This window comes from Cyrtonyx montezumae, unplaced genomic scaffold, assembly GCF_038088225.1.
Source record: "Cyrtonyx montezumae isolate F1298 unplaced genomic scaffold, pur_monq_1.0 scaffold_10, whole genome shotgun sequence".
In the NCBI taxonomy this organism is placed as follows: Eukaryota; Metazoa; Chordata; class Aves; order Galliformes; family Odontophoridae; genus Cyrtonyx; species Cyrtonyx montezumae.
This window is the reverse complement of record NW_027071826.1, coordinates 57,117,489-57,261,667: the sequence shown is the minus strand read 5'-3', so window position 1 is coordinate 57,261,667 and position 144,179 is coordinate 57,117,489. Positions and strand designations below refer to the sequence as shown.

Genomic DNA, 144,179 nt, shown 5'->3' with positions numbered 1-144,179 from the left:
CAACAGTTTTCACCTTTGATAAGCATACATCTTACTTTAAAAGCCTTAACTTTTAAATGCTAGGGATAAAAGGTGATTCTTTTATGTCCTTTTTGCCATTGAGAAGTCATACTCTTGTTATTAAAAATGAATAATGTTTCACATTTCGTAAGCTTAGTATGTATTAGTCAACCAATCAGGTTGAGGATAGAAATGAGCATATAAAGTTAAGCAGTGTTAATGCAATGGGTAGCTCGTTTCTCAAAATGTTTTAAGACTGAACATATTAATTTTCAAGCAGTAAATCACAAAAGCCTATGGAGAAAATATCTAGAATTTAAGGAGGGCACACAGGATTTTAGCAAGCCAGATTTCTTAAAGCAAAATTTATCTGATGTATCTGTTTAGTATCCTTAAGTGTAGCATGTGCAGTTCACAACAAAAAGTAAAACTTAAAGAGAACATAAGCATTATTGAAAATGAGTGCCTAATCGACTTCATCAGGATTCACACAGTAAGAGCAGAAAAGGTTCTGCCTCTTTTACTCAATTAGAAAGGCATCAGAAACTCGTAGCAAGGAAAAAGGGTTGCATACACATGAAGCTAGAAGAGCAGGATATTTATTCCCCTGTTGCTGTTTCTTGCCCCCCACTTGCAAACCTCCTCTTAGTTTTACGCAAGCTGACAGCAGCTGAAGTTTTGAGACACTCACCTAAAAGCTATTTGCTGGTCTAAAGGGGTATTTGTCTACCTTCATTCAAGAAAGTTCACAACTTGAATTTCTCAGATCAGGCTTGGCTTTAGAAAAATCCTCAGCAGGTAATGGGTACATTCCCATGCAACAGTAAAACGTGAGAGATCAGAGAGCACACTACAGAGCACGTTTGAGGATGATTCTCAGTTAGATCTTTAGCATATCAAAAGCTGATTCAATACTGATACTCAAGCTCTAAGGGTAAATGGCCTCGCCCAACAATAAAGCCAGAGCCCCTTGGGACAGAGGCATGCTAACACAGCCCAGCAGAGCCAGGGGACTGCACAGCTAGATTGACTTCTGCCTGGAAACCTGTGCCAGTAAATCACACCCATCTGTGCACCCTAATCCTCAGTCCTGTTCAAGAAACACAACCACCAATCACTCGGATCAAATAGCCCACGCAGGATTTGTCACAGTGTGTCACAGCAGAACCGCCCAGAGCCTGTACCAAAACCTCAGCAGCTACAGCACAGACTGTATAAGGAACTTAAACTCTTTAATTGTAATCTCTTCTTACACTTTGTCCAGCTCCTCAGTAATGTAGAGATCTCAAAAATTTCTTTCCTCATTCCATGGGCAGTAGGAAGGCCTGCTTCATTATGGTACATTCATGAAAGCTTTCCCCAGTCTCATTTAGAAATCTCCAATTAGACAACCTTCACAACTGCAGCTAAAGATGATGAAACCAGAAAGTAAATGATGTCATTTTCAGTCCTGCTCAAAGCCTTACCGAACCCAACCCAACAACCCTTGCAAAATTTCAGGTACCAGCTAAAGAGTCATTGTCCATATAAGCTACTCTCTACTTTTCATTTTATATCCCTAAACCCATATTTCAAAGCATCCCACTGTACCTGCCTACCTAATGAGGAGAAGCGAATGATCCATAACTCATTTAATGTCATCTCTTGAGGTCCCTCCCAACTCCTATGGTTCTATGATTCCTTCCACACAGAACCAAGCCACAGCTGTAAATCACATTTCTCATTTGGCAGGTCTCCAAGTAAAGCACAGCACCACCACCAAGGCAAAAAAGACTTAGCTCTTCAGAAAACACATGGGAATGTTAATGCAATATCCAGCTTAATACCATTACCCACATTGGAGTATTAAAAGGACACAGCAATCCCCAATTAAAGAGAACGCCAAAAAAGTTCCTTATCATCTGACATCCTAAACAAGAAGCTTGAGCACTGCAGCTCCAGTGCAGCACAATCATAGGACCTGCACACTGGGTGATGACTTTCAGTATTTCTGCAGTAACAAACACTTTGGAAAAGCACTAAACATAGCAGAGAAAGGCATCCCCTTCAAGGTATCACAATGCTAGCCTTGGATATTAGAAATTGAAACGAAATTTGAATAGCTGTCTTTTGCAAGACCTCATGTGGAGGCAAATAAACATAACTCCTTGATGATAGATTTAGAGGAAATCAGCTTTGAAAGAGAGTAATTGGGAATACTTTGCATCACAGAATTAGTTGTGGGAATGTCTTCTTGCCCTTGATAGTCCTTCAGTACTATATCAAAAATTCTGGCTTTTTTCAGTATGCTTTATGCATAAAACACTCAAAAACTATAAGAACATACAGCTCAACTCAAGCTACGAGATGAAAACACTGTGATTTTCAGCAGGCATGAAATGAAAAGACTGTGATTGTCAGCATATGTTTTATTTTCCAACTTATTTCCTCCTTCCAGCCACACACACTGATACAGTCTATAAGATCTGCTATTTTTCCACTAGATTTTGATTTAATGAATGCACAAATACTTGCTAAAGAAAAATATCAGCCTTAACGTTAGTTAACATTTGGTAACATTTTCCACAACTGACAATAGGGTTAAACTCAAAATAGCACAGCAGCTCAACCTGAAATCCATTAAAATTACTGTATTGTATTTATTGTATTTAGCATCGAAGAGATTTTGACAGCTCTGAAAGAAAAGAGCTGAATTTTGTCAGCTTTGAAAGAGCTTTTGTCAGCTCTTGTCCTGCTTCGTTAATAAGATGTAGATTTTATTATTTCTTCCCTATTGCATGAGCTCGTCATAATGCAGTGCAGTGAAATATTGCATAGGAGCAGCACCAGTTACTGTACCATGCTAAAACACTGCTCCAGGATCCTGAGCCTTTTATTTACAAAGCAGTGCTAATTTCCTTCTCTGCATTTTTCACTTACTGGAGCAAGGAGCCATCCTGCAGAGCGAGTTCCTATGAAGGTCTTGGGTCCCCCTATTTTAATCACATTTCGGTTACACGCAATCTTACATCTCAAGGTTTAAGATTCTTCAAACAGTAGCTTGGCTTCCCATAGTCTTAACCCAACGTTACAAAAATGGGCATAAAATCCAAAACTACTACTTTATCCTCTTTCAGAGAACTTCTTTCACAGTACTGAAGGCACTAGCTTAATTTTCAAAGATGTCCAGTTCCTACAACTTCTACTAAAGCCCACAGACATTATCTCATTAGCTCTGAAAATCGTTCTTGCAAGTTAGCATCACAAAAAAACATAGATCCATTTAGAAATACTTTGCCTGTGGACAAAGTACTTTTCTGTTGCAACCCTTAAAAAAAAAAAAGCAACAAGACTTCTAGGAAAAGGAAACTAAACTGAGAAAACCTAAGCACAATTCCACATCACAGATTTCCTAAGACTGCAAAAATTAAAAGTCTCTTCTACTCACTACTGTATCATTTGCATCCTCACTGTTTTCAGTAACAAGTTTAAAATATCACATGTATATAAGTAAATTCTCAGTTCTAGTTTACAGTCACATTTCACTGTAACTGAGCTTCTGAAACAGTACTAAAAAGGCATAAAGTTAATCACATTTAAACTGAACTCATTTTTCCATTGGTTTAACTAAACTCATTTATAATTGTAGTGATAGTGAATGTGAGGCAATTCTGAATGTCTGTGATGTAATGCAGGAACTTAACTCTCAGTGAAAGCTATGGGGAGGGAACCCCTGAGTGACACTGCACCTTTGGCAATTTTCTCTCAGACCTCAGCTACACTTCTAATACATGCTCTCTGCACCAAGACTGATAAAGTAGACAAGATAATACTTGCATAGGCACATCCTCGTGGTCTGTTGAAACAGAATTTAATCAGTTATCCCTTCAACACATTGCCTCTAGTAAGCATCCCTTTTAGTACACCCTTTTTTTTCTTCTTCTTTTTCAGTTTATTTTGTTTTTGGGTTGGTTTTGGATTACAGCATAGATATCTCTGCTGCACAAGAGCATTGAGTTCCTCCTCCTCCTTACTCCATCCTCCCAAACCTTTACAGGGAAAAACTTACACCAGCAGACAGAACCTGCCACAGTGCAGTGCTCATCAGCTTCACCAAAACCAAGGGGTAATAAAGGAAAATAAACAACATCTCAAATACTGAATCCTTACTTCACACAAAGCTCTAGCTCGTGTTGATTAAATTTGGACAGTAACTGAGCACATTTTCTCAAAGGTGGCAATTTTGGTAGGCATGAGCTCATCTTGATGTAGCTTGTCACAATGTCATGGTCAAACTGAGCCCTCAAGACCGTGGGTTTGGGACAGAACACAGCAGGACTCCAAGTGCTCAGAGAGCCCTCTGGATTTTCTCCTAGTCGCTAAGCACATCAGCTTGTGGCTAACTTTGAGAGAGGAACAGTTTTCTGGAAACGCACCTCTGGAAAAGTGGAGATACTTGAAAAAATGTTGAAAATTAACATAAATAAGACAGTGCTTCTTACAGAAGCAGCAGAATAAGGGAACAGAGTATGTTACTGTACAGTAGAATATACACCTGCAGTAATAACAAGCTCCTATAGGTATTATTAATATCTGTTCATCCAGGTGAGGCATCCCATGAAGTTATTTCCAATCCCAGACAATGGCTGTCCCTGATTTATTTTGTAACTATAGAAAGGGGAAATTTGTCTTTGTCTCATTCTGCCAACAAATGAAAATTGGAGTTTGCCTCCAGCTAATGGAGAAACAAATTAAAATAATTTCTGTAATGAAGCAAACAAGAGAATTTTGTCTTTGTAACATGTTCCTCTAATACACCTTCCTCTCGTTATTTTCACAGTATTTCCCCCTATGCAACTTTAAACAGAGAATATATTTTGAATATACTGTGATTCACCAGAAGAAAACATTTGATTACAAGGCCTGGATCTGCAGAGCACTGGCAGCTGCTCACACTCCTAAGTTTCTGCTACTTATTTTACTTAGGGTTAAAACTCCTTACAAAACTGTTATAGGGATATAGTCATCTACTTTTACTGGGTCTCACATCTTCAGCATCTTCCACACTAGCATTGCCATATTTTGGGATAACACACACTGAGAGAAGGAAGACTGAGTTCACTTCCCAAAGAGAACTCTTTGGTGCCATGGACCACATGCTGAAGATGCTAAAGCCTAAGTATTTCACTCCAGTAATGCAGGTGTTTTTCACCTGCTCCAAACACAAAGACCTTCACAGTGCCCATCACAGCTAATGAGGTAGGATAAAAATGAAAGAGCACAGTTTCACCACTCCTAAGATAGATGTTAGACTCATGTAACAAGTACTTCAAGGTAGCACAGAAGTGGCTGCTAGTCAGTTCAAGTCCTTACTGTGTCATTTTCTTACAAAACAAGTAAAATGGCCTACGTGTCAGACTATATGTTCTTTTAGGGAGAGTGTTTTACTTCTGCCTGTTTTCTTTTTGACCTCAAAATCTGACCAAGATAGATATTTTTCAGTCATTTTCTCTCCATAACATTCCCAAGAAAAGCTCTGGTTTCAATAATTCAAATTTCTGACAAAATAAGATTCATAGAAAAATAATTCCTGAGCAGCTCAAGTCAGGTGTGATATAAAAAGGAATACATAAACAGAATGAAAACTTAATTACAGAATCTCCCAGAAAAAAAAGAAAAAAAATGGTTTCTTACAATAGGCAGGGGACTGCAGCAGAACTTCTGCCACAATAGATGAGGAGTTATAGGCACACAGAACAGCTGCAAGTATGCCTTTCAAACAGAACAAAAGCATACATGGAAAACTAAAAATCAAGCTTCAGTGCCTCAAAATGGTTCTGTTTGAACGTGTTTCTAATAGTGGACAAAGACATGCAATAACATAAGTCTTTAATATGTCACAACATAGGTCAAGAACTTAACGCAGATTATCCCGCTGAGTGTGTCATAATGCCTGGGTCATAATGTGAACATCAGTGAAAGTAATCACTTAAGCATGTAAAAAAAAAAAATCTTTCATCAACTCAGTTTTAAATGCTCCCTCAGGACCTTTTTGGACTCCGGTGTTTTCTCCAGGACCTCATTATGTGTGAGAGAGTTACCTGACTATCACTGGCCACAGGAAGATGCTTCTTCCAGAAAAAGCACGTGGTACCATAAGGCCCCCAAGACAGCCCCAGTTGCTCTGTGGATAAATCTGTATTAATCAATTAAAAAATGCTCTGAGCTGTTCTCTGGCACCGGGGCCAACTCCTGTGGTCCATTCAGAAATCAACTTGTAATAAATCTCCATCACTGAGCTGGCCATACCTAATGAGCCTGTTGGGGATGCTCATGTTAAGCTCTCAAAGTACACCCAGAAAACGTCCAGGAGGGCAAAGCCAAAGCTGTGGCAGGGACCAACAGAGCTGTTTAACAGTCTAACAAATGCATTCCTGCATGTGTGTCTGCAACCTGCCACTGCTTAATAAATTATAAATGATAGGAGCATTTTTTGCATATTCTTAAATTATTTGCAGTGCCACGGGAATGATTCAGTGCCACAGTTAAAAGAGTTATCCAGTCAGGAATGAATTTCTGCAGTTAGACTAATTTCTGTGGTTCAGTCTTACAGTTAGATAAAACTTAATGATACATTTTTCCCCAAAAACAGAGTAGAAAAAAAAGTACAAAATTGTAACAAAGACAATATTAAAACTACTTTTCACATCACCTATTTGCTCAGCTATTCAAATGGCTCTTCAGGTAGGATAAATATCTCTTGTAACACACTACTGAGAACTCCAGGAGTCAAATATTGTTTGATTCTGTTGTCAGACACCCCTTGGAATCACCTTCAGCATCCCTATGCAATGATATATCAAGACCAGTCTAGGTTCCTAACTATCCTCCACATTCCCTACAAACAGCAGTCCCTTTCCCTTAAAAAGGGCAAAATCAAGAAGGATAATAGGAAGAAACTGCATACTTTCTTTTACAGCCAATATTTTTAACCACGTTAGCAATGCAGAGTTTGGAAACTTCTATTGTTGTTGATATATCAGTTAATTGGTGAGCGTGGACTCACCTGTCTTGAAGCTTCTGCCCATTCCTTCTCATTCCTTGCCTCGAATAACTTTTATATGTGCTCTAAGCTACAGGAAGCATCCATTCCTTATCCCTTGGGTGACATGACAGCTCACAGAACTATCATTTATTTCACAGAATTTGTTAATTGTTTTAGTCTAGGGAGAATAAGAAGAATTTTACATAACTTTGATTTAAAGAAAGGTTTCAGGAGAATAGTTATTATGGTAGTGGCTTTATCACAGCCTATTGTATTTTTATCACCTCTTCTGATAAAAGAAAATAGCTTATTTTAGAATAAACTTTCTGTGGCATTGAGTAGAATGCATAATTTCTGCTTCAGGGTTTGCAGAGGCTCTGGAGATCAGTAGGAATATTATTCATTGTCACCAACTGATTTTAATGCAGCACTTTAGTTGAGAATTTCAATGCCCAAAAGACAAAAGATATTCTTTAGTTCCCTGGAGAGGGGAAGGTTATATGCTAGTGTCTGTTCTACATTTAGCATTTCACAGTTAACACGGTTCTGCCGGGCTCGTTCAGAACAGCAGCCATCAAACTGAGTGAATCAAAAGCTTTGTATGCTTGAAGTTGTACTTTGTGGCATCAGAGGAACGATCTTTGCTGCAACATTCATTAGATTATTACCAGTTCAGATCAGGGGTTCAGGTTTTGCCCTGCCACCACTTCCACGGCCCAGGATGGATTGTGAGAGCCCTATAAGTGTCGTGCAGTCAACGGAGAACTGTTCTTACTGGAAGGTTTTCTGAACCTGCATACAAAACCAAACACCAGTGACAGGAAAAAATGAGAAACAAGTTCTCTGCAGGGGAGAAATTCAACATCTGTGAGAGCTGCTGCACTCCTGCTGCTTTAATAACAGTGAAAGCTGACTTTACTATTCAGTCCATCCTATAAAAGGAAAATCCTCATTACCTACATTAAGGAATTGTCATCTTATGTAAACTGATTACTCAGAATGTATTTTGATAGCTGCATTTGTCTCTAGCGGAGAAGACAGCATGTTTAACAGTCCAGAAAATACACTCTACCCACCTGACTTTGAACAGTGGTTAACAAAATAGAAATAAAAATAATTACCACTTCAAGTATCTCCAATGATTAGCTACCAACAGGTCTTTCAGGGCTGGGGAAAGACTTCATAACCTTTAAGGCAGAAGTTCCACCAGCAGCCAAATTTTAAAATGCTCATTTGCCAAATCCTCACAGTCAAAAGTTCAGTTCGGGTGGGGTTTTATCCCAAGAAATATACAAAACATTTTTTTAATTTGTTTAATAAATCAGAAGTGAAAACACTGCTTCATTGCCAGAACGTGGTAATGCACAGGAAACAGCAGTGCTCCATAACCACTTCAAATATAGGCAAGCACTGTTTTATAAAAACAAGAGCTTTGACTCTTACTGAACTCTAAAATCATTTCTATTCATTTTTATTTTGAAATACCAGAAGCATACTGAGTTAACTTTGAAAAATCAGTAGACCTTGCTCACGTAAGGGAAAAATATGTTTAAGAGTTCTGTTTTGCCACGGAATAAAATGGAAACAAATAATATTGTTTCAAAGCAATTGGGAGTTGATGGGAATATTGGAATTCCTTGCATCATCTCCTGTGCGTTACATGGACTTCCAGTAAATTACATCTTGTTCAGCACAGTCTCAGAATGGAAATTACAAACACTGCACCAAAAGCCAGCGCTCGTAATGGTAAATGTAATTTGAAATAGGTTACATTTGTCTCATGTTATATTCATTTTATCAAAGAATGATGTGTGTAACTTTTTTTTCCATTTTCCTTATTTTACAAAGTATAGCAATAGTCAGATGCTTCACTGGGCAAACTAATATATATAAAATGGCTTCATGTAATTAACTGCAACAGCATTTTGGAAAAATAGCACCGCTATTTTTGTTATTTCCTGGTGTATGCAGAATATCTCAATATTTAACTGTCATGTGTCAGCCACATTCACTGACCAGCTATTTGCTAGACAGCTCCCTGAAAGGATAATTATTCTTTTTTCTTTTCTATGCACTTCCAGACTGGAATAATGGGCACAGGTTTTGACAGACACCTTAAAAAAATAATAATAATTTTTCACTGCAGGAAATTGAGAGGACACAACTTTCACTTACCTGAGAACTCCTCTTCTATATGCGATCTTTAAAATCAGGGGCCCAGATGCCCAAGAAATGTAACGTTATTTTTACATGACAGCTTAAGCACAAGAGACTGAAAACCCACTGAACATGTTTACTTCTATGACTAGCAACAAATACAAAGGAAATTTTTGCTAGAAAAGAGACTAATAGCAATAGCACTTTTAATACCCAGAGGAAGGTGTTATTTCCAGTCACTAAATATTTCCCAGCAGGCTCACTGGATCTGCTATGAGGACCAAGGAATTAAGGCAAGGGTTACAGTTTAGTGCAACTGCTCTGTCTGAATCTGCTATGATATTGCAAACATATATAAAACATCTTCAACATTTTTTTTCAGGTGTGATTGAGTAGTTTAATTTATTTGATGTTGTTCTTAGCTACAGGGATAGCAGTGATGCAAAGGAAGGAAGAAAGAGTGATGCTGCACGGCCGAGTTGCCTTGGCAACAAGCAGCCAAAGTTAGTGTATGAGGCATTAAAGAACTGGACACAGAGACTGAATTCTCCCTTGGTGAAGGAGAATGAGAAGTTTTACAACAAAAGGCAAATTATGGCAATATAACATGCTTGCCTGTGACACTGGTAATACCCAGAAAACGTGACTTTAAACATCCAACATCATCATTCTGAGTTTGTCAGCACTCATAGACTGCAATTCTTAGCATTCGTTTAGGAAAACATGGTTGTTAACAGCCTAAATGCATAGGATAAATCAGGACATCGACACCTACTGTTGTGTCTCTGTACAGCTGCAAAAACGAAGTAGAGATGAAAACAGATTTCACATTTTCATGTTACAACTGTTGCCCCAGACCAGGGGCTCCGACAAAGGCGACGTTATCAAACCTCCTGCTCACTGCCAGGCTGACAAATATTCCTCCTAGGGTTATGATAGACGAACAAAATACTCAATGCCCTCTTTCCAAAGAGAGTAATATTTTTGACAGATGGATGTAACAGCTTCCATTTTCATTAGCATCATAATCATAGGAAAGTGCTAAAAAAACATACTGTTTTTGAGCAAGTAAATTTTTACGGTAATATTTTAAGGCCCCACTGAAACTATTTTCCTGTAGCAGACACTTCCTTGGCTTCCTTCGCAGGAAATCGAACGTTAACTAGAAATGCTAAGGTTCACATACGAGCAAGTGAGAAATAATTGAAATAAAGTAGTTACAGGAGTAAAAACTCTAAGGACTCTGACAGCCTCTGGAAATACAGAAATCCTCCCACTTTTCATTTTCGTTATTTTGGTTATTTTTGTGATGTTCTCTGCCCTCACAGCAGAGAGTCAAATCTTGGAGGAGTGGCTGGGCTTCCAGAAGCACGAAGTTAACCCAGACACCGTGACACTGCACAGGGAAACATGACAACCTCACAAAAGACTGACCTTATTTACAGCCATCACTCCCTCCTGGGTGAAGCTGGACCTTCGCAGAGGATAAGTAACATCACAGCAAGTGGCACCCAGATAGGCCAGACAAAATCTTAAGGGAAAGGAGGTTCATAATACTTCTATCTGAACTTCATTATTTCTTGCTGCATCTGAAATTCAGAGCAGAATAGCTTAGAACCTACTGCTTACAGCCAACACAAAGGAAATGATCACAACTGTGACTTATAAAGTAATTATTAGTGCTGTAGAATTTCTTTTCATTATAAAACACCTGCTTTGTTTGTAAGCATGAAGGTAATAAACTGTGGGCTTTAGACTGCATGGTTTATGTAACGCTATTTATGTAACACTAAGCTAAAGAGATCTTTCGTTCACCCTGCTGGGGACTTCATGATGAGCAATATCACACTTCACATTTCCCCCATGTATCTTTTGCCTGATCTGAACCTGGATCAATACTGTCAACGTCAACCTGCTGATTCTCACAATTTAATAACAGGCTTCATTAATCATTGCATAGTCGAATTGACAGCACTGAGCATTCTTTAGATGTCTCTTGATATTTACTACCACTTTGGAGGAGTAGGAGTTCATTGTATAGTATCCATGACAAAAGCACCTCTAGTAGACTCCCCTGAGTGCAAAGACTCATTAAAATCTAATAACACTATAGGCTGGGCTCTATTAACATTTCACACTTACAAAGCACTTCCCATCCAAGGTCTCTCTAACAACTTGACAATGTTAAACCAAACAACAGTTATTTAACATGACTGTATGTTTTTCCACATGTGAAAGGCTTAAGTAGAGCAAGCTAAGATGTCTTTACCTCAAATCAGTAAGTAATAATATACTAAAAGTCCCAGTTGATTTTATTTATTTTACAGGCTTTATATGTGTAAAATATTTAGTGGACTACATAAGTGTTTTAACGAGTGCAATCAAAGCAGTAACCTCAATATCAAAACTCCAAATGTCCTACCTCAAAGAATAAGCTACAGCATCCAATAGGCACCTTCAGCAAAATGAAATGCCAAATAGCCAAAAAGCTAAGTTTGTTGAAACTCAAGTCATTCTAGACTTAAGGGGATCTGATCTACGTCTGTAAATACCTAAGGAGCGGGAGGCAAAGGGACAAGGCCAGACTTCTTCTCTGCAGTGTGTGATGAGAAGACGAGGGGAAATGATCATAAACTGAAGCACAGGAAGTTCCACACAAGTGTACATGTGAACTTCACAGTGCAGTGACGGAGCACTGGCACAGGCTGCACAGAGAGGTGGTGGAGTCTCCTTCTCTGGAGACGTTCAGGACCTGCCTGGATGCACAGCAGTGCAACCTAATCAACAGAGCCTGCTCTGGCATTGGGGTTGGACTCAACGATCTCCAGAGGTCCCTTCCAACCCCTACAATTCTGTGATTTACCATCCAACAGTGAAATAGTACTGTTTCAGTTTGTAAGAACATTTCTTCTTACCTGAATTTAATATTAGTATTACTGTAATGTTATTCACCAATATGGTGAAGAAAAATATATTGAAGAAAAACCTACAGTTTGCCATGGGATCGTGAAAAGACATCTTACATGCTTCAAAATTAACTTTCTTCATCTATACTTTCAAAAATGTAACACTTATGTAAGCAAATTTCCTAAATAAACATAAAAGTTAACTGTACTCACTGCAGTCCTGGAGTGAATTTCAGATATGGAACTCAGTCTGCACTGTATGTGCTCAAACAAAGGATTTACAGAATGACTTTACAAAGCGTACGGAGCAGAAATGTCCAGCTGAAGGTGTCAAATTATTTTGCCTTTTCATTTTAAAAATATGTCACGTGATAACACTCCTATTTCTCTAGGCATTTTATTATCCGCTCTATCTAGAATTTCTCAATACAGATCACTGGAAATTCTTTCCAACTGTTAGTAACAAGTCTCTGTTGTTTAGAAAATGTTATTTGGACTTGTGTGTAATTCCCCTTCTAATCTATGAATACAACACAAGACATTTTAAAAAATCCTGTTTAGAATTTAAGGTAAATTAAAATTCAGTGACAAAGCACCTTCCTCTAGCTTTCAGAATTTGAGCAGGAATTTAGCTTTTGTCTTTAAATATTGAGCAGACAGCAACATGTTTGCAATAAAGGATTAGAAATTCTTGATTCATCATCTTTGGTGAATACCTTTTGTTAACTAAACCATGTTTAAGTGATAAGTCATTGGTATTTTTTGAAAGATATCTGTATTAACAGAGTTGGATGAATTCCAAGTAATTAAAATTACAGGGAAAAAAACCACACCTTAACATAATTTAAAAAAAAAAAGCACAAAATTGAAAGCCCTGCATAAACATACCCAAAGCACCTCAAGATTCTCCTAAAAACAGTAACTGAGTTGAGCACGTGGTCGAAAGGCAGCTTTAAAAGTTATATGCGTGGAGAAATAATTTTTACTTTGAGCAAAAAGTATAATGCACATAGTTTGAGTTACACTGTCCAACAAACATTTCGGAGGTCTAGCATCTAACACCTGTGTTTATATCCAGCAGGGCAGAGCTCTGAAGTCACTGGCCTTGGCTTGCATGCAGCTATGCAAATACAATGCAGAATTTTTATTTTACTTTTTTGCAGCAGAGCAATATTTTTATCCTCTTTCGTCTGGTCTTGAAAGAAATGGTTCTGGGAGCCCATCACAACCCTGGTTATATTACGTTTTCTCATTATCACATTACTACAGCTGCAGACACACAGGCAGAAGGTTATTTCTACGATAATATATTGTCTGGTATTAAAAAAAAATAATAATAAAAAGATTCTTTTGGGAGGGGTTGGGGGCAGGGGAGGAGGCAAATGGGACACAGCACGTGAGGCCTTGAAAAGCCTTGTTTTATAGAAAGCTGAAGTTACAGCTGGGCTGGGACTTAAAACATCTTATTACCATTCCCACTCTTGGGAAAGTGAGATATCTCCCAGGAACAAGAGCTGAAGCATGAAGATAAATCAATTCCATCCTGCCAAGAGCAACCTGCAGGGGCCAGCCCTGCCATTACAGCTTCTCCAGCTGCCAAAAAGGCAGATGAGCACACGAACCTAGCTGCAGGAATAAGGAGGGACCTCTTGCAATTCCCAAACTACTGCTCCAAGCTGCCCAACAGAGCCTGAAGTGAAGCATACACAAGGTTCTTTTCTATCCACTCTTTGCCTAGCTTGAAAATTAAAAGAAGCTATTGGTAGCAATTTATATGCACCAGGAGGGCTGAGAGAGGAACTTGAGCATGCTAAATTGCAAGTAATCACTCACTGTTCAGTGACAGCTTAACAGAACTTAATCACAAAATTAAAAAAAAAAAAAAGATTGAGAAAGAGGATGAGAGGACATCAAGCTCTTCTGAAGCTCAGCTCTTCTCACAGAGTTTCTATTTATAAGCTGCCCTATAAAATTTCTGTTTGGGGATTGGAATTTAAAAGTGCCTACAAAACCACGGTTAGCTGCAATTTCTGGGTGCACACAAGTGCTTTAAGAACATGACAGTTTAATTCAAAATCAGAGCATTAACCTAACATTTTCCTATTTCCATAGGAAAAAGAATGTCATTTCGATAGAAATTACATGCACTCAGATGGATGAAAGACTAAATTTTGAACAGTGGACTTCAGTTTTCTTATTTTTACTTTAAAAGACTTCTTCATGCCAATAAAAATCTTTCCATTTATGCCATTTCTGAAGAATGCCCACAGGAAGAGCTAAACACATTTCCAGCTTGCCAGCACTGAAAAAAAACCACAAAAAAAGATTACTTTATGAAGGGGAGTTCCCTGATAATCTTCAAGTACCATTTCAAAATATTAAATATTTCTCATCCATTTCTCTTATCTTTTCATCTATAAATCAATTTCAGCTGCTTGAAGAGAAACACGGGTGCTTGGTGCCAAGATGAAGGGATTGGCAAAAGGCTGAAAAATCCTATTGAGGGGTAACAAGCAGCTGAAGAGAGGGAGGGAAAGGAAGAAACCCCACAGTGGAGAGGAAGAGAGACAGATGTGTGCTTACACACAGGTCAGATATGGCTAAAAACATACTACATGCAATAAGATCTGCAGCATTTCATGCTAAATGGTAATATGATGTGTTCAATGAAGAAATTCTCCTTTATTGGAGCAATGCTAATCCCTAGAACTTAAGATATCTGAGACTGTGCACTCTTCTGTCAAACTACAATAGCAGAAAAGTCTTAAATTTTGTATGCCTCACCCCATGTGAATTAACTCATTTAAGTTGCTGATTCTCTCCCCCTTGCACATTCAAGCACATTATTTACTGCACTTAAATCACATCATTCTTGAGTGACAAACTGAGGTTGAAAAGATTTCTCACTTTTGACTTGGAATCATCTCCCCTTCCTGCTCAATTCATAAAAGCCAGAAGGAAAGAGGGATTTCACCTACTACCTCTTGCTTATTCTTTATAAAATGGCAATTGAAACATGCAAGGCCCAATCAGGATTACTGTGCAGAAGAGAATGCTTTCTCCATAAATATCTGAATTAATACAACAGTAAATATATTCTTAGATGAGCTCTGGTATTACACAGCTAGTGTCACTACTCAGTAATTACTAGTATCAGTGAAACAAATCACATTTTTTCACAGTCCTGAAACTGAAGAAACGCCGAGGGGTGACAGTCTTAGTTATGGAGATTCTCTTTACTCTTCTAGTGCACAATGAGTGTGTACTTTACTTCATGCAGGAGATTTTACCCACCCACTCCCCTATACCTTTATTGACTACTCTCCCCACACAGCTGCCTCCTCACCTAATGTGACTGCAGTTCACAAGGAACTTACACAAGGGGAATTTATTGCCAGGGACAGCAATAGATTCTTAGCAATACAAGAAGTGAAACTAATCGTGTTACCCTTACAATCACTGCTGACAGCAAGTGCATCTGTGAGGCATACTGATCACAAAGGGAGCCCAGCAAGACACTAAGGCAGCTCAGGGGGTGGGAGAGTGACCCACTGGGAAGTCACCTGGCATCCAAGTTAGCATGACCAGAGAAACATATTGTCTCTTAAGCAATGCTTGCACAGACTGAAGAAAACAAGTCCTCAAAACTAGAAACTTCTTCAAGACCTCCAGATATAGCAAGTAAAGAAAGAGTCTACCAAGCCTAGCTGCATATGGTCCGTAAATAGCTCCAGGCTCTTTCTCCATATCATTGGTAAGAATCTTGTCCAAAATGTTCTCTGACACTTTTGCAGCTTTAGTTCCATCACTATTGACAGAAGTTGAAAAACACCCTTTCTATATACACAGAATATGTAATAATATATACATAGAATATGTAATAATAATACAATCTCTTCAGCCCAGAAACAACAAAACAAAGCACGTTCCTGCAGCACTTATTCTTTTCTGTAATCTGGACAATTATTTGTGAAATTGCCTTCACATCTTACAGATCTTGCAGGTCTTCCAAGGGTTAAAATTCCTCAGAAGGATCATCAGAACACAAGCTGGAATTAGAGGGCACATCTACAGTAGTATTTACATTTGGACAAAAAGCAGGCACGCAAAACACCTCCTGACCACTGCAATGAGCAATCCAGAATGCAAGACCTGAGCTCCTGCGAACGCCATCATCTGGAAAGGGGACTCTAGCCAACAATAGGCATTCAGATCAGAGAAACCACCAAAAATGTACAGTGCAGGCACTGGATCCTTAAAGTTTCACATCTGGCTTGACACAACTGCTCACGCACAGAACCAGGTCCATTTGTTTTTTGTTGTTCTTGTCGCTTTGGGTTCTTTTGGAGGCCACATATTCAGGCTTCATCATTCACTTAGTATCCACAGGAACTTTATACTTGCTCACAGATTAATACTCCTAGTCTTCAGTGGTCTTCTACAGTCACAGCTATAGACAAATAGTCTCTTGTTTCAGCAACAAAGATGACCCCTGCAGGTCAAAGCAAGAGCCCTTTGCTAAGGGGAACGACAAAGGACATTGTACTGCAGTCTACACCACTTCTGCTCTGAGAGCTGAGATTTCCACCATCGTGATCACTGACAAGGCAAAATTTGTCAGAACTGAAGTCTGATGATTTTATTTTATCTGTATAGTTCTACTGCAGAGTCTAAGCTCACCACACTGTAGAACTGGTACATTCATAGCGAATATTCTTCTAGTGTATTTGTTTGTACTGCTAATAATTAATGATTAACCTACTTAAAAAAAAAGAAGGAAGTTTTACTTTGATATGCAGAAATAAAGAGCAACACACGTACCTAGCCTTCCATATTAAGGACTGTGGCATACTTGCTATTGCCTTTTGCAGGTTTTCACATAAGTCAGATATACTAAAAATCACCCATAAAGAAATCATGTTAACATATTCACTGCAGGTCAGTATTCCAGTAAGTTTTATTTTAGACCTTACTTGCAACGCCACTGAAACTGCACTGGTGGGCAGGGAAATGAAGGAATAGAGTCTACAGAATTATCATCCCCTTGTAATTCTTGGAGTCACAGGTAACAGCAACAACTTGAGCAGATTGAAACACATCTTTTTTTTAATCTATGAAATACTCATTTATCGATGCAAGGAGTTCTTTCAGCTGGAATAAAACATCCCTACAAAACACACTGGAATAAAAAGTTCCTACAAAAGACCATTCCAGGAATGATAATTTTCAGTCATCAAATCATCCGCAGGGGGAGATAGCTGGGACAGAAAATGATTGTGACCTGCTCAGTAAACCTGACCTTAGCTACAGAATGTGCCAGCATGATGAAGGAAATGGAGAATGTTAATGAGGCAAGAGGAAAACCACTCACCCTAACGCTGCAGGTTTCTCCCAGCTGATCAGCTCGAGAGGAGCATTCACTATGTTTTGCAACTTTATTTGAACTCATCCTGTTTTGTCTTTGAAAGAAAAAGTAAGACTATTCGTGAATTGATGCTATTTTTTTTCTCACATTTATCCTCTGAAGAATTAAATTTCACATGCAACCCCCCAGTTCAATTTCCAAATAAACTGGAGAGCTGAGTCAGACTGAGCTGGAACATGATCCACCTTCACAGGATCACAGAATTGTAGGTGTTGGAAGGGACCTCTAGAGATCATCTAGTCCAAGCCCCACCTTGCCCACATCTCACATCAAGCATACCCTCATGTACAGGCTGTACTTGAATTATGTGGGCTTGCCCTCTGCCCTTGAGGACACACAGTTCAGCAGTACTTGCATGTTCTGTTAATCACTAAGACAGGTCTTATCCATCCTGCTGCGGGGGGACTGCCCCTCAGCTTTCACACAACATCTCAAATCGTTGACAGGCATGGATGCAAGCCCCACAGTTCAGAACACATTAAAAAATTATGGCTGATCACATACCAGTTCACAAATTTGTTATCCAGCCCTGTTTTGTTTACTGACACAGACTGTCATGTGAAGCGTACAGCATGGACGCAAGACCCTCCCCAGAACATTAACCAAAAAACATACCATCCCCACACGTGGTTTGAGGCTGCATACAGATGCATTACTGTCAACATTACCATCCATTTCTCTTTTATCTATTGTTTCCCTTTTCTATGGCTCTTTCACAGGCAGTGAAGCAAATCTAAAAATAAAACTTTTTTTCCTGGAAAAAAGCTTCTTGTTGCTTGCCCTTTATAATCTTTTTACTTTGTTCCCAGTCAGCTGTTCCAACCAAACCTCAATCTGATAAAAGAAATCTAAAGATGGATGCTAAAATATCCTTTGTTTTTGTTGGGGTTTGGTTTTTTTCTCTTTATTTATTTTGAGAAAGCTACAAGAATTATTACAGTTACAAGCTGGAGACTGCTTTGCTGAACAATCGCTGCTTTTTACATTTCTGAAATTGTTGGGTATGTTTGTTTGTTTGATAGGGTGGAAATTTTTGTGTAATTTACAACTTGATGAAGCAAAAAATCCAACCCATCCTTTTTCTTCCTGAAGCCTCATTTCCTAGTTTATGCATTTCTATTCCAGTCTCCCGTGAGATCATTTTCATATTTGTTGATAAGTTTTATTTCTGATTTCCCAAGCCGCTGCTCAGCTGAGAGCTAGATCTTACTGCAAAGCAAGGTGTGCTGAATACAGCGCAGCAGGTACATCATGCCTCTTTGAGACACCTTACCTGGTAGAATACAAGCAGAGATGTAGCAGCACAGCCTTAACTGATAAGCCACTCAGAGCCTAAACTCCACAGGTCATTTTTAACTTATGGTATCCAGCATTTGTGAAGTGAAATCAATCACGTGCCCTGAGACATGCTTAAGATCACCTCCAGTCCCCCCAGGCTTCTCCCAGTTTGATGCCAACAAGATTCCCACTACAAGATATATACAGTTGCCACACATTGCAATGTAGGCCAGCAGTACAAAGATGGTGCACACATTACCTTCACAGAGGGGGTCACAGCACCCTTGAGGCTCAGAAAGGCAGAAATTTTAGGCAGGTACTTAAAATTCCTCAGGAGCTGAGAGACAACCAGATCCCTCTGACCAATACAAGGAAAAAAAAAGTCTTCCCCTTGCAAACTCCCGCTCACCCAGAGTCCAGCATGATGAGACCAGTGGAATTCTCAGAATAAAAAATAGCATTTTTGATAACTGTTACTGCTCTCAGCTCTCTAGAGTCACAAACAGCGCTGGCAAAGAGTGGTGGAGCACAAACAGGATTTGTTAACCAAGTGTCAATTACAGGACCAAAAACTTACCCACCTATTTATAACTGTCATCACATTAAATCTGATGAAAATTGGGTTGAGCAGATGTGTAAAACGGGGTAGAATCTGACCTGCCAAACCTCTATTATCTGTGATGTTATTCACCAAATAAAACTCAATCTGACTTTCCAACTCCAGTTGAAATCTGAATTCCTACTCATTAAAGAAACAAAACTTTTTCATTTAACACTGTCCAAAATGTGGACTGTTATCAATAAGGAGCAAACATCGCTCCCCTAAGTTTTTACTTCGTGCCACTGAATACAGGTACACACATACAAAACCAGAGAGAGAGCAAAAACAAAAAGCAGCTCGACCTAGGCACACAACGTGAATAAACACTGTTATAGATGCAATTTTCAGCTCTTTTTACAGCAGCCACTATTCAAAGATGATATTAGCACACAAAGGTGACATGAGTATCTGGCACACCCTGGATGTATTCACAGTTAATGAAGTTCTCTTTTATAGACAGTAAATTTTTAAGTGACATTTACAGAGCTAGAAAATGAATGTCTTATTTTCCTTAGTAATATAATTTTTACAAGTTCTGAAATACTTGCCTATTTATCACACAACGTGCATGCTTCTCAAATCATCTGTTTTGCTTGACACGGAAATGAAGCAGTTTCTGATGAACAGCCAACAAGGGTCTGGTGGCACGCAGGCTCACGCTGCTCTTTACTGCAGCAGGACAGCACGTGTGTGCTGCTAGGTGAGCATAGCAGCACTGCTACCTCCAGGAGGCAGAGCTACCTCACGCTTGATCTTTTCCTCCCCACTCAACAGACGAAACGTGTGCTGTTCCTATTTATAGAGAAGACAAGTCACACGTTTTCGACAGTCTCTCCGCAGGCAGAAGACATAATGGATCACTACTGCTGAAAAATAGTAGTGTTTACCCCATCGGCACTGTGAAACCCCTAGGCAGAGCTCCTGCACAGCCCTGTGGGCAGTCTGCCCAAACACACCCACACCTCAACTAGAAAACAATGGATCTCCCAACACAGAAATCCAAAAGCAAGAAAGAAAGCACCACCTTGCCCTTCCTACAGCCTGAAAGTCAGTCCCTGCTTTCCACCAGTTCTTGTCTTATTAACTTCTAAGTAGCTCGTCAGATGTCACAAACAACTCAGCTTAGAAATGGCAAGGTTATCCCCAGTATTTTAATTCAGCTAATTCCAAATCTGAAGGTTTGCCTCCACATTCTTCAGTGGGCCAAAGGAAGCTTTCCCTGAACACAGCAGCTGCCTATGAAACGCTTATTTCCCTCACTTTCAGATCCCTTTCTCTCGTCATCAGACATGCCTCATCATGCTACTGCCCATGAGCTGTCCTGTGAGCAGCTCTGGCAAAACCAGCACAGTATGGACAGTCAGTAAAACAAGGTCACACAGGTTGCACTGATACAACTTCAACAGGATACGATGACTTAGACTAACACATGCCAGTCGAGTGCAATTGCTCTGCATGTCAATCACAACTACCTCAGTGATCTGCATAATGGAAACTACACTGGGAGATGAAATCACTAAGGAGACAATGTACGTCCCCCATCTATATGCTGAAAATTACATCATTCTACTTCAGTTTCTCATAACTTGCCATGTAGGATGTAGGGAACACAACTTGAAAAACCAAGAAAGCAACTGATAAGTGACTACAGACTACAAAATTTGAAGAAAATATCTTTTGAAATGTTCTTGCATAAAACATTCCTCAGTGATTAATTTGTAATTACCATGAACTGTTATCAATCTAGAATGTCTTATAATAAAAGGGCGTAGATCTATTAAGCCTGCACATAATAGGCTGATTCATTAAGCTGTTCTTCACATTGATTTTAATGTGAGTTATTTGTCCAGGCTCTTTACAATGAAATTGATCATTCTTAGCACTGCCTTCCTTTATCTTCATTTAAATACCTTCATCGGAAAAATTAGGGAGAAAAGAAACCATCCCTAAGACTAAAACTCAAATTCAGATTGCATTCATAAATTTGGTATTTTGTTCTAATAAATTAAATCAGTCACAATGCAACTACAGTGTCAGGTGCATTCAAGTTGGAAAACAGCTACTCAGTTATTTGCTATACCCTCCAATTCCTTAACCATCAAGAAATACCTACTCTTGCCTATTGCTTTGTTTCTCACAGTCATACTCTTTGCTTATTTTATGAAATCTCTTCTTGCAGATCTTCAAATCTGTTATTTTCAGCACTGAAGGGGCTAGAGAGCTACAAGAGCTACAGAAACTGAAATTGTATTCTGCTGGCAAAGTGCTTATTTCACTTTTCCATCCCCATCTTTAAACAACGCTTTTTTAAATTATTATTTTTCTCTGATGCTTAAATTTAGCTGCTTTTATTCTGTGATTTCATGTAACTACCTTTATTCTAGAACATGGGAGTATGAGAAATGGACAGACTCACGTAGTGAAAGTAAGGAGCTTGTCTTCTGGTTCCCCAAACTTTGATTCTTCTAGAGCTGAATTACAAATCGTCATTTTAATGGATGCCCTCAGAAATTCATCTTGCTGCAGCCAAAGTGATTAGGTAAGACCAGAAACCCATTCTTCGTTCATCTGTAAAAGAATTAAAAATTCTTAATTTAGGCTGTGATATTTATAAATTGGCTTACCCTTCTGAGCTTCAATGGCTAGCATTTCCTTACATTTGAGATTTGCTTTAATAATTTACATGCTCCAAAATTATTAGAGCCCACCATCTATTCAAATCACGTCAAGCTCAACAAATTAAGATTTAGGATTCTTGCCAATTCCTGAAATATCTTTCATCTTTAACTTGCAATTTAAGGTTAACATTCAATGAATAGAAACTATTGAAAAGGCATACTACCAAGAAAAGTATAAACCTCCTGAAGATAAAGATTTATTAATGCCACGTAGCTGTTTTAAAGCAGATCTTTTAAAAACTGATTATTTTTTATTTTTTGGGGGGTGAGAGGGTGGCAGGAGGGAGGGAGTCGTAGATAAACACAAAACTACAGAAAAATACAACAGTTCTTGATGCTCCAAAGCAAGTAAAGTTCTGTATTCTTTCTGGACTTCCCCAAAAGTCTGCAGTTAACATCTCATCCTCAGTTACGATCATACAATTACATTCCTGACTGAAGACAGATTATGAAAAATTCTGTATAAAAATCTATAATTCAGGGACAAATTATAACACATGCAGTACAGTAGTTTACTATTTGGTTGTTCTACTGTTGCTATTATTTTATTATTTTGTTTTTTTGTTTGCTTCTTTATTTTGCATTTAAATTAGTTACCTGGCACTAGGCAGCACAGTCAGGCCCCTAATGAGAAATCTGTCAAACGGTCAATGCCCCAGTGCACTTTAGGTAATACTGTTGATTTAGTGCTTCATCATTAATTATAAATGCTTCTATTTAAAGCACTGCAATTAGAGAGGAATAAGGATGGAGTAAGTGAAATCAGACACAGTCAACCTCTCAAAATCTGTTCTTCCTGCTCAACTGTCATAGAAATCAAACGAAAATCAGATATACTCAGGAGAAATTTCCTTCTTTCTGCTTGTCAGAAGCGTTGGCCGGTAGGGGCCCTTTTGTCCTGCTCCATTTCAATAGTTTTTTAAAACATGGAAAAATACAGAGATCTGAAATAGTTAAGCAAGTAACTCAGATCATAAAAAGAGAGTCAGTCTGGTTTACCCCAGACTGCATACGATGGACTATTCCATCAAAAACATAATACTCCGTATGTCTTGTCCAAGGCTACTGAAGTAGTTCTGCCTCTCACGCACACTTCTTCAGCAGGGGTGCTCCCAGTGGGTGGTAAAGGATATAAATTAGATACTGAGCTTCTAGTTTAAGAAAAGATTTGCAACGATGCTTGACATACCACTGCTGAGAAAGGCCAGCCTCCCGTATCTCTTCTCGGTATCAGATCAATGAAGGCCCTTCTAGCAGTCCCAAGGCCCAAAGCAGAAATGGAGCAGAGCATGCCCTGCTTTGCAGAACACAGCTCGGGAGGAAAGTGCCCACAGCTCTTTACCCTCAGCAGAATTACACGTTTGAACAAGAGCTCCTTTCATCAGGGCCCAAATGGTAATATCCTTCCTTAAGAGTAGCACAGAGAAAACTTCTTACTGCCACCCGCAGCGTGAAGGAACTCAAACATACAGCATACCTATGGCCAACAGTGCAAACCATTAACTCAGCTCTATACTCATTACTGGGAAAAAAAAAAAAGACTAATTGCTTGCCCAGAAGACGTAGGCATGCTTCCTGACATTGACAAGGTGGGAGGATAGTGCTGATCAGCTTGCTGGCAGGCAGGATATATGATGTAAATGGTTCAAAAACGAAGAAAACACAAAGTCACATGTAAACAATTACTGCATCTGTGGCAAAGTCTCAAGTAAATGGGTTTCTCTGCCTTCTGGTACTTAATTAGTACGCTGTGTTCAGTACATACTGTGTCCCCAGTAAGCCGTGCCTCCAAAGCAAATTAAAATGAGCATAATAAATCTTCCTTTCACTCTGTACACACAAACCTCTATATTTATGTACACAAATAGATGTATGTACGTGCAAGAAGAGACAGAAGAAAGAAAAATAAAGTTGCAGGAGGAAAAAAGAGCAGCAGCCATCTCGCTCGTTTCTGACCTTTCTGAGAAGTTACCTTAGCCAGGCTCTAGATAGCATGACAGCCTGCAAGGCCAGAGCTCAGCAAAGAAGTCAGACACTGTCACATTTTAGGTATCTCATAACTTCCATCCTTTTACTGGACAGTTAATTGTACTTAACACACTTCTGTATGCAGCAATACATCTATTTTATCATATCAGTGGTTTTAAGCGATGGAAGTACTTACCACAAGAAAAGCTACACTTTTTACCTACAAGACTTTTAGGAGACATTTATCTATCTGACTTAAAATCATAGAATCACCAAGGTTGGAAAAGACCTAGAAGATCACGCAGTCTAACCATCCACCTATCACTAATGGTTCTGACTAAACCAAGTTCCTTAGCACAATGTCAAAAGTTTGTCCCTTGAATCCCTCCAGGGTTGGTGACTCCACCACCTCCCTGGGCAGCCCATTGCAGTGCCAGTCCTCTCTTCCAGAGAAGTATTTCTTAACGAGTCTGAATTTCCCCTGGCGCAGTTTAAAGCCATTCCCTCATCCTTTCACCAGTTCCAGGAGGGAAGAAGTTGACCTCCAGCTCACTACAACCTCCCTTTGGGGCGTTATAGAGAGCAATAAGGTCTCCCCTGAGCCTCCTCTTCTCCCGACTTCAGCAGGAGCAGGTTGCAACACTTGAATGTTTTCTTAAAAGACCTTATGGAAAGAGCAAGAAGTTTGGCCATGCATGCATTAGCATCCTTCTGCCTTTCAAAATGGCCATACTACACAAGATGGTGCTCACGTAGCAAGAAAAAATGACACCAGGCTAAGGCAGAATAGATTACAAAAGCAATGAGAGACAAAGCATGACACACAGTTTACAAAAAAGCATAAGCATTTCAAGGGTGCTCCTAAAGGAATTAAGTCGATGCTGCAACAGATTCATATATAATATAATTAAACCAAAACCTGCAGTAGAAAAATAGCATTAAGGGACAGATTTTCATTGCTGTAGTAGTGGCAGATTGCAAGCAGAGATCCCATTAGAGGTAATGGGAGTTGAAGTTATAATCCACTGTGCAGTGTCAGAAATAATATCCCTGTGGCTTTGGCTTATACTAGCAGAGTTAAGGCACAACCTTATTTCTAATTTTTCCCATTGTGTGCAGATAGCAGCCCTGACAATGTCTGGGATCCCTTCCTCCCCTTTCAGCATATTTTCCACAAATCCACAATGCTTAAGCAGAAGGGAGATAGGGAAGGAGGATCAGGCATCCTATATATAACAACTGTGCATTTTCTTCCTTTTGGTAGGATTAAATCAAGTTTTTTATTTCTTTTAGAGTGGTTAATGGTTAGGAGCAAAAGACTAGAACTGCAACCTCTGATGTTTTTCACTTTATATCCATGGGTACACCATCTTTGAACGGGTGCAGCCAGGCTGCTAGCACAGCAAAGGTGCATTGCCCTTCTGTAAAATCACCCTTCACCTTTTTCAGACTCTTGTTTACAACTGTAACAGGTTGTGCTTTGTCAGTTCAACTCTTCCAGAAGATCACCAGCAGATAAACGCAAGTAAATGCAGCAACCCAGCTCCAGTTCAAATCAGCAGACTGGGGCCATCACCCACCTTTAAAATTAGACTTGAAAGTGATGAAATAAAATCAGTGCTCACATGCAATCCACACAACCACGTGAAAGATTATTTTTTAATTAATTTTAATTCGGAGGTAATGTCTAGATGATGCTGGAAAAGAGCTGTGCCCGTGCTGAGATAGGAGATGGGCTTTCAAACCTCCGTGTGGTCGATGGGATGAACTGTGCCCCATGCAAGCTTGTAAGCAGCACCTGGAGACAAGGAATTCATTCTGAGGGACTTCAACAAGCTGGAGGCTACACCATAGAAAACAAAGTTTAGAAGGACAGATGCAAAGCCCTAAATAGGGGATGGACCAACCCTGTGAATCCCAACAAGGAGAGGACTAACTATGCGAGCAGAAACTCTGCAAAACACAGCCTTGGGATCCCAATGGACAAGGATTTAAACAAAACATCTACAGGCAACACTGCAAAAAGAAAGCTTATTGCATACTGGTCTGCATAGAAAGGTGCAAAATTACACTGTCCCACCTAAGTTCACAAGGTCACAGCTGGACTAATTGTTCATTGCCAAATGGCAGCTGCAGACCTTTTCTAGAGCGGACAGCAAATCAATAAGAGGATGCAACAGCTGCAAAAGAAAATCTGACTGGACATTAAAACTTCATAATGAAACAATGTTCAGAGAGTTTGCAAAAACTCTACACCCCAAGATTTCAAAACCTGATGTAGTTAGGCACTGAACAACCTGACTTAACGTGAAAGTATACTTTGAACAGAAGCTGGAGTCAGTGAGCTCTTGTTGGACCCTTCTGGCCTGGTGTCATTTTGTCAGCAGTTGTAAACAGTCCACAGGAAAGCATCTTACACCTATAACGTGTTACTTGCCCTCCTTTCCCTTTGTAATGCAATAGGAAGCACAGCAATGAGAGCAGAGCAGCAAGGGCCCAGGCTCCAGCAAGTGATAAAATGCTCAAACGCAACAGCAGTAGGCACAGAAACAAAGGAAAGAAACTGCTTACCTCCAGAAGGCCTCAGGTAGGCAGGGATCTCCAGCAAGATCCCTGTGCCTCCACTAACAACCCTTAAATGAGGGCTGGGAAGGGGTGGATCCTGGCTCCATCCCTTCTGGTCACTCAATGCAAAGGTACATTGCATGCAGCTGAGCTCCCCTGGGTTGGCCCTGCCTTCCACCAGGTGCTCATCACTGTTACACACATGACTTAGCATTTCCTTGCACCTGGCTCATCAGTAGCAGCAGCTCTGCTTGCACAAACCATTAGTGAATCAGGAATAGAAGAAGAAAATAAGAATTACTGTCTCCTGGTTCTGTGTGTTATCCATTCAACAGGAATTATTTTACATGGAAACCTCTCCTTGACTAGGACTGCTTTCTCAATCTGTTTTAACAGCACTAAGCATAATAGCTTTCTGGCCTTCAACTGATAATTCTTGGCATTACTGCAATACAGATTATGAAACAATTACGTGCTAAGGTCTGAATAAATTATTTGTAACATATGAAGTGATTCTGGTGCAGACAAGTGAGTTCTAACACAACAGAAAAAACAGCTCAAGGCAGAGCACACTGAGCAACAATCACTGCCACACAAGCAATGATCATCAAGACAGGTTTAAAGGAAAAAAAAAACACCTGACCTTATTTATCTATGTTTCTTGGATGTAATACTGATCCACAACCAAGCAAGTAAAATACTATTATGGTCCCAAATGAACACAGAATCATTGAACAGCTTGTTTTGGAAGGGACCTTAAAGCCTATTCAGTTCCAACCCTCTGCCACGGTCAGAGTTGCCAACCACCAGGACAAAAAAAATGCTACCAGGTAGTCAGAATGAAAATTCCTAAACCAGTACTCAATAAAGCTAACAAACCCCATTTTCAGTGCAAGATGTTTTTGGTTTTGCTACACTGGTCAAGGCATTTTTATACACTTATCACAAACTCACTGCAAATAGAAAGCAGACATCGTTGAGTCTGAGTAGGACAATAGGAGCTTTTTAAAGGCACTGTCCTGGCCTCTGTCATTTCTAAAATGTCAGAGTCCTTTTTGTCCAGGAGATTCAAAAGCTCATGCAAAACACAGGTACGTGACCTGGGATCATTTCCCTGGGAGAATACTAGGAATACACCAAACCTGTTAATCCTCTATAGTGAAAGGGTCAAGTACAAAGTCATGTTTTACTTGAAGTTTGTTCCCTCCTGGAAAAAAGGGTTTTCAGATGAACTAAAAAAAAAGGAGGGAAGAAAAATTGTACTGTGTGTACTAAGTCAGAGGCAAAGTCTATAAATATTACTATGAAAGGATGAGAGAATTCTCTGATCTTTTCCAAGATACCAGTGATGATCATTCCACTTTCTGCACTGTATCTGTCACTAACTGTTCAATAATAGTTTGATTGTTCACTGCTGTGGCCTTTTGGAATCTCTATACTTCACACAAAAGAAGTATGAACTACCAATGACGCAGCAGAATTAAGAGTTGATGGCACAAACTGAACAAAATAAATATATATTAATAAATAATACAACATTTATAACAAGGTTCAAATCCTGTGCCCAGTAAAGCAAATGGCAGAACATGACACTTCATCCCATTTTTGGTACGACTTTATCACTGTGCTTCAAAACTGACCAAGAAGGCTAAAAAACAGAACAATATGAATCCAATGATCTTTTAGTTTTCCAAGTGGCACTTGCTAGAACAGGTGCAATAATTACTCATTATGTCAGTGCCTGTGATCACACAGCAGCAAGGCTGACTCATAGTTCATTTCACATAGACAACTAAAAAGAAAACAATTTTCAGCTCTTCCTTCTGTTTTAAACATTTCTAAAGCATTATTCACCATAGTGAAGAGGCTAGACTCTAAAACTGAAAGCCTTCATATGCTACCATTAATACCCTGAGTGATTTGTTTGCAGGACAGCATTTATGATATATCCTTTAGGGTATGCAAAAAAATATGGATTCAAATCTCCATGTTCAAATGTAGAATTTATATGCTGTACATGCCCAGAAAAAGCATTAATAGATTGGGTCTTAAAAATGTTTTCAAATAGATTAGGCCATGGAAATTAACCATTGCTTTAAGTAACTAATTTTGGCACCGAAGAAACTTGTTGCTTCGTTGTATTTATTTTTTTAATTCAGCAGAGATGTGTTTCAAAATTAATCATTCAATATCCCCGTTAAACAGGGAGAACCCACATACACTGAGAAAGTCATACTCATTGCAGGTCTAGAGCTACATCATTACTACCTCGTAAGTGCACTCTGTCAAATTGGTGCTTCAAAAAATAACCATTCCTAACCATTTCCAATTGCACAAACACAGAGACTGTAAGAATTGCCAATCTTAAGATTTAGATTTGCAAATGGAAAAGGAAACGTGCAAGGTGATTTGTCTCATACATCACTAGTAATGCCTGAAGCAGACCTGACTGGCAGAATAGTACTTGGTTTGGTAGCATACACTGCCTCTTGCAGGAGCCTGGGTGTAGTTATGTGTTGGACTTCCACCACCACAGTGTAATTAAAACGTGTCACTGCCAGAAGTTCACAAAACAAATACAGAATACATTAGGAAAAGTTATATACTCTAAAACACCAAGCACCTTAAAGCAATAGATACCTACATATAATAGCTGCTACTATGAGCACTGCAAGGAAAAAAAATATCTGGTTGGTAGATCTCAACAAAGAAAGGTTCACAGCTAACGTTTATTGCTATTCCCACTGTTTTATAACAAGAGTATTGTGAGGGTACGTCCCGTTTGGTTTAGGCTAATGATTGTAGCATCCAGCACACCTCTAATACAGTCCAGTGCCTACCTTCCACTTTTGGTTTTATTAAAAACATCAAGAAACAGAATAACAGTAAACCTCACAATTCTGAGTATCACCAAAGCAAACAGGAACAAGCAGTCACACAATAAATACTAAATTAAACAGCAGAGATTCATTCTCTACACTCAAAAGAGTTTCTTCTAAAAATGAAACTGTCAGCACTGACTATAAATGTTTGTTATTGATCTTCAGGGACCTGCAGTTCTTCTAAAGTACTCGAGACTGCAAACTGTCTGTTCTGGAAATCAAGCATTGAGCACTGTGATAGCAGAAGACTAGGGAAATAAGTCATCTCTTTTTTCTTCTCTTTTTTTTTTTTAAACCATATCCTTATTTTATAACTCTTCTTTCATCAGAGCTTCATTTGAAGTTTTTAGTCTCCCTTGTATTAAAAAGTGTTCTGATTCTGCAGGAAACACTCTCCTGGGAAGGTGGGAGGTATCTTATAAATTAATACGTAAAATTCAGGACATGTCTTCCAGCGCAAGAGTCTAATCTAGAAATAATTTAAGGAAACAGATTCAAGAAGGACTAAGAAAAAGCACAGTAGTTCTCAAAAATGGAGAATGAGTTAACAAGAAAGACAGGTCAAAAGGCCTGTGATCATGCAAAACCCCGGTCCTAGTCTCAAACCTAGACTATCCAAGCTGGCTCACAAGCATTTTATTGAGCTCAAAGAAAAAATAGTGTTTGAAGTATACAGAAATAGATCTTCCAAACTAATTTTCAAGATCTTGTTATAAAACTGCATCCAATCACGTTACATAGGATTAGGCCTTCTGCGTTTGTCTGGTTGGGAAGAGAAGCAGCTCTAGCACCTTGGGTACATCTATGTTGCACATGGGCTGTGGCAGAGGCACTGGCCTTCCCAGCCAGAAGCCAATACATCTGCCAGGTTGCACAGTTATTTCTCCCAAAATACACGCAGGTTGTTGTAAAGTCAGTGACGTACTGCTCTGACATTACTGTCATATATCACGTGTGGAAATTTGGAATGGAAAATGAAGCAGGTGTGTAACCTCATGTGTTCCAGCAGAGCTAATAAACCTCACTGAGCTGAGCTGGACTCAGTTATTTCAGAGCTCTCTTGGCACCTGAAGGTACTCCATAGAGAGGTCAGCTTTGACAAGGAGACAGCAGGATAGCATTGCTGAATGGAAACCCAAGTGCAGGGAGATTAGACAGGGTTACTTCTCTGTGCTCACCCGTCTTTCTCTATGAAGTGGGGACACCCACAGCGTGCAGCATGAATCACACCATGAAAACAGGCTGGAACTGGGAGACTGACCTCAACAGTTGAGAAGCTACACTCTGAAAGACAGCTGGTTAATAAAGGCAGTGTCTTTCTTAAAGCCAAGTTGATGCTCTCAGGTCCTAACACATCTGTAATTTGGGCTCCAGGCTATTTCAAACTCTGGGGCAGAATTTCAGCTCCAGTGTTGGTGAGGAACCTGCTACCAAACACATGAGGGCTGAGACCCTGGGGCCACAGCTGGGACAGCACACAAAGGGCATCTGTGGTCCCTAGCACAGGGGGCACTGCCCCCTCAGGATGTCAATTAGGGCTCAGACCTCAGCAGGAAGAAGCAAGGCACACTCGAGGAAGGGAGAAACCTAGACAACAATGGCCATATTCTGTATTTCAAGACATAAATTACTGACATTGAGCTGAAGCAACAGGGTGTATAAAGGTTGGAGCAAAGTAAAACAGAAGATATACAGCACGGACCAGGAAATAGCTCTTCAGAATTGTTCATCGGTCACTGCAAATTTACAGGCAGTGTTTTTCAGATGGGAAGCAGTAGCTGATGCCATCCTATTCACTGCTTTTGATTCTTGTAAATTCCTAATAGGTTAAATTCTGATTTAGTATTTGATGTCCTGTGAAACAAGGATAGATTCCAGCTCTAGCCAGGCAAGAAGCCAAGATAGCTGGATTGTGAAAAGTATGGATCTTGGCTCTGGCTTTAAAAATTTAACACATTTTAACAGTGGATTTTCAGATAAAATAAATTTCATGTCATATCAAAGCAGTGCAACGTTAGGCTTCCTCCACAACTGCACTTCAGAATTCAAACGCCTGACTTGATCCTAATTACAGAAAAAAGAGACAAATGGTTCCTCACATTAAGAATACCCAAAACAGAGTAACTGCTTAAATTGCATCTAGCAACAACATGGGAGTCAGCATAATCAATACAAACTGACTGCAGTGTGTTATGAAGGAACAAAGACAGAGATCCTGGTATCAGTTGTCTCTGAGGATTGAAAGTCATCCCTGAGCACAGTATTCCCAAGCACAGAAATAGCATTTTGCTGGGATGAAGAAGAGAACTGGCAAAACTGGACCGGGAACAATACAGCCCGTTTATCTCCAGATGTTCTGGAGCACTTTAAAATACAGTGGATCAAAAAGTGCAAGATTTGAAGCACAGTTCCCGTATTTCAAGGCTATTTCTGTCATGTCATAGTGTTGTTTTGAAAAGGCAAGATTATTTCTTCCTTATCAGAGGCAGCAGTTTCTAATCCAGCCTTCGCCTGAAGGAATCAAGCAGACAGGGCTGTTTCCCATACAAATACCTTCAAATCACACAGCTCCCACTATTTCTTCAGCTTTCCTTTAATTCCTTCAAACATATGCGTGACTTTTGTTATGGTCTAGATATTTCCAGAAGGAAAAACAGAGTAGTAACTAGTGGGATTTTTTTTTGTTTTTTTTTTTTTTCCTGAAAAGATCTCATTATAGGTCATGTCTTCCTGTATGAGAGCAACATCTTAAAAATACATTACCCTATAGAACACCTAATTATAACTACTAGAAGAACCATCTTGTTTGCTTTGATCTTTCTGAAAGCTATAAATTTTTAGCATTGTAGTAATCATATATTCAAGTACCAATAGCAACCGTATTTACTTCTATCACTTTTCAATTACCAAATCAAGTTTCACAGTCACCTTACACAAACATTCTAGGAGTTCTCAGTATTTTAGACTGTAAGTGACAAAAAGAATTCAGATAAGTGCTGTTGGATAGAAAGATAACAGTGAAGCAGGTAACTGGCAGCTTATATTTACTAACTTTTGCAGATAAATTAAGAGAATAGTCATTGGAATCACTGACTGAAGTCAGACTAAGGAATATATTACCAATAGAGCAAAGAGGCCAAGGAAATAATGCTCACCTTGTTTAATGTGAATGAAACCTTGAATAATGGGATGTTGAGTTTGGAATTTCTTGGCTCTTTTTTCTTTCTGTCACAATCCTCATATTGCTTAGGGATTAAATTATCAAATAAGTCAGATTTTATAATATTCTATATAAAAGGTTTGACAAAAAGGTTACGAACAGTATTTCCAACACCGTGTATAATAGTAACGTAAGGCTTTTAAACTGAGAGAAATTTATTTTATTTATTTATTTTTACTTCAGCAACGTTGTAACCAAGAATATATATCATGGTCTCGAAAAGCAACCAGTCTTGGGTTGGAGGGGACCTTAAAGATCATCCTCTTCCAACCCCCTGGCACGAGCAGGGTTGATGACCATCAGATCAAAAAGCAAGTGTATATATGCAGAAACATAACTAATTTAACTACTGAGATAAAATTAAAAACGAAACCACAATCTCAGATGCTAAGAACCATACTGATCTGCAAAAAATCAGTAAGTATTAATAATTAAAACTATCAAACATAGCTTTACAAACTGATTGCAATGCATATTTCAACTGAAATGGGGTTTCTACACAATTTTCCAGCAGTTTTTCCCCCCAAAGACAGGAGCTGCAGGCAGATGCAGCCCACCAACACCGAAACACCATGCTTCCTGAGCACACTCCAACTGAACCAAAACCAGCCTGGGCAAAGAGGCATCCACCTTAAACATAGCCACCTCTTTCCTGGATGTTCAGTGTGGAGGTAAGATCAATGAGACAATCACATACTGGAACTGAAGTAGTTAGCATGGACCTGCTAGAGGACACCAGGAAAATCAGAGATGGATGCTTGAAGTCAAACATCCATCCATAAAGAATGCACAACTTTTTCATTATGAAATAGTTATCGTCACAACAACAAAAAATCTAGACTGTGAGTAGATCTCTTTACATGTTTGAGCATAAAAAACATATCAAGGGTCATAATAATATTTTGGGAATATTTCGAACACCAGGAAACAACGACAGGGATTTTTTATCCCCACCAAACAGCAAAAAAAAAAAAAAAAGCTGTTTTTCCCAGTTACCACCAACCAGCAAAGATCCTGAGTATTATTTGATTCATATCTTCTCAAATTTTGCAAAGCTCAGTTCTGGTGGCAGTCATCAATTTGTTGAACATCCCCATTTCGAAGCTCAGATGACTTCTGGTGTCTACATCAGTAGTGAACAGAGGTTGAACTACATTTCTATTCAGAGAAGAAAGACCAGAATAAATGTGAGGGGGGCCCACACAGCATGGGTGTTATGGCCAGAGTCCTTCCACTCTTCCCTTCATTCCCTTCATCAGAGACAGGTCACTGATAAAGTCAAGTGGACCTGGATTTCCATAGCTTACAGAGAAAGCAAGAAAGCAACCTCCCTGTTGCACCTCCCAATCCCTTCCCAGTAAAGTGTGCTAATACAGTAAATTAACATTAATGTTGTGATCAGCAATTTGACCAGATTCCTTATCAGCAATTTCTTACCCTGTCAGCAACACCCACAGTCAGCATTTTATGCAGTATTCCTTATATACATACAAGTGGAGGAAGGTCTGACCAGCTGTACAGAAATACAGCCTCCAAGTAAATCATTTACTTTAGTCTAGAGAGATGTTCCTCTCTTACCAGGAATACGTGGAGCAGGAGGATGTGGCAGGACAGCAGCCCTAAACCACCTCTCTTGAAGGTCAAAATCCCAAGGAAAACTTAATTTGCAAAGCCAGCTAGGAAGACAGACAGCCATTTTGCATATATTTTCTATAATGATAATTTGCCATCCAGGTATTTTTCTTCTATCTGCATATCTAGAATTTTGAACTCACACAATTGCTGCTTACAGGCTTGAAAATAAGACTCTCTCCTTTTCATTGCAAAGTTATCAAGGGCTTCTTTGTTTTTTCTCTGCGTGATTCATTAAAAAAGGAGAACTTCAGTTTTCCTTACAATAGAAGTCATGCCCTCAGAAATTACACAAATCCCTGAAGCAACCCTATGTGGAATCTGTTGTTATCAAATACATATTTCCCACTGAAACACTCCCACAGTGAAAGAGAAATAGCTTTTCATATCATAAGCTAAAAGAACTTGAGAAGTAATACAAAACACAATAAGAGAATTTATTTCTAGCAGCACATATCTGTCCTTCCGGAGATGCACCACAGTTTCCTAAAGGGTTTGTGTTAAAAAAGACAAAAAACAGCGTGTTTCTTCAGGGCTTTTATCAGACTTCTTTTCTAACTGATTTTCCAGAAACGCTTTATTTTAATAGAAAAAGTCTCGCTACATAAAATATTAGCTTTAGGTAGCAGACCAGATCCGCCACTCTAGCACTTCACTTATGGGGTATCCCAGGAGTATTCAGAGGAGAAAAAGATTTGGTTCTCCAGTTGGACAATTAATCCCTGCCCTAACAGTCTCTACTCCTCTCAATCATGACTGAGAGCTGCGTGTAAAATGTGTTTGTGTTTCAATGACACCCATTTTTAAGGCACTAACGCTGCACGTGCTTGCACAGACACAACATCTCCTCCATTTATCTTACGAACAAAACCAGAACATGTCCCCCATATCCCATTTTTCATACTCAATGCCCCTTTCTATTTCTGAAGTTTCTTACCCTTCATGGGAGCCCTTCCCTAGAGGCACCAGGCTGTGGGAAGGAGAAAGCCTTTAATCGATATCTGCTTCCCCTCTTTTTCAGGCCACTTCTTCTGCAACATATACTAATTAATAACTTCCAATTTTTTTTTGCCAAAGTATATTCTGTAAAACCTCCGCTGTGGTTTCTCTCTCTCTCTGAACTTGAGTGTGTGTCCACTCCTTCGCAGCACACTGAATTTCTTCCATCCAACACACCAGCTGATATTTCTACTGCCTTAGGTTGTGACCTATCCTTCTAACAACACTCCTGCCTTGCATTCACCTATTCAGCATCTCATTTCCACCCACTTTCCTGCCCCCAAATTCCACCCGTTGGTGCTCTCTGGTAGCCAGCCTGCTCCTTAGAGCAAATTCCACCTTCCTCGAGTCAAACTCCACCTTCTCATTCATGATCTCTCTTCATTCTCAGTAAGGTAAAACAAGAGATTATATTATTTGCCACCCCTATCCAGACTGCTTCCTTGTTTCAGCTCAGAATGTGAATTAAGGTATAGGACCTCAAATAGCACTTGAGTAATTCCATTATTAAACCAAATGAAAAGTTCTTCTACGCTTTAGATAGATTTTTCTGATTATTCAGACCTTACCTGAGCCCTCACTTTTCTGCAATAGTCTTCACTGATAAACAAGATATTTTTCAAGTTGTCATTCCTGCAGCACATCATTTCATCAGTAAGCTTTACAGAACTGAAGCACGTTTTAATGACAACATTCGTGCACACTCATTCTTGGATGCCATTCACGCAGCACGTTCTCAGTCTCCTGTGTGCAAAGCCATGTTTTGCACAGAGGAGAAGAGAATCTGAGTTCACTGGGAACCAGGCAGAATGAAGCACCCTCACAACTGCTCATCCCGGACATGACTTTACATCAGAGCTAAGCTCATCAGTCGTCCTGCCCTGCAGCATTCAAGAGAGACATCTGCTGGCAATAACAGGAAAGAGCACTCATCATGACTATCACAAGGCACTATGCGTTTAATTATGCAGACGTATACTTAACCATGAAAATGAACTATTCAGAGCTAATTAGAAATATCCAATCTGCTGAAATCATTACTTTCATTACACCATTTTCCAGATGCATCCTGTTTCGTTTATGATGCATATCGTCTGTTTAAGTTGGATACGATCTGTTATATGACACTGCTTCACTAATGTTCCCAGTGAGATGCAGCTTAATACAAGCAACACTGACTTACTAGAGGGACCTTACATCTCTCCTGAAGTTTGAATACACACCCTGAGTGCAGGGTATTTTATAGCTGTTAATCCTCTAACTTACCTGAGTTGAGGACAGGACGCCATCAAATAACTAATTAATATATTTCAGTGAATAGTAAAGAATTGAGATTTGATGACAGATTACAAAATATCAACCTCAGCAACTGCACTGAAGCCAGAGGAAGTACAACCACCAGCAAGACAAGGCTCCAGCCAACAGCCCAGCCACAGCCTTGTTGCACTGGTTTGCTTCAGCGTTCTTATTTTGAACATTACCAAGAGCCAAAGAAAAAAAAATGAGCCACAGGTGTCAAAACATTTATGACCGCCTGGAAGAGGATGTTTCAAAGAAAAAGCAAGGCACAGAATTAGTCACTGCTAGTGCAGTACTGACAATGCAGCTGACTCACATTTTATTCCATCTCATTTTTAAGTGTTCCATCCACAAAGCCATTTCTTTCCACTCTGCTTGGGAAAGTGCCCGTTGTGCCACCTCCACCACTCCGTGGCACAGAGGAGTAGAGGCACCCCCAGAATTGAGAGCCCATCTTTCATTGCGTTAGGGTATATGAACAACAGAAGGAATTGGAGAGAGAGGAAATAAATTACATTTCTGAGAAGCAGTGGAAAACAGACAATAACGAGACGTGCCTATGTAATAAGAAGCCCTGGAAAGAATGTAAACACTTAAAGGAAAATAGATTTCAAAGATAAAAGCAAGGGGATAAAAATCCCCCATCATTTCCCTTCAGAATCTTTCAGCTTCTCCAATCATTTCACTAATTTCATCTGGAAAACATTTTTTAAAAGCCCCTTCAGAGAACATAGAGTTTTCATGGTCTTCCTTCCTACTTCAGCTGTCTTATTCTAACCAGTCAATATGCCAGTTGCTATTCCTGTTAATGAAACATAGATCTTGTTTGTATGCTTAAAAAGTCAGCCTAAAATAGCTTCAAAGAAAATGTTACCTACACCACCATCTCTATTCAGCAGCACTCAGTGCTAGTAACAGGATCAATGGCACATTGGACTGGAATACTTGAATGACACCTTTGCTCTGAATCAGCCAAGCTATATGATGAAAATGCTTCTTAATGAAACTCAATGTTCCATTATAATACAGTTTCATTGCAATCATTGTACTTTACGTTTGGTATGATCCAGACTCCATTATTCTAAGTAGTTAGTGTAAGTAGAGCAGATTGTACTCACTGATATGTTTTCACACGCCTTGATAGGATGGGCTGCAGCACTGAAGAAAATTATTAGTGAGTCAGAGACCATTCACATCCCAAGGCTGCTATAATTATAAACCATCCACATATCTGAACTGCAGCAAACCTGATCAAAACTCAAACTGATGCTTGTTTTTTACTGAACTATTGGCAAGCACAGCAAATATGAATAAAAACTTATGCCAGTAATATTTACACTCTTCTGAAAATGCATCTCACTCAAGACTAATCCTTAAAGACATAATGGGTTTTTAGCACACTCCATAGCACCCCAAGTACAATGCCAACTGATGGGGGTCTTACAGATCCATACAAAGGTTTTTTTCTGTTAAAGCACGTTCGAGCTAAGTCACGAGCATAGGTGTATTCAAAGTAAAACCCATATTAATTTGAGAAATTTTGGATAAAATCTCCCAAATAAAGTTTGAGATGACTCACCATCTCAAAATATGCTGATTTATGATAGTACCAAGTCCCAATACGTTGGGCAATCCATGCATTAACTTGCTATAGAATGAACAAAAACTTTAAAAATCTATCAAATACTTCTTCCAGCACTTAAGACTGACAGTATTTCGTGAAGATCTGAGGCCTTGTGGTTTACAGCAAATAAAAACGCCTGAACTGCTTGGCACTTTATTTAGGATGAAAAACATTTTAGGGTTGCACTTGAGCTCTTCAGGAAATTTCTGTGGTCTACATACACTCAGGAGTACACAACCGAGAACTTCATTCTGCTTCAGCCTGTGAATCAGCTCAGATCCTGTTTTTGTCAGGATGAACCAGGGCACATTTTGTGCACAGCTGGAGTGGATCTTCCAGTTTAGCCTTCTCTGTTGCTAATTGTACTCCTCAGACAACACGATTTACAGAGGAGGACTACTAGAGGCACAATTTCAAACAAGGAGGTCATCCTAGAGATATACTTGGTGACAAGAAGCATGTTTGATGAAGACTTGTGTTTAGAGAGAAAGCACCCATCAGTATCCAAAGACAAAAACAGATCAAAGAACCATCTACTGAATTAACAAGCAGATACTACTCTGTTGTACCAAAATAGCCATATTTCTTCTCCAACTCCCCATATATATACATATACACACACAGGAGAGAATGCATGAGAACCAAGCGCCTTCAATAGATCTTTTTCAGAGAGCCTGCAGCCAGCCCAGTTTTTAGCAGTATTTACTCAACACATGCACCTTCACAACTCCCCATCTTGTAAGAATGCATCATCTAAACCACTCTGCAATGCACTGAGCTCCAATTCTTAACATTCTAGGTTAGAACAGAATAGAGAAAAAAAGAAAAAAGAAAAAAAGGAACAACAATAAAACATACAAAGCTTCCCCAGTTACCAGACTCAAATGCCTTTAAGCAGCTTTAAAGTCTTTCAGGCAACTTCTCTCTTATTTCTTTTTGTGTTCCTGGAATGAGGCAGGTGTTTTGAACACAGTTGCACATATGTCAGCAGAAAGATAACAGAGACAGTCAGGGTCACTAACACAAAATCTTTGACAGAACACACCCCAACATATCTAACACTGAAACACCAACAGTGAGAGATATACTGATTTCTACTTTCAGTCCACAAGTGGAAACACTCTTCTGATCCTAAAGAGTGGCAAACAGTTTCCTGAGGAGAGAATTAAACATTTGTTTCTTACACAGCTAGCAATTTTTGCATTTCTGCTCATCAGTTCAAAATAGTATTTCCAACATCAAGTCTCTGTCTTATTTTCTATTTCACTTGGAAACTTACTGCTTAAAAACTTTTCTAATTAGCACTTCTTTCAAGCTGTATAATTGTTGATCAGTTGCTCACTGTTCATTTTAAGTTTGTTGGCACAGAGCTTTGAGACTTTATAAATAGCATATTGGTTTGTGTTGTAACAAGATGCACCCAGCAGACCAGACGTGCTCAGCAGTGAAGGGAGTGGCACTCTTCTGAAAACAATTCCACTAATAAACCCTACAGATTGCAAAGCAAAAACAGTAGGAAGCCAGCAAATATCATTACGTCTTATAAATAGTAAGTAATAGACTCATTTGTTCAAATGACTACAATTTATACTTATATACTGTAGCAGAAGCCAAACGTCCATATCAACATTGGGCCCAGCAGTTTTTCAAACACAGGGAAGAAGTCCAGAGGAAGGGACTGTAAACATAAAGAAAGAAGAACAAGTGACAAATTAGATGCAGTACAGTAGTTCAAGATGTGGGACACCTCTTCTTCTCAGTGGGAAGCAGGATGACAAATGGCATAAATGTGACAGGCAACAAGCACAGGGAAGAGATAAGAGCAAGGGAAGCAGAAGAGTCACAGTTCACTTGCTGCAAATACATGGCTCTGAAGTGCAACACAGCAGCTCCGGTGTGAAGGTTTAGGTTCTCCCTTAGAAAGAGGAAACAATAGGTGACAAGCCAGTAACTTCGGATGGAAAATCTGAATGATGGGACATCAAGGCTGGGAATACCGATGGTACAAAGTATGCTGTTAAGACAGGAAGGAACAGCAAGATAGTACGTTATCTAAAAAGGACAGTACTGAATTGTGAAAAGTCTTAAAAGAGAAAGGTCTGATGCAGAGAAGGCAGGAAATTACCAAGGGAGTAGAGGTATCAGAAACAAAGAGAAAGGAAAACAATGCAATCAGTACGTCAAACTGATTTAAGGAAGACAAAATGATAAGGAACCATTAAAAGCCAGTACATTAACAATATTATATAGAAAGTCACCTGAATGCAATAATAGTACGGACGTGAGCAATGGAAACTGAAGTTAGTTAATGCTGGAGGAAGAAACAAACAGGTTGATCTTGAATTACTGGAAACTGTCAGCAACACGAGGTGATACAATACCCACGCTGGAAAACCATCACTAGTTAAACTGAGCAGAAAAACTGTGATGTATTAATGTATGCTTAAAATAGTATATCAGATATTAAATCTAACTTTTTGACGTGCAGTTTTTCACGTTAGCAGATTTTTGCCATTGCGAGATTGCTTTCATGTCATACAAAATCCACTGCAGAAATGGAAAAGCAGTAGCTCTTATACATTCTTACAGCATATGGATGCTCACACGCACGTACCCTTGATAATTCTGAGTATCAGTACTCAACCTCTGTGTTTGCAACTACTTCTAACTCCCACAGCCAGCAGAAGGCCATCAGTACCATCAGTCTGTACCTCAGTACATCTCATAAAGCCTAGTAGAAATGAAGGTGCACACAAAATGGCTGCATAGGTTTGATTGCGACGCGAGCAGTTGACAGCACAGTTTGCCATTCCTGCCATTTGTGGGGAATGTTAATATTCTCACAGAGACCACAGGCTGCACCATCTGCTGTTGCTAGCATGTTTTAGTTGCCCTCAGACTCTGCCACTTCAACTGACTATCCTTAACTTCACTCTACAGAAAAGGATTACAAAAGATGTCTCCGAGGCAGTTTCAATTGCCAAAGAGTAGTGGTGGATGGAATAATATCAGCTACTCTCTTTGCTGGGTACATGAACAAGAGACCTGCTTCTCAAGAAATGAATATATATATAAGCATATCACTTGTGAAACTTCAAACATCAGCTCATGCTGAAAGACGTCCTAAATTTACCATATTACACATTACCAAGAGCATGCATACTACTCCCTCTACTGGATCGAGTCTGTATAGCACAACTAACCACACTGCAATTGCTGGCCTGCAAGTCCTGCCTCGCAACTCTCATCTTTATAGCACCTACAGTCAGTTCAGCTGTGTAAGATTTCTGTCTACGTGATGCATTTTCAGAACCCAACACTAAAAGATCTCAATTCTGGAAACAACTTTCTAGTGCCAAAGTTGGAGGCACACACCTAAACAGAACAGGAGCTTACATAATTAGCCACGCGTTAGCCCAGGAAACCCATACAACTGCAAAAGTTAAACACAATATCTGGACAGAATTCTCTCAAAAAGTTTAGGTATTAATTCTAAAATATCATCATCCTAACCTGAAAAAAAATGTCACGATCAAGATCACAGCCTGCTTTGAAGTAAACACATTTAATGTGAAGGAGAACAGGAAATCTCAGAAACACAGTTCAAAAATCTGCATTAGACTCTGATGCCCCTTCTGCATTCTTTGCAGTCCCAGTTATCTTCTTTACCTTATTTCAATATTCCTAACTTCGGTTCTCGAGGCAACCTTTTCTGTGTTAACAGACATTTGCTGGGGCTGCAAATACGTAGAACAAGAAAACGCAACACTTCCACCGTGCTCCACCAGAGGGCACCTAAAGACAGCAGGACGCTGATTTAGCATGAGCAGCACATGCTAATTTCTGTACGGTAAAGAAGTAACCTTCAGGTCCCTCATTCCATCATCTAGCATAAAAAACCACGCACCACTACGATCCCAAACCATCTGTATATCTTAAGAAAACAGAAGTGTTTATAAATTTTATATCCCAAAGAGGTTCCTCTTTTCATCAAGATCTGTGCCTTCAGGAGCTCGGAATTATCTCAAGGCCCATTATCTATCTCAGCATCCCATCACTGCTAGTTGTCAGAAATGACTAATGCTCTCCAACATACAGGTAAGTAGCAACAAACGTCCTCTTTGCACCTCTCATAATCCTCTATGTTAGCATTATATAGCGTATATAGTAACAGTAATGCATATCAAATGGCTATTCTTGATTTCCATACAAACATCATCAAACCATGGCAGCCATTCAGCAGAAGTCCTTGTGCATCACAAGAACAACGAAATATTGCTTTGGGGATCGCTAGAACAATCTAGGGTAGTTGGAAGCACACCACTACCTACACAAATACGTTTAGGCACTGATACCTTTGCGTTTCAGTTTTCCTTACTGAATAGTACGTAATAATTCTGCCTCTTTTTATTATTATTTTTTAGTTTCTAAGAGGTGTGGGAGCAATGGCGAGCTCGCCAGTGCAAAAGGCAGACAAGTCACTCTACAAAAACCCAAGACACGCGCACGTTCCCCTCAGAAGAGACACTTACAGCCGCTCCGTCCACGCAGGGCTCATCTCCTCACGCCGCACAGCACCAGCTGCTCCTGCGGCTCTCCCTTGACCCACGGGGAACGGCAAAACACGCACGGGCAGAGCCGGCATCGTGGCACGGCACAGCTTCGCGCCTCACCGCGTGCAGCCGGGCCCGGGCCCGCATGGCCGGGCTCGAGCTTGGCCGCCTCTGGTACAACTGCCTTCGGCGCCATGAGCAGGCAGCCCCCGCGTCGGCCCTCCTACTTCCCGCATTTCCACGACCGCCCCGAGCCCGGCGGCGGCCCGCGGCGGGGCCCGCCTCCCTCCAGGGGTCCCCGCTGGGCCGCGGGGCTGGCGGACATCCTCTACGAGCCGCTGCGCTTCTTCAGCCCCCCGGAGGGGTGCGCGGCGCGGCGGGTCGGGGAGCAAGAGCAGCTGGAGGAAGAGATCTGCGAGCTGGGCATCCGCATGAAGGAGCTGGAGCTGCTCGGCGTCATCGGAGAAGGCTTCGACACGCAGCGGTGTGCGTGCACTCGGGGCGGAGGGAGGGTGCGCCGGGGGAAGAGGTGCTCTGGGAGCAGAAAGAGCCAGCTGGGCGGCTCGAGAGCGACCCACAGCCAGCGGGGGGGACCCTGCGGCTGCGAAGCGACACAGGTGCAAAGTAATGGCCGCGCGTGGTCAAGGGTTTAGGGCAAAAAGGGAAAGGGGGTCGGCATTCGGATTTTAAAACCTACCGGGGGGAGCAGATGAGCTGTGGTGCGGGAGGGCTCGCGGGACGGACATCCTCTCCCCAGTGCCTTTCATCGGATATACGCTGCAGGGAAGATCTCAAGTTGTGATGTGTAGTTTGCCTTCAGAGCACAAAATTCATAGGTGGCATTTTTTTTTTCCCTCCAGTTTAACACCTGCTATTTTCAATACATCTGAGAAACTTCACTATTCAGGTATTTGCTAGACAAGAAATGCTATGGGAAGTTACTAACTTGACTAACAAATGCTTAAATACTTTTTCTTTGGAGTCCTGTAAACCATCAGTGACAAACTATTTTTCATTCCTGTTCAGACATGCTTCTGAAGGCAATGAAAGAAGAAAAGATAAAAGTCGTGAAACTGAAGCAACAGCCCCCAGCATGACGGAGATGTTTCAGCTGGATGCTCTGCACCACAGCATCTTTTAATGAATCTTCCATAGTGTTTTTCTATTTATTACACGTTATTCTCTTACTAAACTAAAAAAAACCCCAACAACCACCATTATATTTCCTTGTTAATTATTCTTGTTTGTCGTTTTTCTGCTAGGAGATATTAATAACACTGATGTATGATTGAACACCTCTTCCTCCAATGACTGTAGGCAAATGGGGGGATGGGTGGGGGTGTGTGTGTGAAGGGAAGATATTTTCCTCAGAAGTACTGAGAAATTAACACTGCTGATGTCAGGATTCCCAGCAGTCCAGAGAGGAGATTCAAGATGCAAGGAGCAGAGAAGCAGCGATTCTAATACAGAACAGCTTTGTTTCATCCTTAATTCTAAGTACAGCTGAGAGTCAAATAGATACAACTAGAAGTCCTATACCTCTGAGGGAGCTTTAGGAAACTTTTGTGATAGCATTGTTTGTAACAGGTTTTTATGCTAACTTATTATCTTAAGTATAGCACCAAATTGTAGGTGTTAGAGCTTAAGTTAGTTTCTAACAGAACATTTGCAAAACGTTCAATTTTCAGTTAGTTGATTATTTTAGGATTAATAGTGCTTAGGCTAAAGCCTGGAGCAGGTTTAAGTAGTGGCAACTACCTGACTTGTGGAAGGACAGAGAAAAACAGGCTGACAGCAACATTTAACTAAAGATCTGGAGAACATTTGCCATCAAAAAAGTGATGCCATGTGGTAAAAAAAAAAAAAATAATAAAAAAAATTAAAAAAACCCAACATTACTAAGAAGTAAGCAGACTCTTTAGAATAATACAATTTGGGGTAGATAAGACACCCATTGCTTTTTCTTGCTCTAATTCAAGTGCAGTAGGTGGCAGCATGACATAAGAGTATGTAGCTACCACACTGGAAGCAACTATATTTTGACAAACAGCTTTTTTAGAAAAATAATGGTATTTTAATCTTTATTGTAAATTGCACTGAAGTTGATCAACTGAGGAGCATTTTAGCACAATGTGATAGCAAAATCTTAGTTCCTACTGCTGTTTGTTGGTTTTTTTTTTTGTTGGCTTTGTTGTTGTTGTTTTGTTTGTTTTTATCACTTACTCTTTCCAGCCAGATTTGGATCTGTGCTACAGAGGGTTCGTATTAAAACAAATAAATAAATAAATCCACTTTCTATATTCCATTTGTCAATTAGCAGGCTATCATAAGCTTTATCAGAAAAAGCTAGGGAATCTTAAACAGAATCTTAACATCCACAATTGCCATCGTCCTCCTCAGGTCTCCACCTGTACAGCAATTCACCAGTTCCACCCACTAATCAATGTGCTTTTTAATGAAGCCAAGCAATAGTTACTAGACCCGTGGGTCTTCATTCCAACCAGTGGCTGCACCACATGCACGCTGCCCTTGAAGCTGTGCTGGATGGAGCAGGGATCCTGGGAGCACCACCTGCCTGTGCCACAGCACAACCTCCATGCCCCATCACAAACATAGCTGGAACACAGCCCAAGCTGGGGTGAAGCCAGGGCCTGGGGTCCTGCAGGCCACTAGGACAGAAAGGAGAGGTGCCTGGGGAGCTTGGCCAGGGTGCTTACAGCCTCCAGGTGCTCCCATAGGCCTGCCAGCCTGATGTGTGTACTCATGGCTTTACATTAACAATGAATTTCTCCACTTATAATACAAATGCATGGTTTAGTCTCTCTGTCCTCCAGCTGTTTTCAATCTACTCTTTAGGCCCACCTTTTAATTGCCACTTAGTTGCCTACAGCCTAATTAATGACACTGTGCTTCTGACTAAATATCTCAGTCTGCTAGATGTCATTTAAGTTTTTCACTTCAGGCAGCACATCACGGTTAACTACAGAAGTGGGCTTACGAGCTTATGATTTTCACTCTAATTGCTTTGGGTCTGCTCAGCACATAGTTAACCCGGGTGGAGCCCACTGAAGACTGCTGGTGTGTGTTTGTTGATTGCCTGATTTTATTTTTTAACATCTCAGGACATCACACCCTAAAAAGCCCAGACCCACAAGCAACTTCAAGGGCAAGCTTTTCTCAGCATTTCTGTTAAGTCTGCTGCCTGTGTTTGATAATTATGGGGTGGAGAAATTCTCACATCTCACAGAAACAGCATAACTGCAGGTATTTCTCTCTCTTTCCAGACATATATGTTTCCTGACTCAGTCTCTCATATAAAGTTAGATAGATCCTGGTGCATGAAGAACCAGATAGGTACCAAAACACCTTGGAAATCTAGGCCTAGCTGTTTTGTATCTCCATCTGTGGGATAAAAGTCTCTCACTAAGAGTTTTGAGGCTAAACATAAAAACAAACTGCAGTGATCGATTGATTGCAACGTAAGTAGTAGCTGTAATAATCCTTAAGCTAAATACCACAACACAAACTTGGTCAGACAAAAAAGACCAACTTTTGGGGGAGACTTCAAAGATTTTGCATAGAAGAACTTCTAAATCTGGGTAGTTAGGGGAGAAGCTATCTCCACCTTCCCAAATCTCCAGTTATTTCACTCCTAAACCACTCTAAGCATCCCACAGTTACTACAAGGGAATGATCAAATTTCCATTCCACATTACCACAGACTCATGCTACATCCCCTCAGCTTTTAAACTCTTTCACTTTTCATACAACCCATACCATCCATCATTCGCATGGGTTTACTTGGCTTAAGCCGAGCTATTTTCCCAAGAACACCATCTAAATCTTCGTCCATCAGTTGTTCAGTGTGTCACACAACCATTATGTAAAAAATATGCTTCGTGTTTAATTACTGGGGGGTAATGCAAGGAATAACAGCAGTTAGTATGTAATCTCAGTGAGTTGCCTGGGGACACCTAGCTACTGCAAATCATCCGTTTGACATGCCAAAACAAGGCAGAAGGCTTTACCTCGGCCAGCTTCAGCCCCAGCAGCGTGCTCTCAGGGTGCTTTGGTCAAAGTCCTTTTACAGAAGCTTCTCAGATCATTGAAGGACGGTGGCTGTCTTCTCTGGAAGGCCAGTTTGGCTTTCTCTTCATGAAGCACCACTTAAAAAATAGCTTAGAGAAACACAGGAAATTCCATACAACATTTCTGCCTGGAATTAAATCACTGTCAGTACCTTAACTGGAAATATTTCATCCATTTGTGTGCATGAATTTTGAGAGTTTTATTAATAGCCTGAGCAATCAACCAATTATAAGTTACAAGCATATATTGATTGTCACTTGGCTGTGAACTCTTATTTACCTTTTTCTTCTGTTTCCACCTGACTGTGTTACATCCAGTAATTTGCTCTCATCTCTGCAGGCATCGTTAGTTTTCTCCTTCAAATCAGCACATCTCAAAACTGCTTAATTGTTTCCTTTATAAAAATAAACGTATTTTAACTAACTATTAGAATATTTGAATACTACAGTAAATATTAGAATATTAGCATTCTTACTGCACAACTTTTATTCTCAAAGCTTATATCATCCATTTATCAATTATTTCTGTTAGGCAGTTTCGGGAGGGTCAAACCTAACATTTAGATTCTGACACAGCTCAGATCTCTTAAATATAGCTGACTTGTAACTAGATAGATCTGTCCCTGCTGCATGCAGGAAATGAACACGTGGCTATGATTTAGATTCACAGGCAAAAGTTTCAAAGCAAAGAAAGCTTATCAGAAAACATTATTTCAGCCAACCTGAAGGCTGAGCAATACCAGCTATCTTTCTGACAACACAGTGCCTACAACTGCACTGAAACTCATGCTCTCAGGTCTTTCACTCATAAACCTGACGTAGGCTGCTTTATGAAGGGAAATGTTAGATAGAAAGCCATTGGAAGGTAAGGATTCATTTAAGCTTTAAAATATATATCTAAAGTATATATATATAAAGGGTGAGTATAAGCATATGTACATATAAAGTATAGTTAGATATATATAAAGTTATATTGAACAGTTGGCCCATCAAGTGTCAAGCTGTTTCTTTATGTTAGAGCTTGGGATGTTAAACTTTTCTGAATAGATACTCCGTATTATTCCAAGGGATCACTAGGATGTGAATCAAACTTGAAGCAAAGCTGCCTTAATTAGTTCTGGGACAGATGACAGAGGAAATCAAAAGAGCTAAACTATCATAAAATGACTTTTCTGTTTTCAGTAGTGAATGCTGCCTGGCATAATTCCCTGCCCTGAATATTCAGGGCTAACATATACGAGGCAGGGACACCAAGAGCAGCACTTAATTCTAGAAATCCTGGCCTCACTTGATTGCTTGGGTAGTTAGTTTTGTTAGGGTTACTAATATCTAGGTACTGAATGTAAGTTAATTGGAGGTGCTTCTCAGGAAGAGTTTCTAGCAGTCAATGAGTGGAGCACTTGGCCTTTCTAAGGAAATATAAAATGATTGACAGCACTAGTCAGTTACATTACATTTCCAAAATAGGCTGAGATTTTGGTCTGCATTGAAAAAAGACAGAGCAACCCCTTGTACCAATTTAAGCATTCACGGTGACAACTTATATATAACAGCATCTTAAGTATGCCATCTGTCCAGAACCCTAGCAGGAACGCACGTATGTTAGGCACTTCATTTATTTCTATGTTGAAGAGATCCTTTCCTGCCTCTTTTTTCCTCTGAAACTACAAAAAGAGGGAGGAAAGGGAAGATGCCTTCCTTGTAGTAAAATTACATTTTTTTATTTCAAATTTCTTGCATCACAACTTACACAAAATTATACAAATCGTCCAAAACACATACCTGCATTTTCTTTTCTCATTTCAATTCAGGCTGACAGCAAAAAACAACAACAACAACTTAGGCCTGAGTATATACTTAGAAAAAGAACTGAAAATGAGTAATAAAAAGGAGAGGGCAAACAGGAAATGAAGGCAAGGGGAAAAATGTACAAAGGAGACCCAGGATTATAAAATGTCCTCAAAATCATTACGCTTGCTGATTACTCTTCTGCTCACCTCTGGAGGGCAGCAAATGCATCTCTTCAGAGGGAGCAGCACTGCTGCAATTCACTATTTTATCATGTGGAGATTTTCAATTTCCTTCCCTATCCTTAGCCAGGTTGATCCCTGAGACCATGAGTGACAGGATCCCTACACAGGCCCAGAAGCCTGGCTGGTCCAACCAAAAGGCACGCTCATGCTTAGAGGCAGCTGATCTACAGAAGAGGACACAGCAGGAACAATCAATAAGTAGCAACGTAGATTTTAAGACATCTTTTATTTAATGTGCAAAATTGCCAACAGATAACATGTATAACTTCAACTAAGCTGTAGCAACTAACATGAAAAACTACACTACACAGTGATTAGCTTTCATTTCTGGAATCACCCTACAGTGAAGAGTACAAACAAAGCCATCTGGCAATGACCTAGAACATCTTAATTGTCTCCTTCTTAGTAATATGTAAAATTCAAATTCTGGTACAGACAACCTTCTGTGATTGCAAAAGGAACCAGCTCTTGGAGATTTCCCTTCCAATTGCATCATATAAAATATTGTTTTTAATTCCTCTTTCAGTTTAGTCTTTAGACTTGGCTTTCCAAATCACTCTCAATTCTGCTGCTCTAACCGACTTCAGAAACCTAATGTAAGCATGTCCAGCTGAAACACAATTAAATATTTTAGTTATTTTCAGACGTAGCCATTACAGTTTAGTTGAATCAAGCTGTGAGTAACAAAGATAACGCGGATACTTGTAATAATGCAGAGCCGGTCCTTTCTGTAACTCAAAGACGCAAGAGAAGTTCATGTCATCAGTGTGAGATGTGCTGCATGGGAAGTGACAATTTATGTATTTGATATAGCACCTCTGTAAAACAAAAAGTAGAAGCTTTTATTAGAAAGTCCTCCTACGATATACTGAAATAGTATCAAGAGGTTTTTATCCCCTTGTAAATTCATTTATATTTTATTGCTGCCAGAGGACTGGATAAATTACAGTCCTAAACAATTACCAAGCTCCATGAAATAATTAACAATGCTGCATACTGAAGTATCAACTTTTCCACTCCAGGGTTTCATCGTTCCTAATCTCTTATCAGTTAGCTAAGCCCCTCACCAGCTGAGTGAAGAGGGGCAGCATCTTCACCCTGCTTTAAAGCCAGTGATGCTGAGACATAGCCAGTAAGTGCTTTGTCAGGATCACAACAAAACATAAAAGACAACTGAACTCCAATTTCCTGATTTCTGGCTATCCATAACCAGCTACCACCCTGTCTTTGCACAAGTACATGATACATAAAATAGTTAAGTCACTGTGAGAGTACTGGCTCAACCCTACTCTCCTTGAAGCAAGTATTTTTTCAGTAACTTCAATGGAAGACTATCAGTGCTCGTGGTGCCATAATGACATCGTCAGTGTCACGCAGTAGAACACAGGCCAAAGCCTCACCGTATCACAGCCAATTAAAAATTACATCACGTATGTTAGTCACTATCTTTGTCACACCTGCAGTACCTCAGTAAGTCAGAGTGCAGCTGTTCGAGTATTTTAACACGGAAGTAAAATTCCAAACACACAGATGCAGCAAAACAAAATTGCTAAATAAAAATGAAAAGTCAAATAGAGCGGGAATATCTGTGCTGTGTACACATTTCCATAACTAGACCCCAAAAATTCCTCAGAAAGGCTCCTTTACAGAGCTCTTGCTGCTGGATTGCTCAGTCCTAAACCGACATTCGTGCCTCCATTTCATTTTCTCTATCCAGCATGACCTTGAATACAATTTGAAGAACTCAATACGCTTACAGAAGCTTTGTTGATCTCCATCACAGGAAGTAATATTAAAATTACTTTGAAGCAGATTGAAATCAGAAGATAAAGGGAAGGAAAAAATAAACCTCAAATTTCCTTCCACTCATATCTCTGAATTATAACTCTGAAATAGAATACAATCTTAATGTTGCTCTTCCTCTACTGCCTTAACAAAGAAAGAAATAAAAAAGCTAACAAAAGACATAAAATTGATTCCAATCAGTTAATTTCAGACTCTTAGTTCTGCCGTAGTTATCACCCCCTAATACTTGGTGTCCATCCATCAGTGAAACAGGAAGTATAGCATCTATCCCTTTATTACAATCACTCGTAGCTTGGATGCTAGTCAACGCCTGACACAGGCTGCTGTATTCTGCTGCATCACATCTCAAAATATGTATTGGTGAAATACGACCTAAAAGACACTGAATCACTGTAAGAATCCAGAGCGAAGAACACACAAATTTCTGTTTTAAAAGCTTAAAGTGTTAATCATGTATATAGGCACTCTTTACACGGTGACACTGGAGCCTGCTAGGAGTCAGCACTTCTCGCTAGATAGACAGTAACAAACACCAGTGTGTTACATGGTATCCAGACACCGGTTTACAAAGCACAGAAGCACTCCAGCCAGAGGACATACTTAGGAAGAAAAATAAATCCCCTCCTCTGGAGATTCTGAACTGAGTGGAATCAACTTTCTGTGTCGTTTACAATCCTTAATCCCCCTTATTGCCTAGTATGTGTATATACAAAATTACCAAATTATTTACAGATTATAATACATTTTCAAGCTACTCCTTGAAAATTACAAGCTTAGTACTTCAAGAAAATTCAGGCACTTCTTAAAAGAAGAATTTTTATCAAATGCAAAAGAATAAAATCACTGAAACACATCTTTATGGCATTCGTAATTATTTTCAACACACCTTCTAGGCATTTGACCACCTAGCCATTTAAAACCATTTCTCATCTTTCACGGGTTTCATGAAAGGAAAACTCCACGTTAGTGCCCCAGAACTCAAGGAATCTGAAATGGGTGGGCACAAACAGATGGACTACTTTTCAAAATGCTATATTTTTCACACCTATTAAGTACATAATAAGTGCTGCCCAAAGTGCAAACACGTTGCAGATGGTAGCTTATCCACCTCAGAGCCCCACTGAAATCCCTATCCCAATTCCCACATGTCATATGCAGCCCTGACCAAATTTTTCCTGGATAACAGGAATCCCCAGGTGTGCAGTTTTCTGACTACTTTTCACCCATTGGGCACTGTCAAACGTTTTTCACTGAGCACACAGAAAGAGCCCAATACTTTTGATGAGATAACAATCAGTGTTCAATACAGTCAGTCTCAATAAAGACACTGCAGGTACGCCTTTGTGTCTTGACCATCTTGAAACTTTCTTTTAAAGAGCAAATCAGTACCCAGTTCATTCACTGATCTATATAAATCTCATTTCCACAAGTAAGCTTTAGCATTATTTATTTACCAGACAAAGGTAACAGGTCATAAAAGCATTCTCAGCGAGCATTCATCCTCATTTTGCATTCCTACATTTAAAAAACTGAATACTTTAACTGAAGTATTTTGATAAGGAAAAAAAAGATCTTACGCAGTCCTGGTGTTATGGTCAAAAAATTAGCCCATTAAAAGAAAGTATGGTAATCATTTACTAATCATTTGACTCACTGATTCCACATAGCCCGGATTCAAAATCTGTGTTATATATAACATATCAAAGAAGATCAGGCTGATTCGTTTCTTTTCCAACTCATTGTTTTAAATAAAATGCTCAGGAGACCAGCAGTGCATCATATGGAGACATCACAGAGAAGTAGGCAGATACTTATTTTAAATATTACACATTACTTACTCTCAAAAGCTGTGTGTTTGTACACTTTCAGAAGCAGAGTTGAGTGGAGAGAGAAAATATCCATGAGACACATTAATAGCATACTGAGAAGAAGACTCCTGTTTCCCTGCACCCACTGTGACAAGCGAGACATCCTGTCTCAGCAGACCGAGCTCCTTCTTTTATACAAAGCCCTTATAAAAAAAGGCTAAAACTTTTAGTGTACTGGCATATCATCCAAACATCTACCCTGATGGTGTAGTAAAATCTGTATTAGATGACCGACAAATTGGTGTTTAATTTCAAGAGTTTACTCCAAGTAGCTGGAAAGCACTTGGGGATTTTGCCACTTTCTCAGGTGGAGCTACACAGAGCATGTGCACGGCTTGTACAAAGGAGTGGAAGCTGTGATTGACACACTCTCTTGTGGTAAGACAGTGTTAATTTATAGGTCATTAGCAGTGAAAGCAATACACCTTTCCAGGGAAAGCTGCTTGAACCAACCATTTTGCAGTAGGTGTAACTTATCAAGAATCAGAAGCCATCCGACTGGCTTCCAAGGCCACTAGACTTGTTAATGACCTGTTCGTGTTCTTCAATCTGTCTCACTCTTGTTCTTTTATCCAATTGCAAATCAGTGGGAAATTGAAAGCCACTGAAATACACTTACGTACAAAAAGTATAAGATCAAGACCATCACTGATTTACAGTAACTTTGTACCACCATTCTCAGAGCTGCTCACACATGGACAGGATGTGCAAGGTCAGCTCAATGAAACAGCTAAGACATCTCTTAGGATAATTTCCTCATTTCTACATAAGATTTATACGCACTTCTATCAGCTTCTGTACAGAATATTATTAGATACAAAAGTAGTTCATATTTCTACAGCGTGTTAGAGCTCCTTACAAAAGTATATTTTCCTTCAAAAATGACTGCCAAAGAATGCCCCCTTATCCTCTTAAAGTCACTCTTCTACGAACGCCAGTAAAACATAACACATAGTATATACACTTAAAGAGTGGTCATCAGACATCTACTGAGAAATAATTCTATGTGCATCACACTTGCAGACATCTCCACTAATGATTTGCAAATCTGAATACAATTATTGGCTTGAACATGAGTGTGTTTCTACGCAGAAAACAGTATTTTCACCTGACCATTTAGCAACACATTAAAGAAAATTGGGGCATCTAGTAGGAAAGGGAACATGACAGGAATATAGTCTGATGATATCATAGCATTAAACAGGTGCACCTTCTTTGAAATCAGTATTGAAAAACTATACTGTAATTGTAGCCATACAAAATGTTTATTATTTTACAAATTATTTGTACACTATATTTTCACTTGATCGTTGCTTTGTGCTCAGACAGTATAAATATTACAGCATGTTTTTTTCTTTCACAGGAATGTCCTTACTGTCTTGATATAATCTTACTTTGTACGTTAAAAAAAATAAAATAAAATACAGAAACATATTATAAATAAGACAGAAAGCCATTATGAACAAAGAATGTAAAATGCCTTTGTGAATAAAGTGCACCACGATGGTTTCAGAGTGATGATTCAGGGGATATATTCAGTAGACTGCACATCATCAGTACAATACCACACAAAATTAATTTCAGAAGTCCAATAGGTCTTCCTCAGTTGCACAAAGAGTACTTTAACTTCACTGAAACTGTTTATCTTTCTAGAAGGCTATTTAAGAGGCTCTTTTGGTGTTAGGTTGTACTTTTCTGTTCATTTTGTTTGCACATAGGTATTCAAACCATGTACCATGTATGTAATTTCCAATCTTGCTCATTTTTAGTATGGCAGATAGATGCTTGGCTTTACACTAGCAAGTTTTTGATGGAGATATTGAATCACTTAAGTAGAAGAGTGGGTATGGATTTACAAGTGGAGCTGTGCATCCCGAAGATGCTCTTTAAATCTGGTATGTCCTACCTCCTGTGACACACATGGCATCATGAGCCTTCCCAGCCTGCAAGACTGCTGCTGCTTCCACACTTGCAACTGTAAAATAACCCTGCAAAACCTCAGTTAAAGACACAGAAATTTATTTCACAGGGCAGTTCACTCCCAATGCATAGCAAGGCCTACATACAAGACTTCACTGGAATAACTAAAATAATCGCTCAGACAGTAAGTTAATAAAGCTGATGCCCAAGGTGGCTGACACAATTTAATGCAGATTTCACTTACCAAGTTAGCTTAATCCAGTTATTAACCAGCTCAGGCTAAATAACTCTGTGCTGCTCTTAAATGTCAGCACTTATGTTACAGCAACTGAAAAATAAGCACAGCAGTGTTCAAGCGATTCCAGTGAAACCTGCATTTATGAACAAAACCTAACAGCTCAACTTTGCTCTCAGTGAGCTGAGTTCCCACTGAAGCCAAACAGAACTTCTCATTTTATCATCATGCTGAGTTTGGCCCTTTATTTTTAAGTTGTTTTTAAATGCAACATTTTTAGGCAGCTATTAACACAAAAAGACATTTGGATGTACTGTATTACACTGATAAGATCAGTATTAGCCGACAGGTAACTGAGATGGCAGTCTGTCTTTAGCAGACATATTTGCATGAAAGATCCAGTTTCTTTGGTTGTTTAGTACCCAAGCCACCCAAATGTGTATTTGTGTACACCAGATGCTGCAGATTAATGTTGATCATTAAAATTATTAATCTCATCCTTTTGTTTTTGTTGTGTTTGATTTATTTCCACTTAGATTATGGAAAGTTTCTGACTATTGCAGACTAGTCACTTGTATAAACATACAGCAAGTATATACACTGAGATTACAAAAATACATTTTATTTATATCTGATTTTTGAATAATAAAAATGAAATTTCACATTAGTTTAAAGTTCAGCTAGCATTCCAAAAGCTTCTGAAATACCTAAGGTCTCAGAGCAGAAGATATAAGATAGCAGTATGTTTTACGATGACTACATATCACGATCTCTAACAGGGATTATTATATAATTATTTTGGGGAAAAAAATAGCTCTGTTCTAAGACTTTGTGCTTCATCAATTTCTTCTTTCCCCTACTCTAGTCTGTTCTCTTCTCTTCTCCTCTCGCTTGACTGATGGCCAAAAAACTAAACCAAGTTCTCTTTCTCACCCTCGTAAAGACCAAAGAAATTCATAAAAATGAAATGACCAAAGAAATTAACATAAGCAATTGAGGATAACTAGATAACTTACTGAAATGAAGGACATTACCTTTAACTCTAGTTGACATCAAACATGCCCAACACAATGTACTCTGCAACAACTTCAGTTCCCAAAGCTAATAGCCAAAGGAACTGAAAACAATTGTTCATGATGTCCAACAAGTCTACACAACTGCACAAGAGAAACTAGTGTCCTATTCAACTGGTTTGATTTTCTTCTTTCGGAATTGGATTCATACAGTAATGCAGTTTCACTATTAGTGGTCCTGAGCAATATACAGTCAGCATCGTTTCCAGAAATGCTCTTTTTTTTTCAAAGCACACTTCTGTTTTTGTTAATCGATTTAACCGTTTACTTATTTACATGTTAATATAATAATCAGGTCCTCTACATTCAGAACCTCCTACACGTGTATGCACTGTTCCAGTCTGATCAAGATCAACCGTGGCTTCAGGTAGCACTTCAGCAGATATCATTGTTTAAGAAAGAGAAAAAAAAACACTGTGTTAAACAGAGGTTGTCTTGTACAAGGTGCATTCACTATTCCAGGCTGAAAAGACTTGCTCAAAGGTCTCAGGTTTACCAGCTTCACATGCATTCAGAACGAAAAGCCTGAATATAGATAAAACACAAAAAACCTTTTTCATTTCTCCTGGAAACTTCTAGCACCTATTTCCTTTGTTAGCTCTTCATGAATTGTGCTCTCTCACATAAAAAAAGCTTCCTCCATAACTCATCAGTGGCATTCACGGACAAGGCAACCATTAATTATCAAAATATCATTAGCCTCCTCACAGTCTTCTCTTCTTTCACTTCTTTGTACTGTAAATAGGATGAAAAGAGTTGGAGCTATTTACAGGACATTTATTTGTATTACTTACTCATCTCAGATTCTTTTGGTTTGGTTACAGTCTCCAGAATGAAAAGGCTGCAGCAGTGCAGATAAATTCAATCAACATTCCTTGTACAATGTCCCGCAACAAAAAATGAACATGGCTGCCTCGCCTTCCATGGCCTTTAGTTTGTCACTTTCTTCTTTAATCAAAGAATGTTTTGACATGCAGAAGGTATTTTCAGCAGCTCTGCATTTGGGCCTGCAACTGAAACACTGCATGGCACTGACATGTACAGCAGCATCTCTAGCAATGATGGGTCATAGTATGAGTGCCAAGTGACAAACACTTGCATATGATCAATATTATCCATTTTAAAATGTTACCTGGCAGCAGTGCCTTAGCTGGCAAGTAGAATACGTATCTTCAGTGTCCTGCTGCTCTACTGTAAGTCATTTCATAGTGCTGACTTTTCAGAAGGAGAAAAATGCCATCACTTTTCAGAATTCACTGTAAGTTTCTAAGTGAAAATTAAACAGGTCACTTTCTTGGCTAGTCCAAGTCACATGATACAAATGCTGTGCACAGAAGACATTAAACCTGAAACTCAAACATATCTGTTTGTTTCTTGGCCAGTTTAGCGACTTCTTCTCTTATTGCCTTTACGAGGGCAGCTGTGGAAATGTTGGTGAGAGGAGCATCAGACGGGTCGTTTTCTGTCAGGCTCTGCTGAGAAGCTGTGGCAGAGGGCAGAGGAGCTTGTTCCAAACTGGGATGCACGCTCGCTGACTGGCTGTATTGGCGAGGCAGGCGTGAAGGAGAACTGTGTTGGTAGCGGGGCCTTGGATAAGCCTCGATGTATCCAGGAAGAGGAACCTGCAGAGCATCGTAATTACACCAAATTATACAGAACAATTCATCCTCAGTGCTGCCTGGCAGGAAACACAAATCTCCACGGGGTAGAATAAGATGCGACAGATAGGAACCCATAATGAGAATGTAAACTCTACATCCCGAAGAGTCATCTGACAAATTTTTATCTTTGCACATGCTATTTAAGCACATACATCACAAAAGATAAGTACTCAACTCTCTGGACTGTGGCAGCGTTGAACATGTAAATTTACCAACACTGTAAAAAAAAAAAAGAAATAAAAAAGAGGAGGCTTCTCTGAAAGTGTGACCTCTCTTTAAGTTGCTTGCTCTACTATACTTCACTGAAAACCAAGTACCGAAGAATCTTCTGATCTGTATCAATAAGGAAGGTTGTTTAGTCCTCTTGACTATTGATTTTCCCTCACAAATCCATCAACTTTGATACCAGTTTTTACAGTTATAGTAAACTTAAGTTCTCATAAGTTTAATGCATCAGATTATGGAACATTATCAGAAAATGCATATCTACAGTCTCCATGTTGAAGGGCTTTATGCTGTGACAGAGGGCAACCCAAAATATATTACGAGGGCAAGATGATTCCTCCTTGAGGAAAAATCTCACCAACTCACTATAGACCACTCTAATGAAAAATGTCTCGTTCAAGGATGTTTACTTCAAACAGGATGACTCAATATACTACATTTACTGTAAGGTAACCAATAAACTACCACTGCCTTAAAGCACTGAAAAGTCAATTGTCTAATTTTTATCACTCTAATTGGGAAGAACGCATGTTTTTAGCCTTTCAAATGTACTGAAGTCTTGCATAAGTATGTAATACAGGCAGACACAGCAATTTTTGCATTTCTGTAGGATATGTTAGGTACCTGACCCACTGAACTGAAGGCTTTGGTGGATATGCCAAAAGAGCAATTTCAGGCCTGCATGTGTCTACAGACTGAAATGTCAGGATGTGAACATCTGCCAATTTTAAGTATGTTGTGGGGGAATATGGGAATTCAGCATGAATGTCACAATGACAACTTCCAAATTTCATTTATATCTTATTTTGAGTACTGTCCTGTGAGACCTTCACAACCCCCTTGGTGCTTTTGAAAACCTTGCCCTTCAGGCATCTAAATACCTGTGCAAATCTGACGAGTAGGGCTGACACATGCTTCATGGGATGCTGAACATCCATAAGTCATGCACAGCATATCACACACATTCAATATGTTGTGATGACACAGACAGAGGAAACAGTCATAACATGAAAGTGATGAAATTAAATGCAGTTGCCTCTGTTTAGCTTTCACAATAGATTATTCAGGAGACAAACATTTCAGTCGTACAACACATGAACATGCCACTAGAGGCCACCAGGTTCCCACTTTCCACTGAGCAGCATCTATCAATTTGGAAAATAAATGCATTTCCTTCCTCCCACAAAGCTTAGTGCTTCAATACTTACCTTGTATTGAGAAAACAATGATACCTCTTAGTTGCCAAATCTGTTTCGTAAGACACCTTGGCATTTTATTTATAATCCAGTGAGAGGAAACACATGAGAAATAAAAAAATCTCATTTTAAAGTCTCTGTTATATCACAGGAGGGCTAGAAGTCTGGATAACAAGAAATCATTTAAACCTCTGTAACAGATAAGTAAAGTTGAGAGGAAAATTCATTTCCTTTGAATTCTCTAATGTCACAGTTAATTTTCAGACTGCTTCTCACCTACCTCTCCATCCCTTTGTGTACACAGCAGACAGAAAGGTCCACTGGCACTATGTACTCTTCTCTCCTCTTTCCCTGAAGAAGAGGAAACCCACAAGGGGGTTACATTTCCCCTTCTAGTGGAAGGAACTAAGGGTCATAGCCTTGCTTTCCAGTTCTGTCTGGTTTGTTCTCAGCCTTCAGTTTTAGCAGGCAATACCTGAACTTTTATTTCATGGGACTATTGCCAAGACGCAAAAGGGAAAAAGAAAATATAACAAACATAACACTTGACCTGTTTTCTGTTGGCTTTTTTTCTTCTTAATGAGAAAGTTTTAATAGAGGTTCAGATAGAAGTAGGCCTCTCAAATCTAGTCAGTAGGAATCAAAATAAATTTTAAGAAGAGACTTTCCACGTTTCCATTCTGGAAAGGGAATCTGTATGACTTCACAAGACCTCGGGTGTCACGAGCACACGAACAGATACACTCAGCTTACATATGACTATCTTATTTCTTAACAGTTCAGCCTACAAATTCAGACTCGCATCCGAAAGTCAAACTGAATTCTTTTTCTCTTAGATTTGGCACAAAATAGCTGTCCTCAGAAACGTTTATATGACCTTATCTTGCTTAGTTGCTCTGAGGCAACTATTAGACTTCAACTGCAGTTCACTAAAATATTCTGTTGATGATCTACACAAGGAAGTATCTCCCAGTTTGTTCATCTGAATTTGTTCTGCATAAACATTAGATCTAAGCTCAAGCAGCAGGGTCAATTTTGTGTTTCTTTTCCTCAATATCATTAAAGTTAAGTGTCTAAAAAAAAAATCCCTAAGTGATAGAATTTGTTTCAGACATGATGAACTACTGCAATTTATTTTAGGGTCTCAGTTTCACTTCTTCTAAATGTGCATATTTTCAGACTAAATATTTAATCTGTCCAAGAGTAGGATTGTGCAATTAATTATTTAGTTTAAGATTTGTCACTCCCTGCAGAAATGCTGAGCAGCAGGGCTGTGGCAGAGTTGGGAGCTACTATATGGGAGCAGGGCTGTCTTGAAAGAAATCTTCAGGATGGGAAGACGCTCCCTAGCTTCCAAACAACACAAGGCCACTTTGAGAGACAGCATCACCTGCTATCTACCAAATATTTCATCTCTGTCTTGGGGAAAAGAAAATGGTATCTGACACACCATCTCTGAACGGGTGCCAGCCTCTAACTTAGTGAATAATGTCTACTTTTTATTGCATGGACAAACAAACATCTTCATCCTCTCTCATAGATTCTCATTGCTAGAGACTGTTCCCATTCAGGAAGAATCACCCTGCTCAGATCCTTCGCTGATCACTTAGCATCACTTAAAACCTCTTTTGTGTAAATCTCAGAAAATGCACGTTGTTAGAAAAACAAGGATACTTACTGAGTCTGCCCACTGTCCTGGTAATTCATTTTCTCCAGCATAGGGCATCCAGGCTTGGTTCCTGTATGCTGTGGGAGGTGTTGGGATAAAATAGCCTGTGAAGCCAGGTCGGTTTGCTGCTGGTATGGCAAACACTGCTGGTACTGTATTTCCTATTAAAAAAAAAAAAAAAAAGAGAGATTATACATAATTAATAGCCAATATTTTAAGTTACAAATTAGAATATATTAGTTATGAAGTAAACATCCTTTATTTTATTTATTTATTTTTTTCCCCAGAGAGAATGTAATCACCATTGCTTGGACATGAGGCTACCAGCAGCTGAGTGCACATCTCTGTAATGACACAAAATAGCAGAGAAAATGAGACTTGCAGTTGTCCCTGTAGTGATACACAACCTTTAGACAAAGCTATGAGGACTTACTCCGAAGGACTTGGATCCTCGTAATAAATGATTCTCTCTAAAACTCTGAATCACTGTGGAAAAAAAGGCTCATTTTTTCCTTTTACGTTTGTCACCTAGTATTCAATTTTTAGCTGCTGTTACCATGGGTTTCAGAATATTGTATCTTTCCTTTCAACAGCAGGTTACAGAGCATTTGGTTTACAGCTATGCTATCCTAATATCTCTAGACACAAGACCTACAAAACTGAGTGAGTGACACATTTAAAAGGCTCTAATTGCAACAACTCCATCGTAAAATTTCAGTGCTTCCATAAAAAATAGCAAGGCTCTGCCTGCTCAATCCATTTCCCAGCAACAGCCTATGACTGCAATGAATTATGCAGCTACAACTTATATAAATATTTCCAAGGAAACCTGCTGACATAAAATCTGTTCTGCCATGTCTTGAGCAAGATATATGCATAGGGATGCCCGGGAAGACTTCTGTTGAAATTCCATGATTTTACTTGACAATAGGTGGGAGAAAACAGCTTTCCCAGTACAAAGTTCAACCAGATCTCAAGATAAGGTTGTATCTGCTTGTTAACATAATCCATTGTTAACACGGCCATCTATTTTACTTTCAGGATTCATAGAATATAACAAAAATAAACGATTACTGCAAGAGCAGAAGAGCCAGTAAACACAAGAATACCACTGAAGGCTTCTGCTGAGGAGTGAGTTAGCAAGGGTGACTTGTCCAACACCTTCTTCAGACATGTACAGAGAAGAAAGTGCTGCTCCTGCAGATGACGCCCAGCTTCTCCTCATCAAAAAGCTCTTTTAATTTAACCACAGCAAAATGAGAAGCTATACAAATTGAACACTCAAGCTGAAGTACTATCTTTACCCTAATTCTTACTGCAAAATCATTACTTTAAAGCTGAAGTTGACGGGCTGCAGGAGGGCAACATTTGGTCATTTCATGCCCATTAAGAACCTGTAGTGAAGTTTTTCCACCTATTGATCCAATAACAATTTATTTTCCAATTAGAACTTTAGAAATCCTCGCTCGTTACACTTTCAGGCTTCCCACAACTCTTTTCCATCTTGCCCTGTATTATAGCCACTTATAGGATCTTTCCCACATGAACCTTTTCTCCAAGTAGTCCTAGAATAATTCTGGCCAACTCCACAATGTCATTTGGTTTCTTCTGAAATGCAAACATTCCTCAGTGGTAGCACAGCAGACCTATTTGTAACATACAGCAGTAAAACCTCTGCATCACTGGAAACCATAGAAAGCTCTGTAACACAGAGCGTTGCTGCAGTCACAACAAAAGAGTTCTTGGCAGTGTGACACATTTTATAGTTCAAAATACTTTCATATGAAAGGGTGGCATGTGTTCCTTTTAGACTCAGGTTGCAGAAAGTACTGTGATAAAAGTGAGAGTAGAATGGATCCTTCAAGCCTACTGTATTTCATTAATTGGCAGCAGATTTGCATTTCCACAGTATTATTCTCAGTAGATTCTGAATACAATGCAGATAACTCTCTATTACTTCTGAGGAAGATAAGAAAATTATTTGCAGATTAACAGAGTCACGCCTAATAAATCTGCCATTTACAAAACTGAAATGACAATGGAAAATTTTTCTAATCTTGAAAGCTGTTTCCAGTTTTTTCCAAGCTAAGCGATACCATCAAAACAATGGATCAAATTAATTTCTGATGAAACTGATCAGCTCAAAAACTAAAATCATTATCAAAAGGACCATGAATTCACAAGACCTCTAAAACACAACCAAAATAAGTTCTGTGTTCCAAACAGGAAAGCAGACTAGCTAACATATTTCCTGCTTTTGAAGGTGACCTTCCAGCCATTCCCAGTCCCTGTGCTGTGGTTAGTATCAAGAAGCATTCTCAGAGCACACAACCTGGATCCCTTTCTGATGAAAATGCACTGGAACATATACTCTAGTGGGCATCTAGTACACGGAGCACTTGAGAGCTACTCCAAGTGTACGTGCAGACAAAGCAGAAATCCAGAAGTGCAGACAGCACGGATTTCAGCTCTTCAGTATCAACTGATGTGCTTTACAGATGCAGTCCCACTGATCTACACAACAGATGATGCAGACACAGCCAGTATGTTACAGTATGATCTCAAGCAGGAGAGAAAACTGCTACTGAGGTTTAACTGAACTGAAAGTATCCAACAATTTCAAGCAATGCCAGACAAGAGTTTTGTCTTTTGATTTAATGAAATCAACTGTTAACAGAAAAAAACAACTGCATTTCTTACCGTTCTACACTTATTTTAACCTAGATCACCACATTGGCTGATGACAGCCTTTCTTTATGTGAGGCTATAATGGTTTAGCTGTGCAACATTAGCTGGCGTGTTGAGAGGTCTGCCAGACAGCTGCCTCTTGCCATTAAGCCCCATCAATACCATAACTTGTGCTCTTGACAACCAACAGCCTCTGTACCAGCTATACAATCCCTCCTATAAGTTCCACTGGATTTCTGGAACACATGGACTCTTCTGCTGGACCTCAGAAGCTCAGAGCCCTCATTGGTGAGCCAGCAGAATGACATATTAGAACAAAGACCATCTGGGGGGGGTGGTCTTACCTTCAGAAATGACCATCTCCTTTTCCTTCTGCTGGATAAGTAGTACTTATCTTAGCTGTAGTTACAGCTACAAAGCAGCTGCTTCTGCATTTGCAAAAGGGTAATCCTGTATATACCCCTTACAATTGAACAAGGATAAATACTTAGTACCTTCTTTCTCCAAGTAATTAAAAGCTTTTACTAAATCTCATCAGCTCATTTATATGCAAAACAAATCATGCAGTTCTCAAAGTTGTAAGTTAAGTCTGCAGGTCTGTTTTCTTACCTGAGTGAAAAGCTGATTGATCAAGTGGACCAACAGACATTGGAGCTCTCGAACCAGGTGCATAAGATGCTGGATCATGATGCTGGGCCTGATCCACCCCACTGGACTCTGGTATTCTCACCTTGCTGCCAATATCTGATGTAGACCTGGGCATTAAAAGATGCAGACAAATTAAACAAATGCCTGTAGTACACAGTACAAAAACCAGAGCTTTACCACAGCTCACCAACACAAAATTATAGAAAATAAAGGATAGAGGATATGGTGTCATAAAGCAGAATACTGCTATGGTAAGTAGCCTAAACTGCACATAGGAAGTTCTAGCATCTACTGAAATGGTGTGCCCCCACTGATTTACAGCCTTATTGATTTATAGCATTATTACATAACGGTTACAAAACAGTAAGTCAAAACAGTGTCCATATGCTGAGTATTTAGATGCAGTTGGTAGACATTCAGAAAAGTTTCCTTTGCTCTTTGTACTCCACAGAAACTCCCAGTAGGCTCACAGTGCCTCTGAATCACAACTGGCACTATGCACCATGCAAATCAGCTCACCTGCCACAGAAGCATGAAAATATCTTGGAATGCATTTTGTGGAGTGCCTTAAGCTGAGGAAGGGGAGGTATATTCTGAGCTAAGACAACCAAGCTTTTGCACATACGTGGCTTTGGAAACACAGGTGTTAGATAGTTGAAAGGTGGAAATCTCCTAACCCAGGATTCTGATAACTCATCTGTATCATCTTGAAAGTCCTTAGAACAGAGAAAAGCAGGGAGAGTGATGGTGCAAGCTATCTGCTGTACATCTGTTACATGCTGTTTCACTGTGCACTGTGTGGTTTGGAGTTCTGCATGTTTTTAAAGAAAGCAGAGCCAGGCAAGGATTTCCTAATGTTACTGAAACAGATTAGCTAACAGAAGAGAAAATCTGCTGTTATTTCTTTCATCTTGATGTTAAAATGAAAATAAAGATAGCATATTTCCAATCTCATGAAGTGCTTTGCTTTTTTGTTTCTTTTTTTATTAACTGGATGGCTTGCATGTACTACTTCAGCATTTCTCTCAGTTCTTAAGAAAACTGGGGTTTTTGGAGTTCATACTGAAAATAAAAGTATAAAGTATATACCTCCTGAGAGAGGCAACAGCCACAGGACCAGTTCTGGGAGGGACAGGGGGAGGAGGAGATCCCATCACCATCTCAGGAAGCTGAGAAAATCTATAAGCCTGTAGGAGAGAGAAATACTTTCTGAAACACCAAGAGAACCTCGTTCAAATTAAAAAGCAAATAACCTCAGAAATCAATTATTCGTTTCAAGTGCTGGCCAAACTAGAAGTTATTATTCTGTGGCACCACTACTAATGGAATTTTATTAGAGAATTTACAAAGCTTGGGTGATTTTGGGATATGGAAAAAAAGGAGAAACAAATGAGTTCGCAGAGGCAAGAAAAAGTCTAATTAAGGTAGAACTTATTAAACTGTATCTTTATGACATTTTTCACCTTGCTGGCAAAGTAGATCTGCTACGATTATGTGAGATCTCATGGATAATTCAGATCCACAAGAAAAAGATCCCCGAATTTTCACTTAATAGAATCCTTAGAGTTGGAAGGGACCTTTAAAGGCAATCTAGTCCAATTTCCCTGCAATAAATGAGGACAGCCACAGCTGGATCAGGTTGCTCAGAGCCTGGTCCAGCCCGGCCTCGAAAGTCCCTAAGGATGGGGCATCCTCCAAAAGTAAAATATTTTAGGGATTCAGAACACATTCTCAGAGCAACACCTGGTGAAATGGAACTGCCCGTGAGCAATGCATATTTCAACATCTTTTCAGCCTCACAGAGATTAAAAGCAAACTCCACAAAAAGAAAAAAACAAAAAACCAAGCTCTGTAGCTTTCTAAAGCTGTAATAATTCAAATAATTTTGGCATACAAAAGTAATTCAGAGGAGCACACCATCAGCCCACTAACTCACAAAACAGAACATCTTGCTCATAGCTATTCTGGCTTTCACCACTAATACATGTGAAGGACAAGTAATTGTGTGCATGGAAGCTGCAATGTAATGGAAACGGCCGATAGGAAAAGATGTCCCTTCTAAATTCTTTGAAATGCTGTAAGTTAGAGGTCACGATTTGGCTAAATATGTTTAAGGGGAGAGGGATGGTATCAATCTGTACAGCATTTCATTGACACTTATTCTACACATCATGCTTCTTTATTTATTATGTTTTCACCGACAACATTTCAGAGCAGCACAAAGAAGAATGAGATCAGAAAGAGCAAACTTGGGGAGGCTGTGCAGTATCAAGAAATATGTATTTTGATAAAAGCTAGCATCTGTAGTCCAACAGAGGAGTTTTGACCCCCAAGAGGCTGTTCTGCTTTAGTCAGAGATCTTCCCACAGCAAACAGCAGAGAAAGCTAAAAACATGCTACCGTGGGATGAGTCACTCTCTTTCTTCTGCCTGCAGAAAGAGCCTACAGGATTTGCACTGATAGCTCAGACTTACACCTACATCTAGGTTTGAATTTGGCAATATAAATCCCACACTAAATTCCCAAAACCATTATCATACAGTAATCACCTTTATATATCACTTTTAGACAGTGTTCCATTATGCTTTTTCTCTGCAAAACTGGAAAAGATAACTTATCAAAAGCTGACTTTTAATGTCAGTGTAGCTAAGGGAAAAGCAATACGAACCAAGCATCTTTCTCCCACCTCTCATCCCCATCCCTTCTAAAGCAGGGTAGGGTCCCTCCAAGGCACGTCTTTGAAAATCATTTTTCCTTTCATGCCACCTATGATGTCTCTAAATATTCACTTTCACCATGCTGCAATGTTATTTAAAGTACTTCCATCTCTATGTGGAAAAAATCTGAAAATGCAATAGCACATTTCCTAGGCAGGGGTGGGAGATAAAGATTTTCATTTTTAATGAAATAAATGCATAGAACAAACAAAATGCTATCTGCATCAAACAAAGTCTAATTTACATTTCTCCTAGTAGCACTGGACTTGAACTGCAGTGCCTCTTCTGTACCTGAAAAGCTGGCAATGCTGAACCAAATGCTTCCTTCTGGCTCTGTGATCCTTTCATCCTACATCTTGCTCCCAGCACACATTTGTACTAAGCATGAAACTATGTCTTCCCTATTTTAAAGGTACAGTGTACGTTTCAGAGTGGTTGGTGACTCCAAATACTACTGAGTACAACAGGGCTGATGGAGAGACACAGAGACAGACATAGGTTTTTTCTTGTGTACTAACACATACTCTATGAAACGTGGACATCAAAGCAGGCTGTTTAAGGTACCACAAAGAATGGTTCACAAACTTCCTGCAACTCGCACTAAAAATTTTAGGGGGGAAATAAAAAATACAGTTGAAAATCCAAGCAGTTATTTTGCTGCTTACACCAGAGATTTTGAATGAGTGGCACCACGTTGCTAATGTCTGGGCAGGAGGAATTATCACTTGTTAAAGGGAAAAATCCCATCAAAAGATTCGCCACTTGTGTAATAAAGGAGAGGACTTGTGTAATATGGAGGTGACAATAGCTCCTGTTAAATTAATCACGTTTCAGATTCAGGACAGAACACACAAGTACAAGACTGCAGAACTCACAGCACCCTTCCAGAGAGAAACATCAGTGAGTGAGTCTTATTATTATTATTATTTTGGCAAAACAGTGAACATTTTAAAAGCAAACCAGTGGAGTAATAATTGCAGCTGAGCAGGAAAGCTGTGGGAAAGAATTCGGGTCCAGGAGACATATGACACAAAAATCAGCCACTCAGTCCGGGAGTCTGTGCCCCAGTGCCTGTCAGGCAATGCCAGTCCATCTCAAGATCAAGCTCTGTGACTTATCTTTCCAGAGCACTAAAGAGGAGAGCTGGCCAGCCCTGTGAGAAAGGGATACGTTTTTCCCAGGTCTTAGTTCTCTGCTCAACTCTGCTACACAGATTTCCAAAGCGGCGACACGATCTGCACCCAGCACAACGCTACAGGTCTCAAAAGGAGAAAAGAGAAAAAGAAGAAAGCTGCACACTCTAAAAGATTAGAATCTAAAGATCCACAACGTGGAGGAGACCTGAAGAAACTCAGCCCTGGAAAATGGATCTCATCCAGTGAAAAAGCTCAGGATCGGAGAGAAACAGAGATGGAGATTTTCATGAGGATTTCTACTGTTTTGCTTCAATATCTTTATTATTTATGCTCTATGAAGATAGAAAATGCAAGCGTTAGGAATCTTACACAGCGCCTGTATCCTCTGTGAAACATCTCTGCTGTAAGTGCTGGGTCAAGTGCACTTGCATTACTGGAAAGACTGTGCAAACTCATAAAAGATTTAGATGCAATGTATGGACTGTGAGAGCCCTCAGAAAAGAGCGATGGGCTGAAGATCTTATTACTTATATTGTTCTTAGAGGCCCACAAATAAAGCCACTGTCTGCATTTGCTCCATCTAAGCAGGCAAATCATCTTAAATCCAAACATCAAATTATAATGGACACACTCACTACACCTGCCACTGCACAGCTGCTCCATGGACAGCTCTGCTGTACTCTGCCCCAATCAGCTCCTGAGCATTTCTCTTTTCAAATCTCAGCATCGCCATCAGAATGACTAAACAGGTATCCTGGGCAGGCAAACAAGTGCTAAAACATTGAGAGCAGCAATTCTTGCATATTTTTCCTGAACACATCACTCTGCAGGTACATTTCAAGTGGGCGTTTCCCACTGAAATCCTCCTTTCCTATTTGGGAACAAATGAGTAAGCAGTTCAGCTGAAGTACAACTTACATGTGGGAAACTGATCAGTAGAAAACAGCAAATTAACAGCCTTCATCCAAGTGCCAATAGCCTGTGACTATCCTAGCCCATGGCAATCAAAATTTAAGTGTCCTCAGTGAAGTGCTTAACACTATCTTCAAACCCCCAGAAAGACAGCCAAGTGCCTTAAAGCCCCAAAACAAGCAGATGATTGAGTAGTGAGTCTTGAAAACAGTGAAGCATTCACCAAAGAAGTACAGCAATAACATTTTCTTAAATCTCACCCCATATAATGTTTTTCATTTCCTTTTAAAAAGTCTTTCTCAAGTGTCAAAGTAATGTGGGTAGCTGTTAACTGTCTCTTGAGCTTCTAATCGAATTCTAGCCATAAAAACCAATTATATGCCATATATGAAGTTCATTGCAGTAGTTTCAAAGGGCCAAAAATATCCCCTAGCATGATTTAAAATAGCACCAGCATGAGCCTCCACAGGCAGTGCCACTAACTTTCACTTATGTTTAGAATAGTTCAGAAGCAGAATCCTCTACCGTATTTTTCATTGTCATGAGAAGTCATAGTAATAGTTATTATAAAGTGAGGACACTTTCCTGCTTTATTCTCTTTCTTCTAGGCTTTTTAGGGACTCGATTTGAAATGCGTTATTTCAAAACAACAACAACAAACAAAGCATTTCTGACTCCCCAGGAAAAAATACATTAAAATGAACAATGTAAATTTAATATGTTGTTTTTTTTATAAAGTAATTGACAGAAACATTCCAGAACACAGTAGCTTGGAATTCAGAGGTTACTTGACCTACCGAAGGATGCCCACAGCACTACTGCTCTATCACTGTCCATACATCTACAAAATATTTATTATTTCTGCGTGATAAGGAGTTCTTTGTTGCAATTTGAGGTTAGCAAGTGAGGCATGAACAGTGATGTACACGAGGTCAAACAAGAAACCTGTGTCACAGAACCATCTCCTGAGTCCCAGGCCAATGCACATAACTGTGCATAACAGCTGCCAATATCAGCCCACAGTCAGATTTTGTATTGCACTCGGTTCCCTGGCTTGGGATGATGTCCCTTGGTGGTGGGGCTTGTGGAAAAGTGTTGAATGTTTCATACCCAGCTGTTTTACAAAACCAGATTGCTTCCAAATATGCATTCAGTTAACAGGAGGCTTCAGAGCAGTACTTAATCTCTTGAGCTTAGCACAGCCTTCTCTTTCAAGCATAACATAGATAAGGTCACCCTGCTGCTAAAATAGATTCTAAGAGTCTTCATGCGAGAAATGGGCATGTGAAAGGATAGAGAAATACACATCACTACCCAAACTTACTGAAAGCATGGCTTTACGCTTGGTCTTAAGCATGAAAACGGGACTCCACCTTTAAATATATATATATATATGTTCTCAGAGTAGAAATATCTTTATGAGATTACAGTAAACTAAAGAGGTTTCACTTACGGGTCTCGGCAGACTGTACTGATACATTTCTGGTCTGTATGTGGGTACCCACTGCACACCCGCTCTAGGCCGGGTCATGGTACCAGGAGCGCTGGTCACCACCTCTGAGTAGGGCAAGTGTGGCGTGGAACTGTAGGCCTCCTGCCTGCTCTGTCCTCCGTGGCCTGCAGAGGCCAGGCTGAAAGCCTCTTCCAAGAGCATATGCATCTGTTGTCGAACCTCATCAATGGAGGGCTGAGAGCTTAAAGTTGAGGTCTCTGAGTGGCCTTTGGCCTGATGGGACCTGGTGTAGCTCCGAGGCTCAGTGACACGGTCAACATTTGTTTCTTCTATAATTTCAGGCTCAGTCTGTTGGATGGAGTAAAAGTATGTACACATAAAAGCTTTTCAAGACAGCATTTCTGCTGCTTCACACGAAACATTCTTGAACACTGATATAACACACACAACATCGGGACTTACTACAATATAGACACATGACAAGAAACTGAAAGGAATCATGTCATGCAGTCAAGGATAATAGCTAGGGATTCAAAGACTCTTTCACATCCTTCATTGTTTGCAGCAAAAACTATCGGAGACACTCTGTAGCGTATTAAACTGTTAGGGATTCACTTTAAAACAATGAGAATTACTGTTTAAAATCTTTTCTCAGTTGTTAGTATCAATGGGAGTACAACGGTACCAGGAGGAGTACGGATTCCTAAACGGCACCATTACTATGAAGGACTGCTTACAAGGGTCTGCTTGTTACAGCTACATGGACTCAAGTTGTTCTGTTTACTCATACACACAGAGGTTTCAGAAGATCTAAAATCTAGGAGTTCTCCTGAAATTTTCTAACCTCCCTCTGTGCCTCCCCCCTCCTCAGAGAGCTGCAGGGATCAAGGAGGTTGCCCTCCGGCCTCCTCTCTTTGAGGGAAGGCAACCCCAGTGCCCTCAGCCTCTCTCCCAAGGTACTCCTACATTCACTTCTAGGGTTGTAATTGCAACCAAAGAAAAGCCTCTGAAATCATGCTGTCCAACTGGATGATTAATAGCCATACTTCTTCTGTTTCATTATAATTGTAAAAATATCAGTGAATGGAATCCCACAAAAGACCTATTAGCACCCAGTGTTGAAATAAATCAGGTTTTCTGCTACAATCCCTTGATGAAGCCATTACGGCTCTCTTTGATCCTGTCCAGTAAAAGAAAATGTTTAAAATAAATCATATGAAGATTCTAAATCATTGTCAACATTAAGACAGCCTTGACTTATGAATTTAAAAGCTGTCAGAGAGATTTTGGAGGAGACGACAGTTACTTCTACTCAAGTTTGAAAACTTATTTCAGTCCATCGTAATGCTTTCTAATGCAAGCTATTTTCCCTTCTATCAACTGAAATATGAGTACTGTAAATAGACATCACCTATGTTAACATGAACATTATGCAGATTTGAATGTTATTCGGGTACGTTCACTATGTAATGCTAGAATTACACCAAGAAGGAAAAGCAGGTCCTGTACAGAGGCTAAGTTGCAACTTTACCATGAACGTCATCCCTGGTAGGATTTGTTAAAATCAAAAGACAGGCAATCTTCAGTAAAATCCCATTCATAAAAAGGTGCTGTAATGCTAAACACTACACTCTGAACATCAAACAGTAGGATGCACAGGAATCTACACACCCTATACAGATAGGCAGGTGATTGTTGACCTTATATTATGATAATTATTGGGAATAAAATATTTTAGACAACAGCGACTGAAATATGAGACATTTTTATGTGAGGGAAAATATTTACAAAACATTACAAAAAAAAATAGAATGTTAGTATGGAGTGGCACATTTTCAAGCTCTTACTTTCCTATTTTCAGAGCAAGGCAAAATGAGGCAGACCATACCATAAACTCTTGTGATTTTTTTGTGTGCTTACCAATCCACCAGCTCTTAAGCTTTCTTCAAGAGTCTAGGGAAACAATCTACTTTCTTTAAAACAAACAAAGCCCTCACACACAACCACCACCATTTACCATGGTCGGGAAGATTAAACCCCACATAATCTGAGTATACTGGTAATTGTTCAAAAAATAAAAATAAAAAGCCATATATTATCCATAAAAATCTCATGACTAGAAAACACAGGGTATCTGCTTCATGAGTTTCATCATTTGATATTGGCTTATAAGACACAATTTTCATGCTAAGATGGTGGACCTTGCTGCTAAATCATGTAGTAGAAGGAGAAGGTTAGAAAGGTGGATCCTTTAGAACAGCAAAGCAAATGTCAAAATGCTGCACAAGATGTTATTAAGAAAAAAAGGACATAAGGTTCAGCATACAAAGCAGCCCTAATTCATAGACACATTATAGCATTTCTGATCTTTTTAACACCTTTTCTCAGCAGACTGCCACAAGAACTTAACAGATAAAGAAGCTAATCCAATAAAATAATTCTTTTGGGACCTCAGCTCTAAAATGTCTGAAGTGCTTACACGCATCTCCAGAGCTCAGATTTACAGGAGTGTTTTGATGCACCATGGTGGGATCAACATGGATTCCATGCATTAATACAGATTTAAGCACCAGCCTGTGCCTGGGAGACCAAGGCTGACAGAGGCTTGGCACAGCACCGAGGTAGCTCAAACAGGAGGGAGGGAGATCAGCCCACACTGCAAGCAGAGGCTGGAGAACTAGATTTCAACATCCTGTTCCATTTTCCCATGGTATTTTTCTGCTTTCAGACAGGAAAATGCTTCCACTGTTAGAAGAGGTGCACTGCAGCGCGTCCGCAGCACATCAGTCAAAAACAATTTTATGTAACTTATCAGTTAAAAAAAAAAGACTACACCAGGGACAGTTCTCTCTGCCACAGTGCAAAAAGAAAAATAAGGAAAACTTACGTGAGATATGCTGATGCCAGAGATTGTAGCTATGCCTAGGAGATTTCTGAATCTGCATAAACTCACTGCACCACTTTCGGAGCTTTTAAAATTTTTCTTGAAAATCTGTTTTATGCATTATAAATATACACAACATATTCAAATTTATTTTGGAAATTTTTGGATACATATTATGGCATGTTCATTTTGAACTACTGGCATGGGACCACGCGTGCTGCTAGACTGTCCCCAAAACATTTCAGGAAGATTATGAGAAACTACTTATTACTCTAATATAAAAATCCCATGCTCTTCTTGAAACACCTGATTTTCAGGATACAGGGGAAAGGGCAGCTTGATGATGAGCTGCTAAGAAAGGCAACACATAACCAGGGTAAACACAAAAACTCTTCTTTTTGCAAAATGCAGTCTGTTGTAAGTGGAACACGGTGTTGTTGTTTTTTTTCTTTTCCATTTTCTTTCTTTCTCTTCATTTATTTATTTATTTTGCAGGCTAGTGCAATGTATTCTAGTGCCTCAGAAAGCAGCGAGGCAGTCGTTCCAATTACATTGCACAATCTGACTCATGCAATCTGATGGGAAGTGTCAACATGCAGGAAATCATTTTCAAAAACTCAAAATCTGGCTTTCAAAATCACTCTCCGCCCCAATAAATTCTGTAAAGGACTTAAACTTTCCTGAGCACATTCCTTGACCTTGGTAAATTCCTTCACCGTGCTAAAAGTACATCCCAGCCAGCTGAGAGAGTTAATAATTAAGTTCACCAAGAATTCTCATTTAGAGGATGAACCATCACCAGATTATCTTCCTCACTTTCCAGAAATGCTTACATCTTCTATAGGAATTGACCTTCAAGGGATGGCTGAGCTACAGCTTAGAAGAAATTTGAAACTTGAAAAATTCTACTTTACCTTAGGGTATGGGCTTTTTTTCATCTTCAGTTTGGGTGCATGCTGTGTCAACTTAAAGGCAGTGTGTGCTCACACTGCACAAAACTACTCTAGACTTAAGCTGGCTGCATGAATTCCTTGGACCATAAACCAGTGCAGTAATCTACTCTGCCTGGTTTTAAGTATTCAAAATTCTCCCAGTTCTGACATAGTAAGAGGAGAACAAGAATGTGGCTATTTCCTAGGGGTTTTCCACAAACCACTGACATCTGGACTTCAGTGCAATTCCTAGAAGTTGGTTGTCCATTCTTCTGAATCAAGAGAGCAGCATAAGGGGTAAAGAAAAAATAGGATTTTAATTACATTGAAAAGATATTGGTATCCTGTAAGCAGTTGCATGCTTGAAAGATCTATCTAAATTCAAAAATCATTACTTCTGTAATAAACAAGTTTTGGGAACATTTTGCTTCCACTTCAGACAACAAAATGATGTAAAGCCATAAAGAATGTGCCACAGTCTGTGCTCAGAATACCCTGAGCCCCTTTCAGGATCCTGAGTGCACACAGCATACTGTAATGTCAAGTACCCAAGGACACTGGCTTGGAGCTTATCGAGATTCCTGTTTTCAGAAATGAGCTAAGGCCTGGCTGAGCAAATTTCAGAGGATATACCTGATAAACTTACATCATATCCACTGTTACGGATTCCTCGCCTAGGTCTTTCTCGAGTCACTAGGAGATCCATCTCAGTTTCTCCTGGGCTAGGGCTGTTCAAGGACTGTCGGCTTCTGTATATAGAGTTCTTCATCTGTTGCCTAGAAAACATCAAACAAGAAAACAGTAAAATGAATACAGAATATAAATGAAACAGAATATAAACCAAGAAATGATTTCATCATCCTAAGTTCCATTAAAATGTCACTTTACTATAGAACGCATATGGAGCTCCAAGAAATCAGTTGCATTATAAAGATAGCATAAATTTTGTTTACTGGTAAAGAAAATAAAATGAAGATATAAGCATCATATGGCAGAGTTTGTAGAATTGCTCAGGTTGGAAAAGACATTCAAGATCATCAAGGCCAATCACAATCAAACCATACTACCCTAACGCTAACAACCCACCACTAAATCACGTCCCTGAGCACCACATCCAGACAGTTTTTAAACACACTCAGGGATGGTGACTCAACCACCTCCCCCAGGGAGCCTATTCCAGTGCTTAACAACCCTTTCTGTAAAGAAGTTTACTGACCAGTGTAGCCTGTACTACCTGAGTAGTAATCCTGCAGTAGTGCTGTGTGTCCACAACATTAGATAGCTGTTATTCTTGAGAAAATGAAAGCATCTGTACTGTATCACATTAAACCACGTTCATCTAAGTACATATGTACATTTCAAAATTTATAAGACAAATAAAGCAAATTTGTCCTAGAAAGAAGAAAAATAATTTTTTACTACAAAACTGGGAGAGATTTCTAAAGAATTAAAACCTGCTGCATTTACAGTGATTTTAGTGACCAGCTCTTACAAATTCTCTGGGGCATCTTGGAGGTAAAACTTTGAGGCTGAAGTCAACAGGCAAAAAAAGGGTTACAAAGGATCCAGAGGGACTGACATTTACACGAATCAGGAAGGATAAGAAATAGGACCAAAAAAAAAAACCAGTTTCATACTTCTCATTAAACTAAGTAAATCAGATCTGACAATTTTTATGTTCCTGCATTAAAGGTCTCAAATTCCATACAAGATTTATGATAGGTCCGTTAATACGTGGTTGATGCAGTCGAGATATATCTTCTAAGGGATTCAAATGCACAACTCTCTAACACATGCAGTTTCTTGACCTGATTGCAAACTATTAAGGAAAAACTGAGAATAGGAGGTATAATCAGAATCCTCTTTAAAAAACTGCCTCGAGACTGCCAATTAGCTCATTTACCAAAGTTTTACTAATGAGAAAAGAGGTATGAACACTAACAACCAGCATTCAAATGGGTTAGCAGATGCCTTCTGGGAACACAACTGAAACATTTTATAACACGAATTTTACAGTACAGAAAAACTCTGAGGAACCAAGAGCACAAAAATGTTTGTTCTTGAGCACACCAAACGATTAACTGGTGATGTTTTGTGAATTGCTTTTCAATAGCATTTCAAACAAAACCAAATTGCAAAGGTGATCTTGAATAATGCAATCGTCTGCATCTGTCATATGTTTTGGAAATGTTGTAATGACATTATTTAAGTTGAGGAACATACAAAAAAAAAAAGTGAAATTTTGAGATCTCTGACCAACTCTAAATGATACCATTCTTTAAAAATAATAGAAAACGTTTTAAAATAGAAGTTTAACTGCTGTGACAATAATGATACAAACAATTATACAAAGCAGAAAATATTGTGAATCAAATATTTCAATTTCTATGATTCACCCAAACCTAGATTACTTTAAAAGGATTTTGATTCCATTACAGAAACACAATTGCATTGATTCATTTAGCAGTGACTTAAACCACACGACCTTGAAGTTCTATGCAATGTTTTCCTCTAGGAGTATGTTGTTTTAGTTTCCATCCTTCTACTTAAAAACAGTAATGCTGTGATGTGTGTGCTAGCACATCCAGGCTTAATACAGACACTGGAACGCATTTGTTTGCAAAAAGTTCTTAAACATCTACAACATCTATGACGTTCTCAAATTGCTTAGCATCTCCACAGAAAAATACATCATAGATGGTTCTTCTCTCTCCCTACTTAAGGATATAGAGTATATACTCAGCAAGTAAATCCAGGCTTTAATGGTTCAGCCACAGAAGGGAATCATTCCTCTGCAGTAGTACACCTGCCTTCGTGCAGATTCTATCATGCCAGTGGATCACTACCTCAAATAGACTATGACATATGTACTCAGCATATCAGAAAGCACACGGGGAAAAAAATTATTCAGGAACCTTTCAGTACATTGGCACATGAACAAGCATTTGTATATTTAACAAAGAGCAGATGGTTAGCATTAAAGCTTCACGTGCAGTAATTTAATCATTTCCCATGTGCCACGTGCTAAAGCATAAACACCCAAAGTAATGCCTCAGTCCTTCACTAAATGTGCACCACAGCCATACCAAAACTTCTATTTCCTTCACTCATACCTTCATGACAGACCACAGAGTGCAACTCCTGTGTGCTAATGGGAAGTTAAGACACTGAACCCTTGCTTTTGAAGCAACTTATTCCCTACTCACTCAAAAATGGCGCTAGAAATTGATGCCCTAAGCCCTCCAGCAAAGAAGTAAAATGCAGGTAAATGAACATCTTCACTCTGCAATTGAGCATGCACCACTGTGATGCAGTCCATCAAGGGCTGCCATTTAACTCTAGGCCTACAGAAGTGCACCTGATCACAGTTTTTAGTCATTCAGAATCAACACTGCTTTTATGATTGTCATTACAGCCTTTTCCATCTGCAAACACTGTTTTTCACAGGAAAACTTCGGTCTGAACTTTCTAGGAGATAGGATGCAAGATTGTACCTCCAGGCAAATGTAATGTTTCCAGAGGAAATTTAATTTTCTCTCACAGATTGACTACTGTCAGTCCCTGTTTAGAGCAAAAATCAGAGCCTTTGCAACAGGAGGTGTAACAGTAAATACACTCTTTAGTAAGTTTTCCCCTCTTAGATCTTCACCACCCCCCTAGGGAGGCAACTGAAGGCTGTGCCATCCCTCTCTTAGGCTACACCAGCTAAGACTGGTGCCATCTCCTCCTCCAGATGTGTCAACTTGTGTTTCAGGGAGCACCAGCGGCAGAGTAGGTCCATCTACCCACTCAGGCAGAGCTATCACTTGCCCTGACCTCTCATCTCTAAAACAGGGAGAAAAATAACACTGGTATGTCATTTTGAAAAGTCAATGAATTGCTAATCAATCTTCAGTACTGTTAAGCAGCACGCTAGCTCCATGTTACAGGTAATTTATTTGAATTAATTATGACTTTCTCTGTCTGGGACACAGGAAGGCACACACACATCCTTGCAGATATTCCCTGCAGGATTTACTGCACATGAGGGCAATGTAACGTCTGCATTCCCTTACGCCTTTCTGCAATAGTTACATTCAGATAAAGATAGTGCCAAAATAATAGCACCAGTGAACTTGGGGAAATAATTCAGATGCTAACTTTCTGGTTTAAGTCTACTCTCCATATTTCCAAAAAAAAAAAAAACCCCAAAAATATCTCTTTTTCTACTTACTTGGAAAATGACAGGAAAAATTTGCAGCAGTCCCTTCCCATATTTCTTTGCCTTTCTTTTTACTTCTTTATAACCACACGCCAATTTTATCAGATTAAAAGCCTTCATAAATAACCACGGTCCATATTGATTTCCTTCATGAATTAGGACGGATTGAATAGCAAACAGTTGCCTCCTTAAGAACAGACCTAATTCCTTGAATCCCCTGGACAGCAAGTTTCCTCCCGGAGGAAGAACTGCATATAAAAAGTCTCACCTGTTCTTAGGCTCAGCAAATGGAGAAGATACATCTGGATCAGGATCCAAAATGTGGTCTATTTCTTTCTGGCTTTTCTCATACATCCTTTTTCTGTCTGTCAGTCCCTTGTTGTTGTCAACCTGGGGGAAATCATAGTACCCCTTCCTCTTGGCTTTCAAACGCAGCTTGTTGCGGTAATGTTCTATATCAGACTTCTGCTTCAAAGCCTTGTTTACCTAAAAGGCAAAAAGATGTTCAAAGGACGGTGCTGGGCTGACTGCTTCCAAACAGTACTGTTAGAGTGTGCCTGATGCACTTCATGTGTCATTTTTCAGAGTGCTTTCTGTAACACAGCATGCCATCTGTAAGCAGAGAGGAACTGCAAGTGAACAGAGTCGCTGCATTTTTTATGGCTTGGCAGATGGTTAAATAATTTTAGCCTAAAATCTATGTACCATCTAAACAGTGACTCAGATACACCCACTGAAGAAAAACACTGATTATGTTCATTGGTTGCTGTGACCCAAAGCAGTACTCGCTTTCGGGGACGCTGAGGGGAACTCCCTATAATGAAAATTGCTGTAGGGTCCAGGAAGTACAAAGCCATAATCTCTGGCAAAACAGAACGACAAATGAGTCATCCCTGATGGCTGGAGAAGTATTTTGGGGGGATGTCATCACAGGCTCTTGCATGGTTAACTCAGAAATTTGTTCTGGGCCCCTATCAGAAATACAAACCTAAAATACCTGGGTTTTTGGTCGGACCCTGGTGCAGGTCATGTTTGTATGGACACTCCTAAGTATTAAAAAAAATTCTCTCCTGCTTAACTTTGTTGGTTACAGGAAAGAAAGTAATTTGCTTGGGATTTGCTCACTTCAGAGTCAAATGCTACAATCTTCTCACAGTCTCCAGGATATGTATGTACAGAGGAGTGCCTAGAATTAGGAATGTCATCCTATTGACTTACTCTTACAGAAAATAAATGTTGAATTCTAAATAAGCCTTTCTCTGTGTTTAGAAACTCTGTGGCTCATCAGGGCATAAAAGACAAGCATGAAACAGAGTATGACACACTGCTCTAATCCAGGCCCACATGGGCAAGTGATAACACTGTCTTTTCCTGTGTTTTTGGTGGCAGAACACAGTTGTGGTTTTAGAATAGCAGCGGGGAGGTTCAGGCTGATCTCTGAACAGCATCTGCAGTGAGTTTGCAAACAAGAAACCTCCCTGGCTCATCCATTCTGTTTAAGAGTTATATATAAATTTCAATTATTTATAAATTCAAAAAGATCTACAAATACAAGTATCGGAGTTAAAGCATCTTGATCTTTGCCATCCCACCTAGTTCCCAGAAAACAACAGTGCATTCTTCACACAGGCTGGAGAGCAGACTTTGTAAAGCCGTGGTCCTGCTCTACACCTTCTCACTTCGAATGAGATGTACTGCTCAGTACAGAAAGGTTAGACAGGGATCCAGATGACCTAATATTTCTAATAGTTCATCTATAGAATTCACATGGAGAAAGATCTCGATCTTCTCTCTGCCTTTATTACTCATTCTCTTAAAGTGAATATGATAAAAAAGGATACTGAGAAGGTAAGAATCTAGAAATTTGCCTCCTCCAAGGTCACATGCATTCACAGATGCAATATGAAAACAGACTTAAATTCTTTGAACTCAGACCCCACAGTGCTACTGGGGCTTTATACAGAATCAGAGAGAAAAGTTTCTGCAAATCCCCAATTCTAACAGGCTTAAGATTGTGCCTCCCTCGGATAGAGGCAATGAAATGGCTGCAGACAATTTTAAGATGGTCCTTACCTCTCCGTTAATGACAGCAGACTCCTGACTCCTATCTGATGCAGCATGAACAGCAGGCAGTGCCACAGGTTTGATAGCTATCAGCTGTACAGATCCAGAAGAGGTGTCAAAGGGGTCAATGGCAGATTTGGCAATGTTATCAAAGAGAATGCCTCCTTCCTCTTCATCGCTGATGGGTACTAAAGCACATCAAACATTCACCATAAAGAGATATTTTTACTGCATGTTAAAGGTAAAATTCAATGAGTACATGCTTAGGGATTAACAATGTGCTTGGCACACGTCAAGAGCAAATCTGTGAGACTCACATTGGAAAAAATCCCATTCGATTATAGATGCATCCCCCCAAAAAAGTTGATTTCCAATACGCACTCATAAGTTGAAAAGAAAATGAGAAGAAGAATGGCAAAGAAAACTGTACGAAAACGGCAACTAAACTCAAAGTACACCTTTTCTTACATCTCACATGGAAAAGATGTCACATGCATGCACAAGTCTCCATGTGCTAATGTATATGTAGCTACTCCTGATCTAAACAGACACTTATTTTTCAGTGTCTTACAATGTAAAAGCACCTCACTCTCAAAATCTACTAAATTTAGTGAAAAGCAATAAAACTGATTTTAGGAAAAGCTATTAATTTTAAAAATGTCATCTGTTAAAAATGGAAAAAATTAATGTTGCATGTTAAAACATGCTTAAGAAACTAAGAGCATCCAAGCACTCTTTTTTACTTTCCAAATAAATGCTCCAGTAGCTGTAAAGTTAAGCCTTCAGAATTTGTTGAGATGGGAGAGGACTTGAAAATCTTTAAACTTAAATGTCACAGTGATGCATCTTTATTTTTAGATAACTTTCACATACAATCAGGCTCCTTCTCCAAATTTTTCTCATAAAACTGCACTACCTTGTCAGCTGTTGAATCTTAAACCTAACCAGATCCTCCTTTTAGAATAAAAGATTGACTCTAAAACACGAGCACAAATTCTACAAAGAGATTCTTGCAAACGTTTTTGAATAATTGTGCTATTAAAGGGAAGAATGTCTGCTCCATATCCTAACTGACAGGAGTAGAGATCTTCCACTCAAAGAACAAAGTGGCCTGCTCTAAATTTGTTTTCTCTGAATATACACTCCATTTTAATATTTAATCACTGCACAAATTACAATGGACTTGTATAAGCTCAGCAGTTAAGACAGTCAAGGATTTTGGTTAAAAAAAAAATACTTGACAGTGGTAATAAAATACAAACCCAGTGAGTAAGCTTATTATCTTTCTATCTGCATTCAGCGTAGACTAGAGCTGACACTACTTAAGCTTTTGAAAACTACATGGGTTAAATCACTGTGCCATTAAATATTGTCCCTCTGGCTTCATGGAACTGTCCAAATACGATAGTCTTTAGCCTGTCTCAAATCCTCTCATCCCTCCCAGGGTTGTTCAAAGTCTGAGTCTGAATGCCTGGCAGAAGCAAGCAGATCACAAGCCCGGCTCACTGAAATTAAATGCCAGGCTCCCACTGACAACCATGCTACTAAGATTTCATATAGGCAAAATCTGATGAACAAAGAGCTAAGCGCCTATCTGAGATAGCACCTCAAGAGGAAAGCATTCACATCAGTTATTATAAAAGGGAAGCAATGCACATTGTTCCCTCTGGGTATTTTGAATAAGCTCAGTTCTCATGGAAGTTACCCGATGAATTTTGGAAGACAGTTTTGTTTCTGTAATCCACGGAAAGCTACTCTAAAAGAGCTACCTCATTGGTGCTGGGGTTATTTCTATAAGAGGAGATGGTTATCTCAATTATATTTTGCACAAGCAAATGTGGTCTCTCCCAGCAATTCAGGTGAGCTTGGATAGCATCCCACCTGTGGTTCAAGTACCAAGAAGCTGTGCAATCACTTCTCCATTGCTGCTGCCTCTGTGTTTGCCTGAACCAAGCATGGCAAAGAAGGTGGTTAAGCATCAACTTACAAAATCTGACTCGTTTCAAACATCCTCTGTATATCCTACTTCATACAGAAAGCACCAAGAAGTGCAGCTGGTTGCACCTCAGTGTTTCATATGGACTTGGCTTGCCAAGTGCCCAGCTGTGATCATGGCTAGCTGCCAATTCACAGGTTGTCTCCTCAGAACTCATTTCAGAATCAGAAGTCTGCATGTTTGCCTAATCAGAGTTCTTCAGTCCTAAGACACATTAGAAAAAATAATAATTAAGAGCATCTTTAATAACATAATTTTTAATGTGGTACGTGAACGTAGAAGGCAGAAGTGTCAGCCTTCTCGTTTCTGAGTACATCTTGTATCATTGTATACAAGATGCAGTACATCCTGCATCTTGTATAGTGCTATCTGCATGGAAATAACAGTGAAGTAGAACTAGAAGTTGGAAGTACGATCCACCTTTGCTTAGCATTTGTTCATTAAATGATATTTATGATGTAAAAGTAATTTTCAGTTGCCTTTTTTTGCTGAAGAGCCTATGATCTGCAGTTACTGGCATACTGCTACAGTTTAGATTGGCAGTGAACCAAAAGCAAGTGCTGTGGGAATTTTAATACTTGCTCCTGTCTGTCTCTTTCAGACAGAACTCACAGCAAGCGTTTGACAGGACTGAACCACAGCCACCCCTAAATTTAAACAAATCAACCAAAAAAAGCTCACAGAAAAGTAAAAGTCCTTGAGTACTTGCTCCTGCTGTGCACTCCTGCCAAGGTAAGTCTAGCCCCCTCTGCCACAGATAGGTGGAACTGGATGATCACAGGAAATTTAGGGAAAGCGCCCAGGTGTTCTTGCTCCCTCGCTTATTATAATTAGCACACTTGCTTATTATAATTAGCAATACGTAATTAAAGCAATGCTTTTGATTTCTTTTCTTAAGCAGATGCATACAAGCATTTCTATGGTTTCATTGCTCCTCCAACGCCTGCTTGCATTGCGTGCATGGAGATGCTGTAAGACTCAAAAGCTCACTGGAAGAAAGAGAAAAAAAACACCTATTTAATCACCTACTTAAGAGTAATTTGCCTTCTTTTAAACATCTTGTGGCTAGATGTTTAATGCCATGTGATTCATTGAGACTGAATTACTCTATTTAACCTTTCTTTGACTGAAGTACATTAAGATTTATCCAAAGCAATTATATTTAGGTCGAGCATCAATTTCAATGAAGATCAGTGTGGCTCTGGTCTTTCTGAGATCAGGGCCATTGCTGGAGGTCCATCTCCACACCACTGTACTTATTGCTACACCAGGTTTGCTGGATTAATGCTGCTTAAGACTGGCTACTCTCCACTTTCAGTGCAACTGCACGTTTTTCAGAAGGCAATGCCAGCAGGTGGTGCTACCCACTCGTACTGCTGGTGGAGGAACAGCTGAGAAACTGCAACTCTGATCATCTGAGAAATTAGCCATGTAGGATATACTGCTGTCAGTGTATTTATTAGTTCATATAAGAAAAAAAAAGAAATCACTTTTGTCAGTAAAGGATTTCAGTACTAAAAAGATGTGCTGTCTTTCTCAGAAGCAAAAATTTCACTGACTCTGAAATGCTCAGAAAAATAACAGCATCTTCAGAGAAAAAACATGGAAAACCAACAGCTGGGAAACATTTCCAAGCAGGCAGACACACTCCACCACTTCTTTGGTCTTGAAGTGAAGCTTTAAATTTTCTTTGTATGAAGTGAAAATGAACATCATAACAGAAAGCAATCGATTCTCTGAGTAATGGAAGGGCTTAGAATAATATGAAATCAAATGGAGTATATTAAATGAAAAGCTTAAGACTGACAGAGAGAACTATCTCTTTGAGAAAAGGCCTGCATTTGAGTATTTCAAACAGAAACCCTGACTACTGAATGGAAACTCCATTAGTAACAGGGAAATATTCATTTTAGAGTATATCACTCGATATAGGAAAAAAGTTAGAAATTGTCTAAATCATCTGAATTGTTCTAAAGGTCAACTGACTGTCTCCAGAAAGACACGAAGTAGAGTTTTTAGCAATAAAGAAATATATATTCCTGGAGGAGTTTATAAGTCTGTAAGTAAAAGACAAGTTTCCTAAAATCAATATCTGAACCTATTTAGGACTAAAATTCCTCTCTATAAGATACCACATATAAGTATATCTATAAGTACATCAGAGTATATTCTTTTCTGCACACACACACACTTCATTTCCAATACATACCCAGCATTCACACAATACCATTCTAAGCCTTTCACGAACATGACAAGAGAACACACTGTAGTCTAGTAGGGAGAGCTCAGTAATTTCTCCTGGACGTTTATTTTCTGATATGAAAAGGCTGCTAAATGCCAGGACATCTGTTTTAGGTGTTGCAGTCCTGGATTTTGAACAGGAGTTACCTGTGCAGGCAGTTTTAACTGACATGTGCAGACCTTTTATGAAACAATATACACAGAATGTCTACTCCATTTGCTGTTTGCTTTGTTTAGTTTCTATGAATCTATCTTGCTCTTAAAAACAGCAACAAGGATTACTCTTTCTGCAGTTATGTTTTCACCTCCAACCAAGTTTTTCTCGTGTATTAAAATTTCAAATCTTTCATACTGTGCATTTCATCATGTTTGTACACAATCCACCAGACTCATTACTTGGCTGGCACTTCTGTAATGCCAGCGTAAGCACGCTTGATAACTAAAATAATTAATTAACTGACAAGATCGAAGGCAGTACAAATAAGCCAGATAGGGGGAAGGCATGAGAACTTACATCAGAAGACTCTTCCTCAACAAAGCATTGTTCTATGAACTTATGAACTTTGCAGTTTTCCAACCACGCATTTGCTTTCTGTATGTGCTGGCATAGAGTGAAAGAGTATAACCCATTCAGACTGCTGCTGAATCTGAAGGCATGAGCATTCACACACTCCTAACATTGTTCCCTCGATGAAAAATGCTGTCAGATTCAATCAAATGGCAAAGTAAAGCTCATCCAGAGGGAAGGCAAACTTGAATTAAGAAATGCTTAATTCCACAGCCACCTGCCAATCCCAGTTCCTTCAGAGGTTTGCTACAACAGGCACATCAGCAGCATGGGAAAGCCATTTTTCCTGCCCCAAAAACAAGCATAGGAAGCATCAGGAAATAGCACTAGCTACACCTGAAGAAGCAAAAGGTTCATGTCACTAGCAGGATGCTACCAACGTCATAGCATGCTCTATAATTGAAACAAACAAAAGAAGAGCCAGTGAAAGGAAAAATATGGGGAAATATTAGATTATGTCACACAAGCTGAAATCTATGGGAATTTTAAAAATATCAATGCATAAAACTACCAAGGAGTCTCAAGGAAAACTGTAACTGTTGACAAAATGTGGAATTTCAGCAGTACAAGTGAATTTTGTTAATTCTTCCCCGCTCCCATGATCTGGAAATGATTCCAGAAAAGCCTAGTAGTTTCCTAAAAGGGGCTGAAGAGTTACAGATCACAAAACACACTTGTGTAAATGAAGCAGATGCCTCACAATAAGGCAATGAAAGATGAAAAGAACAGATCCTTCTATCTACATGACAAATTCTTCCAAGCACTCTGATTTGTCTGCCTTTCAAAGGCAGCTACGCAGTGAAAGGGATTAATTTCACTTCAAATCGGTGCATATGCTCCAGTGCAGTTGCCTTGGCTGCTCTCACTCTGAAAACAGAAACATAAGAACCTGCAGAAAAGACAGATCTATCAATCAGCTGTGACCCTCTAGAAAGTTTGGTTACATTACATTAGGAAAGCAACATTAAAGAACCAAAATCTGGCAAGATGAAACCCTCTCCATGCTGATATTTCATCCCACCGAGCACAGGATGTTTCCTAGATTATGTCAGATCCTCAAGGTATCTCTATGTTAAAGCAGACTGCTACATCACTGCTACTGGATTCAATTGCTGTTAACATATTTCATTTCATTTTGAGTCACTGCAGACAACTGCTCAGAAATTCTGAAAAGCTGGCTCTGTCACTGAGCCACATCAGACAGCGTGAAAAATGTGGCCCACACTTCTGTAGAATAAGAGAAGCAGTGTATCATGGCTTGGTGCAATTACATCCAAGAAATCCTTTGATTTTAGCTAAGTTAATAATACAGCCAAGTTTTCCTCCCCAGTACTTGGTTCCTACAGGCACCTGATATTCAGAGATCTCAATCAGATGAGCTACAAAAAATAAAAAGAAAACAATCTAAAAAAATTATGACAGCTTCTGCCTGGACAGAGAAAATCATATCATTTTAGGATAATATATCTTAAAAAGGAGCGAGGCCTTTGACTGAACTACTTCTGAAAAGTTAGATCTATTTTTAAAGACAGTGCCCATATGCTTGTAAGATAAGTGTTCCAGGTGAAAATCCTAGGAGCAGGAAGGAAAGGTTTCTTACACAAGGAAGTTGGACTCCTTGAGAATGCTGCTAGTGAATATTCATGTGATCCGTGTTTTCTTAGGCTGATGAGGTTCTAGTACAAACCTAGACTTAGCTACACGACTTCTCAACTCAAAAGGTACAGAGCCACATCCTTCATGAAGAATTGCTGGGAAACAATATCTTACAATCTCCTTACCACGTTTTGTTTTGTTCTCCAAAACAAACATTTGCACCCACCCAAAGATGCCAAAGGCAAGGCTGCCAGATCAAAGTCTGGGGAAAAAAAAAGAAAGGCCTGCATAACTTTTGCTGGATTGATTTTGTGAGGAGCTAGAGTAAGATTCTATCATAGGCTGCTATAATTCTTTAAGAATATGTGGATTTAGCCATTTGCTTCTCCCTGAATGACATCAGACCCTGATAAAATGGTAGCTGAAAGTGCTGACACTCTTGGTTCTTTCACACACTCTCCTATGAACCTGTCTCAGAAAATGCCAGTAACTCCGTTGACCAATTCACTCACTTCCATCCTCTATCGTGTGCAAAGGAGCTCTTTCTGAAACAGGTTTTCATTCTTCCTAGCTGCCCAAAGTAAAAGCAAGCACAACTCATTACCTTTTAGACAGGAAACTTTCTGTTAAAACATTAATAAATGCTTTGCAAGAAAAACAAAGGAAAAAAAAAAGGAATTGTCTCACCACAATGTATCACTGTTGTAATATAAATAGATAATGCATTCTCACTTTCCTTAGAAATAAGGCTCAGCCAAAGAGTTCTCCTGATCCTCCACACCACCAGGAGCTTCTGCCAAACCTGTCAGCCTACAGTGGTTTGACATTGTTCACTCTCAGCCCTGACACACTGCATTTGGAGTCAATTTTGATACAAACCATACAGAGTTTATGTACTGAGGTAATATCCAGTGCTGTCATTTTTCTGTGTAACCAAATGTCAGCAAGAAATATAATCTAAAATTGGTCTGTAACTATGGCAACTAATGAGCCATTCTAACATGGAGTCCCCAGATCAAGCATGTGACCATCAAGGGATTCATTCCAGTTTTAAGATTCTGCTTTTCAAAGAAGAAAATATGCAGCTTCTTTTGCTGACACATGTATTAGAGGTGGCAGCCTACAATCAGGCTAGAGCAGGTTTAGACAAACAGCTAAGACAAAAACAGCTTCTTGCTTGAACTTGAAGGAAAAGCATTCAACTGATGCTAATCACACTGGATATAGTTATTTCCTTCCAAAAAGAACAAAATGCCAGAGATGACAACAGCATTTGAAATCCACAGTTCTGGAGAATGAAGCGTAGCCCTGTGCCAAAAAGTAAAAAATAAAAATAAAAAAAAAATCAACCCACCCTTTAACTTCTACCTCAGTAGGTACTTTGTACTGACACAATTCAAAATGTTATCAGAAACACATCTGCACACATATGTAAAAATAAATGTGAGGCCAGATCCGTAATTCCAGTAAGGCCATTTCCTTTTCCAAGACCTACTCTTCCTTCTTAGAAACAGTTTTGAAAGAGTTCTGTTGGGGAGTCTCTAAAACAGTGCTGCTTTCGGCTAGAAAATTTCCATCTCTTTCTCAGGAAACCATGTTTATCCCTCTTCATTCGTATATACATTGCACTTTTACTTTTTAAACAGATAACCACATTAAGAAACATCATCGTTCGGGCCTTTTTTTTCTAGAAGCGAGAAGACAGAAGGTAAATAAGCCAGGAAAGAAAGCAGTTATTAGTTTTTCAGTAGAAACAGAGAAGTATATAGTTATTTTTACCAAATACATTTGAAGCTAAAATGAAATTAAGATTTTAAATAAAGGAGCAGGATTGCCATGTATGACATTGAAAGGTCACTGAAAGGTTTAAAACACAAGCGTATGTTCTAGATACAAACAAGGTACAGCCCAGGATTTAAGGTGTTAGTCAAATTATTAACAAGAAACTGGATGCTCTTACCAATTTTCTTGGAAGATTTAAAACCTAACAAAACAAAACAAAGAGTACTGTCACTGAATTATTTTGTCTACCTGTGTAAACAATACCTGATGCTGTTCTTGAATGTTAGCTTTCTTAGGTAAGGAAAATAGGTTAAAATTACAGCTTTTAGCTCTGGAAACTGTAAATGTCATTGTCTCATAAAAGGCATATTTGAAACAGTTAAAAAAAAAACCTACAAGTTTATGGTCCTTAAAAGTTAGAACAATGAAATTTTTTTTAACTTGATTACGAAGGAACAATCTCAGTAAGAATACTTATTGTTACAGGACAGGAACAATTAGTAAAGTCACGTGTCTATTAGAAAACAGCACAGCAAGTAACAGGCACATTAACAAAAGAAAATGAACAACTTTGTGTGGATTTGTAAACTTGAGTGACTCAGTAAAGCTGATTGAAAAAGAATATTATATTGACACCGATTAAATAGCTCCCACAAGATGCATAGGAAGAAATGAGAACACTAACAAAAAGCAGTATGATTTTGCTGTACAGAACAAATTTCATCTCTGGTGCTATGCATCTGTCCCTGTCCTGCACTGTGTTTCACTGAGACAGCAAAGCCTTACTTCACATGACAGTTTTATACGATGAAGATGCAATGATGAAGAGGGGGCATAATGTTACACCAGGGTTGCCATTAGACCACAGAGTCTGCTCAGGTGACTTAGTGGAGAAAGAAAATCTACACTGAGATTTTTTCTTTATCTGAGTCCTTACTTCCACTCATATTTTTCACAAAGAATTACAAATTTCTGTGAATGACAGAACCTGATGAGGCCGAATCCAACTTACTTCCTTCCTTCTAAGGGGAAGTGATCAGTTGGTTCAAACACAGTGTCTTCTATTCATGTGGAAAATACAGCTACGGAAGCAAAGTTGTAACTCAGAAGAAATAAGCAGAGAGGCTGACGAAAGAAAAGCAAGGAAGGGATCGGATCCAGCTCTCAGCAGACGTTCCCCATGCATCTCAAGTCCCAAGTCACCAACACGAACCAAGGACTTGCAAAAAACATCTGGCGTAGCATCCTAACAGCAGCAGGAAAAGCTGCCATTAAGTGCTAGTAACAAAAAGGTGTGATATGAAGGATTAGAGATGGGAATTTAAAGCTCTGAACATCTCACGCTTTTCAAATTAATTTCTACCTATTTAATTAATCCTCATCTGAGCAGTAACGGAAATGAACATCCTACACAGAAAACAAGCTGTAAACTCAGTCCACCTAGTAAGGCATCACTGTGTCTTCATTAGCACTGGCTTAAAAATAAAATAAAGCAAGTCACAAAAAACTTATGAAAATGAGAAACCATTAGAAGCAGCACGGGGCGTGAAAACAGCAGCCAACAGAAAATGCCTGAAGGACAGCCAAAGGTACAGGGAGATGGTTGTGACACATCTACGGCCGCTGTGGGTACCACAGTGCAGTAGCTGTGTGTAGCTTTCACCAAACACTTCTCACCGTTTCTTTTCCTGCCTTCATCTTTTGTCACTTTTTGCGGTGCCACGACTTTCTGCGGGGAGCTCTGGCTGGAGGTGGGCTTTCCCGACTCGTTGCTGATGACGGAGCCGTTCTGGCTTGGGGACCGGCTGCAAGTAACCATAGCAACAAGGGAGGCTGTGAGTTCTTCACAAACCTCATTTCAAGGTTATTTCATCTGCACGGTGTGCACCACTGAGTTTTCAGGACTGATTTTGTACCAAAACGATGCAGAACATAAACGGCGTGCAAAAACAAAGTACAAACAGAAACAGACTGACGGTAGAAGAGCTCTGCTCCTCAATTAGTTCAAGGCTGATAGGCATCTTAAGTGACACTGAAAGCAGCCACTTCTCATGCACAACCTCCACAATGACAGAAGCAGCACTGCAGAGGACAGAACTCCCTGTTATTAATCCCGTGTTACTATACAGCTAAAAGAAACAAGAGTCTTGCTTTTATAAACACAGCTAAAACCTATTTTCTCAGCCACAATGAGAAATCACTAATCCCCTTTACATAAATACATATATATAAACATATGCACACGTAATGCCATAAGGAATTTCTTTTTACCTATCTGCACTTAACACAGTTTAACCAGCACCATTATCTGCTGAAACTCCTAAGAGAACCTCCTCTTTGCACAGGCATTGCATCTCCTTGCACTGAAACTGCCCTGCACAAGCTGAGGAGGGAGAGCACAGCAGCCCCCATCAGTGCTGGCTCTCAGCAAGGAGCAACTCTCAGCCAGCAAAGAAAATGCAGTGCACCTCTGCTTCTGGGTGCTTAAGGATTGAGCTCTCAGCGGAAGTTATCAAGGAAAAGAAACAAGTATAGATAGCTTGCACAATGACTTCTGCTGCCACTAAGCTAAATACTCATCTTTTTAAAGTGATCATTGTATTTATTGTCTGTGAAGTTTCCTTCGGTGACAATATGAGAAAATATTCTGATCAGTTACCAGCCTCTTCATGGCAGTTTGATTTAAATTGCCCTTTCCAGACTGCAAAGTAACCAGAATGAAAGAGCAAATACATAGAGGTCGAGAAATATTTCTTCATCTTAAGAAATCATTAAGTTCCATCCCCAGACACAACTGAGGAATGAAAAGAGACTGCGTTTCTACATGTTCAAGCAATCACTCTGAAGGAGGTAACAGTAACTCCGAAGAACCACTTGCTAAGAAAGGTACACAGAAGTATTACACGTTCAGTAAGCTTTTTTAAAGAAAGTAACCTCCCCATGAATTCCTGAGTCAAGATTGCAATCAATATGTGCTTAAAAATGGGCAGATTACATAGAGGGGTTGATTTCTATGCCCATTCCAAAGACTGAGATAAAGCTCCTGATAATTTTAAAGATGATTAAGTAACAGGACAGGTTTACTTGTGTGCGTGTGTGTGTGCGTATGTATGTTTGTTTCAAAATGGCTCTGGAGAGATTAAAAAACATTTTAAAGAACCGTTTCTGCTAAGGTTCATCTGTGAAAGCACAGCACTAGAAACCACAGCCTGTATAACGGTGATCTTCCATTCAGTTCCTCCAAGGATGATTCAGGGTAGACCTTATGTAAAACTTACTAATGGGAACGGCAGCGAAGAACAGATTTCTTGAGGAAGATGTTTTGATTCCACCACTGGAAGACTTTAAAGGAAGTTCAAGTGCAGGCAGGAGTACAGTTGGTTATAAAGTAGAGTGGAGCAAGGGACAGATAGGTCCTGGGGTGAAGATTCTATCTGTGTTCAACCCTGAGGACTTACTTCGAAGAGATTGTAAACCTGAAAATCTTTACTTTAGAAACTGATGTCATCTAGTCTGTGCTTACACACTCCAAAGTTTCGTCCTGCTAAAAATGCTTTGAATCATGACATCTGATGCAATCAGTGATGCAAATCTGTGGATGTTTAGGGTTTGCTCTTCAGCTGATGCAGTCTGACAGTAGCACAAAAGCAATTTACAGTCAAAGAAGTCTTGTCTTTTGCTTCATTTCAGAAATGACTGGTGCTCATGCACCAGATTCAATGTTTATTTTAGGTTCATCTCTTGCAAAGGCCAGCACACACAAGACAGCTACCTTCCATTTAACTCCTCTACTCACATAAAGCAAAGTCTTCACAGATTTTATCTTTTATTTTGCAGCAAACTTACACATCCAGTACAGACCAATGTTATGCCAAGAACATATTGTGGAGGAATCATCTCCCACACGTGGTGCCTTGGTAACAAACCTTACAGTTTTTCCTAAGCAATGGCAACCTGTACCCTATTCCACCCCTTGGCCTGAACACACAACTCCATACCTTTTCCTTGTTTCATTGGACTGGGCTGTTTTAATGGTGCTCCCATCCTGAGTAATTTCTCTCTCCTGGGAGGCAGGTGCGTCTCTGACTGGGAGTGGGAGTACAACAGTCTCTTGAGTTACTGGTAAAACTTCATCTTCAGCTCCCTGCTGACCTAAATGTTGCTTGGCATAGTCAAAGCCTTGTACTGGCTGCAAAAACAAGTGGGAGAAAAAAATTTCCAGAAAGCATCATACGTTAAAAAAGAATTTCCAAATGAATATACAATTTTCCACCACCCCCTTCCTTCTTTAGTGAAATAAGACAGAGGTAAAAAACTGTAGATTGCAATATGAATGTCCAACGGCAATTTTTTTCTGACGAGATCTCAATTCCACATATTTTAAATGTGATTAACTAGCATCAAACTGATCTTGGCTAACCTTTCTTCCTGTCTGAACACCCCAGAAATTCCTTTGACGGACACTGCAAAAACAAAGATCAAAAAAGAAAATATCACGAGGAAGACAAAGTAAAAAAAGGCACAAATTAAAGTTTCATGGGCAAAATTCCCCCCCCAAAAAACTACAACTTCTCAAAATAGTGAAATCACATTCCCCCTAGCTTTCAAGTTGCCTACTGGGAAGTTTCTTAATGATTTTACTTGTTCCTCTTGGAAAGTGGCATTTGCAAGAGGCCTGCAGCCCTGGCAGCCAAGTGCTGTGTACCCAGCCTGAAGCCACGGCTGTGCTTCCCCTGCTGCCTCTGCAAGCAATAAGTAGAAATGACAACACGTTCCAAGCAAAGCAGCCACTGGAAGGAGAAATTCAATAACACAAAAAAAACATAACTTTCAAAAAGCACTTTCTATTGGGAAGGGAAGAACCAGCACTCAGATAATCCTGGTCAACTCCAGAAGAAATAATTAACATACAAAAAATGCTCTTGTGATATTTAACTGAGTTAATTTGTCTCAAAAATGTATATTCTTCCTGATGTACAAAGACTATCTGTAGAATGCTAAAAAAAATAAAAATAGAAAAAAACATCAGAGATCAATTCCAATGCTAGGCAATACCGATTCTAACTCTTTAAATTTTCTTTGGGGATCACATCAAAATTAGACATTTAAAACTGAGTAGTCCCTCTCAGGTTCCTCTCCTGCTGACACTGAATATTTTCACTCCAGAAGAAAGTCAGACTGATAAAAATTCTGCTGATGGCACAGAAAAAGAAAGCCCTCTTAAAAAAAAAAAAATGTTTTCCCTAGTTCTGTCTCTCCCTGAATCTGAACTGTAGCTAAAAATGCAGATATATTTCATAGGCAACCTCAGTCAGAAAATGAAAAACTCGGGGCTGTCTTCTACTTAAAGAAAAAAAGAAAAAACTTCTTTTTGTTAATGGGATTCTCTATTGTGTTCCCCATCTGCTGCTTCAACAAAGGCTGATTTCTAGTGTGCTCAAGTACTTCAGAATTCATCTGATAAGCAGCTCCAGTAAATGAAGGAGATCCTCATTAGACTAACTCGGGTCAGGGGAGCACACATCTTCACACATTGGCACAACAGATCTTGCAGTGTGTCAGAGAAAAGCCAATTTACCATCACTACTGCATGGCAAATCACGATGCTACCACCCCAACAGCTGTCTGCTTGCCCTCCTATGAAGGCAAGGTACCATAAAAAGCAGCCATTAGCTACCAAGGGAGGAAAGAAATGAGAAAAGGAAGTAGTTACTGTGCAAAAACAACCAGTAAGAACTACTGCACGCCATCCTAGACAGAAATACCTTAGATCAAAATAGTGCTTTTCAGACTTACTATCTCTATTATCCATTAGAGAAGCCTATCACAGTTATTTTTGAAAAAATAGGCAAGAAAGAAAATGTGATTAAATCAGGTATTTTTCCATACTTCTCAAATAGTAGAATTTACAGCTTTTAGTATTTTTTATCTTTTTAATTCATATCTTACTAAAAGAATAAAATAAAAAAAAAACAGAAGATAGAGAATGAGAATTTTTACAGAACTCTCCAGAGTCCCAGCTTGTATGTGCCAAAGGACCAAAATAAAAGAGGATTTTACTCTAAATTCTCTACTTACCACCATGTCTGGTAACAAACTGCATTAAGAAGGAAGAGCTGGAAAAGCCATCCCCATCAGCGGACATATTGCGTTAAATAAAATTTGATCTTGGAACCCTGCTCTGAGAAAGTCCTCAGGAACAGATGGCTTTCCCACCCCTGAAGGGAACTGGCAAGACTGAATCACGATCAGGCAGCGCTAAGGCACAGCAAGCATAGGTGCCCAATATGGCCACAGTACTCAGAAAGACCAACAGAGAGGGATCTGAATATCAATTTTGAAATAAGGCATGATTCGATGATTAAATTACATCGCCCGGAAAAGGGTAGCATGAACATGGAGAAATGTTTCTGGGACATTTCTCCTTGTAATATGAAAAAGGCACTGATACTTAAATAAAGGAAAAAAAAATTTAAAAAGGGAACAAGGAAAAAGAAAGGATGATAATCCCCTCCTTCTGAATATACACCCACATACACAGGCAGTGTCTCTGCTTTTTTTTTCCCATGCTCTTTACCAAACTGATAGTGGCTGTTTTCTCATGGCCTAGACTATTTGCTTTCTCTTATGGGTCCTAGCCCGCAGATGTTATCTCTGTTTACATGCAAGCTTATGCTGTCATGCACTAAAAGGAAGAAAAGGTGACATACCAGATTACAGCCTTTAAAAAAAAAGCATGCTGTGATTTCAGAAGCAAGAGAGTTCGACCTAGCTAACATCTGTCCAAAATCTCAAAGCACAAAGAGCATCTCAAAACACAAACAGTATATCAAGAATATTAAAATACATTCCTTTTACGATTTCACTTTATTTTACTTTTAATTTCACAACCAGAAAGTCATGAAAAATGAAAAACTGAAAGAAAAAAAAAGGTAACAGCCACTTCCCTGCTGCAACTTAGTCCTGAGGTCACTGTCTCCTCAGCCAATTCAGAATGGCAACAAAATGCAACGCAGTTCCTAAGGTACTACAAAATACACGGTACAAGAAAGGTCATTTTTTTAAACCCTACTTATTCAGCTGTCAGTCTGTAACAACAACAAAGTCATTCCTAAATTACCAGGCAGAGGCAGCAATCCTGCTGTTACATCGTACCCCACTCTGCAGAAGGATGTTTAAGCTGGGCGTTTCGTTTCCCCTCTGCTGTGCTCAGGCATCCTACCTGCTGACATGGGATGAGGGAGTCCCTGAAGGGCTGTGGCACGCAGCTCTGCTCGGCGAAGAACTGCAGCATCCCTCTGCTCACAGCAGCAGGAGGACTGCAGCGATGAACAGGCTGCTCTGCTCTGCCAGCTCCCTTGGTACAAGGGAGCACTGCTGAAAGACAGCAGCTAAAACCCAAGGCTGTAGGCATCCCATGACGTTCTGCTTCATACATACTTTATTGTATATTTATTGTATACTCAAAAGGTACCAAAAAAAAAAAACCCAACATGCAAATGATGAAGAATCAAATCTCCAGGCCCACACGACCAAAATATTAAAGCTGTTATTTAAATTAGAAGTCACTCTGCTGCGACCCCAGCATTAATTAAGTTGTCTCAGACACTTTTCAAAGCTATGAAATATAATACAGAATCAAAGAAACACAGAATGGTTTGAGTTTCTAACTTAAGATCATGTGTTCTTTAAGATCATGTGGTTCCAACCTCCCTGCTACAGGCAGGGACACCTCCCTCTAGACCAGGCTGCTCATGGCCCCATCTAGCCTGAATGCTTCCAAGGAGGAGGCATCCATGGCCTGTTCCAGCATCTCACCACCTTTACAGTAAATAATTACTTCCCATGTATTCATCAACACCTACTTGTATTGCCAAGCTTCATGGAACACAGCAATTACAGTTCAGGCACTTGCTGCTATTCCTGAGGTCACTAACACTGGAATTAAAAAAAAAACAACTGTTCTTTTCTAAATGATCTTATAACGTTATCTTCCCCAAATCCATTCCTTAGTCTTACTTTTATAAAGGTGCTGTAATCAGGAGAGAGCAAACCAGTCCATTTCCATCCTTCTGCTTTATGGCTGATATATCAGTGTGTACCCTAAGCTAGATCTGGCTGAACCTTTCTGATGGAACCACCTTCATGAAACTAAGGACAAATCAATTTAGCTCTCATTCTGAAAATAATCGCTTTCTCTTCAATGAATTAAACTATATTTTATTGAATGTCAAGAAATACCAAAAACAATCTGAAGAAGCTTCTATACTAGCATTTTAGTTAGGATCAGGAGTGCACCTTTGAAATAAATCTCCAATTTACCTTCACTGACCGTACTTTGATTCACATCACAATCTCAGAGCTCACAAATCTTCCTTCAGATGAAAGAGAAACACGAAATGTACTCCAGAAGTGGGTCTGTTGCACTGAAGTTGCAAATGTGAGCAAATGTGCAATGAAACCACTTGAAATGAACGTAGGGTGGATGCTGGCAGCTCGGCACTAATGACTGACCACAGTGACTTCAGCTCAAAACAACGTACAAACTACTCTCACCTTGCACTTCAGCTGGGACCTAAGATTGCATATAAGAATTAAATAGTGCACAGCATTCACAGTAGCCCCTAATAAAGCGTGGTCTGTATTTTAGAGATTTCAGCCTGACACCATGCAAAACTGCAAAGATTTTTCTTTTTTGTGTGTTTACTTGTTTCACTTTTCTAGATCTAGTCTTAACGGTATCACTTTATGTTATCACTTTTGATGAATTTGACACCAGCTGTACCCATCTGCAGCTGTGCTAAGAGGAGGAGAAAGGATGTCTCATATGCATCGTGCCCTCCTTCAGCTCTCACCCCGATCTAACAATTCTCAGCAAAGCTGAAATCACAGCCTTAAGAAACCAGAGGATCCTTCAACCACACCTAGCAGAGAACCAGAGTAAAAACTTCAGTAAGCAAAGAGGCTCCTTGGATTTGCAGAGCAGGCACTCACTTTAGCTCTTTGAGGCAGGTTCATCATGGTATCCGGTTTGAAGTCATTCTTGTTTTTTCTGCACAGAACTGCCGTGATGATAATGATGATAACTGTAACCACAGCAATGGGAGCCAGTACTGCTGCAATGATCCACAGGTTGTTTGGTGGGTTCTTCACCACGGCTATAGAGAATCACAAGCCAATGTTGGTAAGTTTTACTGTGCCAATTGCTGGCAACCTATCTATGCCTTAATATTTCTTAAGTAAAAAAACCAAAAAGATAAAGCAACACTGTTCAATTCACATGTTCTTTTTCAAGGACAATGAAGCTAAGCACAATTACAGAGCAAATAAGAAAATGATTCTCTTGTGCTCTAGAAATATTTTGTTGTAATAAAGATCAAAATTAATCCATCATTTCGGAAGAAGTGGTAAGGATGGAAAGAGTTATATGCAGATATATTAATAATGGTATCAGGAAAGGGTACATTTCAGAAATGGAGTGGTACTTCAATGCTTTTAGATTCCATTTCACCAGAATAAAATCTTTCAGTATGCATGTTCAATTTGTACACACATAAGAGAATCTCCTGTTACATAAACCCTGTTACCATTACATTTCTTTCTCGAAGAACACCAGATAATCTCTGTATGACTCTGCATTTTCCTCTAGTGAAACATTTTGTGAACTTCAACGTGATTTCTCTTTATTTTCCTGTGCCACTGTTTGCTGGCGTGGATAGGCAATTGTGAACATATCAATGTAAAATAGCCTTTTCTATTTCCTTGGGGACTAATGCTTTCAAATGTCATTGAACTTATTAGCTGTCAGAGGCACACAGCATCTTTCAGGATCAGACTGAATGCACACCATAACGCACAGCAGCAGTTATGAAAGCCAGCTGAAAGTGTGTTTTAAAGGCTGAGCCCATTTTCCTTGTATATATGCATCTTCTTGCAAAGCCAGTGCAGTTTGCTAGGCTGAGCAGGAACAGCACCACTATACGTACGTAACAGTAACTGTATGCTTACAGACCCTCCAACCAAAAAAAAACCCAAGCTGAACCTCAGGATTAAGTAAACTTTCAAGGTTCACTTCTCAATGAGCTTGTATAATTCTAAACTAATGACTCTGAACACATACTTTGGGCATAAAAGGGCAGTCAGGAAGGAAGAACAATCTGAACTTTATCAGTTAACAATCATGTTAAGTAAAATGCGATTGTGTGAGCAAAAAATTGCCAAAAAAATAAAGCTATTATTTGTAGAGGATGTGGAAGAAACAACATGAAAAACAGAACAAATGTTTAGGCATCCTGGTTTTAAATCTTGAATTCAATCACTAGCTTCCAATGTTACATTCAGTAAGTCAATCTGTTGCATATGCAACTAACAGCATTTTGCAAGCACGCTTACATTTTGCTGTAACTCAGCCCCTCACCTATGAAACAGAAACACAAGAACGTATTTTTTTATTGTTATTTGTCAGTCAAACCAGACTGTGAGCTCCTGAGGGTAGATATCTTTTCTTACTGCATTTTGGTACAGAACTTCTCAATCTGCTATAACAGAAATTATGAGTAAAAATGAAATGCACACAAAATATTTTCTTTGGAATCTCGATGGCTGAATACGAACACTGTGTCTAAAATGAGACAAATTATACTTTACTAAGGAAAGAAATCAAAGATAGTTTTACCTAAGACTTTTCAAGCACTCTGGTTTTGGAATGACAGTAACCCGAGATCAGAATTTCCATTTCTGAACGTTTTATGATGTTGTATGCAGGTTTAACTTTCATGAAAATCTATAGATGAATGCTTTATCAGATCATAGAAATACAAAGATAGATCATCTGCAGCAGCTGTTATATAATTACCTAAATACCCTTATAAGTAACAAAACTGCTCAGAGTCATAAAGCTGCTATTTGTTCTCTATAGCTGCTTCAGCAAGAACAAAGCTACTACTAAACATTCTCACTGAAAACAAAGTAGTTTTTTTGAAATGGTAAGGTTTATGGAGGCAGGAATGGAAATCTGCAATTTCAGTCCCATAAAAGTCAATAACAGATCATGATCAAATCCAGAATCAGGTACAGTATATAGTTCATCCCCTTTAGCCTTCTAACTCAATCATATGCTTATGGATGATACATCAATTACTTATTATAGTGGTTCCTTCTTTTCCTATCCACATTACTTGTAACTATTTCAGCATCACTGCTCCTTCAGGCACAGAGATGGCTGAAGTAATGGCCCCAGAAAGTTCCATTTCATATGCTATTTAGCCAGTAAGGAGATCCAATATGGAAAATCACTCTGTAAATTCAATTCCACCTAGATAAACACCTCAGACAGTTAAAGAGATTCAATTAGTTGAAGGCATCAATTCATACACTAAACTGCCCGTGGAAAAAATAAAAACTAAAGAAGATCAGCAGAGAGAAATCCTAAAAGGACTCTTACGATCAGCTTGAACTTGAATCACATAACCCAGCGTCAGGGCCATCCGCTGTGAGTCAACTGTACTCAAAATTTTGGCAGCTGCAGTGCCCAGCAAAGGTTTTCCATTGTATAAAGTGTAGTACGTGAGTTCAGCTGGCTCCTTGGGTCCTGGAATTCGTTGGATTTTTACCATCTTTAAGAAAAACGAGAGAAGAAAAATAAATGGTAGTTGTATCTCATTACTGCAAAACCCACAAGAAGTCATCTGAAGGCAGTGCATGCAGATTGACAGGTCTGATACAAGCATAAGCTGTGGGCTAGCATTAGAAGAGGAACAGGGTTTCCCTTCTACAATACAGTCCATTAAGATTAGTGAGGACTGACTGCCTTTGTGAAAATCCTTAAACATAATCCTAATGGAAAGGAAAGGCATACTGTAAAAAAAAAAAGAGAGGATCAAATGCTTGGACAATACAGCTCTCTGTAAAAAGGGAACTCTCAAAATCTGTACTAATGTTGAAAATCACACTTCACTGATACAGCTGAAAATTTCCCTCACATTTTACTGCCACATTCATTATTTTTTATCCCAGACTAACAATAAAAAGAACTGTGCTTCCTCAGTTTTGAAGAGTTTTCCAGAGTTTTGAAGTTGTACCTCTGAGCATAGAGGAAATGTCAAACACTTTGAATGACAAGAGCAGAAAGGAATTTTGTGATTCTTTTCTATTATATCACATTTTCATGGAAAACGTTACAAAGGTCCACATTATCTGTATGCAAAAATGTACTCCTTTTCCAGACTCTTTCAGTGAAAAAATATACAGAAAGGAGGGCAAAAAAGTGGCCAGTTAATTTTTATGTCTCTCAACAAGCAATTTTTGAAAAACAACAGGTAACTAAAGAAGGAAGCAACAACTTGCCATGGATTTCGGAACAGATTCTCTCTTTGAATCCCCCAATTCACACTGAATTAGTGAGAGAGCAAAACGACACCGTTTCAAATAAAAGAATGGTAAATATTGCCATATACTAGAAAGATGATTAATAAACGACTCCGTCCTCAGATGTCTACTTCATAATGTGATCTGTGGACATCTGATTTGGTGACTAACCTTGTAGAAGGACTGCTTCGCACAATTCTTCAACAAAAAGGAAAAGTTCTACCCTTATTCAGTTATCCCAGTGATGGAGGAGCTGAGAAACACATTTTCCCACACTTAAGAACAAAAATTGGAACTACTCATTACGCTGACCAGGAGACTTTATGTTAAAACATGTATCTTGTATCCATCTTCATAGCAACCAAAAGACAAAATATTTATTGACACTGATTAGCTAATGACAATTTTTCAAAGATGTGAGGCATGAAAACATGGCTGACCTCAGCAAAAGGATCCCACTAGCAATGCCATGCATATTGCACGTGCTGCTTCGGGGCTTATGACAAAAAGACAGGAAATGTCAACACCATTTAGGAGTTTTCCCAACACATTCAGGCAGCACGCATCCAGACAAAGCTCTTCACAAAGCACGTTTAGGTGCAACTGATGTTGTACTGATCACCTGCACAGTGTAGCTGCCCACAGTGGTGGCACGTTTAAAACGCCTTCCTTGCTGATGGGACATCATGAACAGCGGGGCCAAGCGTTGCTCCATTAATCTTGCAAAACTCTGATTGTTCAGTCCCAGTAATGCAATATCAACCCCTTGTATTACTGAGGGAATGGAAAAAAAATCACACATCAGCACACCTTACACAGATAGACTAAATAACACATGACTTGCAGAGCTGTTTGACAGGGATGTACCAGCTAGCTTAGAAGAAAAATAACTGCACATGGTTCACCACAGTGAACACTGCACCCTCAGTGATTCCCAACGGAGATATAATGTGTTTCTGTTTCACTCACTGCACCAAAATGGATCAGAAAAGCACCTAATCCATAATCTCCAATGTAAAGGCCAGTGAAAACCTGTTTGGGAGCTGTCTGGCTTCATGCTCATCAAAGGAACAGCCAGGTGCTCCTCTTCTGCAAACAGTGGGGCTTTTTTCACTCGGCAGTTTTGAAATCTGAAGTTGAAGTTGTATACAATTGTTTAAAACAAAATACTATATCTTTCAGAGCACTTATCAAATAGATCTTTCCTAGATACTAATGAACACAAAATAAAATATACACCAAATTTACACGGAGTTCAAATAAACGATACAGCATGCTAATTTAGTTCCTAAGGATGTATAATTTTTCAGCATTAATTAAGAGTTTGTTTGGGAGCACTATGAGGGGCGATTTCTTTTGGAAACATTATTTCCAAAGTAATACCAAAAGTATTCCATCACAGTAAGTGCACAAAGGCAAAAAGTGGAGCATCAGTGGGGGAGCTGTGCTTCAGAGGATGATCATCTCTGCATAAATTTATTTTTAACCTGAAAATTACAAGTAGATGTAACAGTCACCAAGTCGCGTTGGATATTGGAAGCAGATTACAGAATTTAAGCCATTTCATGTCAGGCTCCTTTTCCTTTACTCTCCTGAGCATAAAACAACTCCAGCTACAGACACAATGATGAAATGGCTTTGGAATCTACTAACTCAAAGATATCAGGGAAAAAGGGTCTGTCTCTCTTGCTCACTTAGCAATTCTACAGTTAAAACATGTCTGAATTAGAATATTATACCAGTGAAGCACTCTTTTTTTATGTAAACAGAAAGTTACTCATTTAACATTTCAGGTCAAAAATGCAGAAGTTCTTAGACACAGACAGTCAGCAGATTCTAACACGCTCTCCTTGGCTTAACAGATCACCTGTTTTTTCTTCCTGGGTTTTATCTGCAAGCCTCTTTTGACTTCAGATTTAAATCCAAGTTCCAGAAAAAAAAAGAAAAAAAAAACACCGTGATTGAATTCTGAAAATAGCCACTCTTACAAACACTTCAACCCAAAATGACAAATTCAGAGACAAGTGTTGAACACAGAGGAGTTCTCTGCTCAAGATGGCAAATCACAGTCCCATCCAAGAGTAACTTTGGATACATTTGTCCAGTTGAATGCAACAGAAGTGTTCAGTGGGCAGCCACTTATTTTTATATAAAACCACTGTACAGATATTTTTCTATAATTGAATACTTAAATTTATTTTCTCAAACTTGTGGAAGATGGAAGGAGATTAAAAAGTACCTGTGATCACCCAGTAGTCTCTAGTTGACTCTGAGACATCGAGGTTTGGATATTCCAAAGCTTTAAAACAAAAGTTAAAATTATTTCATAAATATTTCAGAATCTTGCAGATTTTAGGTCCCTGTACAACATCAATAAACAAGATTGATCTATAGCTTTTCTACAGGAGAGTTACATAACTGCTCAACCAAGGAAGAAGATCTAAGGACATAATTTTCAGGATTACTATGTCTCTTCTGTCTGAGAAAGGATGTGAAATGTAAACTGTATAGGTGCTGTTGCACAACACAGAACATATCTTCTGCTGCCAAAATATTTGCTAGTACCCCTTCCATGGGGAAGGCCAAGGACTGCCCACTACTAAAGACAATATATGATATGTATGGCTCCACATTATATACATCTTTGCTGCTTTCTCTACTTGAGTAATCCTCCAGGAATATAGGAGAACTTTCCACAACCGTTCTATGATTTAATCCTCACTTAAGTCAGACCACAATTTAAATCTTAAATATTATTAATTAAAATATACAAATGTCAGTTTCCATTAACCAGAATTCAGTTCCACCTCAACTACAAACAAGATTAACTTGAAACACACTGAAATCATGACAGTAAATACTGTACAATATCTGACTATGCACAGTAACTGCTTATGAGAAGAAATTTCACTCTGTGTCCTGAGCTGCACATTTCCATGACAGACTGTGAGGGCCCTGATGGAGCTGCCAGAGCCTAGGGGGAAATAGCGTGCTCTGAAAGTGACAGAAACATTTCCCTGATAAACTGAAACCACTGCACCACCACATGAATAAGCATAAAACACTTTTCCAAGCAAACATTTTCACAACGCATGCCATCGGTCTGAAGCCACAAATACTACGTGCACATTAAGATCAGCATTTGCTGTGTACCTGCTGTGCTGGGAATAAAACCGAGAACTCCAGAATGAAATATAAGCCATTACTTGTTAAAGAAGCACTTGCTAAAGACTCAGTTGGGTCAGTTCATCAAATCTGAGGACTGGCTGAGAACTGCAACACCACATGAGACTCTTCCTAAATGACAAATGTCTTCTACAGCTGCTGACTATCAAGCACATGCCTGCACTGCCTTCTGCAAGAAGCATCAAGCAGTAAAGTCTGATCTAAACTGAAATCTGCTTGAGCAGAAGAACTCATCACTGGGCATTTTCACCTACAGTCATCTGGTTGCAAATAACTGATACGGACAGATAATGTCTCAAGAATAACATACGTTCTTTCCTTTTCAAATAATTGCATAATCACCAGGGTTAGCTGTGATTTCCACCCTCCTCGCACTGGAGAGGGATCACTTATCCCACTTCACAGGGTAAGTATCTGATGAAGAACAGCATGAGATGATTACTGTCGGGCTGTTTGTAAACAAGATATACCTGCCAAACAGGTAACTTGCATTTTTCCCTGAGCTCACTTTTCAGCAGTCTGGTTCTAGCTCCCAGAATCATAAAGTAAACAAGGACCTTATTAATTTTATCTTAAGCTACAAATCTACTGAGTTGAGTATTTCTGATACTTAATGTCTAATCATTTCAGTGTTTGCAAAATGAAAAATTACCAATTACTCTGGTAACGTTACACCATTATCAATGATTTCGATGGCTACCAGAAGCTTAAGCAGAACTTCAAGGGTATTTGAGCACAGCAGATCAAATTTAGTAAGTATCACACGAAGACACCTACCTAACACTGAGATCAGCTGAAACATGCCCTTACTTAACCAGGCACCGCTGCCATGCGTGAATGTACCTATTAGGTTTATTTCTTCCCACTTCCAGTGAGCACCGATGTCTCTGAGTGCATGGATAACATGTCACTACAGCCAACTTAATAATTAACAGAAATCCACATTATCAAATGTTGCGTGTCTTTATTAGCAATAGAGAAATTAGCAAAGTCAGAGAACATGTACACCATACAGGCTACCCAGATGGACAACTTCATCTAGCTCTTTGTACCTCTGACTCTTCATAATGATGGAAACCCAAGTGAATTATTGACACAACTGACTAAGCTCAGAGATACACCAGTGACTTTCAGAAAACAGGTACACTGGTAGAGATTTGCAACGTAAAAGCCTAGCAGTTGATCTTACAGTATGCATTGAAAAGCACATACTTACACTCTGCAATGGTGAGAGGTGGATAGGTTAGATAGAAACCCACCAGCTCAGCTGACAGCTGATTAAGAAGGTTGCTGGAAATAGTGCCATTTAAAGTTGTGCTTTGATTGTTGACTACATAAAAGAGAGTGACAGCTTGGGAGACTTTGGAGGTATTCAAAATCTGAAAGAGGTAAAGAAATAATGTGTAAAAATAAAAACAGGAAAGAAAAGCACAGAGAGAGCTATTTGAGCAGGCAGAAAAGTTGCCTGAATATTCAGTAAAAATATAGAGCTGGAAGAATTAATGACACTTCATCTCTATTTGAATTTCCAAACAGTAGTTTTCCTATAAATCTTGTATTTATAAGCTTACCTTTGATAAACGAATCTCTCATTTCAGAGGAAAGTGTAAACTAACTGCCATATTGGCTGCCACAGACATTAAGTTGAAATATATCATATTGAAATACACATACACACAAGACAAATAAAAACTGAGAAGCTTGAGCAGTCAGCACTGGCAAAGTGGGCAACACTGTACCTGAACTGTTAGGTTGTTGCTGGTGTTCCAGACCTTTCTTTCAGCATCCTGAAATGCTCTCTGTAACCTTTGCTCCATCGTCTGAACAAATCTGCATGACTGTATATTATCCGTTTGACTCACAAACTGCAACTCTGGAAAAGGAACAATGCATTTGTGTGTGGACAAAATATGCTTAGTTGCATCACCTCTGTAATGTCCGACTGCAAAATGGTCAGAGTACAAATTAAGCAGGTAAAAACAGTGCCACAGAGGATCATTTTATGTCATTTAAGCATTGTACTGATGCATAAAATGGTGAGACCAACACACTGCATACTTACATACTTAAAGCCGGGTGGTGAGTCACACAGAAACAAATTATAGCCTAAAATCTTACAAGCCATTGGCTTTTACAAGATACAATAAATTCTGATTCTCATTCTGTTTGTACTAAGAACTTAATTACTTAATGTAACTGCAAGTACATATGAGTACATAAATACATTAAAACATATAAGAAGTCTCTTTACAACGTAAAGTGTTGTTTTTACAGAGCTGAGGCAGAGATTCAGGAAGGCAGCATTCCTCCTAAACTACCAGCAGTCCTGCTGGCACTGGAGGCATTGTCACCACGGAGGTGAAACCAAGGCACAGGCTGTCTTGTTTTTCTTCTTGTGGTGTTGTACTGGAGACCAGAAACGAAGAAAGACAGCAGAGGGAAGGACAAGTGTCACACCTCTGCACAGGAGCTCCAACAAAACATACTATTGTCAGCCTACACAGGCCATCACTCACCTGTCTTCAGTTGGAAGTGGTATGCAGGAAGAGGCTTCCATGGCATTGCCAGGGCCACAATGGACTGAAGACTCATTACGTGTTGCTTTAAGTCTGCTGTGGCATTGCTAATACCATAGGCAATTAGTCTTTCTATTACAGCAGCTGGTATAAAAACCAGTCTCCCTCGTGTAACGTAATAACCAACTGTGATGTTAGTCGACTGCTCCAGGATTTCCACCTAAAGAGCACAGAGAAACAATTATTATTTTTCTAATTTTGATCATAAATGCAACCACCATTTGATGAGATATCTCATTCCAAATAGAGCTCACTTGCAGGGCTCTTGTATGAATGGGGTCAGCACCACATCTGACATGACATACACAGAATTGCTCAGGGAGCTTGAGTTCCAGCAGCACATCCTCTCATTCGAAGGAGTACCACACTGCCACATCAACTCTCATATCTCCAATCTAGGTCAAGGCTTCATTCACATATAGGTAAAAGAATACGCTCTCTATTTTGAGCAAAATTATTTCTTCTCCTCCCCATCCTTGATGAGTATACTTCATAACAGCTTCAGGCTCAGCACAAAATGCCTAACAGGAGTGGGAACTTGTGTTGCCCAGAACAGTATCTCAGCAACCTGCTCTAACACTCAGCTGCAAAATGTCATGTAATTTAGCTGGAAAGCAATGAACATGTCTCCTTAGTTTATTTTCAACAAAACACGTTCTCTCCTTGCTCTGGATTTTCATCCCTGTGGAACTGACCTTGTCAGGCACTCAATTTTCAATGGGAATAGACTGACGCCCCATTTACTAGCTCTGCTTTTGCAATTGATCAAGACTAAGAACAGCAGCAATTGGCTGGCTGTTAACCAGAGTCAGTCTTAAGCTGCTGGAAAGGAAGAAACTCGTGTTTGTTGCAGTTTCGCAGGAGATACTCAGAAGAAAGTTGCATTTCTCTCTTCAATTTTTTCAAATAAAATGACAAAAGTTTTTGAATGGTCCTTGCTGATTAGAACCCACAGCTTTCCATAAGAAAAGCTCAGTGCTCCTCTCTGAGGCACATCCTGTGTTCAGAGCCATCGCTGAAACACAGAGTTGCAGCCAGGTAGAACTTTTAATCATTCTGATTTGAATTTGCATCAAAAAAAGCAATACTACAATTAAGAAATCATCACGCTCCGAGACCCAAAACCAAGTATACACAACTGCCCATGTGTCACAGCTAATTTAGACATACTAAGCATTACATAAAAGCAAGAAAGCAGCCAGGAGGGATGGTCAGTCCCATCAACCACCACTGGAATACCTGACAACATCTAGCACACCAGCTTCCTTTAACTGTCCACCTCTCCACGAGGATAGCCAGTACTTGTCACTGACACCACCAAACCACCCAGATGCATACAGCCTACAGGCAACACAAATACGTAAATTCGTTTGTAATCAGGTATTAGGAATGAAATGGAATGAGTTACAACTGCTGAGAGGAGGGACAAAGTCACCAGGTGCTACTCAGTAAAAAGAAGGCATCTAAATGGGAATGAACACGCCAAAGCCTGCAGCTTTTAGTAACACCACAGCCACTTACACAAGAGTCACTTCGTTATAAAAGTTTGTTATTTCTCTTCATGCAGGCAAGTCAGGCATGCTCACCTGAGTGCTGACGTTTTGGTTGAAAGCTTGTCTCAGTGCTTGGTTAAGTCCTTTTGTCACACTCTCCTTGAAGGATTTGCTGATCATCATCCTCCTCGTGTTCAGAAACAGAACTGCAAAATGGCAAAAGCTACATGTTAGTTTGAAACGTGAACATGCTACCATTTGCTTTTTCAATTCTTCTGTGTTGGAATAGCCTGGTGAAGAGCACAGAAGCAGCCATCTAGGACTTGCAGCAGCTCCAATGGGAGTATAGAACTGTTGGGGCTCAGCAGTGTTCCCAAGGTCACCACTCTTCTCGTGACAATAACCCACTGCTCCAGAGTGCAGTCAAACCCTCACGACTTCTTTAGCAACAAGACTTTGCAACACTGCCTTTCTGAGTGAGGTACGATGACATTTGATTGCCTGTGGATAGACTGCTGCAGCCTTCCCAGAGGAGAGCTGCTGCTGCACAGGCAGACTCCCATAAAGGATGAGCACTTCATCCCTTTATAGCCACAGTTACACGAAGAAATGAGTTACTCTGCTGCTAAAACTGCTTGTAGTTTCCCAATGGTCTGTACACTTCATCTACTAACGTTTTCAGTGGCTTTTTCTCTTATAAGGCAGTTTTATTGCCACACTGACATATTTTCAGTCACATATCATATTGGTGCTACTTTTATCTTTAGAAATAATTAATGCATTTATTATGCGAGTGATATAAGTACTCAGCAGCCACTAAAAATACAGTATGCCCAAAAACATGTTATTTCATCGTCCCTCGGAATCACATGGGATTGTACACAATCACAGATCCTCCCCCAGTTCTTTGCTTGCATCTTCTAGATGTACACATTTGCTGGTGCTGCCCTATGCCACCATAAGGAGGTCACAAGAAGCTTGGGCAAGGGCTCTCTACAGACATATTTAATTTAGGGCTGTTAAGGAATAGCAGTCCGCAACTCTTAGAGCTATAAGATCTATAGCTATCACTCTTAGAGCTATAAGATGGTGCTCTGTTCATGCAGAGAGCTCCCATTTTGAACCATATAACTTCAAATACCAGAAATTACTTTCAAGTGAATTTTTAATGATAAAACGTTTTAAATGATACAATTAGGTATCCATACGAATACTTAATCCAGCTGTCATAGGCAAGGAGGACAAGAGTTACTTGACTGTCTGCTTCAATGACACAGACCCCTAGCTGGCAAGCAGAAACCAAACCATTGTGATAACATGGCTGTGCCTCCACCAAGGTGCTCTGCTAGATCCCTGCACTGACCAGCTGAACTTCAGCACACCCAGTCTTGTCTCATTTAAAGTGTAAAATCTGAGCTGCACAGTTAGTGCCGTTCCTACCTATCAAGCATACCTACATCTCTCTGGCTCACTAGTGCAGCAGCACAGACCCTCAAAAAATCACCAGTCCCCTACATTCTTAGGCACTTGAGTCCATTTTGCATTCGTCACCAAGTGCCCCTGAACCACGTGAGAAACTTTCAGCAAATTCAGCAGCCCCACGTACCTGTTTTAACCATAAGGTTCCAGGAAAGCCGGCAATCCAGGGGAGGGGCTGCTGTCATGTTAGCAAAAGCTGCTGCTGCTGTTGTTTCTGAAGGAGCAGAAGTGTTTTCCACTCGAGTAGGAGGAAGCCTAGTTGCTTTCGCTGATGCTGTAATAGATGTCAAAGCTGCTGTAATTGTCAGTGCATATGGGGTTGATGTTTTGGTAATTTCTGAGCTCGGGAATTTCTGGCTGTCAGTGACTGTTGTTTTTATCTGCCTTGGCACGTGTGCTGTGGGTGCAGGTGTGGAAGCCATGACGGTGTTACTTTTAGGAGTTACAAACATAGCTGTCACGTCCACAGGTGATGCATCTGTGTTTCTTGTTGCAAAAGGAAGATCTGTATGTGCTCCTACAGAACTGAGAACCGAGGTCAATTTTGTGGCAGTGTTATTTTTAGTTAGTGTCAGCACAGGAGTGTTTAAAGCCATCACAGATGGCAAAGGTGTGTTTTCAGTGCCTAGCGACAAGAAGGAAGAAGCTGGCACTGGTGAAGCTGGAGATGATTTTCCTTCTGAAGTTCCTACCGTAGGTAACGCACCAGAAGACACTCCAGATAACACTGTAATGACAGAATGGGTAAAGTTGGTTGTTGAAAACAAAGCAGAAGTTAGTTGTGTTGGTAATGGATGGACAGAAGTTATGAAGACTGACTGCAGAGCATTGATGGAAGGGGTATGCAAAGGCACGGCCTTGGTGGCTTTATTAGATAGACCAGTGGGATCTAGACTCTGCCTTGCATCCCACTCCTTCACACTTAATGTAGTTGGATTTTTATCACCTATGACCAAATACCGGTTAGCCTCTGGTTTACCAATTAATTCCACATCTCCAGAACCAACGTCTTCTTCCATCACAGAAGTATGTAAGAGAGCTGAGCTAAAAGGCTTGGTTACAGAAACAGCAGGCTCGGTGGGCAGCCTGCTGCGGGCAGCACTGATTTCATAGCTGGCTGACAGAGTTAAGCTGTCAGGGAGCTGAAAAGCCAACGATGGTGTGGCATTCAAGGTTTTTGTCAGTAAAGTCATCTTTCCAGCACCGGTTGTCTGTGATTCTAGAGAGCTGGGAGAAACACCTGCATCATTAACATGGGGAACATGTAAACGGAGCGGTGCTTCATACTGTGTACTGATATTAACGTCCTCAGTGGTGAAAAAATCAGTAATGTTTTCAGCTGATTTTCCATGCTTTTTCTTCAGGCTGACAGGAACTGTAGTAGTAAGGGATGGATACTGGACAGAAGAAGTCTTCAGTGCAAATGCAGCCGTAACAAACTTAGGAAAACTGCTTGACTTTGCTCCAGTGAAAGGTAAACGTAAAACGTTTTGACTAGACACTGCACGTGCGTACTTTGCTGAAGGGGCAAAGAAAAGTGGCTGACTATTTGTTCTCATTTTCTTCTGCAGACCTGAAGCTACTGAATATGGTGAATGAAACTCAGTTGCTGATACAGAGGTACTCGAAGGAACTCCTCTTTCTGCTGTTTTTACTGAATTTATTACCAGAGAAATACTAGTGTCAGCTGAGGACGACAGTGTATTGGTCCACACCGAAGGTGAAACTGTGAGTTTGGGAGAGTTGATTGGAGATATAGTGCTTTCAGAGGCTGCATTTGAAATCCCAGAGAAACCTGAGCCATAACTGTCTCTCACTGTCGTCATGGAAACAAAGGATGGCAGGGTACTCCACGCTGGAGACAGCACAGAGACAAGCTGCTCTGTATCAACTGAATGCAAAGCCTGACCAGAGGTAAAATGAGACTGACTTAAGGTTATCGGTGGTGAATAATCAGCTTGTTGGCTTACAACAGTGGGTACTCCCAAATTTCTATCTTCATCTACAGTTCTGTCCACATCTCCTGCACTAAGAGCTGGAGGATTTGTGGTCACAGTGATACTAGTAGTAGCAGACGTATTCATGATAACAAGCTCAGGATTTGAAAGTCTTGTAATAGCAGCAAAGCCAGGAGTAGTCATTCCTGTTTTCAAAACAGTTCCCAGTATCTTTAATTCTTCGGAGAGTTTACTGACATGGATATCTGGAGAAACTCCAGAAAACTGAGAACCATAAGGCAGAACAAAATCAGGATTCAAGCCCCTGGCCATTTTTGCTGTCACCATTCCTGTCAAAAACCGGTGAGGTGCTCTTGATGAGGGAGAGCCATCAGAATACAGAAGGGTACGTGTAGAAGCAGTAGGCAACAGCACATCATTGGCTTCATAACCTCCAATCGTGAGGTCTTCTGCCAAAGCCTGGTTCAGAAATATCGCTGAGCGTTGTGAAAAAGTCAAAGGGATTTGCAAAATACCCTTGTTGGCCACTGCTGCAGTTGGACTGTTTGCATGTGCTATCTTAGCAGAGGTCTCATTTGTCTCAGTTAGCAAGAGAGACATCATGCTCACTGAAGTGGAGTGTGTTTCATTTCTAAAAAGAAAATCTGTTTCACTTCTAAATGCTGGTACTGGCAGCACTGCATTGTGAGCATGCATTACATCTGGAATAAGTGATTTTGGCAAAAAAAGGGAAGAGACGCTCTCTGTTGAGCTGGAAACCTCAGCTGGGCTCATGGAAGCTAATGACATAAAAGGTGCACTGGTAGAGCCCGTAGTGAAATTAGTAAGTGTTGTGGAAGACTGACGACTCCTCTGAGGCATTTTATCTGGAGTACCCACCTCTGTTTTATTCTGAAAAACTGCTGATGCCAGAGGAGGAACACCATTATTCCTTCCAGTTGACAGTGGGTTAAGTGACTGACTGTTGAGTTTCCCTCCAGTAGAAGATATATTACGCATGCGTTCATTCAGAAACCATAACACACTTCTGGAAGTTACTGGCATGGGAAACTGACGAAATATTTTCGACACATTAGAATATGCAGATAAAAAAGAGGCCCTTTCTGAAGGAAACTCTTTTCCCGCTATATTTGTGAAATGCATTGGAGTTGATCCAGAGAGATTGAAAGACATGGTGCCCATCAACAGCTCAGGACCCTTTCTTTGATTCCCCATTATGGAATTTACATCGCTGACCACACTTAAAGAACTATTTCTGCTTTCACTAACCTGAGAGCTGGTCATATCTGTGTTGAAGGAACTTTCAGCCTCTGCAGACAAAGGTACTTTGAAGGCCAGTACAGCTGATGTAGAAAAATTAATGGTATGAGGTGACTGCATTGCCAATGAAGAGAATGATGGAGATGGAACAGCAGCAAGCATGTCTGGTCCTGATGTGCTTTCTTTTGAAATGGAAGGTGTTTCTAATGGTGTTAGCTGAAATGGCACAGCTGTACTCAAATGTGTCACTGATGGTATAGTGGACAATACGGCAAACATACCAAGTTGAGGCAAACCTAATTCCCCAGCTGTTTCATCTGTATCTTGAGATGACAACCTTAGAGGTGACTCAGCAGAAACTTCAGCAGGTTCCTGGGATGCACTATTTCCACTGCCTTGATAAAGGGTGGGCGACAGGTTTGTTTGATCCAAAGTTCTTGCACGTGTGCCAGTCAGTGCTGTTTTTATCATCTGAAGCAAGTTTGCATTCTCCAAAGTCTGTCCCATAGAAATATCAGCTACTGAGGAAGTCTTAGTTTCCATGGAAGGCCGTGTTGGTAACAGCATAGTTCTCCAGTTAGGAAAAGATTCTATAGAAGGAGCAATGTTGACAAGCTGTTGCCTGATACCTGTAAAATAATGAAGAAAATGGATATGCAGTTCTGCAAAAGTAAAAGTTGTTAACTGACTGCAAGAAATCACAGCACAAAATCCATTATGTTTACTAAAAGTACTGATTTTTGCATTCAAAGACAAACGTCTGAAGAAAGTAAAATAAATAAACAGTGAAAGCTTCAAAGTAACAGATTATAAACTCATCAAATTGCTTCATCTGACAGAAGACAAGCTTTCCATAGTACTGGAATAGCACTATTCCAAAATACTTATTTTAAGCAGGATGGTTCAACAAGCTAAACAAAACCTCCTTAAGTTTGGGGCGATTTTTGAGTTTATTATCAGCCACCCTGAGTCAAAATATGTGAAAAGATGGGCTCAAAGCACAGTAGAAATGGAATGGATTTTGACAATCAAGCTTCACTGATTTAGCGTGTCATCCATTATGGGAACAGAGTCAGCATTGGCTGGATTCCTGTAGGATGCATCTGGAGGTGCTCATCTTGCCAGTTCTAATAATGCATGTAATTATAAACACAAAAGGAAGAAAATAAAACATGGATGAACATGAGAAAACGAGGGGGGGGGGAAGATCCTAAACAATATTAGGAAATGAAGCTCCTTTTTCGATCCGTGCAGATGTACAAGACATTGCAAACATCAGTTTGTTCCATATTCAGTGCCATAATGTCCCTAGTCTTTGTTTTCTCAAAATGATTATAGTTCTTCCAATATCACAGCTTGAGAAATCTCTCATTCTTACTAATTTAAAGATGAAGATTCAATCAAGAGTAAAATTTCTGTTATTTTTATTCCCTTCTCCCTCAGCCGAGATAAGTGATCAAAACACAGCAGTGGCACTTACTCCTGCACCAAGCTATGTCCACTCACACAGTTGAGCAGAGGCACAATACAAAGCCAGTTCCTGCCCTCCAGCTGCAGCACGCAGATGCAGGGTGCCAAACTCCTCCAGACCTAAATGGATAATCCTGGCATAACGGCATGGAAGAGTAAACAGGGACACACCTTGAAACATGAGGTTATGAAACAGGCCTGACTTCAGTTCCAGCCACCAACAAAACGAGTTAACAAAGCCAACAGAATCAGAGGGGATAACCCCATGCAAATTGCAGCCAGCAGCAGAGCACCTTAGAAGAAGAAAATAGGTCACTGTCATTCAGTCAAAGGTGAGTTTCTTTCTTGTGCTACATCACTCATCATCCGTATGAGCAAGTGAATAAAATGGATTCAAACAGACATCGGAAATTAAAAACTAAATTATGTGCTTTTCAAAATCAAGCTCTAGGCAAGCTGCAGTTTGAATTTCTGAGAAGTCATCTCAGCCAATGAAGTCATTATCAGATCTGTTACATCCCAAACTGCCTTGTTTCATCCCCAGACTGAAAGGCTGCACTGAAATGAAACACAAAGTCTTCACAGAGGACTTATCTACCACTTAGCAAATGCGAGTCCTACAGGAAAATTAAACCAGCCAGTGTTTTTGTGCTTTCTGAAACAGCAGAGTCTGTCAGCATCAACCCCAACAGCATCCACAGCATTCCTCACATATTCCTTCACACTTTGGTTTAATGAGAACAATTAAGAGCAGAGACACTATAAACCTGAAAAAGTCTTGAACTGATGGTTATCATACTTTGGTAAGGAAAAAAGGAAAGCATGAAGAGCAAAGAAAATAAAACACCAAATAAAAATGCCCTTTAACCACCATTTGATCGTAGTCCTTCCATTCTTAATTCTTCCATCCCCACAGCAACTGGCAGCTTTTCTGTTTATTAAAGCTTTTGACTAATTGGAGATTTAAAAACAAATAATAACATTCTGCAATGAAATAAAATGCTGGCTTCCCCCTGCTACGAATTTTACTTGATTCTACTTTTATAAAAATAAAATGGAAATATTTTATGTAGAAATATACTTTCTAAACTTCTATCATGAGTTCAGCACCTTGGTCATGACTGACACAGCCACACAGAAGCCAAATGGGTCTTTCTCATTACACGGAGTTTATTCTGAAGTACATATTCTTGTAGGTAGGATGATATCAACAATAAACTCTTACCAAACAGTGTGAAAACCAAGACTGTATCACAGAGAAAAGGCAGGCAAGGGAAGGTAATGCACTTTCACATCAACCAATAACTGAAAATACTCCACGAGGAGAAAAAATAAACCAACAGGAAAGCTGCAACGAGAAAACCATTTCACGAGCTTTGTGAACAGCATCACTGCATACCCAATTCCAGCAGCTGCTTCTCACATCTCAGGATTAGCTCTATTTCTTTCACTCCAGGCTACTGACTAACCACCGCCTCCAATAACCCTAAAGCCCATTTAGCAGTAACCTTATTATAGTTATCATTGATTAGTGATATTTCTGTTTACAAGAATGAGAAGCTCCTACACTTGGCCACAGCAGGAACTTAAATAATGATCCAGTTTAGAGACCATCACAGCTCTACCGCTTCCAAGCCCCCTAAAGAGGCAATAGGGGCCAGGAAAAAGCATGGAGATTGAAAGCAGGAAGGCCAGCATTCAAGAGTTCTCCTTCAGCCCCCTTTTGCTAAGATAACAGGGAGAGCAATGAGGAAGGTCATTAATGTAGACACCATGTACATGTCCCAAAGATGAAGGTGATGCATGCATCAAACTAACATACAACAGTAAAAACATATGAAGTTATACTCCTATGGAGTAAGAAGTCTCCATTATCACCCAATTTCTGCCCGTGACACACCACGCTGCACACCATTCTCCATATAGAAAAAATAACAACCCAACACTTCAGGCTTCACAATAAATAACAAAAACATTGGGACACAAACTATACAATCATCGCAGCTGCTCACTCCACAGTCTTCTCTGTCAGGAAGGCTTGTGCACGTTCCCCTCAACCACACACAGTTTTCCCTTTGGGCATTACAGTACACCCACTGGCAGCAAATCCGTGTATCAAAGGCAGCCTCTTACCTATGGACTGCATTGAAAATGCACTCCCCTCCCTCCCTGCTTGACAGCCTAAGCACAAGCTGTGTAGTGCTTGGGAGAGCAGCAACCAGCCTGCAAGTACTTCACTGCTGTCACCACTTTCGCCTCGGGAGCTGACAGACGGACGCGACTCGTAGCAAGTGCCAGCCTTGCCAAGGGGCAAAATGCATCCCCATCGTGACATGCAGCTCTGCTGCCATGCTTCAGTCCTGTCCAGCAGCAGGGACAGGATAGTAGGATGAGACAATAAATGATCCGTAGTTAAACTGCACCTTCCTGTAGGCGAGGAAACAATTGTGCCACCAGCCAGTCTCCTTATCTGTTTGTTCATAAATACACATCTAAACAACCTTCTGGAAAGAAAATGCATTTATTTGGGGAAGTCTAAGAGACAGCACTAGCATCAGCATAATAAATGATTTCATGAACCAGGCAGCAAATCTGATCTGCTGTGGGATCAACCCTGTGGGAGCGAGGCAGATGAGGGCAGGAAAAGCACTTTGTTTTTCACTGGTAGCTACCAGTGTACCACAGATATATGCAGCAAAGAGCTATTTTCTTAAGCAAGCATGCCCTTAACAAAGCTTAGAAAATTTTACCCTGCTTCAGAAATGAAATACAAGACCAGACCAAGGGTACTAAAAGAATCCCTGCTAAAAGCCCTTCACTTCATCCTTTTAACAAAGCAAAAGAAAAAAATATATATCTCCAGAACTTTTTCAAAGAACAACAGTGCTTTCAAAAGGTTGAACTGTACACCAAATTACATAATAAGATGCACTCTGACAGGTTCGTTGGGTAATAGTGTTTGGCTCAAGGGAGCATTCATCTTCCTGCTCACCAAACCAGACACACCTCCAAGGGAATCTTCCTCTGCACGTCACAAGTGAAGAGATAACCCACGCTCAGAGCAGAGCCCTCTGGATCACATGCAGCAGTGTGCAACCCGAATGCATGATACCAGGTCCCCATGACAAAAACAGCTCAACATCAACTGATTTCTTCCATTTTAGAAGCTGGGATTTGCAGTTAACTTCATAATTCAGACCAGTTAATCCTCTCTAAGGAAAGAGCCTTGAAGATGCCACAAAAACAGAATCAGTACAAGCAAAGAGGTGTCCACAACATCTTTTCCTACTCTTAAGCTGTTCCCACTGCCTGTGGCCTCTGACAGTAACCAAGGATGATGAGGAGGCACAGAGCAGGAAATAAATGGCCCTACTGCCACCTTAGCAATCCTTGGATTAAGTAACAGTTCTGCTCACTCTCAGCTAAGTGTAAAGATCACCCAGCTTTTGAAGAAGGGTAAAAAACATCTTTCTCTAAAAATCAAATAAAAACGCAACACAGTATTCACAACAGAATAAGCAATCAAGCAGTCAAGCTTCAAATTCTATTCCCTCCTCAGAGTTCATACTAAATAACCAGTGATCCCATGCTGCTCCTCAGTGCAATTTCTGAATCAAAGATACCAAAAATTGATTACTCGGCCCCAGAAGACACAAGGATTAAAACAGTAAACATCCAAGAACCATGACCACAAAAAAGCTAATAGACAAACAGCGAGCCAAACAGTGGCACGTGCTTCTTTGGAGGGAAATCCTCTTTGCATGAATGAGGCTACAAATACAAGCTCTTGCAAAGGAAGAACCCACATAATCTGATGTTTTTTTTTTGTTTTGTGTTTTATTTTTTAAGATTAGAAAAAATCTCTTCCTGAGCTGGCTTGAAAGCTCAAAACAGTTCAGAAAGCTGCTTTTTGAGGCTTTGGATCTCCCACCTTCTCCACTTCCAAGGACGGAGGGCCCTATATACATCCTTTCCATACGTTCCTACTTATGCATCAACTTTTCAGACAATCCTTGAAATTATAAAATCTTATTCAATTTTGGTTTGATATTGCCATTCGATTCCTATCTTTTTACAAACCCAGTGAGGGCCCCTCTCTACAGAATAGAGAAATCCTTTCTGTGAAGGAAAGCTCTGATTCCAGGAAGCTGTCAGAAAGCTCCGCAGGGTCACACAGGGGCAGACCCCAAACTCCTCTGACCAACACATCAACCTGCTGCAGTAGCTGTTGAACATCAACTACAATATAAGTTACCATTAAAAAATATCTTAATGAACCATGCGTATCAATTATGCTATTCATTTTTAAGCTCCGTGCTTGCTGTATAGAAAATGAGGATTTGACTTGCACTAGAAAGTACTGTGCATATGTCTAAAAATGATTTTCACTTTTTGTGACAATCACTGTGCTTTGCACAGCTCGTTTGCCTTTACTTTCAGGAGCTGCTGCTTTTTTGCTGCAAGAAAGTGTCAATAGCTCAAGTTTACAGCAATACGTCAGCTTCTCCACATTCCCATCCCTTGGAAATCACTGCAAACACTACCTGGCATGACACCATTACTGCTAGTAATAAAAATCAGCCATCCCTGTCAACAGACTAAATGAGATAAAAATATAAAGGGGGAATCCAGTCGCCAGTGGTAAGAAGGTTAAATGCCTACCAAGCCCAGGCTTACTTCACACAGCACAAATTCAAATCTAGAAGAAAAGTTACATGAATGCAAATACATTAGATTTGCTTTTACACATGAAAAATAAATGGTAGCTTCAATAGGCTGTAGGAAACCTCAGAATGTTGGATAAACCCCTCAGGTCGTAGCCCAGCTCGAGGCTTCAGTACTAGCAGTGCAAATTCAAATGAATATTCCTGCTCCCTGAACACCAGCACAATCTGTATGACAAACTCAGCCCTAAAGAACAAACATTTGCGTTGTACAAGCAATAGCAAACTGAAGAGCAATGCTGGAAAAGCAGTATAACTAGACCTATATAAACCTGTCCTAAGCACAGGAGTACAACACGAATCTGCACTCACAGCTCAGCTTTTGACCACTGGCTCACATCAGCTGCCAAGAAGCAAAAAGTGTCATTTTTAATTAGTGATATGGTATTAAAAAGTTGATTCTTCTCCCTCAGATGAAAGCACTGGCATTTTCTGTCCCTAGTTAGGCAACAGCAGCTTTGCTGCTAAGTAAGCAAACTGGCAGCAGTCCTAAAAATCATACAAAAAAAAAAGTAGCATCACTACTACAGTCACAATTGTTTTTTGAGTAACAGCTGAAGTCACTTAATTGTGAAATCAGCATATAGTTAAACATTTCACAAGTGAGCAGCTGGTTTCTTAAAAAATAACCTGGAACAAAGAGCATTATTAGAAAGAGCAAATACCACTGCTGCTTCTATATGGTGTTTGAAAAGTGCTGCCCAAGTTAGCAGACCTAATTCAAAACCCCACTTAAAAATAGAAATAGAATAGGATATGATCCAAACATTCTTTCTGAAAAGTTAAAAGACAAATAAAATACATCTCCTCCTCTACACGCTTTGGCTTGGTTGGCTGTCTACTGCTGTTCAGGAGAGATAAAGCATCACAGAATCCTTTGGGCTGGACGGGATCTTTAAAAGTCATCTAAGTCCAATTCCTCTGCAATGAACTAGGACACCACACCTATGGCTTGATCAGGTGCTCAGAGCACTTGCGCTCTGCCACACCACACCTTATAAGAGAGTGAAAAGGGGTCTGGCAGATAAGCAACAAGAAACCACCTTGGATCCACAGGCTAAATCCATTTTACTCATTTCCAGCCTAACGTAAAATCAGACTAGAAAGAGTCTGACTCTGTGACCCACTTTGGATAAGGTCATGGTGTTTCTTTTCACTTGCCCGCTGTCATTTTGCTAAAATTCCCTGAGACTTTGTTGCTCTAAAAATTTCTGGAATATTATTATTAATTAATATTACTAATATTATTAATACTAAAATCAGCCTCCAGCCAATCCAGACCCTAATTCCTTTCCAACTGCTCAGTTAATCTTGAAAGACACGCGTGGTCGCTTCTAACAAGGAGGGAAAGATGATGCACGACTCAGGGTTTTCATTTGTGCATGCACTATGCAAACATTCTCCATTTGAGTAAGTATAACTGAATACTCCTGTTATAAAGCTGCTGGGTTAAGCAGGATTTTAGGTGCTTTACTGCTACATTCAATCTGTCAAACACAATGCAGTTAAATGCATTTAAGATGCATTTAAGAAGCTTTTTCACTAACTAACGTTGCTCCACATGAAAGCATGGCAGGGAAAAGACAGCAGGGCCAGGCAAACAGCACACCAAGCACAGTCCCTGAAGGTGGTAGGAGCACTCCCCCAGCCCCACATGGAGACCCCAATGCCATCCCTGGTTGCAGGCAGGTGCCATTTGGAGTCCCTTGACATGAAAACAAACGTTTTACTTGCAAGAAAGGGCAGAAATTAGATTACGCATTCCAGCTACAGTCTAAAGGTTTGCTTTGTTGACTTCCACATTAATCTCATTTCCATGGTTTTACTGATTTGAATCTTAAATAAAGGCAAATAACTCACTTCATCCTTCACCGACGATTCCTTCTCCCATTAACAGGTGAGATACAAACTAGTGCAAAGGACATATCCAGAATTCCAATTAAAAATCTCAATGATAACTTTTCTGCACAAATCAAATATTAATCACAGGAACCGTGGCTTCAAAGTGATAAATACGCCTCTGTTACATTTTGTTCTGCAAAGCAACAGACACTATACTCCTTATCTGAAAGCTCCCTTTATTGCAGCAATTATTTAAACCTCCTCTGTCTAGACGTATTAAAGTGGTGACAATAACAAAAATACATTTCAACAACAGAGTGTGGCATATTACATAACATAATAGCATCAATCACGGAATCTCAATTTGCAAATATTACAATGAGGCTGCATCGTTATGAAAGATGATAGTGGGTTCTCAAGTGCAAAGCTCACCTTCAGGCTAAAAAAAATTAATATTACACATTTATCCTGAGTATAAAATAAAAGTTGTAGAATAGCAGTGGATTAACAGGAGAGCCTGTGCTACAGGATGAGCCAGCACATGTTCAAAGCCTGCCTCCCTGCGTGTGATTAGTGGTTTTCTAATATAAAAGCACTGATTTCTTCTCATCCTAGTAAGGTTTCGCACAGCAGGTGATGGGAAAAATAGGACTTGATCCAAGCTGTCAATTCGATTACTTCACGCATAAAGACTTATCCTTCTGACCTGACAATGTTTCAAACCTGCTCTGCACAGCTGCAGGAACAGCAAGGCACAGACGGCTCAGACTGCTGCACTGCAGACTGGTGCCTGCTTCAGCAGTGCCCTACATCTCAGAGCAGGACAGCCAGTGCCAGGACCTGGAGGTTCAACATTTTCAGACTTGACTTAGGTACTCTCTAGTTTTAAGCAGCTCACGGTAGAGGCTGATTTTTAGGAACTGAACTGTAATCCCTTGAAATTCTGTAATACACCCTGAAAGTATTAAAGTCTCAATGAATACTCAGAGATGACAATCTATCCAGTCAGATCAGGTGTAAAAGTGAAGGAAAGAGGTACAAGGATACCACTAGAAACAAGTAACTGGTAACACAATGTACTGTACCTATGCAACTAACCTTGGCTGAAAAACAAACAAACATGGCTTCAAAGTTGTGAAACGCGGTGTGTAGACACAGCACCGGGCAGGTTGCAGACAGGTTAAGATGGGGACACTGCACTCTTGCTCAGGAAATCTACTGTACCAAGAAAGAGCAGCATAACAGATGCACTGTGATTACTGCAACTGTCAACATCGCACAGTCTTTGCAATCTCTTGGCACTGCCACATGAAAAAAGAAATCTCTAGGAACTTTATTTAATTGTAGATGCACATTAGTCATGCTGTTACACCGCGCTTGGCATCACACAAACTGCCTAGAGACATGCATTTCAGTACTTTGAGAAATATGTCATAACCAGCTAAGTGAAAACAACACTTGGGAGGCCACTGATACCATCCAGTGGGTCCCTCCAGTTAGAAGGAGGGCTCTAAGGCTTGGAAATGTTAGCATTACCTCTCAGGAAAGACTGGTTAAGTTCTGTGCTGTGCTGATTTAACCTCCACATCAACCCACATTTTCTGGGGATTCAGAGAAAAACAGTCACTGGTGATTTAGTTATGTCTTCCCTTGCACAGTCAGCTTTTAGCTTTTGCCAGCCTTCTTCTAAGAAAATGGGGCCTCTCAAAACATACGTAAATAAATGCTCAGGTAAGCTTTGTGCTGAAGCCAAGAATAGCATCACCCTCTATTTACAAGATGCAATAAAAAAAATAACCAGACAACAAAAAACAAAAAAAATGCACACCATTTAGACAATATCCTGAAGATAATACCATTCTCTTAGAAGCAAAAGCAGGGGAAGCAGATATCCAGGCCTGCTTAGCCAGACCTCGATACCTAGGTTATCATGACAGATAACTTTGTGCGAGCTACGAGGGCGGGCATTAGAATGTATTATACACACACGCACAAAATTGCTGAGGACAACTGAAATATAACACCTTCAACAACTGGATGAGTCATAAAGCACCATCAAAAAGTTTCTAATTACAACACCGAATATCTACTCACCCTGAGTACCACATTTATTATGAATACAAATTTTAAGTCACTTACTCAAATGCTGCTCTCCTGTGGCACAGCAAACACCCCTCTTTACCACACTCTGTCTCAGAAGCATCTCCCACCACTCTTGGTGCCATTGCCTGCTAAACAAGCTGCAGCTGAGACCAAAGCTCTCAGAGGCACCACTTGCTGGGGTGGGCAGGTCCCACAAGCAGCCTGTCCCCACCAAACCCACCTTAGGAGGGGCATTTCCCTACAGGAGCAAGCTCCAGTGAATTATGTACTCCATCAGCATTTCTTCCATGTTTCTGACACGTGTAGCAACCAGCATGGAGAACAGAAAGACAACGCCCTGTGATACGTTAAGCTAAAGCTGTCCAGTGCCTCCAAGTCAGAAATGTTATGATTTATTTATTTAGGGCAACATTTACAAACTTTGCTGGAGTAACTTCCAGATTCAGCCACCAAAACAGGAGACCTGATTTTCAGAGCTCTTTACCCGCAGCTGATGACACAGCAGCCTGGGGTTAGCCAACACTTGAATGGTAAGCCATTTCGACAAAGATAACCAAATGTGGGATTTGCATTACAAAATTGTGACCCAGAATATGTGCACTTCAGCTGTCTGGCCTATAGTGTATTTGTTGAACACTAATTAATTTTGATGAAAATAAAAATATAAACAGAGGGGTGAGCCCAGAATGAAGAATAATATATTCCTCTGAGATTTCCTCTCTACAATGAGGTTACTAAATAGTAATTTAAAATCGTATGTGTGTGCATAACATTAAGGATTTGTTTGTCACCTTGTTCTCCAGTTTTTGAAGCACATAAATGCATTAACATGGTATCCTCAGAGCTCAGGATTTTTCCTGAGGATTCTGGTGGTTTTACGAGTGGTTTTTGTTCCTCCCATCAGCTTCACAAAAGCCAGATGCAAATCCTAGTTACTACCGAGGGGGCTGAAGCCCTCTGATGCATCAGAGAAAGAGCAGCCCAACCAAGGAAGGTGCCACCATGCTTTGGAGACAACTGGCTTCTTCCTTCAGTATCTGAACATCGACAGGAAAAAAAAGCAAATTGTTTTAGACCATCTCAACTCACTCAAGCTGATCTTGGTACCCTCAAACATGACACACATTTTAGAAGCACAGGGACGACAATTATGCATGCATATCTGTTCTATCAAAAAACAACAATAAACAAACAAAAACCATGAGGTTCAGTTGGCAAGCTACTCATTAGCTGAGTGCCTGAAAATAACTTTAAACTCCTAGTAAGTCCTTGGCATTTACAAGCAGCCATGGACAAAGTAATCACTATTCACATGCAGAGTATGGACATCTGCCCTCTGTCATCCTGCCTTTTCAATAATATTAAAACAGTAATAATACAGGCCTAAAAGGTGCTAAAGCAAGCAAAAGCAAATGCAGCACGATTCCAAATTAGCTTTTTTAATAGTTCAATTAAATAAACAGCTGTCAATTATTTAATGTATCAGAAGCGTTTTGATACAAAAAGCAGCAAGTATTTCAGATGCAAGTTTTCTTCAGGTATCCTTACAGACTCAATAAGGTGAAGGTAATAGTATGAATGTTTAGTTAGATATATTCTTTTGTGTTAATGTGAAACACTCGTATGAAGGCTGACTGACGTACTCAGCACCTCTGTTTTGGGTCAACCTGAAGCAAAATGCCATTTTCCTAGTGTGAAAAGACTAAATGCAAGACCTATTGCTTTTCTAAACCCCAGTGTCTGAGTGGAGAGCTGTATTTTGCTGCAAATGGTATTTACTGAAGTCATACATGGGATTGTCACTCCTGTACAATTCCACCTGCTGCATCAAGAAGATGGAAGAGGTCCCAGCCATGGAATAAGCACGCTGTGCACCAGAGATAACCACAGCCAGACTCCCCAAGCACCCTGCCTCTACAGCACTTGGCACACACAACCAAATTGTTTCTCAAGTTTAGTCTACAGTGACGTGCTAAACACGGTAGTGAATTAACAAAAAAAATGATAAAATATACTAAATATCATTAATGGGGCAAGATAGAGTTAACATACTAATAGGTTAATTCCCTAATTCGTCGTTAAATGTGAAGGGTTTGAGCATAATCCTTCCAAATAAACTGAAATGAGCCAGACTGTGTTAAACTAATGAACATAGCCACTGCTGGAGCCACTAATAAATAGAGCCACACAACCCAAAAGACATTTCCTACGTATCACCACTTACCTACCACGTAGCATATTGCAGCAGGCGTGGCTGCAGCATTAAAGCACACCTAATGCCAGCATGCTTACCACTGCCTTGGGTTAACGGGAGTGCCAACCACGAGCCACGCTCATTCAATGCAACATGAAGGAGCCCAACCCTTGATTACATCTAAATAGATTCACAGAAGACCCATTCCATATTTCTACATCTAATCTCTCTGGCTTGGATACTCAGTTCTCATACTAGTTGTTACAAAAATGCAAGCTAACTGAACAGATGCATTTGCACAGCATAAATAAAGCAGTTTATACTCCAAATGGGGAGAGAACACAAGTATTTTCCTAAGTCAGACACAGAACAAAGTCACTGCATTTCCAGTGAGACTGAGAGCAACCTTTCCTTGATGCAGAGGGGCAGGACTTTACAAAGTGATCATCCAAAGCTCATGTAACAGCACTGATCCCCAGCGGCTGCATATTAAAATATCACAGCGCTGAAGACAGGGCATAAACATTTTCCTGCTTCCTTCAAATTCCAGCAGATAAAGAAATTGCTTTCAGGTTCTTAATACTCAAGAGAAAAGGGTTACACCTGGAAAACAAACACGATGCGCCTTCCTCAGACTGCAGAGCACACAGCAGCTTGTATCAGCCCCACTCTTCAGCTTGAATTTTGAGACTGCAGTGGGTCCTGAGCTGGATTAAGCAGCAATGGGCAAAACTGCTGACTGTGTAGCACAACTGTGGTAACTGCCCTGCAGGTCAATTCCAGCACATACTTCTCTAATTGAACAAGGTAATTATTTTACCCAGAACCAGGAGAGAGAAAAAATAAAACCAGGACAAGGCAAGAGGCATGCGTGCATCCCAAGCTCTCTAAACCTCCCCCCCCCAAAAAAGAGCACAGATGCTTTTTCACACAGCAGAGCATCCCTCTAGCAATTGGCTCTCTTTAAATTTCGCCCAGGGTTTAACAGAGTTTACGCTGTTTTCCTTTGGTGTGTTCTTACCCATCTGTTCCCCAGTGCAGATTTTGATTAGTGTGAAAACCAATACTGTGGCAGGAGTGAAATAGCAGCCAGGCGATTTGTATGGCTCTGGAGCTGAGCTCTCTGCTTTTCTTTCCTTCCATCCCTAGCTAAGCAATACAGCCCCTGTACAAAACAACAGCTCTCTCTTCACAGCATGCACTTCATGCTGCAGTGACTATTTTTCTCCTGCTAGTTCATGCTACAAAACCAATTTCTCCTCCAGGACAGATAATTTTCCAGCCTGAAATGCTACGTATGTTCCCAAAGCACCAGTGTGAGCCCTTTAGGGATCTGCCAGATTGGCCAAAAATCTATGGATCTCACTCCCAGCAGGCATTAATCAGTCTGGAGCCTGAAGTAAAAGAGAGGAAAATCACATCACACTCATAAAATTTACCTTAATACCAGAGCTGGACTATGCAATCTGCTGCCTTAAATCTAACAGGAAATTTCACATTTACTAAAAACAGGTCCTGGGTACCCGAGGGGACACAGTTCCTCCCAGGTCATTACTGCTATCACCCCAAAGATGGGGCAGGCATGGGCAAGTGGCATTGCAACCTTGAAACCAGCATCTGCAGATCACAGCATCTCAGCTCTTGATTAATAGCCCTGCCCCTCTAGGCACTTAGAAGGTCAAGTTACATTTATATTTATAACCTCCCAGCCCTTGTTTACTTGCTTAAAATCCAAACACATTCTTTGGAGCCCTGTTTTCTTCAGAGCAACAACAATCTCTGTTAGTGAAGTGTCCAGCACAACAGGACCCACACCTGTCAGATGGGTGGCAGAGGATGCATCACCGTGTATTAGTGATAAAATGTACTCTTACCATACATTTTTTCCCCCAATAAAAGTGTAATTCCTTTGAAAACTACTTCAAAATAAAATGTAATGCACATTTCTTGCATAGACAGTCAAAAGAAGAAATAAATAACAACTACAGTTTGGTACTTTTCTTTCCAGTTTACCAAGCATAACAACATGCTGATTCCTTAGGCAGAGGTAGGGTTGTTTTCCCATCATCACTGATATATCTGCAAGATTCCTTAGCAATTTATTGGGACTAAAACATTACCTGCCATTAATATTGCCAAGACAATATGAGACAGCAGCAAATACATCAGAATCGAGGAAAACTCATTTTGTGCACTGACTGATCATTGTCCACATGCAAAGACATAAGCACATTGCTCTGCTGAGCAGCAATGTGTGCTGACAGTATTTTTCACTTTTGTTCTCCTCAAAAGCTCAAGGACAAATGAATCCACAAAACTGATGCAAGGCAGTTACACCAATCTGAGCTGTTAGCATCACAACATCATCCCCTCTGCCTTTTACTGCCTCAGCACTACTCTGCAGAGTGGCACTCACTGTGTTTTAATGCAGTGCCAGCTATAGCTTTCACCAGAAACAATACTACTTATTGGAAGAAATAATGGGAAATTTGAATCCACATTTCAGCCAGGCAACACGAAGCTCTCTGTCATGGCATTAAACGTACTGCTAAGGAGATGGTACAATGAAAGCTTAATTGTTTAAGTAAACAAAACCCTGTTTCATACTTCCAGATGTTATTTCTTTACCTTCTAAAACAAAACTAGTGGTCATGTGAAAAAATAAAAACTTGAGAAGTCACATCTGAGATGAAAGGGGGACCTGACTCGCAGAAGTATGCATCTGTTATGCCCTGGCTGGTAGCTACGCAGGGCACATCTCTTATCCTTAATCCAAGGGGAGAGAACTAAAAGCCAGGAAATCTCTTTAACAGTAACATACTGGAGTTCAACTCTGATCCACCTACAGAAGGGCCACATGAGAGCTGTGGATCTCACCTCTTTTAAGGGCTCCAGTCTGCTCCAAAAGCTCCACCAAAGCCTTGTCCCTCAGCAGCTGCATCTCACATTTCCACTTAATGGTTGCAGATCACAAATGTTTTCTGAGGAAGGCGAAGAAGTTCAAGATCTGTAAGGCCAATAAATGCTCACTGCATTTCTCCACCAAACCCAGAGAACGCACAGGTCCCATTCACAAGACCACCAGCTCTCCACAATGTGCATTTGTAGAAGGCAGAAAGGAAAACCAAGGCTTCTTAGGGGCACGGGAGATCAGTGCTTATTTGTGCATGTCCTCAACACATACCCTTTTCCCGTGGGCTGACCCTTAAACACAGACCAATTTACACAGTGCTGCCGTGGCTGGGAAGGCTGCTTTGCCTTGAAACACCCTGAGAAAGGCTTAGATGGTTTGTGCAGCACATTTAGCATCCTGTATAGGAAGCATCCAGGAAAAATACCTGGATGGTTGTAAAGAACATTCTACCTCTGTATGACACGAAAACACAGATTGTGTAGCACACCATCTTTGCTAACAGTACGACTGTTTGCTAACTTCAGTGGCAGCACCAGCAGGAAGATCAGCGTGAGCTACAGCTGACAGCACAATGCTGGAGAACAAATAGGGAAGGATGGAGCGTTAACAGTTTTATAAATGGATTAGCAATTAGGGCAAAACAAAACAGACTTCACAGATTTTCCTCAATCATCACACATTTAATTGCCTGCCACTTTCACAGGCTAATGCAAAAACCAGCTAATCGTGACAAGATGATGCCCCAGAGTGATTCTGCAGGGAACAGTCAGCCCCAGCAAAGAAGCAGCCACCTGTGTGAAGCTCTGGACCAAGCAGCTCAACAACAGCACGCTCCTTGTGGATAGAAGAAGGTCTAGGCACCTTCAAGGGAAGTACAAATCAAGAGAACAGATACTTTGATTAACTAACGGTCACGTTAAGCAAAACTTCAATATCCTGTTAGAAACGGCTCCACATAAGTACTGAAATATTCCTTTTATTTTAACATCCCCTTTCACAAAGAAATGGCAAATCCAATAATTATAACGCATGTAAAATGAACCCATGTTTAACCAAGTAGATGCTACTCCAGTATAAAGTTGACCACTCCATAAATGTCATACCCAGAGGTAGGCTACCATTACAGACACTGTTATTCCATATTTACTACTAGCACTGCTTCCCAAAGACACCGGCCTCACAGAAGCTGGGGCACAGCTGGTGTGGTGTGGTCACTTGCCAAGGGTCTCACAAAATTCAGGACATTTGCAACACCGAAGTCACAAGTCTTTGCTCAGAGTTCTGGGTTTGAGAAACTCAATGGCCTATACTCTCTTTCGACTACTTTCATCAACATAACATTCTGCACAGTAGTGAATAGCACATTTAAATAAAAACTGAAGCCTGATGTTATTACTCAAATCAAAGTCTTCTGAAATAGAAAATGTTCCTCTACAGCAGCCTTGTGTTACACACCAACACACCACCCTCGTCTCCAAAGCCTTGCCTTACTCAGCTGGGGCACTGGAGAGCAATCAGGAAATGTCTTGATTTTATTTTCAATAGCCCTATTCATACTCAATACGCAGGTCGCTCTGAAAGTAATGCCTCCTGTTTATTTGCATGGAAACTACAACAGTTAGAAAGAATACAACAACACTATTTGATAGTGCTTTGTAGTTGAAAATTTGCTCTATTTTTCCAACACAGTCACCATTAGCTATGCCAGCTATGAACAAGAGCTATGCTCATCAAAATTCTGGAGGGCCATCTGGAACGTGGCTTAACTTTTGAAGCTGCTGTCACCACTGCTGAAGCACACTACCTACCCACCCCTCACTGTGCTCACATCCACTGGTTGGTCTCCATAAACGTTCAGCAAGCATCAATCAATGTCAGCATGTGTCAGTTTTTCCACATGGAAGAATTCAGTTCCACACCTTTGACTCATCCACACTTCGATGTCAGATCCATTCTATCAGACTGCCCCCTCTGCTGCCATCTGTCACACAGCAACAGCGTGGGATATTGGCAGGAAGGCTCCAGCTCTGCTGCCATACCACCAGCATCCTCCTCTGACATCATGGGACAATGTCATAAAGTAGGAGGCATTACTTTTGGAGCAGCCCTCATATTTCATAAACATACTGCGTATTAGAGATGAGGTTTTGTTTGAAGCCTTATCAACAGAAATCTGTTATCCACACGCCAAGCAAAAATAAAATAAAACAGTTCTCATTCTAACTAAACTCTGAGCAATCATATCCATGCATTTAGCTTTGAAATGCACCATTTGCCACTTTATGATTTCACAGTTATCTCAGTTTATCCAAAACCATACAGATAATGGAGGCATAGCCTCTTCAGACTGCATCCATAAACTCCAAGGCAGCAAAACTTTATTGCAATTAATCCTTATCTTTGCACTTCTTTTTCTTAAAAAAAAAAAAAGTCAAAATTGTTAATATGGGAAACAAAAGATTTTATAAGTTTCCTCTGGTGCTGGATGGGGAGATATAGTTATTTGTGCTGAAAGAGAGAAGTCAGCTATTGATTGCAAGGAGTTAAAAATAGCTGAAACAAGTCATTAAAACTGATTAGAATTTTCCTTTGTTGCCACTGAATGCAACAACCATCTCATTTAGCAGAAACCCACGTGGCTAATGGATCATATCTCTGCAGAAGGAAATAAGTGGCATATTTTCAAAAACACTCTTAATTCATACAACAGGTTTGAATGCACATTTGATTATTTCTGGCCTGCTCCTAGTTACAGAAATCCACACTTCTCTAAAGGAAGATTAATCTAATATAAATCAACGTAACTGTGAAATCACACAAAGAAAGATGTGGCCACTCTCACAGAACTAATCCTTAATGAAAGCAAACACAGAAATTCTCTTGCAATTATGCAGCATAACAACAGTTTTGTTACTTGTGATCATCTGGCTTGGAAAACACTCTCAGTAAAGAAAGAATTTGTGATTTCTCTTTGGTATAGATTTAAATGCTTAGGAAAAAAAGGCACTGAGATCCCCTTGGAGTAAATGCTGACTGCAGTATTTAAGCAGCATGCCCCATGTGGTTTCGGTCCCTTGTTACTCACAGAACAGAAAATCAAAGCTCCCACAGAAAGCAGGCAGAGACCACGTACTGCAGAAATGAGACTTCGTGGGCTGGAACAGAGGGTAAGTGGGTACAAGAAGCAGGACAGGAGGAGACGTATGGGAGGTAGGTGGTGTGCACCAGCAGGAAGGGTGTGAGGATATAACTGACAGGGTGGGATCACAGAAAGAGAAAATCACACAGCCACATATTCTATACAAATTGTTTCCCCCATCTGAAGCTACAGTAATGCTGCATGTATGCCTTGAGACAGTACAGCCCTAAAACCAATCCTACTGGCCGGACAACTGTGAAGTATGAAGCTTTAAACTCAAATTACCAAGCTGAAAATGAACTGTAGTGCTATCTGACATTGGCCTCTTTATGAATTGAGATGAATACGATTTTAAAAAGGCAGTTGGCACAGAACAGGTGAGAAAGACAAGCTAGCCTTGGAAAAAAAATCCTGGTATATCTCAGGGGGAAGTTAATATTTTCACAAAATGTACAGACATCGTAAAATATATATAAATACGTATAAAATGCAACTACTAAAATATAATGAGAGAAGTAAATCAGCAAGCAATTCTATCAGAACGTGAAGAAACATTTCCTCTAAAAATAAGGCTGTAAAGATGGAGGGTTTCAGAACTGAAACTTGATTTGCATTTAGACAATCAAAGCATGCAGTCACCTGAATGCTGCCAGCTGAAAACTGATACGCTGCAATTATATTCTGCTTAGAAATGTGTTTTCCTAAATGTGTGTCTAAGAACTCACCTGCATCACAGTCACAGAACATTTCTGTACTGCAGTGTCCTCTGCACATATGTCCTTGCTGCACTGTTACAGCAGCTCCTACAAAGCTGGGACTCATAAATCAAAATACCAATGTCTTTCCTAAACGTAGCAAATACTCTTCAATTAAGAATGCAGTAGTCAAACCAGAGGTGAAAGACACCTGCAGTTTCTGGGTTCTGTATGTTCAGGCTCACTCAATTGAGTAATGTAGGGGATGTCTGCAAATTCAAAATGAATTCAGGACTCCAGGGCTCAACTTTTGACAATAATTCATTGTGGGCTCCCCCCAAAAGTATTTAATCCCTCTGTGCTTTTTGCCCCACTATTAGAGTGTATAAAAAGTGATCAGTCTCATGTGAATTATTAGAATGTTTGCGGAAGATCAAGGAAATTCTTGAATTAAGTGCAAAAAGGGGAAGAGGAAATGCTATTATCTCCCTCCCCAAGAAAACAGCAAGGGAGGTTAACGTATATCATCTTAGAAATGTTTAATCTGATTAGGTAAAAAAGTACATTAGCAGAAAATCTACTGCAAAAATAAATACAAAAAAAGGCACTGGTTGACATCCTCAGCAGTGCTATAGCAACGTACCTTTCTCAGCACAAAATGGTGGAAAAAAGAGCTGCCCAGAGGAGTGAATTTGTCACTCCTGTACCCATCAGAAACACGTCAGCAGGGCCATGCTTCACTCACACCCCATCTTTCTGACACCTGTTCCTTCAGCTCCCTTCTCATTACCTTCAAAAATACCCTTTCCTCTTCTCCCCACATACCATCCCTTCTCCTTTTGTGCTCGTGGATGTTCGCAGGACTCATTCCACAAGCCATGCATACTGGAGGACCTTCTGGCTTAGACACCAGAAAGGGCACTGTTTCTCTCAGTACACTTCATAAGGTATCAGAACACAGAAAATGAGCTTTAGTGGAATTAATTCCCCAAAAGCAGTGGTTAAGACATTGTGCGAGCTGCTCGGAATCAACACAGGAAATTTTTAGCATAAAAATCCTGCCTAAATAAATGTAGCCTACATCACCAGGTTGCTGCAGGAAGGGCACAAAACGCCTTCTAATCTGAGTGTCTGTTCTTCTCACGTGCCATATGCAATGCTGTAACACACGTGCATGAAAAGCACAGCAATGATAGAAGAGCAACAAGGACCCAACCTACAGCAAGTGTGTTCAAATACAACAACCATAGGCACAGGGACAAAGGAAGGAAGCTACTTACCTTACAGAAAGCCTCAAGTACACAGAAACCTCCAACAAAATACTTTTGCTGCTCCTGCCAACTCTTAAATGAGGGCTGGGAAGGGGTGGATCCTGGCTCCAGCCCTTCCAGTCACACAGGTGCACTGCATGCACCTGAGCTCCCCTGGGTTGGCCCTGCCTTCCCACCTGGTGCTCCACCACTGGTTCAAGTCATGACTTAGCATTTCCACTACACCATGTTTCATTATTTGCTACTTCTGATCAGCCACAGTTGGGATAATTCAAAATAGAAGAATATGCTGTTCAATTAAAAGAATATTATTTTCCCCATCAAACCTTGCTAAAGTAGGAGATGAAGAACACACAAATCTCATTTATCAGACCCTGAGGAGTGGAAGCAGAGGAAAGAGCTGAAGTTATAAGCAGAATTGAGCGAAATCTAAAACTTCTGGAATGAACCAGGATGTTCCTCTCAACAGATCCTGGAAAAGATATCTGAAAAATCAGCAAATACTGCAGAAAAGTAAATTATGCTGCAAAAATGTAATACCGGATTGACTAGTGCAGTTATGAAATTCAATCAGTCATTTCAGAGATGATTTTGTTAAGTGTATTGAAAGTTTCAGTGTTCTTCCAGCAACTCTGTCGATTTTTTCTGCCTCTAGCAGTTCATCTAAGAGCATGCAGTTTTGGAACAAGTAAATTAAAAGTGACAGGTGTGACTCAGCTAACTCTAGCAGCAAGTGAAACTGAAGTTGCTATCGGCACGTTGGGAGGAAATATGGGAAAAAGTAAAGCCACAGTGATGGTCTCCACCTGGAGATTTAAAGGTATTTATACAGTCAGCAGGTTGACTGATACAGTATAAGGTCATATTCAGTGCAGGACTACAGCAGCAAAGGCACGTGTTTGTATGAAATAGAAAGTGACAAGACTATGTCGAGATTTTTGCAGTGTGCCTGACAGCAGCACACTCAGTTCCAGTGCTAATACCATCAGCTGTCAGTAGCAGATAGCTGTATTTTGTTTCAAATGGGAAATTAAAACTTTTCAAATGCTTGCAATCAGTGCCCTTGCAGCACAGGGACCTTCAGTGTGCAAAACTCTTGGTACCACCTGATATCCTAAGGGCAACAGCAGAAGCAAAAGAGAAGTAAGCCAGGAAAAATGCCAGTAACAAGGTAGGTCTTCAATCAGGTCAAATGGACTGTATCAGTAAAGAACAGATTTTGATTGAGTGCCCTTCAGTGGAGCAGAGCTAAGATGCTGCCCTATGGAATAATTCTGACACGTGTATGAATGGGGAGACTGAAGCTGCAAGACCGACCGTGCCTCCACGTACCAGCACGGGATGCACAGTAACTTGATTTCAAACAATAGGAGCGGTGCTGCAGGGATGAATTTGAATGGACTCATTCATTATTTTTGGAGTTGTTCCAAACAAAGCTACCTTTCTTCGGGCTTTCTTTGTGTCCTGCGTTCAGTTCAGGGCTCCTCGATGCAAAAGAGACACGGGACGTACTGGAGTGAGTCTGGGGAAGGTCAAATGGGGTGAAGAAGGGCCTGGAGTATGTGTCATGTGAGGAGAGGCTGAGAGCTGGGGCTGTTCAGCATGAAGACCTGAAGTCTTCCCAGTGTGTGTAAATACCTAGTGGGTGGGTGAAGAAAACAGCATGGAGAGGTAGGATTGGGAAGCAACAGGCATAAACTAGAAGACAGGGCTTTCTACTTAAACATAATAGAAAGCTTTTTCATTGCCAGGATGTTCTCAGTTTGCCCAGAAAGGCTTTAGAGTCTCCACCAGTCAGCTATAGCAGACTGCCCAACCTGGAGCACTAACACTACACGTATTCCTGTATCAGCCACTCTATTTCAGTACTAAAAGCACAGATGCCAGCTTTTACACTGAAGAAGGCAGCTGGCCTCAAGGAATTGTTTAGCCTCAAGGAGTAATCTGTCCTCAAGGAGCCCGTGGAAACAGAATAAAGCTTTGCAAAGATTCAGCTCTTTATTTGGATGCAGGTTGCTGTCCAGGCCTCCCAGCAAAAATCACCACGGGAAGGGCAAGCTATGGAATTGCTGGCTAGGAAGTGGCCAACGTGCTGAAGATTGTGACTATTCCTTACTGCATTGCACAGGTGAAGAAAAGTCAATGCCCCTCTGGAGTTGTTTACAGGCAAAGCTTCTCCCTCGTGTATCTCATCTCACAAAGCTTGCCAGGAGACTTAAACCCTGCACAGAGACCATCTAATCAAGGTGTCCAATATCGGGCCGTGGCTGTGCCCGTCTACCACACAAACACTGCAGACACAGGTGGAGATCAGCCTCAAAAGCATTCTTTCAGACTGCAGAAGCAGAGGGAACCGTGACACGCAGTTTCAGAGAGATCATCATTCTGATTAGCACAAACACATTTTCTAGCAGCTGCACATCTGAAGTAATTTGCAGGCACAAGCAGTGCAAGAACAGCAGCTTTGAGTGGCAGAGCAGGCTGCCAGGTCAGCTGGGGGACTGGCCTCATCACAGTGATTTGTGTGCAGCCTCCTCATCGGAGGATTTCAAAACCACAAAGATCATCACCAAGCAGCAGACTTTAAACTCCCTTCTCTGACTTAGAATGTGAACGTTGTCTTCTGGGAATGAAGCATACCACAACAGATATTAAAAATCATACTGCTAATAATTTCACAAAGTGCTGAGGAGGGCTTCCTGTCTTTGCATTGATTCTGTGATTGTAAGTTTCATGCACGCTGTCATCATGTTATGCAGGTGACCTCCAATTCTGCAAAGTCTTTTATGTGTGCTGTTATCAGTTTAAGTCTGAAAAGAGCTGACCTGCTTAATTAGGATGTCTATAGAGTTTAATGAAACAATTCTAATGCTTTGTCTTTTTCTCTGCAAGAGGACCCTTGACATCTAAACACAGATTGCAATTTGTAATGCCATTAAAAATACAATTCCACATGAATTGGCCTCATCTATGAAACCTAATTCCCACAGACAAGCTCATTTTGTGGAAACCTTGGTTTTCACTTTCCAGCTATCTTCCTGGAAATTCCTACATCTCTGCCCCGTATTTTGGATGAAAATAACATATTTGGAAATCATTCCTCAAAAAAATTAAAGGAACAAGAAAAAAAAATTGCTGGCCTTGGTTTTGTCTTAGAGCAGTGCCTACAGTGGCTGGTGCCACCATACTCCATACTGGACAAGGCATAAAATGTTCACTTGGGTAGTGCACAGGCTGGCTCCTGTCATGGGAATAAACATGAGTATGGGCTCCATATGTTTCTGGAAAACATTTAGTTCCATTCCTTCTTGCTGGCAGATGTAACCTCCAAGACACAGTCTTGGACCAAAGCCTCTGTTATTGTAACTAATTCTTCCACTTCTGCATCCTGCTACCTATGAGCTTTCTTTGTGAAGCTGTTCTTCCCTTCTGCTTTCCTCCAGACAACTGCATGGTGCCATTTCTCCCCATTTTTGGATTAGGGGTTCTTAATGAGTCTTGAAAGGTATATGGTAAAGGACTCCAAAGTCACACACAAATAGAGTATTAACTGTAAGACTGTTTGTGTAGGAATTACGATGCAAAAGCTACTCTTCTCTACACATCACCTCAACAAAAATGATCTGTTCTGTACAGAACTTCTGAATGACCCTGTAGGAGTATGCACAACGCTCCGCTGAGCTGTAGGGGTTTTTAAAAGAAGTCTAATTTCTCCATGCTTCTGAAACGTTATGGGGGTATTCTCCTGGGGTTTGCTATCCCAGAAATCCAGGTCAAGAACAGCGTTCATTGAATGCTCACTCTAAACCTCAAAATTAACTGGAGTAGGTACTACGTAATGTCTGCAAATTTCACGCTTCTCCACAGCATATTCAGATACATTCAGATATATTCATACACAGATGCCTCGGTCAGCGTTGTGTTACCACCACAAACGGTGCAGGAAATATTCAGAATTTTGTTTAAATAGTGATCAAAAAAAAAACAACCAAACAAAATAAAAACCCAACCTGAACATAGTGAACTGTCACTGCAGAAGTGCTCACTATGCAGCAGATGTTTTCAAAATAGTCATAAAGTTAAGTCCTTAATTTTTGTCGCAAAGTAATAGACTTTCAAAAATGGATGATGACCTTCTGAGCTGGGGCAATCACAGCCTCGTTCGTGGTATCTGCTCAAGTCACTTAGGCCACAAAATTGAGAAGAGAAGCATTTCCAAGCATGGAAGGACAGTGCTCCTGCTCCTCTGCTTACTGCAACTGAGGCTGAGTCATCACAGCCTCAACAAATATTCTGTAATTAGAGTTGTTCATTTTAACAATGCTAAAGAGCTCTGGGGGAAAAGCTGTAAATATTAATAACATTTCAATATTTAAACTTTTTGCCACACCATATCCTGACAGTTATCCTCCTCGGCAGCTTACATTCCCCTTTAAAAAGAGAGCAAATGCTCCAGAGCCCTTCATATAAAGCATTATAAATCATCATCAGCTGAAGACTAAGATCTTGTCTGCAGCTTTGGTGTATACACAGCCAATGTTAAGGAGATGACATAACATGGGCATTGCTCGTGGTAACTCCTGGAGCTGAGGTTACTCAGTTCTGCCCACAATGCCCCGTTTTCACTTCCTTGTATGGCTGCTGAACTGGAATATTCAAGACAAGCTTTTATAAATAGATTATTCTTATAAATGAAATTTGGAGATACTAGGATGCAACATTTCCATGAAACTCTTTTTTTGGGGGGGTCTTGTTTTGTTGTTATTGTTTTTTAAGAAAATAAAATTAGGAAGAAAATTTTCTTTTTTGTCCTCTCAGAAATTTCTGTAGCTCTTTCTTTGAAAAACGTAAGCGTGTAGATGCTCTGGAGTAGGGGTGTGAAATACAGAAATGGAGCTGTCTTACTGTCAGAATGTCTCTTACTATTGCTATACATATGCAGCCAAATCTATTCATTACAAATCTCTGTGGAAAAAAAAAAAAGAAAACAAAACAAAACAAATAGAAATAACAATGAAAAAAAACCCCACAGCAAACTCACTTTAGATCTGTTAGAATTCAGCACTGTTGGCAAATCTCTTAATAAATACTGAAAATTAGACATTAGATTTCTCAAACCAGACACTCAGAAGAGAAGAATCCCCAAATTTGGTTTGAAATATTTGCATTAGCATCATGAAGGAGCACTGTTGTGCTGACCCTTTACACTCAGAAGCACAAAGCCAGTCTTGACTGTCACGTCCCAAGAGACCTTCCCGTGTCTGCAATTCATTGCCCACAGCAGAAAACACCTTCCAGATTCTGCAAGAATTGAGGCAGCAGTGTCTCATATAACAACTTCCTTCATTTCATGGCCCTGCTGCATTCCTAGTTCTTGATCCAGTCTTGTCAAAATAAATAAAAGGCTTCAATGGCTGGAAAAACAAATTTATAAAAGAGACTATGAAACTGAAGAATATTCTTCAGCATTACAGACTCCTGAGGTTAAAAGGTAAGTTTTGCCCATCTCTTTTCAGACTCCTGCACCCTCTTTGAAGCCTCAGTGTTATTCCAGTGCAATTACTCCAGTTTTACAGCAACAAGACAACAGCAACACCAATTTCCCTCACCAAGAGGTTCTCAAGTCTCAAGGTTTGAAAAGACCTCTAAGATAATCTAGTCCAACCATCCATCTACAACCAATATTCCCCATTAAACTGCTAACTACTACATCTGTCCTTTCATTAAATGCCTCCAGGGGCGGTGACTCCATCTCCCTGGGCAACCTGTTCCAAGTACATCACCAGCTTCTCTGAGAAGAAATTCTTCCTCATATCCAACCTGAAACTCCCCTGGTGCAACTTGAGGCCAATCCCTCTTGTCTTATTGCTGTTTTCCAGGAAAGGCCAGTCCGCTTCTCACCACAACCTCCTTACATGCAGTTGTAGAAAGATAAAATCTCCACTGAGCCTCTTTTTCTCCACACTATGAACAACCCCAGTCCCTCAGTCACTCCCTATAAGCCTTGTGCACCAGACCCCCCACCAGCTTCATTGCCATTCTCTGAACATGCTCCAGGGCCTCGGTGTTCTTGTAGAGAGGGGCCCAATACGGAACACAGCACACTCAAGGTGTGGCCTCACTGGGGCCGAGTACAGCCAAACATTTCTCTGCTCCAGCTGCCTGCCTTCTGATGTAAGCCAGGATGCTGTTGGCCACTGCTGGCTCACATTCAGTCGAGTGTTGACCAGTGCCCCCAGATCCTTTTACTCCGCACAGTTTGCCAGCCACTCTGCCCCAGGCCCGAAGCATTGTGCGGGGTTGTTGCAGCCAAAGTTGTTGCAGGACTCAATACTTGGTCTTGTTTGAATTTCATCCCTCTGGCTTGAGCCTGCCAATCCATCCCACCCAGGTTCATCTGAAGAGCCTTCCTACCCTCAGAGAGATCGACACAATCCTCAGCTTGTTGTCATCTGAAATCTTGCCAAAGGTGCATTCAATTCCCTCATCCAATTCATCAATAACCATGTTAAACAGGATGGACACCAATACTGATCCCCAGGGAGAGCCACTCGTGGCTGCTTGCCAGCTGGATTTAACTCCATTCAACCACTACTCCCTATGCCCAGCCCCCCAGACAGTTTTATTTTACCTGTCGAAGGACGTAGCTGTCCAAGCCACGGACTGTCAGCCCATTTGTCCTGCCCAAATATGACATCTGCTCTGTCCAAGTATATGACCACAAAGGGGTGGGTGAATCATAGCAGGGTAAAAATTAATAGCACAGTTGTATAATGTGAACACAACATTTTACAGTGTGTAACCCTCCTGGTCAGGCCTGTATAAATTTCACAGGAGGTACACATAATAAACGAGCTACAAACCACATAACCTGTATTTAACTACTAGCTATAGAACAATCCTTATTTACTCCCACATAGAGCACACCAAATAAAATGCTAATCTCACATTACACCTAATACAGTTTTCAAGGAGAAAGAAGTTGAACTCTAAGATATATCTAGTGAAAATGATTTTACTTCACGATTTGAAATGCTGCTTGATAGTTCTGTGAAATGAGAGGGAAAAAAAGTTTTCCATGCGACTATAAGAAATTTGATACTTGGGCTATAATTAGTGCACTTCACTGTGGAGCTGCAAATACAAAGACAACAGTAAACTGCAATGCACTGTTGAAGCACTGAGAGCAAAGTGCAGTGCTGCTGCCAGCAATCCCATAAAGCAGTGTACAGACTTCTCCCATCTTGTTCAGCAGTGTCCTAATCCACTTCCATCTTCGTTAACAGTTTTCAATAAATTAACAGCAAATGAATTAAATGCCATTACAGCACAATTATTTCATTCGTAGCACCAAAGACATGGCATGTTTGGTAGGGAGCCCAGACACAATAAAATAACTTGATCCTGCTCGTAGCACGTTGCCACTGGCACCAGTCTAGTGCTGGGAAATGAGCTCCAGTGAAGATGGGGCAAACACAGGAACCAGGCATGTACACCTGAAGTCACCAGGTGTGTTTCACAGTCAGATCCCCTAGTGCAAGGAAACGTTAAGGATAGTAACACTATCAGGGAACATTTAGAGGATTTAGCATAAACAGCTCGAATCATAAATGATGCTAATAACGCAGCAACTGCACTGAAGACGAGAGAAATCAACACCGCAAAAAGTCAGTAAGGGATTCCCTAGCTGTATTTAGAAATGAACTCATTTAAGATGCAGTAGCTGTAATGAGTAGCACCACACTACACAACATTTTCCATTTGGATATGAGTTTGCTACACTGGGCATATTCAAATATCTGCCACAGCATCATGACGGATGAAGTCAGAATGCACTTTAAAAGAAGTTGCAGCAGATGACTGGGTCCCAAAGAACCACAGGCAATAAATTCACGTGGCAGTTCTGTTTTATAACTTAAGCCTTGCTTATCCTCTCTTTGTCTATTCTCATTACTCCCTGATATAGAATTAATGTAGAAATCAAGTTAAATGCTCAGGAATGTGTATGACTGAGCTGGCCTGAAAAAAAGAAAAAACAAGCTGACTATTAAAAGCAGTTGGGTAAACATCTTAATTTGGAAAGCCTTGAAAGGTGCAGCGTGCCTCTGACTGAGTAACTGTAAAAGCACTGACCAACCAAGGCTTTGGCTGACCGCCTGGCTCTCTGTGTTCCCCCAAAATGTGCCTTGGTGAGCCTTAAAACACCACTTAGCCTGATCCAAGATGACTAATGGATGCCAAGATGACTGATAGAGAACCATAGAATCTTTAAGGTTGGTAAGAAAAAGCAGCCATGGGTACAGTCATAAATCACAGTCAGATGTGAGAGTGCCTTCCCTCTCCTCTGGACTTACAGGGAGAGAATTATCACACGATAACTATTTTGCAATACATAAATAAATGAAAAGGTGAAATACTTGAATCAACATAAGCCACAGATGTATTAACTCAGCACTGGTGGTACTCCCACTCTTTGTGACATTTTGGAAGCAAAACACGCCGCGACTTGTTGCTTTATGAGTTTTGTTTATTGTACTTCAGTCGCCAAATATTGACAGAACGTTTACAAAATGTTGACAGCCCACTTATTGCAGTCAGCAGACTGCTGTTCCTCCCAAAAGATGGTGGCCCCTACTTGGTTTCTCCCCACCAAGAGAACAACACCCCTGTGCTTGGGGTGAAGCAAGGCATCAAAGCACGTCCAAACATTAAGCATCTTTACCATCTCCTCCCTTGAATACTGCTGTTTTCTACAGCAAGGTCGGCTTAACCAGCAAGCCTAAACACAACCTCTCATTACGACTTTTAACGTGCAATGGCAAACAGTGTGTGTGCTTTAATTGGTCTAAGCATGCACTTCAGGAGAGCATCAATATCATCCTGTACATATTTCTTCAATACCTTCCATAGTAATTCAGCCCATCTCCTGGGCTGCGAGTGTACTTCAAGCAAGTAACACTTGTCCCACTTCTGAAGACACCTCTTGCAGCTGTGTCTATAAACTCAATGGGAATTCCACAGGAGCCCCTCCTACAGATGCAGCTGGCAGACCATACAATATTGAAGGTTAGAAAAAACCACCACCTAGTCCAACCATCCCCCTACCACCAATGTTGCCTGCTAAACCATGCCCCTAACTACTACATCTACTCTTTCACTGAACACCTCTGGGGGTGGTGGCACCACCACCTCCCCGGGCAGCTTGCACTATTTCTGATACCAGCCAGGATGCTGATGGCCTTCTTGGCCACCTGGGCACACAGTGCTGGCTCACACCCAGTCGAGCGTTGACCGGTGCCCCCAGATCCTTTTCCTCCACACAGTTTGCCAGCCGCTCTGTCCCAAGCCTGCAGCACTGCATGGAGTTGTTGTGGCCGAAGTGCAGGACCCAACACTTGGTCTTGTTTGAATTTCATTCCTTTGACTTGAGCCTGTCAATCCATCCCACCCAGGTTCCTCTGCAGGGCCTTCTACTCTCAGGGAGTTTGACATTTCATCTGAAATCTTGCCAAAGGTGCATTCAATTCCCACACCCAAAACATTAATAATAATATTGAGCAGGATGGGTCTCAAAATTGTCCCCTGGGGATCGCCACTTGTGACCAGTCACCAACTGGATTTAACTCCATTCACCACCACTCCCTGGGCCCAGCCCCCCCCAGCCACTTTTTACCCAGCAAAGAGCATACCTGTCCAAACCACAGATCTCACAGAAGTTGAGAAATTTCCTACAATACACAAGCAGATAGCACTGATTTCAGCAACGACTGCCTACAAGGACAATTTTAGATGTCCTTGTTTGGACACTTGTAACAAAAGCCACAGAAATTTATTCTACTCAGGCTCTGCGTTAACACAGCCTACAGTTAATGATGTTGAAAACAAATTGCCTTCCCAGAATATCTCCCTGTAAGGCTATCTCTGTGGGGTAATTTTAGTTATTTGCATTATATTGAAAATATATTCCTATATCTGATAGAATTTGAATATTCTATCCATTATTATCTCAGCCCTGTTACCGTTGTCTATTACTTTTAATTCACCACTGATTTTTGAAAGGAGCTATTGGCTTTTCAACACACACCACACAGACAGCCCATCTAATGGGGATCTGCAGCGTGCAGGAGGACCATAGTCTAATTTCAGATAAGCATCATGTGCACATCCCTTTGAGCATTCAAAGTTTCATTAATCGCAGTAGCTGGCTCAGGGCCTTTTAGAGGACAAGAAAAAAAAAGAGTAGTATTGACACATTCCACACACAGACTCCTAACACAGAATACTGAGCCCCGCACTGCAAAAAGAAGGGAGCCACAAGAAGTCACCTAAAAAAGGAAAAACTGGCTAATAAATGTGAGATCTCTCAGAGTTTCTCTCTGCAGTCCAGCTCTAACACAGCTGTATTACTCTACAGCTCCTTAGGTGCACTCAAGTTATCAAGTCTTATCAGTGCTCACCTAGCATCCCCTTGTCTGAAATACAGTATCAACCTTTGTTCTATACTGTAATATTTAAACAGGGCAAATGAGTCCAATGGATATTTTGATATTGCTGCTAGCTGGTGGACTGAATTAGTGGGGAAAGGATTTGATTAACGAAGAACAAAAAAAGGATGGAATAATTAATGTCCGGGAATGAATTTTTATGGATGATGAATCACTTTAAATCAGACTGCAAGTTTGATCTAATAGCCTGAGATTTCAATAAGGCGTTTGACTTTGAATCTCACATTTTTATTAATAAAAAATAAAATGAATACGGTGCATATGCAATAGATTTACAACGATTAAACTGAGCAGCAGTGCTTCTAATGGACTCCCACGGGGATCAATTCTCAGCCTTCAACATTTTTATCTGTAACCTGGAGGAAGGAAAAACCCTCTCTGATCAAAGATGACAGGCTGGGAAAGAGATGAGTAATGAAGCAGGCAGGCAGATACGGCCACGTATCAGATACATCTGTGGAAATACGGGTCAGTTTTGTGGGATAAGAGTGTCTGAGAAAGGGAATAATGACAAATGGTTGGGTCTACTTAGCAAACTGCTGCTTCCACGAGTAGGAAAGGCATTGCAGCTTCAGGGGCTGTTAGCCTTGCTCCTCTTGAT

General features: G+C 40.1%; 2 protein-coding genes across 2 annotated transcripts; one reads left to right on the top strand and one right to left on the bottom strand.

The window, feature by feature from the left end:
* Nucleotides 1-43,005: 43,005 nt before the first annotated feature.
* CUNH11orf91 (chromosome unknown C11orf91 homolog) lies at nucleotides 43,006-43,908 on the top strand. The gene is made up of 2 exons (XM_065755624.1): nucleotides 43,006-43,297; nucleotides 43,838-43,908. The coding sequence occupies exons 1-2, from the start codon at nucleotides 43,006-43,008 to the stop codon at nucleotides 43,906-43,908; spliced, it is 363 nt and encodes a 120-aa protein (XP_065611696.1).
* Nucleotides 43,909-57,143: 13,235 nt separating this feature from the next.
* On the bottom strand, nucleotides 57,144-127,995 carry KIAA1549L (KIAA1549 like). The gene is made up of 22 exons (XM_065755623.1): nucleotides 127,932-127,995; nucleotides 113,003-113,350; nucleotides 109,631-110,230; nucleotides 108,118-108,230; nucleotides 106,472-106,691; nucleotides 105,695-105,828; nucleotides 105,172-105,334; nucleotides 103,009-103,068; nucleotides 101,392-101,543; nucleotides 99,847-100,018; nucleotides 97,398-97,561; nucleotides 92,402-92,592; nucleotides 90,081-90,208; nucleotides 88,582-88,605; nucleotides 80,230-80,408; nucleotides 78,425-78,642; nucleotides 74,602-74,731; nucleotides 70,140-70,487; nucleotides 65,011-65,108; nucleotides 63,883-64,028; nucleotides 60,595-60,746; nucleotides 57,144-57,456 (listed from the first exon to the last, which is right to left on the bottom strand). Exons 1-22 carry the CDS (start codon nucleotides 127,993-127,995, stop codon nucleotides 57,175-57,177), a joined length of 4,086 nt encoding a protein of 1,361 aa, XP_065611695.1. The 3' UTR covers nucleotides 57,144-57,174.
* Nucleotides 127,996-144,179: the final 16,184 nt, after the last annotated feature.

What these genes read in the sequence shown, in the direction of transcription:
- CUNH11orf91 (XM_065755624.1), top strand. Translation starts at nt 43,006, where the DNA reads ATGAGCAGGCAGCCCCCGCGTCGGCCCTCCTACTTCCCGCATTTCCAC. An exon ending in AGGCTTCGACACGCAGCGGT is followed by an intron (nt 43,298 to 43,837) that starts GTGCGTGCACTC and finishes ATTCCTGTTCAG; the next exon opens with ACATGCTTCTGAAGGCAATG.
- KIAA1549L (XM_065755623.1), bottom strand. Translation starts at nt 127,995, where the DNA reads ATGCAGCTGCTGAGGGACAAGGCTTTGGTGGAGCTTTTGGAGCAGACT. An exon ending in ACCAAAACGTCAGCACTCAG is followed by an intron (nt 106,692 to 108,117) that starts GTGAGCATGCCT and finishes TGTGCTCTTTAG; the next exon opens with GTGGAAATCCTGGAGCAGTC. An exon ending in CTGCTGTCATTAACGGAGAG is followed by an intron (nt 78,643 to 80,229) that starts GTAAGGACCATC and finishes TTTGCCTTTTAG; the next exon opens with GTAAACAAGGCTTTGAAGCA.